General features: G+C 40.7%; 1 protein-coding gene across 3 annotated transcripts; it reads right to left on the reverse strand.

The window, feature by feature from the left end:
• Positions 1-28,793: 28,793 nt before the first annotated feature.
• On the reverse strand, positions 28,794-107,902 carry IPCEF1 (interaction protein for cytohesin exchange factors 1). 3 transcript variants are annotated; one of them, XM_037052657.1, is made up of 10 exons: positions 107,847-107,902; positions 96,078-96,117; positions 95,291-95,460; positions 72,598-72,671; positions 71,038-71,109; positions 65,861-65,919; positions 64,481-64,551; positions 53,675-54,044; positions 37,325-37,518; positions 28,794-30,670 (listed from the first exon to the last, which is right to left on the reverse strand). In XM_037052657.1, the coding sequence occupies exons 1-10, from the start codon at positions 107,868-107,870 to the stop codon at positions 30,464-30,466; spliced, it is 1,281 nt and encodes a 426-aa protein (XP_036908552.1). In that variant the 5' UTR covers positions 107,871-107,902; the 3' UTR covers positions 28,794-30,463. The 3 variants fall into 3 exon arrangements, with proteins under 3 accessions (XP_036908552.1, XP_036908635.1, XP_036908719.1); XM_037052740.1 differs by having other exon boundaries at positions 96,078-96,114; positions 107,847-107,894; XM_037052824.1 differs by lacking the exons at positions 95,291-95,460; positions 96,078-96,117; positions 107,847-107,902 and adding an exon at positions 89,731-89,868.
• Between the last annotated feature and the right edge of the window lie 36,277 nt (positions 107,903-144,179).

The raw sequence follows: 144,179 nt of genomic DNA on the forward strand, positions 1-144,179 counted from the left end.
CTGAGGGACCCAGGGATGGAGATTGCGCATGTGAAGTGGATTTGGCTTCACGTCATTACTTGCCATGGAGATTCTATCAGGGATGTCCAACCTGCAGCCCAGGAGGCTAGAAAGCAGCCCAACACAAAAACATAAATTTACCTAAAATATGAGATTTTTTTTTTGTTTCAGTTAGTGTTTGTGTATAATATGTGGCCCAAGACAACTCTTCTTCATCCAGTATATCCCAGAAATGCTAAAAAACTGGACACTCCTGTGTCCCAAGTAGTTACTCTTTTCCCATTTGGTCTCAGACTTCATGTTTTTTTGCTCCTGCATCCTTCTCTCCCTGCCAAACACTGGAAAGGAGAGAAGAGTGGAGGTGAAACTCTCAGCTGGGGCAAATGTGAGTCACCGGGAATCTACTGCTTATACCCCGCTGGGTATTTGATCTCATTTTTGTTCTAAACCTTTCACTGTAGTAGTCCTGATCCACATATCAATTTGATGATGTCAAATAAAAGAGGTTAGTGAAAAGGCTAAAAGTTTGAGCTTCCAGGTCCCCCGCATCCGCATCTGAGCACACACCGTGGTGTGTTTTGGCTTTTGTCTTTGAACACCATACATAAGCTCTCTGAGCTTCAGTCTTCTCTTAAAAATGGGGCCAAAAATAGCAAATGATTGGGCTATAGTCAGCACCAGTAAGATAATGTTTATAAAAAGCTTGGCCTCCCATATAGTAAAAGCTTCCTAGTTGTAGTGAAAATTATGAATGAAAACCATCGATGTCAAAAACAGAAGTGACCTTGGTGAATTCTCACTGGGAACCACCACTGTGATCGCCCACCCTTGGCACAAAACCGTAAGAGGGACCTGCCTCTCAAAGGCAGGAGGCACCTCACGCAGAACTTCCGCAGAATGCGTTCCGATAAGAACGCATTCCAGAGGTGCCATCAACAGTGTGACTCTTAATTTGGCTATTGGAAACACTTCTCAACATTGAAAGAGACAGTTGGCAGTTTTAAAACACACTTTTCTAAAACTTAGCTTTGCATCAGTGAGGAGATATTGATTTCCTTAGATCATATGACATGTATTGCTAAAACTGACATCCACTCACTTGCAAATTTAATTATTGAAAAGGCACAGTTAGTTCATTTAGTATTACCTAAAAGATGCTAACAAAGTTCTATTTCCAGCATTTTCACAGTGTGCCCTTTTTAGCTCAAGATCCAGGCAAAAGTTAAAATTTAGAAGCACACATACAAAGCCTCAGAGAGATACATAACCAAGGCACCAAGAAAAGGTTCTCTCTTTTATCACATTTATCACCCAGCCTCCGAAGCATTCAAAGTCCTTACTTAAGTCCAATACTAAGTTTATTTGTTCAAAAGTAAAACAAGGCCGTTTTGGTAAATGCTTGGAATAAATGTTTCGTTCAAAATATGTTTGCTGAGATTCTTCTATAATAAAGATGAGCAGTTTGTATGGACACTTCCCTGTCTCCTGGCAATTACCAAGATGAGTTGGCCCATGAGCAATTCTTCCAGCCTCGGCCATAAATACTGCCGAAGCTGCTATGACCTTTTGGAGTTCTCCAGACTCTGAAGCATTCTATCCAAAGCAAGCTAAGGATAGGGAATGGTAACCCCGGCTTCTCGGCTCCTCTATTGGCCACACATTCCCTGTGGTGGCTGTGTATATATGGCCAAAAACATTACACCCTTCGTAGAAGTACCAATCAGCAGGAAATGGGTATCTTGAGGAATCCTCACTACCATGGTGGAAGCATTAAGATGCTTACCTAGATTCTCAACGTAAATTCTTACAGGCCATATTGTTAAATTAGAAGAAGAAACAGGAACAAATGTGGACCTACATCGGTACCTTGGCCTAACCATCATACTTTTTCTGTGTCAGATACTTTAAGATTCACAGTCTCAGGATGCAGCATCCAGACTATATTTAAGATGACAGCCATTAGGACTTCTAATGATTGTCATCATTAGATGACAATCAGGGCCTAAAGTGATGAGTCAGTTAAAGAGTCTAATTTTGGGACATCCATCCAATAGCCAGTTGAATTTAATTAGAAATAATTTCAACCCACAGTCATTATTTTTCCACTGAAATCAAAATATGAAAACTTCAAGGAATTATGTATGTTATTAACTGTTCAAGAATCAAGCAAAACCCAAGTACTTGGTGTGCTGCAGTGCATGGCAAATATTCAAGCTATTGTCATGCAGTTCTGTAACATTTCTTAAAGCAGCAAATGGGTCAAATTCAACTTCATTCAACCAGTATCATTGTGTCCCAGGTTTCTGGGTTGCGATAAGGACCATTGGCACTGAGATTTGGAGAACAGTAAAGTGGGTTAAGGATGGATTAAAAGTACAGTACTTGAAGGAATTAAATGGTGGCATCTTTTTTTTAAAAAAGTGCATCCCATTAATAACAAGGTACTTTTCAAATAACTCCAAATAGCTACATATGCATTCTAAAGGAATGTTAAGAGTTCAGAAATCATTAAATTAATATATCTGTCTTTTAAAGTATTCCAGGCCCTGGGCACATAAACAGAGAAAGATCAGTTTCCTAAGGTTCATCTCATCACACATTTAATATAAATTTAATAATATGTTTTTCAACTCATCTTGCATTTCCTATAAGCTTATAGTAAGTAACTCCATTGAATTCTGCACTTGGAATTTCATTGACACTTAATGAAGTTACTAAGTTAAGGAGGCAATTGGGGGGTCACTGCTTCCTCTGCACTGCAGAAGAGGTTTGGGTTTTCACTCCATAGCCAACCCCCCTGGAAACAGCTGCTTAGCCGTGCCTAGACCCCATACTTAAAAAGAACAGCCTGACGACCTTGTGCATTCAGAGAGTGAGCTCTTCTTTCTCTCCCAACCTCCAGAAGCTTAGGAGTTTTTGAGCCATTCACACCCAAAACAGATCCCCATACACTGGAAGACAAAATAAAAGTTATGACAACAGATTAAGATGATCCCAGAGTGTACTACTAAGTCTGAAATAATACAATCATTTATTTATTTATTCAGAAAAAAGTGAGTGAAGACTCGAGTAGAACCAATATCCAATAAGAAACAAAGGTGTGAGATTACTTATTTTTATCCTTCTACCATTCAGATTATTGGGCATCACACTTCACTGCCACTCAAAGAAAGTCGAAAGGTTCTACCGAATCTATCAGACCAGAAACAGAACCTACTGAAACCATACGTGCGCACAAGCATCTACCCTGGATAGATTTACGGTTTGGTTTTAGGAAAACCTCTGTTGTTGTACAAACAACACAAACCGGTGTTATGTCAGTGACTGAATTTGCCTCTGTCTGTACATCTCAATGGTTTGTTTTCCCTCAGAGCAATCTCCTACATTAAATATCATTTGCTTCTCACCCCACACACATGTGCATGAAATCTGAACCATGCAGTTGAGAAAGAAGTTATTGCTTAAGTTCCACCTGTAGTACAGTGTTGAGTTCAATCAATAGTGTTCTCAGTAACACATACAGTGTTTATAAAGAAAAGTATGCATTTGTTTTGTGGTTCCAGAGAAGGAGCACAGAGACCCTTCTGGACACAGGGAAGAAAACCTGTCTTAGTATTGGCACATGAACTGTAATAGTGATGTAGAGCAACAAAAATCTTCCAGGAAAAGGTTGTTTTGAACATTGCCTACAACTTTTTTTCTTCCTACCTTGCAATTTGAATTTTAAAAAAAACACAAATCTTCAAAACAGTCTATCATATTTACTTTCTAATCTCTTAAAATAAATCTTTATTGTTTTGATTCAAATACATAAGCATTTTACTTAATTATTATTACCCACTAATATTAGAAAATTTGGAATGAATATAGTGAATTACGAAACACCAAATAAAACCAGGAGGAGAAGTGATACCAGTGAAGGGAAATACAAGAAAAGAAAAAGAGGAAATAAAGGAGACAACTGCTCTCCTAAGAGTCTGGGTAAAATGAGACATACTCACATGCACTGAACAACACGAGTGAGCTGGATGAGTTCAAGCTCAGTAAAATTATTTTAATTAGCAAACTCTGGAGGAAAGGGAGAGATGATTACATTTGTGCGGCCGGATGATTGTGACTTCTCCATCCCAGTGGAGAACAAAGCTGATGAATCTCTGAGAAGGATAGCAATTACTTCTCCCCATTCTGAGGAGGACAGAGGTGTCCCCACATGATGCAAATTCCTGTGTCTCATGGGCTTTCCCATCTCTGGTTCCCTCAGAGGTGGGATTCTAAATGGTAGAGATACTTTCTATATTCTGTATCTGGTCATGGCCACAAGGTCACCACCTACACTGCTGTGACACCGAAACAACCAAGCTTAGAGCTCAGCCAGTACCTTTTCTGGGCTGCAAATTGTTGAGCAGATTTGATTTTCATAGACGTCCCTGGTTATAGGTGCATGGAGTCTCCCTGATGCCTTCAAAGAATCTTCAATCAGATGTAAACCTGTGAAAACACCACCGGTTTTTTGAGTGATATGTTAGAGTTCTTACTTTCCTAAAACGATAAAAGCCAATTTGCACGAAGTTTGCATCACACAGCACGACGTTGAGACACCGTGTTAAGTTACGTAGTTTTCCTGGTAGAAGGGTACACATGACTTTTCTCTTGTCATGGTCCTGGCATTCTCTGAAATCAGAATCTGATCAGTGTAAGGGATCTGATTACCAGAGACTTCCAAAAAAGAAGAGTTTCCATTTACAGAGAGCATTGCATAAAACAGCCAATTAAAAGATTCAGAATGCCTACTCGTCATTTGCCCACTCTTCGATTTTTTTGTTTGTTTGTTTGTTAGTTGATCAGTTAGCTGGTTGTTGGGGAGTTTTTGTTGTGCTACTCAAGATTTTTTCCTTCTTGGAATGTATGTCATCACAAATGCATGCTCCACTATTTTCTCTACTGAATAGGTTTCCCTTTGTAGTGACCAGAGTAGGGGGCCAGCATGGCCTGAATCAGGTGGAAAATTGGGATATATCTTTGTTTTTGGCTTAACATCATGTTGGGCCACCTACATTCCCATTTCACTAAATAACGAACCCATTCTCTATATCATTTCAATTGAGGATCAGTCAGAATTCCATCTCCCATATTCTGCCTACTACAAGAAACCTGTCAGCCTACTGGTGTTCTCTTGCCTCTCTGCAGGTGGCAACTTTGATTGCTGTTGCCTGCCCCTGCCTCTGCAGGGGTCCTTTCAGAAAACAGAAATATAACAAGGCCTTTCTATTACTGTCTCTGGTTATGAGACAATTTGTTCCCATCTGCTTCTAGGCTCACCCAGTGCTCTGACTCAGTGGGAAGCTGCTACTGATCACTGCAATATTAACTCAAAACTCATTTGCGTGGATATGGAAATTCATGGCCCTTATTTCTCAAGGGAACAAAGAAAACCAATAGGCCTCTTACCCAGCTGGGTACTTCCCATGCAGTCTACTGCATCTATAAAAATTAGTTTCAAATAACATCAGGTTATTTTCAAGATTAATAAAATCAATATTGTAAATAGTAGAATCTGGCAAGTGTTTGTAGGATCTCCTGGTTACCTGTGAGCCAATCACATAATTTCTACATGGATTGGGGGAAAAGAACAAAACTAAGAAACACTCGTGTTTACATGAACAACTGCCCAGTGGTTTTTCTTTTTCTTAACAAATTCTATCCATTTATGGAGGAATAGGGATGGAAATAATCCTTTTTACATCATTTCTTTTCTATCTTTATTATGAAATCTTTCCTTCTTTAAGAATGAACTAAGCCTTATCCTAACCAAATTCATTAACCCAATGGTGTAATATAATTTTTAATAGTGGTCGATGATCTTTTCCTTTTAAGTAATGTTGACCACAGTAAAACTCCAGTGGAAAAATGAGAAGCAGGACAGCCCGTTGAAGTTACGAGCGCCCAGATGCAGCTCGGCCTCTACACATGAACACGCACATTAAAAAATATGAGTATCTTTTCTGACGCATCTTTGTCTCATAACAAGCTGAAGCTTCCAGAAGGAACTTGGGAAATCAAATTGGTCCATTTCCTATGGCGCCTGAAGACTCGTGAAGCGACTGTGCCCCTTGTTTAACGGGCTGGTTTCTCACTTAGCGGCAGCCGGGAGTTCAGCAGGTCAAGACAGACCCGATGTTGAAAAGGGCTGTGCGGAGCAGCTGGGGGGGGGGAGGGGGAGGGGAGCAGTAATGCAGTAAATGCTGACTGCCTCGGAACAGCCATGCTGTTTGGGACCTAAATTTAAAAACTAAATGTGTTTCCTCTCTGTTTCTGCACGGCACACAGGTATCATTGTAAAAATAGAAAATTAAGATCAGGTTGGATCTATAAACACCAGCCAGTTTAACTCTATTATGTGATAAAAAATAATTTTGAGCTGTATCTGTATTTTTATATTGTTTTTAAGTCTAAAAAGCTCATGGCAACAGTGCGCATGACATTGGAGACTCCCACATAGAAGTATAATTTGAGTTGAGTGCCCACTGTCCTGGAAAATCTGTAATGGAAAAACTAAAACATCAGTAATGTTTTAGATGTACATTTCATTTCTCATGAGAACAGCTACACGCGTTTGGAAAACACATTCTCAAACACGCTTATTTAGCTCATGGCCCAAAGAACATGTAATTTCTCAGGTTGTTGGAGTTGCTCTACAGCCTCTCACGGATCAGGGGACCCTGTGACTTTTTAAATGGCTGGTTTGGTTGAAGTTTCTGCCATCATTCAAATGCTCTGCATGATGCAATATATTTTAGAATAAACATCACCAACATACATGCATACACACAGCATAGCAAAGTGGACCCTCGGAAGTTACATGAGAATTGAAATCAAGATAGCAATCAACAAAATGTATCAAGTTCTTAGCTCCTTATTTGAAAGCCCACAATCAGTAAATTCCTAGCAAATTTATTATTTACATTTAAACTCTGGAAATAAATTTAAAATAAAAATTAGAAAACACTTTCAACTATACCTTCCCTATTTAAATCTTCATTTCAGCATCAAATTATGCTGTTCTCTTCATTCAAGACATCAAATTCACTGAAAAGTTTGGTTGATTGTAAATCTTGAATCCATAAAATTTGGTGTTACAATTTATAAATTAATTCTGCCACCATAAAAACTACTACTCTATGACTTTCAAAATATAAATTCCCATTAACTTAATGAGAAATTTAAAATATTAGTATATATATTCCCATTATATTCCTAATGTAAATGGCATATATAAAGGGACTATATATACCTATATATACCAATATAAACTTACTATATTTATATCAGTACATAAATTCCCATCGATTTGGGGAACAATTAAAGAAGAATTACTAGTTTCTGCTAACTCACCTTTTCCTTGGCAATGCATTTTGTAAACTTTTAATCTGCTTAATAATTCTGGAAACAAATTTCAAGTGTTCTTGTTTTTTTCTTTTTTTCCTTTATTTTATTGTTAAATGAAAAAAGGAAATTTTGGAAGTGGAGCTTTTAAAAAAATTGAAAAACCGGCTCAGTCAAATGTAGCAAATGAGCAAGTCTTAAAATGTGTGACTACAAAGACTATGAGCTCCATCATTTGTCATTAATTTTTTAAAGATTTTATTTTTTTATTTTTAGAGAGAAGGGAAGTAAAGGAGAAAGAGAAGGAGAAAAACATTAGTGTGTGAGAGATACATCTATCGATTGCCTCTCTGTTTGTACTTTGTACTTTGTACTCAGGCCAGCAACCCCAGCCTGAGCCCTGACTGGGAATCAAAATGGTGACCTTTCTGTTCACATGCTGACACTCACCCACTGAGCCACACCAGCCAGAGCTCATTAATTTTTTTTGTAACATTAATGACACATTTTTTTTTTGCTTTCCAAAGATAACTTCCATTAGGAAAGAGGTGTGCCATATATTTTTAATTCCATTTGAAATTCATGTAACTAAAAATGCAATTTAAAAAAACACCCATTTATGTTTCCATGAGAGAAATCAAAATATTACAAAGAATATGTTTCATTAAATGAGATTCTCTGTGGCTTACTTTGTTCTTACATTTAAAAAAAAACTGTAGCCCACCAACTACCTTTTCCCCCAGCAATAGAAACGGCAGCAGAATTGCCACTTCCTTTTCCAGGCAACAAACCTAACTTAAAAGATCAACCTTCTACCAGCTGATATCATTCTAGCGGCTCCCACTCAGGGGCCTTTGAGAAGAGCAGAATCCATCAGGTCCCTTGAGAGTGTTGGGGTGGAAGGAGAGACTCAGGCCTGCTGGTCTGCCTCTGGACTCGGCGTCTCGGCAGCTGTCAAATGTCTAAAGAGAAAATGGAAGTGCCCACCCGTAACATACAGTTTAGAATAGTTCATGTTTTACAGGTTTTGTATCAAAGTAAATAAAAGCACAGCTTTCAAAACATAGCATGACATCCACAGACTTAACAATGATGAGCACACCATGCTTCCTGTGTTTATTTGCATATCTTCTCCCGTATCTCCCTTTATCACAGTAAGTCAAAAGTGTTTGCCCGGATATCTGTACGCTATTTCACCTACGAGTCCCTGCTGCAAAAATAGAGACCAATAAATATGCTGTTGGTTGTGCTAACACACAAAGAGGAATGTTGGATAATATACAACACTCTTTTCATTTTGATGGTCTGCTAATTTTGTTGTCTGTTTGTTTGTTTTTTTGGTTTTAATTAGTGTGTTAGTCCCATCATAATTTTTTTCACTGTTGAAAAATATTTTTCACTTGCAGTAAAGGCTAAGTTAACATTTTACATGTTATGCACATTTCCAAGTAGGGCAGGATAATCAGCTGTAGCTTTCAAAGGGATGACCTGCCGAGTCACAGGGGTCTCATGTACAGATCAAAATGGTGACTCATAAATCAGTAAGCATCTTGCCACAGTATTTTTACATTATTTCTATTTGACTGGTTAAGGTAATTGTGTGCAAAAATTAAAATTTTGCATTGTACTACTTTTGTTGTGCCAGAATATATACATATTTTAGGCTGTATTGTGATTTTCTTGCATGTAATGTACAATGACATATATATCTAATAAAGAAAACCTAATCATGGTACAAACTTAGATTTTTCTCTTGTCTTTCTCATTCACACATGATAACTGATCTGCTTAAAAAGAATATTCTCCAGGTAAGTGATGCAACGTAGCTAAGGAGTCTCAGAATCAGACTAACAGATGACTTTGATTCTGGATAAGCATTTTAATATGAATACAAAAAAGCAAGCTCTCCTCTTCATATATTCTTTCTAAATAATATATGGAAAGTTCTATATTTTAATAGAGTTGAATTTCTCAATGACCGTGTCTTGTATGCCCTGTTTACACATCTTTGTCCACTACAAATGAAAAGAGTAATTCCCCTATGTTTTTTTCTACAAGCTTTCACCCTCCAAAGCTCATAATCCACCTGAAATTTATTTGTGTGTTTGACACAACATAGGTAAAACAGTCACTGTTTCCATATGAACATTCCATTGACCCAGCACCATTTATTCAAAAGACTCATTCACGTCTGTGATCCATTAAGCCTATGCTGTAATTCAGGCGTCTGTGTGTGTGTCTGTTTCTGTTCAAGCTATTCCATTGGTCTGGTACCACTGTTTTAGATTCCATAACCTTGCGATGAGTCTTTATTGCCACAGGCTTCCAACTGTGTTCTTGGTCCTGAAGATCCACTCTGCTGTTCTTGGCCCTCTGCAATTCCATGTAAATTTTAGAATCATCTTATTCCACAGAAAAGGCCAAATGGATTTTAATGTAAAGTGCTGCCTGCTAGAAATGGCCTATGACTATGGGATACGGTTTGAGAGCTGAATGAGGGAAGAAGCTTTAAGTCTGGCTGAAGCCAAATTGTGGAGGACCTTGAATGTCATGAAAGGAATGTATGCTTTGTTCAGTGGGTAGCAGGGAGCCGACCGGGGTCTTTAAGCAGAGAAGTCAGGTGATTAGAACTGTATTTTTGAAAGATCACCAGGAAGAAGCACCCATGCCCAGCTTCACACACCTAAATCTTCAGATGCTTCCCTTAGAAGCAGTTTACATTATTCACAGCCAGGTACAGGGAACGAGTTATTCCTTTTGGAACCCCTAAGCAAAGATGAAACTGCTTTTTGCCTAGGTGTGGTAGGGGAAAGGATGCCTCCTTTGTGAGAGCAAACACAGCAGCCCTGTGCTCTTTGCTGATGTACCGACATGCAGCCATCCTTGGTCTGAGAGGCAGAAAAGTGTTAAAACCTCTCTGAGTCAGTTAATGGCGACCCATCATGCTCCGAGGTGTCAAAGTGACGAGAGCAGACGCGAAGACCCTAGTACTGAAGCTGTGCTTGGATTACCCACCCATGACTCCACACCCCCCTCCTCCTTCTTCTGACCCCCGGCTGAGGCAGAGAACATACTCAGCACTGGAGCGTAATACATCCAGAAGCCACAGTATGTACACTGAAACCCACGCAAAACATCAGCTTGTTCGAAGACACTCGACCATGACTCAGACGCCTTCCCCTCCAACTTCTGACCCAGATAGCAGGAGCGGCCAGGCAGGCCTGCAAAGTACAAACAGTTCCCTGGCAAAAGTGGGCTGGCTCAGCAGCTGATTTTAAAAATTCATGTGCATTTTAGGACTAGAGTAAAAGAAAAAAAATGCTCTTTGAGAGAAGACATGGGGATACCAGTTAACCCACTTACCGAAAGTAAATGACAGGAATTACCTATTTCATTTAGATTTCATATTGCGAAGTAATCAAAGAGCTCTGTTTTATTTCCTTCCCATCTCCTGTGAAGTCGCGGGGCTTCCAGAGGCAGTCTGGTGGCCAGCTGAGCCTCTGTCCATCTCTGGAGATCAAACCCATCATCCATATCCTGAGAAGGCTTTGTTTGCTGTATGTATCACAGAATTCATTGGAGGTGTCTTTTGCAAAAGTGAAATAGACCACGATAACTAGAAGTCTATGAGAATAGAGATCCTTCCTTATTGAGTTCGTGTACCCTTCCTGAGGGAGACCGACAGACTTGCTCTCGGTCCAAACCAGGGAATACTTGAATCCTTTTTTAATTCCATCTTCTCCCTGGTGACAGGCTCCATGACCAGCCTGTGAAAGGCTTGGAGGAGCTGCAGGCTCCACCCTCTCTGAGCTACCTGGGCCGTGTATCCAAGCCTCTAGACGCCCTCAGCCCTGGCAGGGACACAAGGAGGGTTTGGGCTTCGTTCAAAATTCTCCCGGCTCACCCTGAAATTGGCAGAAGTGCTTAAGCTTTCCTGTTAAAACCGGGTACACACTGTTGCAGAGGACCATCAACACAGGCACACTGGCAGAGAGAGAAAATGGAAAAGAATTTTGATAATATTCCCTAAAGAAGCACCCATGGAATGATAATAGAAAAGCTCAAATCCTGACTGGAATTTCTTCTCTTACTGTTGAGTATTTTTCACTGTTTTGATTTGCTATGCAGAGCAGGGGAACCATCATCTTTCGAGCGTTTAAGACCTATAAGGACATAATTCAGCTCCCCCCATACGGAGAGCTGAAGACATCATGACCCAGAGCATCCTGGTTGGTCATATAGAAACGGCTGAATGAACCTGTGGGTCCTGGATATGATACAAGAGTAAAAAGCCATGTCAAAGGGACCACATGCACAATGCTACACGTGTCCAACTTGCCACCAGACCTATTTCCCTGGCCTGCTGTTTCTCCATCTCTCGGTCCCCAGCCTCTCACCCCTCTCATCCCTGACTGCACCAGGGCTCCATCCTGAGGCTAAAACTTCATAAGGAGATGACTCTGCCTGAGGTGGAAAGAGAGAAGCAGAAACGAGAGACACCTCCATGGAAATTTCTGATATTCAGCCAACCTCGACTTTCTAGTAAAACAGTGGTATTACGTTTCAGCTGACTAATGTAGAAATGGATGTGAGGTAGGGCCAAGTGATTCTTCTGCAGGCTGAGCTCGGGGCAATCTCCCAGGCCTACCTTACACTCTTTTTCTAGAATGGCTGGGGGACCTCAAGTCCCACCAAAACTTTCATCCCCACAGCCCCCTTCCTGAGCCTTCTTTACCCTCAATGACAATGGCCAAGCCACATTCTGAAAGGCAGGTACAACAAAAATGTACAGTCCTTTGCATTCAAATACTTGAGAGTACAATGAACACTGGTCGCTGCTATGACCTACCTGTGATGTGGGTGGAGCTGGAATTTGAAGGGGTTCTGACCTTGTTCACTTGCAATAAAAAGACAAAGAGAGAGGCTGTCAGAGTGGTAGGTGGCTCTCATCACTACCTGCCAGAAAAAACCACAAACCCACTGCTACTTGGGAATATAAAGTGCCTCTGAAGCACACTCACTTTACACCCCTTTCAAAGGTAATTAAGATGTTGGTGAGGATATTATGAACACTCATCAAGCACAAATGATTTACGATTTACGTTGTTTTACCAAGGGCTTTACCATTATTATTCCATTGAGTCTTCACAGCAGCCTTATCAGGAAACACTACTAGGATCCTGTTTGCAACAGAGGAAATCAAGACTGAGAGATTACATTCCCCATAGCAACCCAGATAATAAGTTATTTCAAAATTATGCTCTTAACTTCCACACTATGCTACTTCTTTCAAAAACTAAAAACCTTTGGTACGTTGACACAATGGAATTCTGTGCAGCAGAAAGAAAGGAGGAGCTCCTACCCTTTGCAACAGCACGATGGAACTGAAAAGCATTTGCTGAGTGAAATAAGCCAGGTGGTGAAAGACAGATACCATATGACCTCACCTTTAACAGGAAGCTAAACAACAAAACAAACAAGCAAGCAAAATATAACCAAAGACACTGAAATAGAGAAAGGCTGACAGGGACCAGAGGAGAGAGGGGAAAGAATTTCAGGGGAAAACGTGAAGGGTTTACAGGAACAAGTATAAAGGACACATGGACAACAACTAAGGGGGGTGGAAATGGAAGGGATGTGGGGAGCACAGGTGGGGGGGCTGGGATGGGAGTAAGTGACAGATAACTGTACTTGAACAACAATTAAAACAAATAAATTTAAATTAAAAAACAAACAAACAGGATTTATAAAAAAAACTATTCCCAAACCTTATAGATGGCAACTGAGGAAATATAAATGCCATATGATCTCACCCATAAGTGGAACCTAATCAACAAAACAAACAAGCAAGCAAAATAGAAGCAGAGACATGGAACTAAAGAACAAACTGACCGTTACCAGAGGGGAGGGGGAGGGAGATAACAGGGGAAGGGTCAAATCAGGGAGCATGTATGTAAAGGACCCACAGACAAGGACAAGGGGGTGGGGCCGGGGGCAAGGGAAAGAGGATTGAATGTGGGAGAGGTGGGCGGGTAAGGCAGGGGAGAAAAGGAGGGGAACTGGGGACAACTGAAACAGAACAACAATAAGATTTTTTAATATTTTTAAGAATAAATAAAAGAAAAAAGACAAATAAACCTAGAGGTAGACTTATGGTTTAAAAATACCACTAGGTACACTAGAAAAAAGAAAAGATGAGATAAGAGCATATTTACTACTTAAAAGTGTATCTATTATCTCTAAATAGGCTTTTTCTGTGGCATGGGTCCTGCAAGATTATTTATTTTAGGGTCAGATAAAGAGATAAACCTTAGCTTCTCTGAGCCTGTTTCTATCTCAGCAAAAGCACCAATAACTGACCTGAGCATTAAACTAAACAGTGTGCAGAAAGCTTTCAGTAAAAAAGACAGTTACTTGGTTTTGATAGCTAACAATTTAGAATCCCTCTGTATAGAAGGGATTCTCAACCCCATTACATCTGAATCACCTGATTGTTTCAAATTAAAAAATTACCGATGCCTGATCCCTGCCTTGGATGAACTATATCGGTTCAGTGTCTGGAGGAGGAGCCTGCTCCTCAGGACTTTTTACAAGTTCTGCAGGCGGTCCTCACACTGTGGTTTCTGGGCTGGCCACGCAGCAGGGATAAGGGGCTCTCCTGCATCTGTGAGGGGAGGAGAGACATCCCCGGGCAGTGTCCTGAATGGGTGGGCTCTGACTTGCACGGCAGCTCTCAGAATCCAGGATAAAAGATGGGAAGGGGACCGGAGGTACACCTTCAGTTACACTGGAGAGGTCAGGAGCAGGGTTTCATTTCTCCCTTTGGGGGCTTTAGAACGGTTCCCCTTTGTGGTGCCTCTCAAGCTCACTGAGTCCTCCCCTTACAGTCTCTTGCCTTTAAAGTTTCTTTCAATTTGGAGCAAACTACGAACCAGAAATACACAGAGTTGAATGGCTATGATAGAAGTAGGACAGCAATCTATAGCAGTGACTCTCTGGGTGGTCTCATGTCCACATTCACTCTGGTCACTGGCAAGTCAGAAAAAGCCCCTAATGCGGGGCAGGGCACTGGGGCTGCCCTTTTTACTTTAAAACCATCCTGATGAAAAGGAAGGGTGTCCCTGTGGCTGCATCTCGGTCTATCTAACATGGCCATGTGGTAGGCTCATATATTTTCAGAGAAGCGATCAGAGTGAAAGATGCTTAAGGATGCTGCTGGCAAGCTTGGGTAGCCACCTAGAGCCACCCCAAATGCCTGGCTTGCAGAAATGTAATCAGACGCTTTTCATCTTCACTGTGTATGAGAGAAAAGACAAGATCTGCAGGCCAAAACAGCCAGAAACACGGAGTCTGATCCCACTGCCCCACAGAAAAGATGAAGAAGCAAGAGGGTGGAGTCTAGCAACAGCTCCGCACAGAAAGCCAGCACAAGGGGCCTGCAGCATTGACATGCAAGACACTGTCAGGCTGTGAGTCAGTTTTCCTCTCAAAGCAATTAGCAATTACCAGCGTGTATTCAGTGAGCAGAACTCTGGCAGACAGACACTGACAGTCCATCATTATCACAACAAAAGAACCTCAGCTCTAATCCTCCCCAAAGGAAGTGAAATTTTAAGAACTGCAACTTTCAGACTCACACTATTCCCAGGCCTCTGGTTTATTCCATCATCAACCTTAAGAATAATATAAAGCCCTGGCTGGTGTAGCTCAGTGGATTGAGCGCGGGTCTGTGAACCAAAGGATTGAGGTTCGATTCCCAGTCAGGCACAGGCCTGGGTTGCAGGCCAGTTCCCAGCAGGGGACGCATGAGAGGCAACCACACATTGATATTTCTCTCCCTCTCTCCTTCCCTTCCCCTCTAAAGATAAATAAATAAAATCTTTAAAAAAATTAAATTAAATTAAAATAATATAAAGTTCGACCATTTATTTATAAGGAGCTGTTCACAGATGGACCTGCCAAGGATCAGGTGCAGCCCCAGAAAGCTCTGAGGACTCCTGAGCGTAGATGTAACAGCTCTGCCCACAGGGACACCACCTCTACACTCCCCACCCTATTGACCACCTGCTGGGAGAGGGCACCCTTTCTGCAAATCCTGGCAGATTGCCTCTCTTTGGCCGCACCTGAACAATTTAGCCGCTGTTTTGATGTGGTCAACAGCAATCATTATTTGCCACATTCCAATTGGAAGCCAGTACTATGCAGGGTAGAAGCAAGTATGAACAGAGAACCCTTGTGTGGTCCCAGCTCTTGAGTACTAGACCGACAGTTTGGGCAGGGCTGTAGTAACGGGGGCAAAACCAAAGTGTAATCCAATTGGTTCCACTGCTAGCCTTTACGGGATGCACAGACTTGGGCAAAGCATTTACCACTCTGACCTTTCGTTTAGCTTCCTCATTTATCAAAAAGATAAAACCTACTTTACATTAAAAAGACAATATACAGGGTGGGGCAAACATAGGTCTTCAGTTGTTCGTGTGGGAAATAATACAATTAATAAACACTACTACAAGAATAGACTGTGTTTCGCATACCCACAACTGGAAACCTGCGTTTGCCCCATCCTGTGTGTAAGGCACACTGCCTTACACACAATATATGGTCAACGTGCATTGATGTCCAAAGTCACCAGTTTACCCCAGTCTTTTCCAGCTGGTGAGCACAAATATTCTAATGGTCAGCCCTACCCACTGGTCACCCAGGGCCATGCCTCCCAGGGCCACCATGTACGAAAGAACAGTGCTCTCCATAAATTCCCTCTCTAATTTTTTCTCTTGGAGGCTTGCTGGGAGTGGGGTGGGGGATCCCTGGGGACAAGGGGCATGCCTCCCGTCCTCAGTCCCGGCACCACAGCTGCAGCGCTGTAGTACTACACGGCTTTCCCAATCCGCAAAGCTGTGTAGATCTGCCTTGTGCCTCTCGTGACCACATTTTACACGGGAGGTCCCCACGTAGACCTAGGGCACCCACATGCCCCAGATTTCCTTCTGCCCAGGGAGCTCGGGCACCTGAAGGGCAGAGAAGATGCAAGTAACCCAACCTGGGCTCACTCTGCCCCTGGAACGAGTCCCCTCCAACTGTTAGCCCTCTCTGCCTTGTGTCCCACAGCTCTGTTCCCGCTCTCAGTGGCTAGTCAAGCCTCCTTTGAGCTCCCCAAATCTGTCAGATAACTGTGACCTTATCTCAACCCCAATTGTGGAGCAGTCCTTTTTCATAGTCTCCTAGGTTCCTTGCCAGTTGGGTTATGGTTTTGAGTTTCCTGAACATTCTCTTCAGAGTAGAGGACCTCCAGGCAGACAGCCTCATCTCTAACATACCAAAAACCCTGGTCGGTAACATATACATACACATACACACACACACACACACACACAGGTGTGATGCACAGTCAATAAAAGGAGTTACTGCTCCAATTAATTTTCTACAGGAGGCCAAACTGCTAAAATTTCAATAAGCATTTTTCAGACTATACGCTGTCTTTTTGTATTTCAGACTGGCACACTTAGCCCCTCCATCATCCTGAAAACAGAAAAACAATAGAAGAAATTAATAACATCAAAGTCTGGTTCTCTAAAAAGATTGATAAAATTGACAAATCTTTAGCAAGACTGACAAAGAAAAAAAAGAGAAGACACAAATTTCTAATTTCAGGAATGCAACAAGGGTTATCAGCACAGACCCTGTAAACATCAAAAGAATGATAAGGAATTATTATAAACAAATCAATAGAAATAAATTTGAAAACTTAGATGAAACAGGCCAGTTCCTCAGAAAAGTCACAAAGAACAACTCACCCAGTATGAAGTACATAATTTATATATGCTGCAAGTATTAAGTAGAATGTGTTATTTTAAAATTCCCAAAAACTATATATCCAAGTCCAGAGAGTTTCACTGGAGAATTCCACCAAACTTTTAAAGATGATAACACTCATTCTACACAATTTCTTCCAGAAAATAGAAGAAAACACTTCCCAATTAGCTTTCTGAAGCTGCTATTACACTGATACAAAAAAAAGATACAGAAAAATAAAAACATAGATCAATATTCTTCATAAGTATAGATGTGAAAATTCTTAAAATATTAGCAAGTAAAGTTCCACAATACATAAAAATATGCACCATGACCAAGTTGAATTTGTTCCGGGGATGCAAGGCTCATGCAACATTAAAAAATCAATAAAAAATCCACCACATCAACCACCTAAAAATAATCACATGAATATATCAACTGACAGGGAAAATTCACTTGACAAAATTCAATACCCCTTCACGACAAAACTCTCAGAAAAATAAGAATAGGTGGGAATTCACTTGGCTTAGTAAGGAATAGCTACCCAAACCTACAGTTCTCATGCTTAATGGTGAAAGGCAGAATGTTTCCCACCGAGACTGGGAGCAAGGCAAAAATGTCCAGTCCACTCTACCCAATCTTATTCAACACCATGCTGGAAGTTCTAGCCAGTGCAATAAAACGGGAGAAAGAAATAGCAATCAGAAAGGGGAGTAGCAGGGATAAAAATCTCCCCTGTTTGCAGATGGCATGATTGTTTGTATATAGATTCTCAAAGAACTTTTAAAAGAATATCCTGGAACTAATCAGGGATTTCAGCAAAATCACAGGATATAGGATAAATATACACACCAAAAAAATCAACTGTATTTCTACATACTGGCAATGAAAATATGAACACTAAAAATAAAAATACAGTACCACATGTAATCACTCAGAAATAAAATACTCAGGTATTAATCTAACACAAATATATAAAACTTACTTGCTAAAAAGTACAAAATATTGATTGTTGTGGACCGCTCTGCCTGGTTGCAGGAGTTGTAACTACCTCCTATGGCTAAGACTGAGTGAGCAAACTCCAGAATGCGAGCCACAGGAGACAAAGCTTGTCTCTGGTAGCAAAGGCTGTCTCAGTTTCCTCCCTGCCCCCACAGCATGGTCAGAAGTCAGAGACGGGTAAGACCCCCTCAGAGGAGGGGCAACCTAAGCCAGACTTAATTACTTGGGAGGCCATAATGGAAGGACTTGGGGGGCTGCACCAAAGAGCGAGGAATGGACCCTTGACCCCCCCCCCCATAGCCCGAGTCCCTACATCCTCTGGGAGAAGCGCTTCCTGGTTCTAGCCACTTAAGCCTGAAAACCTGTGACGGGGAGGCGGTGCAGCTCCTTGCCTTGCTAGAGTGAATTCTGGAAAAAATCTGGCATCACAAAGAATTCCTAAAAAACCTGTGAAACCCGCTTTGCTAAGAGTGTTTTCATTCACATGTTAAGGGTCTGAGCAGGAAATGAGTATGTCTCCCAAAGTTTCTACAACCCCCTTTCCTGACAGACACTGACTCAGACTCTGAAGCCCTCAGATACCTTTGAAATGTTATCTACTGTTTGATCCTTGCCGCCCTGTATTCCTGTGCATTACAACCCAATAAAAGCCCCTGGGGGAAGGGGCTCAAGGCCTTTTTCCTCTGAGAAACTGGCCACCTCTCCTCCCCAAGCAGATCATGTCTTGGTAGTGTTTACTTTCATCCACGGTGGACGGGGGAGGGGGAACTTGAGGGCAAAGTCACCCCCACAACTGATGAAGGAAACCAAAATAACTACAGAAACATACCTTGTTCATAAGTTAGAAGTCTTAACATAGTAAAAATGTCAATTCTCCCCAAATTAATACACAGATTTAATGAAACTCCTATCAAAATCTCAGCCGAGGGAGTATCATCAGCAAGGTGGTGGAATAGGAGTTCCGAGTGCTTCTTCATAAATAGATGCTCTCTGGAGCGTTAACACTCAATACCAAGAGAAAATCCTCGTGGACTGTGCCCACTCCTATGGCACTTTCTCCAGCCTCTCCCCTGCCTATTTCAATCCAATTTTGGCTTGAACTCACATATCAAGTCAACTGGTTAATGAGCTGCCTTCAGGCATTTGCTTCCTGGGTCTGACAGTGAGGACTCCCCCAGGAGGTCAGATGTGTCACTGAGGGAGAGGTCATAATGCCATCAATAGAGGTAGTTAAGTATGCTGGGGTCGGAGTCATGTGTTTGTGGAAATTGTCTTATGCATGTATCGCTTCCATTTCACAATGAATTGCTTCTGGACCACCCTAAGCTTATGTCTAACAGTGCCCACTTCCTGATGGTTAGTTCTGGCTCCAAACTCAGCTGATACCCCGTGGTTAAACATTCTAACACAGTCAGTGTCTGCCGGGGCTGAATAACATACGAGCTATTTTTTAACGGTGACTCTCTGTTGCGGGTGGCATGGCTTTGGTCCAGAACACTAGAGATCTATGCTGTGATTCTCATACTGGAGATTATCATAGACTCTACATTATTTTTTCCATGTACCTCTTCTATCATAGGAACTGCTAAGTCGTATGACCCAAGGGACAGAACTGCTGCACCACAGTCCACTCCTGCTGAAGAGCCCACATTGTTTTCTGGCCCCACTCATAACTGGGAGCTTCCCACGTTGCTCAGTGAATGCAATCAAAACAATCTTCCCTAAAATACAATGTATTGCTTTAAAAACTTAACAAGCCCAACAAGAAAAACGCTTTTTTCTTATTGGTAAAATTGCAACATTTAATAACTGTCCTTTGAACGAGATGCACTGGCTTTCTCCAAGCCCCTGAAAATTTATAAGATTTATCTCTCTTTCTGATCACAGCCTACAGGGTACTTGTCACTTGTTGCCCATCGAGGTCCCATTGTTTATTACTTGATATCATCAGTACAGTGGTAGAACAAGGTCATGTTCCGTGGTATGTTCAAAAGGCCTGGGTCCCTTCTGACTATATTGTGACACATTTATATAAAATTATGTAGACCTTCCCTGGCTGATGTAGCTCAGTGGATTCAGCACGAGCCTATGAACCAAAGGATCAGGGTTCAGTTCCCAGTCAGGGCACATGCCTGGGTTGCAGGCCAGTTCCCAGCAGGGGACACACGAGAGGCAACCATACATTGATGTTTCTCTCCCTCCCTCCTTCCCTTCCCCTCTAAAGATAAATAAATAAAATCTTTAAGAAATTATGTAGACCTGTGGCAAGACCATGAATGTGTATTATCACTTATTGTATATAAATATGAGATGATTCTGATCCTCTTTCACAATGGATCTTAAAAAAGAATGCACTTATCTAGCCAAAGTCTATGCACTTGAGGCTGTAATATGCTCTGCTAAAGATATTACATCCAACACAGCAGCTACGATTGGGTTCCAACTTGGTTCAATTCGCAAGATCTACTCTACTTTGCCATGACCTATCTTGGTTTTTCAGGTACCAAACTGGTAAATTGTATAGGCACAAGTGGGGACCACCACCCTTGTACCTAAAAGTCTTTTAGGATGACACTAATCTCTACCATGCCCTTTGAATGCAAAATTGGCTTTTATTTATCAGCTTTTCTGAAAGAGACAGCTTCAGGGACTTCTATTTGGCTCCTCTTACTACAGTGGCTATTACTTATCAAAGAACCAAAATGAGCATTCTTCCATCTGCTAAACATGGCCATTGCAATTATATACTTAGAAGCCAGGGACATGGGCCACTTACCAGTTTACCTGTGTATGCCCCTGCCCTAGCCTAGCACAGTGGCCAAAATAGTTGGGGGTGGTTCCTGTATCCCACATACCCTGGAATGAATATATATATATACACATATATACATATATAATATTTTATATGTAATATATTTATATGTATGAGGTCTGTCCAGAAAAAGTCCGGCCATTGTTAACGTAATGAGAATAGTTTGCACATCAGTGTAACCTGGCAGCCAAAGAGAGTAGACTGGAATATGCATGCATGAACAATAACAACTTCACTGTACTAGTCAGTGGGGGCAGCAGACACCGTTGAGTGAACATACGTACTGTGTGGCCATCACATTCAAAATGACTGAGCAAGTAGAGCAATGAATCTGCATCACATTTTGTGTTAAGCTTGAACATTCCTCTGTGGAAACTATCTGGATGAATCAGAAGGCCACAGCTCTGGACAACTAATGACTGGCAGTTTCATTACAACACAGCCACTCATGCATTACATGTCGTGCAGAGGTTTTTGGCAAAACAGCAAATCAGCCAGGTGACTCAGCCTTCCTACAGCCCAGATTTGGTGCCCTGCCACTTCTGACTTTTCTCAAAACTAAAATCACCTTTGAAAGGGAAGAAATTTCAGACCCTCAGTGGGATTCAGGAAAATACAATGGGGCAGCTGATGGCAACTGGGAAAACTGCGTGAGGTCCCAAGGTGCCTACATTGACGGGGACTTAGGTGTCATTGTCCTATGAACAATGTTTCTTGGATCTTGTGTCTTCTTCAATAGATGTCTCTATTTTTCATGTCACGTGGCTGGATACCTCCCAGACAGACCTCGTATTCTTGACTGCCCATGTATCTTGTCTCTAGGAAGGTCCCTTTCTGTGAGCAATCTCCAAAGATCCACAGGGACAACACCAGCCCTAAACCGTCCTTTTGACCTTGCTGCCATCACAGTACTTCTGACTACCTTATTACCATTAAGTGCTGCCATCTGGCCTCAACTAGTCATTGACCAAGGCCGCCCTGGTTGGGGATGGAGAGGATAAACTCCTGGTTAAGTGGGAAAAGAAGGGTGCTGCTAGCTGCAAAACCTCCAAGCAGTGGGGGGATGAGGCTCCATCCGGATGCTCAGATGCAGGCAGGCATCCTCAGCGCCCACATCAGTGACCTCCGGCACTGGGCCAGTAGCTGGCTGAACGTCCGGGCACCCTGCTTGCTTGGGGATTTTGTCTCTTTGCTCTGGACAGAACTGCCAAGACCTGCTTAGCAGACACTTCCGTATTGGCAGTTTGTGGCTTCCGAAAATATGTGCCTGGAAAAATTAACAGAACAGCATGAAGGAATTATCTATAAATACAAGATTGCTGGGTTTTTTAAAAGAAAAGACAAATGTAATGCTCAAGAACAGGACATGTGGAAATTCTACGCTTCTGCTCCTGGGAGCAGAGGCTGAGGCTCTGGCCAAACCCCGCCAGCAGCCTGGCAAGACTCAGAGGAGCTCAGAAACCCAGGATTTTCAGGCCTGAATTACCCTTTTCTTATGATAATACCTTGCCAATGCTTTGTCTTTAAACTCAGGTATTGTAAAACCTGATCTTATTATGAAAATACTGTTATGCCTGTGTAGGAATGATTTTGAAAGCCAGGATTTTTTTTTTCCTTTTTCTACTCCTGAGGACAGAACAGCCTCTCCTATGGTGATCCGCATCTTTATGGAATCAAATTCAAGTCACATGATGTGACAAAGGACTTTCATGCTTGTAGCTAAGACTTGGCAGTCCTGGAATTTCTGGGACAAATTGATGGTTCAGGGGGCTAAACAGGATATTTGAAATGGAAATTTGCAGTAAGCTAACCCATGGGCATGTCCTACTAGCTGGAAACTATATGTTACAAAGGGGAAGAGCAGTGGAGAATGAAAAGGTTGGAATTGAATCCAGGTTGCTAGTCAGCAAACCTTAAAATAGAGAGATTTTCTGAATTATCCAGGTGGGTCCAATGTAATGACAAGGGCCTTCAAGGGTCTGAGGCAGGCGTGACTTGAGAAGGTGCACACGCAACATTGCTGACTTTGGAGATGGAGGCAGGGGGCCAAGAGGCAGCGAACGGGGTGACCTGGAGAGCTGAACGAAGTAGGTGCTCCCTGGAGACCCCAGAAGGAAGGCTGCCCCGCCATCACCTTGATTTTCACCCAAAGAAACCTGTGTCAGACTTCTGACCTCCTGAACCATAGAAAAACACATTTCAACTTCCGCCAAGATGGAGGCATAGGTGGAAACACTGTGCCTTCTCCCACAACCAAGTTTGGATACAAGTTTTGGAGAACTAGGACACACCCAGAGACCAGAAAACCGAATTATACGGAAGTCCGACAGCTACGAACCGTTCAACGGGGACGGTAAGAGGCAGAGCCAGCAGTGGAGCAGGGTCGGGAAGGACAGACCTAGGCGCGCAGGCAGCCCGGACCTAGTCAGGGTGCGGGGCAGACTGACCAAGNTCCGCCAAGATGGAGGCATAGGTGGAACAATGTGCCTTCTCCCACAACCAAGTTTGGATACAACAAGTTTTGGAGAACTAAGACACACCCAGAGACCAGAAAACCGAATTATACGGAAGTCCGACAGCTACGAACCGTTCAACGGGGACGGTAAGAGGCAGAGCCAGCAGCGGAGCAGGGTCGGGAAGGACAGACCTAGGCGCGCAGGCAGCCCGGACCTAGTCGGGGTGCGGGGTGCGTCACCTTGGGACTGACCAAGGTCGCACATTCGCGCGCAGTGAGACGGACCACGCAGGCCCCAGGGGGCGGACCCAGTGGTGGAGGGCTGACAGCGGTGGCACACTCGCGTGCAGTGGAGCGGGGCGCATGGCCCTGGTGACGGTGGTGGCTGCAGTGCTGGTGGGGGTCGCGGAGGCGGGCGCCGGAGGGAAGCCATTGTCCCTCTTTGACCCCGCCCCCACATACACCATCACAACCCAGCGACTGAGTTGCCCTGCTCTGGTGAAAACCTAGGGCCCCGTTCCTGCTACTTAACAGGCACGAATAGCCCAAAAGATGGCGCAAGAAGAACTCAAAGTCCCAGAGCCGATAACTCTAAGCGACCGAGAGATTGCCAGCCTCTCAGAAGCACAATTCAAGACACTGTTTATCAGGATGCTCACAGAACTGGTGGGTTATAGTCACAAATTAGAGGAACATATGAAGGCTAAACTAATTGAAATGAAGGGAGATGCACAGGAAACCAATAGTGATGGAAAGGAAACTGGGACTCAAATCAATGGAATGGACCAGAAGGAAGAACAAAACATCCCACCAGAAAGGAATGAAGAAATGAGAATTCAAAAAAATGAGGAGAGGCTTAGGAACCTCCAGGACATCTTTAAACGTTCCAACATCCGGATTATAGGGGTACCAGAAGGGGGAAAGAAACAGCCACGAGTGGAAAACTTATTTGAACAAATAATAAAGGAGAACTTCCCCAGTCTGGCAAAGGAAATAGACTTCCAGGAAATCCAGGAAGCTCAGAGAGTGCCAAAGAAGTTGGACCCAAGAAGGAACACACCAAGGCACATCATAATTACATTAGCCAAGACTAAAATGAAGGAGAGAATCCTAGAAGCAGCAAGGGATAAGGGGACAGTCACCTACAAAGGAGTACCCATCAGACTGTCAGCGGATTTCTCAAAAGAGACCTTACAGGCAAGAAGGGGCTGGAAAGAAGTATTCCAAGTCATGAAATCCAAAGACCTACAGCCAAGATTGCTTTATCCAGCAAAACTTTCATTTAGAATGGAAGGACAGATAAAGTGCTTCTCAGATAAGGTCAAGTTCAAGGAGTTCATCATCACCAAGCCCTTATTATATGAAATGCTAAAGGGACTTATATAAGAAAGAGATGATGCAAAATATGAACAGTGAAAGGACAGCAAACACACAGTTATTAACAACCACACCTAAAACAAAAGCAAACCAAGAAGACAGCTAGATCAGGAGTGGAACCATAGAAATGAAGAACACATGGAGGGTTAGAAACAGGGGGGTGGGAGGAGGAGAAGGGGGGAGAAGGCACAGAAAATAGCATAGATGGTAGGTAGAAAATAGATAGGGGGGAGGGTGAGAATAGCGGGGGAAATATAGAATCTAAAGAAGTTGAGACACGTAGTTATAAACTAAGGGGGGGAGAATGGTGGGGGAGGGAGTGTGCAAGGTGGAGGGGATTGAAAGGGGGGAATAGAACAACTGTAATGGTATAATCAATAAAATATATTTAAAAAAAGAAAAAGAAAAACACATTTCAAAGCTGCTAAATGTGTGGCAATTTGGTACAGCAGCAACAGGAAATTTGTGCAGGATTGCTCTAGAAATCGGGAACACACTACGCCCGTGCCTTTGGTCTAGAACAATTATTACTGCTTTCATGGGGGAGCCTAGACATACTATCTTTGGTGGCTGCAGGGGGGACAAAAGAGACGGTGGAGCTCAGCCTGTGAAGTGAGAACTGGGACGGGTGGGGAACAGCGTGTTGCGTAGACAGCAGTTGAGGAAGTGTGACTCAAGTTCAAATGCAGGCTAACTTCCTCTGATCAGTGTACCCAAAAGAAAGGCAGTGGATTGTGTTATTGCAACATTATCTTTGTTGATTTTTCATAGAAATATCTTATGTATTTTAAGTAATTGATGTGCCACAGGTTGTACCTTTTATAATCTGAAAATCAAAACCTGTAAACAAGATGTCAGTGCCAAGTACTGATGAGGGGTATGTAATATGCAAGTCAAATTTTGTCAACCAACAATTTTGAAAAATATAGATATCTCTGCAGTAACAAACCCGTAAGCTGAGGATTTTTGGAGGAGACCACATCAGTTACTGTTGAAAAAGATTTCCCAACAGAATTAGAGCTTGTATTTAAAAACAAAAACATCAGTAGTCTAGAATCTATTTTTGTGACTGCCACCAGAGGGCGATACAACCTTTGCAGAAGATAAACACCCAGCCGTTTCACATTTCTTGGAGAATCTTCTTTTGTCCTTTTGAAACATTGCAGGGGGAAAAAATGAACACCAGTAGCATATTTTAATTTTTTCCCATGTCTTTTTACTTATATATGTCACCTGGTTTTTATTTTTATCTAACAAGTCAACCTCGAAAACATAAAGCAGGAGAAATGAGCCATGACATTTTTTTCAGTTCAGTCCAAGAGAGTAGTGACAGAGAATGAAAGCACAATGACATTGAAGGTGTCACTTCCCCATTAACATCTTGCCCCCAAAGACCATGCAGTGCTGAAGGTCACATCGCCATCATGCAAGGACATTCACATACACGGCGGCTATAATCTTGGTTTTCGTTACAAGATGCTACGTGTCTCCACGGGGCATGCTTCCCCTTTGGGTTCAAGGCAAAGAAATGACAAAACAGAGCAGCTAAGTCTCCTCACAGCTAGAGAAATGTAAGTTCTCTTTTTCAAACATACAAGCCATGTTGAACGTTTTCTCTGTGGCCTGGGGCGATACGGGGAAGAGTAAAGATGGGCCAGGAAACCGCTTCCTGTTTCCTCACACAGCGAAACGTGTCGCTGTTTGACATCTTGTCCACCGAGGTGGATGGATGCCGCACAGCGAGGGGTGGCACTGTCCCGCTCCCTGGGCCGTTTTAAATGGGTTGTTCAAATCTGGTGTCTGGGGCTTCTCTTTTCAACTCCAAGTTCCAAAAGCCTGAGCATGGTGGTCACCTCATGTTTCTAAGACCCAGTTTCTCTTGGGAGATAAGGACACAAAACAAGTGGACAGGAAATACGTGGGGAAAGCCCATCCAAATATCATATTGCATTAGACGCATCCTAAATCTTCATTTGGATAGGGCAGATTTTCAGTAAATAGCAACTTTTAGATAGACCTCCTGTGTGCTTAAATGACTCCCTGAATCTTCTGTGTAGAGGTATCAAAATATTGCCTATAAATATCACTTCTCTTTAAAAGCCTTAAAAGTGTGTTTTCATTTTGTGTTTCAGCTCTATGATGTTATTTGTGATTTAAAGGCTCTCCGAGGAAATTGCCATCATAATTACATGAGAAGAAGCAGAGAGAGGGGACTAGTGGTCCCTGGTCACTAAGCTCAGTCTCTGGCATCTACCGGTGCTCTTCAAAAGGAAAACAAAATAAACACACTCCGTATCTCTTCCCCCCAAGGATCTCACAGCACCTAATGAGCAGGAGAATTTTAGAAGGAAGGGGAAAAAAAACCCAAATGATTAGGTTGAACCCCAATTCACAGTCGGCGGGTCATGGCAGGAAGGACAGTAACCTGTGAGGAGGAGCCGTGTTCAAGAAAAAGAGGCCCCTCGGGGTCCAAATGGATGGCTTTGCAAAAGCCGCCGCAGCCGAGGCCCCGTTCAGCACCGTGGCACGCACAGTCCCAGTCAAACCACTCCGTCCCAACAGCAACTGCGCAAGGTAATGGGAGAGGGAGGGGACCAGTTCAAGTCCTGGCTGTACTCTCTTTTGCAACACCTCATTTTTTCGTTTGTTTCCTTCCTCCATCAAAAGGAGTGGTCAAAATCCACAATCACCCCGCAAAGACCACCGGGGTACTGGAGGGGGATCCTGAAACACTGCTCGCAAACTGTGAAATCACACGTGAACAAAAGACATTGGTTCCACAAGGAACTCGGACTCCAAACATAAGTTCTTTTGTAGGACTTCTGGAGTCTTTGCAGAAGTGTGCTTTAGGACTCTTCTTAGGCCTCTGATGCTTTCCTGGGATTGTAACAGAACTAAGACTTGCTAAAAGCAAGGAATGGGACACAAGTGTGGGACCATCTAACTCCGCATGTGCTATGGGGCACCAGCAAGTGAGGGTATCACACGAGGCGCCGATTCTAACAACAGCGAGCAGTGGTCCTCCCCACAACCCCCGAAGGAGTCTCATCCGGATCCTGATCTACAGGAAGCACCACAGGTTTGGACCCGGTTATGCTCAGATTTCTCCACTTCCTGCTTACACAGCCATGGTTCTGGGCCGCTCAGTAGCCCTCAGACCCTTTGTCTGCAACAGTGGGCAGAACAGTCTCCCCTTAGGGCGATTTTGGTCTCGGAGAGCAGGGTGCAAAACAGCGCGGTTCAGTTTAACTTTCTTCTGGGGCGATTCTGCAAAGTAGCCCCTTTAACTAACAAAGCAAACACTTCTAGACTAACTTGATTGTCAAAAATAGCCGAAAGGCTAGATTGAGTACCCTCACGGACCTCCTCCGACTTGAGCGGCTCGGAAGGAATTGACACCAGAAGGTCAGCTAAGTGTGTATTAAGGAAAAGCCAAGGCAGAGCACTTAAGTCCTAGCCCTAGCCTATTCCAAGCCCTAGTCAAAAACTCCGGGAAGCCTTCAATTTAGGAAAACTCTTGAAATGGGCAGGCTGGTGTTAGACACCAGAGAACAAAAGGTGGAAGACCCGTATGTCACACGCCGTTATGATACTGTCCATTCCTTTCAGTCTATCTCCTTCCCTCGACACTCAACAGTGTGGATCCTATACCGTCGCCCACCCACGGAATAGCTGCTAGGCGATCATTCCTAGAGCAGAGATGAAAACACTGGCCTCTCCAACCAGAGTCTGAGGACTTGGACAGTTTCTCATCTCTGGTGTCAACAGGGACTCGCCGCCGCTCAGGCGCCCTCCGCTGTGTGGTCTGGGTCTCGCCCAGCCCAGCACATTCCACTTGGTGTGGGAGCTTTGAAGTGTCTGCCCGGCAAGACTGACTGACACGCCACCCACTCGCACAAGCTTCTGGCTCTACAAGTTGCTTCCTGTTGTGTTTTATGCTTTTTTTCTTTCTTAACACAAAGGTTTTTTTTTTTCGCCAGGTTGAAGACTTCTTAGTAAAGGTTGGGGAAATATGCAACAACTATTTCCACTTGTCTTGCAGATAAAATACATCCATTTGAATGTCAAGCCACACTCTTTATACAGAGAAATGTGTTATGTTGACAAGTTGCTAGGGGCAGGCCCAAAGTGGGCTTTTGGTGGGTTGTGGTTATTTTTGTGGTAAAAAATATTCATGATGATTAGTGAGGGAGGACTTTCATATTGTTTCTCTAATAAAATTAGTTCTTTTTAACAACAGACCCCTAAATTTCAATTAGTCTGTAGATAAAAGGCTACATTAGATGTGTTTCATTTGGTTTAGGGTTTGTGGGCATACGTGACATAAAACTTGAAGTTCATTTCCTAAAAGGGGTAACTTAAGCTGAAAGTCCATTTCTGGTTCAGGAAGTGACTTAAAACAGAGAAGTTTAAGCACTCTGCAGGCAGGGTGAGAGGGAGGAGGGGAGAGAGAGAGAGATCAGAAAGTCAAAGACTATTACGGCCTGCTCCACACTTATCCCGCCAGATTTCCTGAGCATTCTGCATACACTCCAGGACACAGCAACTCCAGTGAATTAGTCCTCAGAGGTCGTCCTCTTTTTCTCAAGCACAATGTGTATCCTTTGAGAATATATGCTCAGCAAAAGATAGAATAGTATATCATCTTTTAACACACTGGTAATTAGATCTTCTATAAATATACTTAAATAACAAACAGCTATTCACAGGACACAAAGTGACATAAACATACAAAAATAAAACAATCATGTTTTAAATTGTTTGTTGTTTGTCTTGGGTGATTTGGGGGGGGGGAGTAAAGATATTTAAACAATTCAGTTAGTAGAATCGTCTCCTCGAGATTTAACCTGGGGAACCAGATATAAATTTGCACTACGCACAGGCACCACAGCCAAGGGCAAAAGCAGCGAACGTTCCCTGCTGGGCCTGTCCTTGTCTTCCACGGTGGTTCAGAAAAGCTGGGAGCGAGTGGGGGCCTCCAAGGGTTTTCTTTAGCTATGGAAAGGAAACAGAATCAGATCCCACCCTCCCCCCCAGCTGGGTGAACTGTGACACCACCAAGCTGTCCTTTGAGCAAGGGGGGTAAACCTAGAACACACGTCTTTTTCTTGAGTTCTCCCATACCCCACTCATGGAAAAGATCCACTTTCTGAACCGTGGGCGGGGGATTTCCACAATATTTGTCCTGTTCCAGCTACTGCTATAGAAAGCGTCCCTTCATTCAACAAAACGATTTGGAGAACTCAGCTACCCAACCAGGTAGAGTATGTGCTTCTCCTTTTGGAGAACCAAACATTTCTATGAATAACTATCCCTGGTAAAACGTGATCTTTTGTCCAATAATTCTCTTCAGAGCAAAGAACAGAAGACAGAGTTCCCAAATCCCAACGAGAGCCCAGCATAACTATGAGCTCTCTGCAGGAACACAGGACTGCTCAGTTGGACTCCATCACTTCCATCTCCATGGAAACACCACACCCGGAAAGAGTCCTGCTGCTATTGGCCCTCCCTCAAACTGCATCTTTACAGGGAGCTGATGCTTGAGGAACTAGTCTTGGCTTTCCATTTAAGGAACAATGGAGCTCTGGCAACATCTCGAAGAGTTGCTTGGGGGAAGAAGGGGAGAGAATTCTGGCTTGTTCTCAAATAGAATTTTCAACAGAGGCCGAGGAAGGCGGTTTCCCAAGTCCCTGGGGGTTGCCTTCAGGGGCAGATGCGGGGTCCTGCTGCTGCTGATAGATGTCCTGAATCAGCAGGGTATTCATGACCTTCCACTCCCTGTATTTTCTGGCTGTCAGCTTCGGATCGTCCAGCAGCTGGTTAATCATGGCCAGGTCATGTTCTTTACACTGTCCAAGTAGAAAAAAAAGGGAGGGGGTAGTGTCATGAGTATGTTAGTTTCAGTAAGACCTCCTCAGCCCTTTCACAAATAAATGCACATACACATCAAAATCCTCAAAGGGGTTTTTTCACCCATAACATTCAAATCCCTACAACGATCCTAGGAGTTATGCCAGGCCATCCATTCACAGATGCTGGCCAACAAGAAGTTAAGTATCCTACCCAAGGAAGAACTAGACATATAGCCAAGAGTCTCCTACGTTACTCTTCCCCGATCAATCCATTTTTCCACACCAGGGTGACGTTTCTTAGCTGAGAGTCATTCCTCCCGAAACTCCTAACTGGATGATCATGTCACTGACCATCCGGACTTCAGCAAGGGAAATGGAACATAGTGCCTTCCCTAACATACCAGACAACACAAAATATATCTTTCTGGTTTTTTATCACCTTAAATTATATTTAATTTATCTAGTTAACATAGGCAGAATAAATATATAGGCCATCTCTTTATTCAAGGAAAAGATTACAACCTTCCAGGAGAGCAGTATGTATTGCACTGATGGGAACAGAGCAGAGAATCTACTCACATTATTTCACCCCACCCCCTCTGTAACCAAGGACACGCATTTCTGAAGTGCCAGGCCCAGGTTAGGGGAGTTTTCTGTAGTCAAGGAATGAGTTAAAAATAAGACACAACAGCCTCCACGTTCAAAACTTCGTTTTGTCCTGACAATGATATCCCAAAGCTACTCCCCTTTCCTTCACCCCTACAACCACCACCGTCCTAATTTCAGATATAAAGCCCAATGTCCCGCGCTTGTTCTGCTGCTACGGCTAAGTGAGTGCCTGCCTCCCGTCTCCACTTCCCACCCACCCTCACGGGGTGGTGCAAGAACCCACCTAGAAGGCCGAGGTTCTTTAATGGGTCCCTTTCCTGCCCAAATCCTGTGGGCTTGTGCTCCACTTGGTGCTCACCATGTTAGGCTTAGATATTCACGGATCTGTTGTGCCACCTATTCTAACGCTTCGTGAGGAAGGAGACAATAAACGTACTATATTCGTCTCTGTGGTCTTTATACCTAACACTATTGTTACTGTACAGCGGTCCAAGGGGGGCAATATTTGGCCCACCCAGGGATGTCCAAAACTGTTACAAAACAGATACACTGGGGCTGGACTCCAGAGGATGGTATACTAACTAATACGGTCCGGACTCCCTACTGGGCCCGATGTCTGTCGCCAATTGGAAAGACATCTCTCAATGACAGAGATTTGTGAAAAGGAAAGAAAATGTTTATTTAATGCTATACAGGCCTAACATCTTCATTAAAATATCAAAATCCTTTAGGATATCTACCTACGTACACAGTGCTCCCTTCTCCCTCTGTCCTAACTCCGGGTACCGTAAATCAGGAAAAGGGCACACATCCGTTTTTCCAGGCCACTGGCACCATCAGCTGTGTCGCTGTCCAGGCAGGATCTCCAATTAATCCAAAGTCATGTGGCACCTTCTCACGGTCCACTGGCAGGAGTTCTTTGTACCCATTTTTCCAGGCAAAGTCTCTCCTGCTTCCCAGGCCATGTGGCCAAAGGGAGCAACCCAAAGCTGTGTGGGCCTCTTCTACCAAAGCTGCAGGGGTCCACACTCCACCAAAAGCTTGTGGCTTTCTCCTTTACCTAGCTGCAAGGGTCCGCACTCTGGCAAAGACACGTGGCTCCCCCTGCCACCGGGGCATGAGGGGGGTCCTCACTCTGCTAAAACCGCGTGCTCCCTCCCCCACAATGGCTGCCGTGTCTGGGTTTAAATCCTCCAGCCAGTCCTCCTTTGCAGCCCCATTTCTGACTCCTCCCACAATTGGTTACACCCACCAGGACTCCCATATCCTCCCAGCTGTACTGGGCTGCCATAGTGAGTCTGGGCAAGTGTGGCCCCGTGGCGTGGAGCCAGGCAACGCCAGGCTCTCACACAGGTGCTGTAACCAGGGGGTGTTACCTCCTGATCACATCCTGGGTGTAAGTCACTCCCTTCTCCCTAGCTCAAAGCACGGCCACAGCTATTTAACATATCTATGAAACCCGTTAAAGGTTACAGATATGTTAAATGACCATTCCAGAGGTTAGCTGTGAAACTATTACTACGCAAACCAGCTCTCAATGGCCCTGCTTCATTTGTCCCTTCCCCCAACTGACATGGGGGGGGGGCTTAAGGAGTGAGGACATCCTACACATCTTTCTAATATTTCCTGGGCACCTTGAGTTCTGGACCCCATTCCAAATCTCTTTTTGGGGGCCCCCCTTTTGGCTGCACCCTGTTACACATCTACATCTGTCTCTCTATGCAGACACGTCCACATAGTTTTAGAGATTCTAGAATTGTTAGCATTTATTTTATCCAAATGAAGTATCTGGTGATAGATGGTTACAAATATCAGTGGCACACAAATCTATTGTTTGTGCTCTATAATTAGCTTTCACTTACATCTTGTTTGGGGCGCTTTATTACATTTTTCTGGTTTTCTTCTTTTTCTGTTTCTAAATTGGTCAGAATAATACAGATTTCAAGGGGAAGGTACAACACATACAGTAGTCTGAGTGATGAGATTTATCATCTTAAATCAAGAGAAAAAATATGGTGATAGATGAAAATCAAAAAAATATATCTAGGTTTAAGGAAGAAGGAGACAAATTGTTCTGTAGCGAAGCGTTCAAAGGATAGTAAGCAGAGTCTCGGGGACCCAGAAGCAGAGGAAAGCAGGTGAAGTAGGGGGCAACTGGGAAGGACTGCTGGTAGGAAGCTGAGTGGGGCCAGAGCAGTGAGTTTTCTTTCTCCTCTGAGTTCTCAACACCATGCTTAAAAAAAAACCCAGCATTTTCCAAAAAGAAAAAAGATGAGCTTTCATCCTCTATCACCACAGAGCTATTCATATGAAGTTATTTCAGGATTTTCACTTTTGCTCTTATGACATCTGTTCAGAGAAAGATCCTAATATTTTATTGAAAAACTAAGATCTTTGCAGATGAACAAAACTTGGGAAATTAATTTTTCTAAAGGCAAAAATAAACTAACCCCCTCTAAATCTGATTAGAGGTTTTAGGAAAGGGTCCTTCACCTTTGGACTAACACCACACACGGTTTAGAGCTCCAAACAATTCAAATGTCTTACCATTTGGCTCAAGTCTGTGTTAGTTCATTTACAGATAAAATAAAAACCATACACAGGAATTCAGAGGGAGAAAATTAATGAAACAGCAAGACCTCTGAGCTCCCTTCTAGACCTAGCACCCTAGACTCAGCAGCATTGGGCCTGGCTCTTTCTGCGGAGCAAGAGGCTCACACGATTCCGCAAACCACTTTTACGACCTTGTCCTTGCTTTCTGGCAGGCAGACTGGGCGTGGCAGGGCTTCCCAAAAATACTGTGAAAGATGCCGTATTTCATATTTTCACTCCAAATATGCAGTAGATGGCTCTATTCAAGGCATAAGCACTAAGGACTGGAATTGTGTTCTACCAGAGTAGCTGGGAGAGAGGGGAGTTTGTCCCCCTGGACATTAGGCCAGGGGAACCCTGAGGGAAACTTTCCAGCAGACCCATTAATTGGTCCTGTATTCTGTTCATTATAAAATCAAGGCAGACTTAGCCAAAAGTTAGTGAATGTTGAGCTATCAGAGATTCCTAAAGATCTACATTAATCATGATAATTTGCTTGACTTCCTAGAAGAACTTCCATAAAGAGCATTTGTTCCAACGCAATCCTGGTGCAGGGAACTTTCCTTGCTTACGGAATGTGCATATCACTAATACAAATGCTGTGGTTAAAACAGGCTCCTCGTGTCTGCATGAAGTTTTGTTGTCTCTGCTTGTCCACACTCCAGCTTAAAAGTGTTTTCTTTTTTTTTAATAAGCATTGACGCGGCAATGTTACATATACAGAGAAAAGCACACGTATCTTAAGGCTTGTGCTTGAGGAATTTTCACAGAATGGGCCCCTCGCTGCACCCACCACCAAGGTCAAAAAAGAACCCTCACCCAGCATCTCAGAGGCCCTACTAGTGGCCCCTCCCACCCTACCCCGCCTCCTCCAAGGCAACCACCATCTTGACTGCTTTGAATTTTAGAGACAGTTAAAATTAAAGATAGTAAAACTAAAATAATTCTTATAGCCTCCTCACATGCGTACCAAATTGTCTTTCTCCAGTGAAGAGTCTGCTGTGGGGTTTTTTTCCCACCAAGGTCAAGTCCCGCATAATCATGCCTTCCTCCCTCCTGATGAGGTTCATGGCACCATGTAACATGGATGATGGCTCATCGGCCCCTGCATTACCCTCTCGGGAGGCCTAAGGGGCCCAAGGAAAGGCTCCCTTTCTGGGCATGCGCAGGGAGAGCGCCCTTCGGCTGATCCTGGCAGCCCCGTGACCATCCCCGTGGTCCCCGCTCCCTGGGGTGCGTGCCCTGGTGCAGTTCCCCTCTGTGAGTCCAGACTGACCTCATGCCTGGCTCCTAATGAACAGAGTCCTGTCAACAGAGCACACGTTATGAGACATTTGCACGACTGAGAGTGGGACGTGACCCCCCTTGCACACTCGCTCTCACTGTCTTACTTGCCCTCAGGGAAGCCAGTTTCCGTTTGGGGAGCTGCCTACTGAAAGGTCCCCCAGAGCAAGGAAGCACATGGCTTCCCACCAACAGACAATGAACAACTGAGACCCTCAGTCCAGCAACCGGAGAGGAAGTGGATTCGGCCAACAACCCCAGTGAGAGAGGCTGGAAGTCCTGCACCCCAGGGAGGAGTGAGTGCAGCCCCAGCCAACGCCTGGATCACAGGCCCGTGAGGCAGAGGCACCTCGCCAGGCCACGCCCAGATTCCTGACCCACAGGCTCTATGAAACAACGTGCTTATTGTTTGTGGCTTCTAAGGGTTGAGGTATTTTGTTACCTAGTCATCGGTAACTAATGCGCAGGGATAAAAGCAAAGGCCGAACAGATCAATCGGTTGTCCACAGTGCATGGAGAGCAAGAGGTCACAAAGAACCACATGGGGCCTGTAATGCTTCAAACTCTTTGTACAAACCTGACCTCCCAGGGGCCAGGCCAGGACATGGTGCTGGGATGGTCTAGAATCCCAAGACTGCTGTTCTGTGAAAGGTGGGAACACAGTCTTGCTTCTTCTGGAAATGGCCTGACCGGTTGGTCCATCTTCTCCTTATCTTCTGTTTCCTATTTCTCCCACTGTGGACTAATACATCTGATCCACTGACACACACCTACCCAGACCAGTTTCTCCTCCATCCTCGTCTTGATATTCGCCATTTCTTACTCATTGGTCAGTTGTCAGCAGGGTCCCTAAGGGCCTCCGATAGGCTGCCACTTCCCTGCTCTGGAGAGTCAGAGCTCCCAAGTCTGTATCAACTACGGTACTTATAACATTGCATCAACTGTTTCCTCTCTGTCCCACTGTCCAGTGGGGTCCCTTCAATGGTCCCAGTGCCCTAGAACAGTGCCTGGTACACAGTAAGATTTGGGAAATATTTGTTCAATGAAAAATGTATTCATTTATATCACCTATCACAAACAACCACATTTGTCAATGCTGTACATACTATGAAATAAAATATATTTATTCATCTTTGAAATGAACTCTAGTGATGTTTGCCCTCTATAAATGTTAAGGAATTTCTCCTCTGCCTTTGGGTTTTATTTCTATGATTAAAATACCCCTTTTGCTTTTATTTTTCAGCCTCATTTTTGCAGACTTGTAGAATGCTTATGTCTTCTATTGACTAACGGGGGCATCTGACTCCGAGTCACTCAGCCATCTCTCTGTAGACTTGTCCTTTGATTACCGAAATTTCTTCCTGGAAAGAGACTCAAATTCTTGATGTAAAAGGACACGCACAAACCAGAATTAAATCACAGGATCTATCACAGCTTTTCAGAATCTATAAATCCTTTGCTAATTCGGGACCATTTGGCAAAGTATCCTGGCCTCCTCCTGTTCATGCTGTAATCTAAATGTGAAAGCGGGATGCTTTTGTTATGAAGAACCATTTTAGTTACAGGAGACCCTGAAAATAGCTTCAGTACATCCTGTGCGCGGTCCCTCATCCCCATTATTGAAACACCTGCTGGTCCGTGTGTCCTTCTGCCTGGCTCTCACAGCACCTCTTGGCTGCAGAGCCTGCAGCCGAGAGTCACGAAGTCTTTGCTGTATTTGAAACCTAGAAAATGTCTTCTGGATTTAGCACAGGACAACGGCACTTTGATGAGTCAGGTGAAATCGCGAGATCTTATTAATATTACTGTTTATTCTCCCAAGGTGACTGTCTTAATCTCGCCTCACATTCCCTGTGCTGGGTAAAAGGTACACGAAACAAATGGCACGTGGCTCTGGCCCGCGAGGAGCTTCCCGTCTGAAATTTTACACCAGAGTGAATGTAAAAGTCAACACCTGTGTAGAAAAGTGGGTTGACTGGAGACACCCTGGGAACACTGCTGCGCTTTGAGAGCACCAAGGGTCATCTCACCCCACAGAGACACCCTTGGCTTTTCTACCTCCCCCTCCGCCCACTCAAGCACACAGTGGCTGGCAGGAGTCCCCGCAGAGCCCACCATCCTTCACCCCATGTGCACGGAGTTCATCCGCAGTCTGAGACCGTTTACCTTTAATGTGCTATTCAAGGTTCGGATTTTGTGGAGTTTCTCATTTATGGATGGATTTTTGCACCGCTTCACAAAGGACTTCCTCAGCTCCTTTCTGGTGGAAGGTCGTCGGTCCCCAAGAGGAGACAGGCTGGCTTGCTCTAACGATTTGTAGAGCTTTTCCATTTCGTCATCTTCAGGTGCTTTTGTTTCTTCTATTGAAATGAAAAGAAATAACAAGGAACTGAGTTAAAGTCAAGGTGAGAACATCAGACACTCTGGGTCCTAAAATGAGGTCCTGCTGACACCATGATCTCAGAAGTTTGAAACAATGAATTTTTGTTGTACAGGCCACTCAGTTGATGGTACCCTGTTATGAAAGTCATGTTCCCTTTGAAGGCACTAGGGAAAGACCCGTTCCAGGCCTCTCTCTGTGCGCCTGTCGGGTCCTTGGCTTGTGCCAGCATGACTCCAGTGTTCACGGCTGTTTTCCCGGGGTGCATGTCCCTGAGTCTAAGTGTCTCCCTTTTATCAGGATACCGGTCATTCTGGATTAGGGCTCACCCTCCTGACCCTACCTTACCTAATCACATCTGCAACTACTCGATGTCTAATAAGGTAACGTTTTGAGATCCTGGGGGTTAGGACCTCAACATAGGAATCTGGAGGTATACAACTGAACCTGTAATAGGCCACCATCTAACCAGCCAAAATTCACATCCTTTTATTCATACCATCCCAACATCTCCCAAGTCTTAACCCATTCCAAGATCAATGTTAAGTCTGAAATCTAATCCAAATAGCACCTAATTCTAGTATCGGTGAGACCCAAAGAATAATATTTATCCTGTTACAAAATTCCTCTCTGTCTGTAAACCTATGAAACCAAAAGAGTTACGTGCGTCTTAAACACAGTGATGGACAGGCAAACCCTAGCCAACTAATGCACACCCTAGGGCTTGAGAACCACGGCCCCAGATTACTTTTTAATGTCCTTCCTAGAACTGCCCTCTGAGAGAAGGAACCTGCCTACAGTCTGTGGCTTTGGGCAGATAATGATCATTCTTTGTGCTTCCTCCTCGCACATTCCTAACCAGAGTCTCCCAGCCTCAGCCCAAATGCTTCTGGTGAAGTAACACTGCCTGTGACCCAGGGGGACCTCTGCACGTGCAAGGCTAACCAGATGGCAATTCCATCACACTGGCCAGTCAGGGATTTAGGAATAAGCACGGGTTTCAGGTCAGGTCAGGTGGGGCCAGGGACCTCAGTTCTGAACTTTGGTTTGGGAATATCAGAAAATCCATCTCCTCTTTCCCCTACACTGACTGGTATGATGATGTAAGCTAGAAGATTCCAGGAATCATCCCAAGAATCATGAGAATGGAGCCACCTATAGGACACAGCGGAGACATGCGTCTTTGTGGCACTGTCGGATCGCCCTCAGCTCCTGGGAGCTAACATACCGCCTTTGTTAAGACAACTATGGATGTGGTGCGGGTCAGACACAACAGCAAGAACCTCGAGCCACACAGAAAGTTACCCAAAGAAAATCTTTGTATATTGGTGTTGCTTTCATTGCTTACTAAGAACTTCAGATCTGTAATCCTTCATTCCCTGGAAAGAAATCTTGGGTTAGATACACAATGATGTTTCTTGTCCACCACATACTCCTTAGTGTCTGTGCATTTTACTCTTGTCCTAACAAGATCGACAGAGGACCATATACAAAGGATGGCATTTGGAGGTACTAGTAAGAGGCCTCTCTAAAAGGGAGGGGAAAGCATACAATAGGAGTCTGGGACCGTCAAAATCAAGCAAATTTCACTCGCTTCATGGTTTATTCTTGTAAGATTAGAGATCTTTGCGCAACAATTAGTTTTCCATCATCTACCACCAGAAAGCTATGACAAGTGTTCCCGATATTCTTTCAATAAATAGAAACAAAGGCGCTGGACTAACTCCACAACTGACTTAGAGTATTGGTCAGTAAACCTCGTTGTTCTTCACCAAACCAGTACCCAACAGAGTGGAAATATTCAAAACTACGTCTAAACACAATGAGACTTTGTGGCTCAGGCAGTTATCAACGCTGAGTTTTTGTCAAGCACATGCAAAAATGCTCAACACCATTAGTTACCAGAAAAGGCAAACCAAAACCACAGTCAGATACTACTTCACACCCACGAGGATGTCTAAAATCAAAAGGACAGACAATAATAAGTGTGGGAGAGGATGTGGAAATACGGGCACCTTTATGCATTGCCGATGGGAATGTAAAATGAAGTCACCACTTTTATACAACAGTTTGGCACGTAGGAGCAATTCCGTTCCTTAGATATATAGGAAGAGAATTAAAAATACGGCGACACAGAACTTGCACACGAATGCTCATAGAAACACTATGTATACAGACAAGGGGTTGGAACAGCCTAAATAGTCATCAGCTGGTGAGCGGATCAACCAAATGTGGCCTATACACACCAGAATATTACTCAGTAATTAAAAGAAACGAAGTACTGAACATAGGACAGCGTGAAAGAAGCTTGAAAACATTCCACTGAGTGAAGGAAGGCAGGGACAAAGACCATGCACTGTATGAGCCCATTGACATCAAACGTCCAGAACAGGCAAACCCACAGAGACAAAAAGCAGATCAGTGGTTGCCTGGGGGGAAATGGGGAACAACAACTGAAGTACACAGGTTTCTTTCTGTGGTCCTGAAAATTCCCCAGCTACATTGTGGTGATAATCATACAACTCTGTGTATTTTCTATGTGAGACACGTCTCAATAAAGCTGTAAAGAAAGTAGCCTTCCACGAGATTATCGTGACAACTGCCAATGCCCACACAGAAACACTGAGCATGGTTATGGTCTGCAGTTAAGCTGGGAACATTAGAAACTTGTAAGAAATTTAAGTAACTTAAGTTATTTAAGTTGAATCTTAGAGAAGACAGTAGGATTATAGACTTTGGAAGTTTTCATTCTTTAATTGGTTTTAGAGAGGGAGAAGATGGGGGGACATTGATTTGTTGCTTCACTTATTTACTCATTCATTGGTTGATTCTAGTATGTGCCCTGACCAGAGGTCGAACCCGCAACCCTGGTGTATCAGGACAACACTCTAACCAACTGTACCACCCCGCCAGGGCTGGACTCTGGAAGTTTTCAGACACACAAGGATACAGCAACTTTATATACAGGGTGGGGAAAATAGGCCATAATTAACAATTATAGGCAATAATTAACAATAATAGGCAATAATTAACAATTAACAATATAAGAATAAACTGTTTCATGTACTCACAAATGTAAACCTACGTTTGCTCAACCCTGCATTTTTTTTTTACAGCTAGGCAGGTGGAACTTTACTTTGAATAAAGACTAAATGCATAGCTTTCAACACCACAGTATTTTTAAAGTAAGTAATACATACTTCATAAACTTCAGAAGCAAATCAAACAAGCATGTAACAAAGAAGATAAATAGAATGGTTAGTTCCTTTTTTAAATATATTACCTTAATTTATTTAATTTTTAAAAAATATTTTAATTTAATTATTGTTCAAGTAGTTTTCTGTCTTTTACTCCCATAGAATGTTTTTTTTCCAAGTTTCTCTCTGTTCACCAAACTGTACAGTTGTGCTACTAAAACACATGACAGATAATTACTCTCGACTAACACACTGGTTTGCAATTATACTAGAATAAAATTATTATATTAAGGTTATGTATCTAATTCAACAGATATTAGATTGGTAAAGATTAAAATAACTGTAGAATCTCAGAGTAATGTGGCATAAAGCACATTTCATATATAAAAATAAACAGGACTGCCTTTTGGGTAATTTAATTTTTGTTTACTATACTTATATGGGTATATATTATCTTTATGTTAAAAATATCAGAGGTATCTCTCTTCTACACACAACTACCATTTCACCCAGCTTAAATTTTGGGACATTAACAACGAGAATATAGGTGTGTGTAACTTTAAAATTAACACAAAGGTAAAGTGGACCTATTAAGATTACTGGAAGTTAATACAGAATTCATCCAAAATATGAACAAGTAATATTTGAAAACAGAACACTCTCTATTTGGATTCACTTAGAAACTGGAGATAATAGTGAGATAAGGTTAAAGCTGTCAGAGAAATAAAAACAAACAAAAGGCAAATCTTGATTGAGCTCTTCTTATCTCTCAGCCATTGTCTCTCCTTGGAGGAAACCTTAAACTCAAAGACTGTGTGTAACTTCTACTAACCTGACTCCAGAACTGCCCACAGACATTAAGGACAGTAAAATAATAAACGGTGATGTGAGTAATCAATAAAAATATTTTATGGGCTCTTTTGTGTCATAATCTGAGAGAGGAACAATGTATTGATAGACACGCAAAGGACATACCTGTGATCTAACCACGTCCACTCCTAGCCAAGGACTTCACGGTGTTTTTACTGCAGCTAATGACCGATGCTTAGCTTTTCGCAGGCCATAAAACAAGCACTCAGTAATAATGGAAGTAGGTGACAAATGGAATCACATAGCAGGGGAAAGGACCCAGAGGGTGGACGCACACAAGGAAACACAGCCTGCACCCCAGCCCAGAGCAGAGGAGGCTCTTCTCACAGTCACTGTGCAGAAGACCTGTCCACCCATAGGCCTCCCCTGTCCCTGTGCGGTGCTTCTCCAGAAAGTGACATTGTACAAAGCTCCTTTTGACATTTTTATGTAAATATTTGTTTAAAGTATAATTACATATTAGAAAGCACTAGATTACTTCTATTTTACCAGATTGTAAAGGTAAAAAAGCCAAGAAAAAGATTGGCAGATGAGGCCATTGATCACTCTCCCACTGGAAACAGAAGCCAAGTTCATTATTTCCACTTGCCTTGTCTTCTGATACAAAATAAATGAATTCTGTCAGACAGCCAAGTGTTTCCAATGCAATTGTTATCCTCCCTCTCAAGAGTATATTTTCGTCTTCTCCCATAAAATAGCAGCATTGTCATTCCCTTCTCCGCACAAAGCACTTCATAGTCCACCTCATCCAGCCCCGCGAGTGCTTTGCCAAAAAAAGGTGAAAACTATTTTTTATTTTATGGATGAGAACAGAAGGAGATGCTTAAAAAATAGCAAGTAATCTTTCCCCAGTGTAAATCGGCGATAGAATTAAGGAAAGTTCAATCCCACATTGTGTCGTTCTATGTGCTTTCGGGCCAGTCTTCTGAAACTCTCACAGGCAAAAGTCACCCAGAGAGCTGTTAAAATGCAGATTGGGACGTCGCCAGCCTGGGATGGTGCTGAGAGTCTAAGTCGTTAACGAGCTCCTAGGAAATGCCAGAACTGCCAGTCCACGGACCACACTCTGAGTAGCGAGCCCTGACCGTCATCAGTTTGTCATGACGCAGCAGCCTCAACTCAGTGGCAGGGAAAGGGACTGGAGCCACATGAGAAAGATGAGTCTTGTCCAGAAACCAGCACCTGTTTCCTCGGAGCCACATCCTCATTTAAAAATACATATATTCACAGCTTCGTTCAAAGAGGCATGTCCCAAACCCCCGCGCTAAAGCACCACTATTCCTTATGTTGAGCTGGCACAATTTGGAGGCAAATGTTGGTGACACCTTACATCTGTTGGACAAGCTCAGAACATCTCAAGAGGTCAGACTAGCAAACTTTCTACAAATTTAGGTGAGTAACCTAACAAGTCAGAGTCAGGAAAGACGTGGTGTTTTTTAAACAAGATCTTTCTTGGTGATATTGGCAAACGAGCCAAAACAAACTTTCTAACTAATGGCTGGAAGTTCGCTCCTTTCCAATTTATGCCAAATGAATGTGCCCCTCCTTCCTCTCCCTCCTACGTATCTCAGCCTATTGTCTGCACCTGCTGGGGCAGGCCTGCTCCCGGAGGCCCAGAATTCAGCTGTCAAAAACACCGGCTGCAGATTCCCTCTTTAAATGCTGCATTCTCAACTTGGCCTCCCCCACTATTTTATTTTTAGTGTTTCCTTGTGCTTTCTAGAATGCAGTTCTTATTTTTTTCTTTAGAACATAAATCCTGGCTTCAGGAGACAAGGGGAATTCATATACCATATTTCATCTTGGACTTTGAAAGGAAACCATTTAGAGATGAGAACAGTACAAATGATGCTCTGAAGAAAGAGAATGTTAGTTCCCAAACAGGAAGTACTTGGAAAGACTTAGGTAAAAAGAGCGGTCTGTTTCATGTGTGGTGTTTTGTTTGGGGGGAAAAAGACCATCGAAGGCACTGGTCACAAAGAGAAGAAATACCTGGAGCCATCAGGACATTCTGTGTAGCTTTTAAGACTGTAAAATGTTATTTAATTCAACATGTGATGCCAATAGATCAAAAGCAATTACAGGTCTTCTCTAATTAGTGATTCTGACAGCTCGGAAATGTAATAAAAGATTAGATCATAATGATGAACAAATTTAAATTATATAACTAAGATAAATCTGGGTAACTCATTTTGACAGTCAGGAGCCTAGGGACCAAGAACATTAATAGCATAGCGTGGTTTTGAGGGAGAGGCTGCTTGCTTGTGCTGCTGTTGATATTGGTGGAGACAGTTATCATAGTTGTCAGGTGTGAAGTGTTGACTGTGTGTCAAACACTGTGACAACTATTCCATCAATACTATCTCATTACCTTTGTACCAACCCTATGAGGAAAGTACTGTTAACCCTGACATAGAGGACAGAATGCCCACACACAGAAAGATGAAAAACCTTGACCATGATCACAAAGGGACAAACCTACATTCTGAGCCAAAGCTTATCATCTAAAACACTAAGCTACACCATAAATATTGTTTGATATACATTCTTTTGAATAAAGTTCAATGGTGATTATTTCAAATCAGATAATAGGTAGTCACTGAGGTGGTAGCTGGCGGGACTAGACAGGCAAAGTTCAGATGCCTGCTTCCACTTTTCTGTCTTCCATGGGAAAAATCCCCATCTGGAGCCCTCCTACTGAGGTATTATCCTCAAACTCTGGTCTCAGAGGGCCACAGGGCACTACATCCTAGAACAGAAAGTTCACAGTCTGGCCAGCAACCTAGAACACAGGCCAGATAATCCGATTTTCTACTCACACATTTGAACTGGACACCTAGAGATAATGAACCTGTTTAAATTGGGAACAGGAAGTGAGAGAGTCAAGGTCATTGTCAATTGTGTCCCTGGATACAACAATAGTATAAGTGCTTAGAAACAGAGAAGTTGGAAGGAAGTTGGGAATGAGGTAATTTTTTTAAATGACAGGTAAAAGAAATTCTCTAAGAGAGAAAATAGATTGAAAGAAAGCCAGAGAGAGTCCTCCTCAAGAACAAAGCTAGTATTTTTAACTTGTGCTCTTTAAGTCTGAGAGTAGTTTCACTATAATTTTCCTCATTTTTCTATATTTGTTCTACCAACTCTGCTGAGTCATACACCTATTTTCTTTTGAACACTTGATGTTTCTACTGAGTAAGGCAACTCAAAGCTCTACTGCTATTATTGATAAGAAAAACCCATTCTAGTGGACTGTCTTTAATGTTGTTTTTGTTTTGTTTTGCTTTATTACTATTGTCTCTTGTGGCAATAATTTTTGGAAAGGGTCTAAGGTCAAGTCCATTTCCCAAGCATCTGATATACAGCTTAAATTCTCAAAACAAATATTCCATTTATTTTTAAAATGTATTCTTTCCATCGTATGAGCGCCCAGGATTTGGTGAAATAGGTAATGCAGACATAACATTTCTACATTTGCCCACATCCTAAGAAAACAAACAAACAAAAAAAAAACACTGGCATATATACCAAAAGGTATGTGGTCAGGTTTTCTTTTTCTTTTTGAAATATATTTATGAGGTAAAATTCAATGGGAAATAAATGGGGGGGAGTTGGAAAATTACCTAAAGTCACGGACACAAATTGGAGGCACTATAGAGAAACATGTCAGTGTTGGCCCCATAATGTGCTGGAGCCATTCCCCATGTGGCTCCGTGATGGAGACAAGTGAGAACAACAGACAGAAATGGAAGACTCAGAAAGAAGGGAGTTGACAAGAGTGGTGATGCAAGAAACTACCATATTTCAATTTCACAAAGCAGAAAATGAAGGTTTGGAATGTATAAATGCTCTCACCTTTTTAAGGTGTACCTCTCTTTCTCGTTTTCTATTATTATAGTCTAGTGTGATCTATAATTACTTGCATAACATCCTTATTTTTGCCTTAGAGAAAATCCTTCATGCACACTGGGTTCCCACTTAACCTCACCAGTAAGTTCTTGCAACTGCAGTGAAACAATGTACGCTGAACCTATTTTACTACAGACTGATTGGTTTAAACAAGGGTTAAGTTCCTATGGCATCTCATCAATATTATAATGAAATAACATTGAGTGAAACGACATTATTCAAGAGCATGCTGTACATATTTAGAGTTATGTATTTAAATATGGCCATTAAATTCCTACTAGGAAACATTTTCCCAAGAAAACAATGACAATCTATAGAGTTACTGGCAAACATATGACTCATCCTTGATTCCTTTCTTTTCTATATACATGTCACTTATTCATTTATTCAACTCATCTGTCAAATATTCTATGAATGTCTACTGTATGCTTAGGCCTATTTGAGAGCCTAGGGATGGACTAAAACAGACAAGAATCATCTATAAATCTTAAGTTCTTACATTTTTTCCTTATATGTCCCAAATATTTGTATTTTTCTTCTCCTCACACCCATTGCTACAAACTTAATCTAACCACCATTATTTCAACATTGGCCTATTTCACCAGCTACATAACTGATCTACATTATCTTCCTAATATCCATTTTTCATATAATGAAGTGGTCTTTTAAAAACATAAATTATACAATAACACTCCTTAGCTTCAATTTCCCCAAAAGCATACCACTGCACTTGGAATAAAATCCAAACACCTTGCAGGACCCAACTATTGCCACCTAAGCCAGCTGCTGTTGAGATCTCCAACCTCTTTCTATGCCTCCCTTGCCCACTCTGCTTCAGCATCTACAATTACTCACGTGTTTGTGGTGATGCTAATGTAAAGACACCTCCGGGGATGCCACTTGTATAAAAGTATGGAACATACAATTACAGTAGGAGGCTGTGCCCTCTAGGCTGGTGTGAGCACATCCGATGATACAGGCCCATGATAAAACTGCCTAATGGCACATTTCTCAAAACAAATCACAGCTGATAAGTGGTGCATGGTGGACGCTTCTGTTTCTATCATTAAGTGACGTGCACTGCTTCATTGGTAGTTCTAAAACAACATGCAACAGAATGATTGTTTTATGGAGAAAATTGTTCTGGTTACATTTTATGGCTTGGCTCACATGACATCTAACCCAGCCCATAGACACTGATTATTTATGTAAAATTATTCTTAATTGGTTGGTTAAAATCTCAAGCTCTGTAGTCAAACATAACTGCAACCTGGATACAACTTTCACACATGCCAGGTGCATGACCACTTTCAGCAATTTACTGAACCACTTAAAGCCCCAGTTTCTTCGTCCATAAAATAGAAGTGGCAGTAAGTCCCTATTTCTAGCTCGTTGCTGTGAAGAAACAGTAAAAGCTTTCCCTTTGAGATCAGGCATACCACAAAAATGCCCGTAGTCACCATTTCAATCAGCATTGGATAGCAGGGCCAACTCCAGGCAAAAAATAAAATAATAGACACAGTGATTGGACAGGAAAAAGTAAAACTGTCATTGTTCACAAAGATATGATTGTGATTATAAGATAAATTATTAGAATTAAAATGAAAACTTAGCACATGTACCAGATTTCTTAAATAATGCATCTTAAAAATCAACTGCCTATATTTACACCAGTAATAGTTTTAAATAAAGACTTCTACAAAAAAATATATAAATTATAAAACTTTACTATGAGTGTAAAAAAGATAAACAAATACATAATGGTAAAGAGATCTTTTTTTATAAACGGGAAGATTTTCCCCATATTAAATTTAGAAACATACAGCAATTCATGCCAAAATCCCACAATGTAATACAACTTGACTAGGTGATTCTAAAATGTATATGGGAGTTAAATGGCCAAGAATATCCCAAACACTCTTTTAAAAGAACAAGACTGGCCCTGTCAGTTGTTAAAACTTGTTTTCTAAAAGAATGGTATTAGTCAGGGTAGAAAAACTCTAGACATACGGACAGACAGAAATCTAAGAAGCAAATAGCACTGGACTTACAACAAAGATGGATTGGACCTCATGTGGACACTTGAGAAAAAGATGGATTTTAGATAAATGGTACTAGAAAAATGACACATGCATATGGAATAGGATGATATTGTATCCAATTATGGCACATGCAAAAATCATTCCAAGTGGATTAAAGTTTATAAAATTATGGCAGATTATCTTCATGATATCAGTGTAGGAGAAATCTACTTAATGAAGACCAAAAAAAAAGCATTAACCATAAAAAAAGGATTGATGTACCGAACCACATTAACATTGACTTCTATTCATTAAAAGACACCATTACAAATAAAAAAAGAAATCAAAACAGAGAAGATACTGGCAATGCATACAACTGACAGTGGAAGTGCACCCAATATTAATTCTAGAATCTACAAAATCCATTTGAAAAAATAATCTAAGATGTGTGGGTAAAAGAGTGAAAATAAACATAAAAATATGCTAATTCATAATCAAGATTACCAGTTTTGAAAAAAATCTATGTCTATTACTTGTTAGGATGTAAAATGTTGAGAGCTGTCACCCATGCGGGCAGAGGGAACTTAGGGCAACCAATCCAGAACAAAATTGTTGTCATCGAGTGAAGAGGAAGACAGGCACGAATCACAGTGAGTAATCCCATTCCTAGGTATATAACTTGGGAGCAGTGCAGGCATGTGTAGACCAGGATATGTACATAAGAATTCCCATTTAGACAATGAAAAGACAAGCCACAGACTGGAAGAAAATATTTGTAATCACATACCTGATAAAGGTCTTGTATTCAAAACATATGAAGAACTCAATGAGAAAGCAAAAGCCCAAATAAAAATGTGGGTAGAAGATTTCAACAGATACCTCACCAAAAAAAGACACACAGAGAGCAAATATACATAGGAAGAAATGCTCAACATTATATGGCACTAGGGAATTCCAAATTAAAACATTACCATGACCCACCTACTACCATGGCAAAAATCCGAAACACTGATAACAATAAATGCTGGTAAGGATGTGAAGCAACAGACATTCTCATTCATTGCTGAGGGGAATGCAAAATGGTACAGACAATTTGGCATGTCTCACAAAACTCAACATAGTCTTACCATACAATCCAGCAACTGTACTCCTAGATTATCTACCCAAATGAGTTGAAATTTTTATATCCACACTCGAATCTGTATACACATGTTTATAGCAGCCTTATTTGTAGTTTCAAAAACGTAGAAGCAAGCAACCAAGATGTCCTTCCGTAAATGAATGGATAACAAATTGTGGTACATAAAAAGCCACAAGCTATTAACCCACAAAATGAATGAAGGAAACTGCAATGCATATTGTTAAGGGAAAGAAGGCAATCTGAAAATCATACCTACTACATGATTCCAACTGTATTACATTCTGGAAAAGGTGAAACTAAAGAGTAAGAAGGTCAGTGGTTGTCAGGAGCTTGGGAAAAAGGGTGGAAGAGATGACAAGATTTTTAGGACAGTGACACTATTCGGCAGTGGTGGATAGATGACATTATGTGCTTATCAACACCCATAGAACTGTACAAGATAGAGTGAGCCCTAATGAAAACTATGGACTTCATTTCATATAAATATGTCCATATCAGTTGTCCATTGCATCAGGTAAACCACGCTAATGCAAGGTATTAATAATAGAGGCAACTGTATATAGAAGAAGAAAGATTAAATAAATGGAGATTCTCTGTACTTTCTGCTCAATTTTTATATAAATCTAAAACTGATCTAAAAAGTTGTCTATTAATTAAAGAAAGAAAAGAAAAAGAATGTCACATAAGCATTTCCTATAAGAGCCCAAAGATGGAAACACATAAGGTTCCTCAAGAGTAGACCAATATCTTGTGATCTATTACTACTGAGTGCTCTAAAGCAATGGAAACAAATTAATTCCATTTAAACAAGGAGGCATGTCCCAGAGCAGAGAAAGTGGGTGGTGGTGGGTCTTAACCCACCAGCTGAGACCAACGCCACCGAGGTCAACAATTAGAGATTCGAGCTTTTCCCAACAGTCGGCATTTATCCCCATTCTCAAATCACAGTCCAAAACAATAGAATCACTAGGAAATTTTCTAGGGACTAAAATAAGTAAGAGAGATACAAAGACCAAGATCAGCCTTCACCTTAATAGGCATGCTTGCAGGAGCCTTTTCTTTCCCTGTCTCTACAGCCACCCCAGCTATTACAGAAGCTGCCTGATTTCCTTACTCCTAAGAGCATAGGTTTCCTTTTTCCCCTTCTACTCCGTGTTTGGAAGCTGACATATGTGATCACCCTGCTTAGAAACGGTCATCCATTATCTACTGAAATAAACTAACAACTAGCCCCGTGGTCAATGTTATCCGGACTTCTTCTCCACCTCTCTTTCTCACGTCTTCCGCCTCCACTGAGATCACACCTTGGATCTTTCGTATTTTGCGTCCCTGGTCGCTTTTACATCCCTCCAGTAGTTTGTATCTCTCATGGCACTCTTTTGCTCTGCTTTCTTTGGTTGTGTTTTATTCCTCCCACTCTCCTTATCAAATGTTAAAGTGTTTTTTTTTAAACCACAAATTGTATCTTGCTCATCTTTGTATTCCTCTTAGCACAAAGTACTTGCATTAGATATGAGGTATTCCAAAAACATAATGCCAAATTGAATGGGGTTCAGTGTTCAACTTTTTGTTCTTCTTACCTTCCTGCTGCCTAGAGAAACATGCCACAAAATCCCTTGCAGCAATATCGGAAGTAGTTGTCTAAAATAACGTATCGTCTGTACTCTTCACACTCGGATTATATAAAATTTCATTGTAAAATCTGCTAAATTCTAAAATCTGGCTTCTTCGTGTCACTTTCCTGAGATGCCATGCGTGCTTTAGTGTGCTTGCCTTTTCATTAAAAATGGTGTTTATTCAACACGATTCCCAGATTAATTCTGGCTGTACATGTACTTGAAACATATATTTGCATATATTGGGGTAGCAGTCTTATTAGTGGCTATTAGCTCTTCAGCATCAGGGTACGATCACCCTATTTATGGAGTGCAATGAAACTGTCTCCGCATTGTTAACATCATGTACGTAGGGACAGACAATGTGAGTAATCCGCACACAAGCATCAGTCACGGGCCAAACAGAAAGGTACAGCAGAGAGGAAAACTGGGCTGAGATGAGCTTTCCATTAACCCTATCACCTCTTCCCCCCTAGGCTTTGTAGAAATACTCAGGGAAGAATCTAGAGAGCTCTGGAACTCTGAGACTCCCAGTGTGGAAAGGCAATAGAATGCAGTTAACATCCTGCCTTTTTTAATAGCTTACACAGCAGGGGAGAGCTGTCTAAATGGGTATTTAAATTCAGCATAGAATTCTAGCAATGACAATTTTAATTGCATACCAACTGCAAAATATTTCTCTCATTGTCTAAATAAAAAGAAGGCTATAATACAAAAAAAGGCTATAATACATGTTGTCTGCTTGTTTCAGGACTTAGTTATTACCCTTTAAGAATCTTTTTGTCTAGGTTAAAAAGCCTCTTTCTCCAACAAATGCATCTTGAGACTAAGACTTAATTTAAAGTCCTAACTTCTATTTTGGACAACATCGAAACTTCAGTCCCTGTTATGAAAATAGCCTGGACGATATTTCAGACACAGGAATGTCAGGGCTTTTATTTATTTTTTAACTGGCAGATAAAAAATAATATTTAAAAGTCACAAAAATGAAAAGCTACATTCTCCAAAGCACACGTGTTTTAAAAAATGCAAAATATACAATCTGCTTACTCAACAGCAGGTCATCAGAAACACGAGCAAAGACTCGGTTGCTATTTCCATAGCAATGGCTTTATGTTGTTTAACCCTCCCGGGAATTGAACCAAATCCCCAGTAGCAAGAAAAAAATCATCAATAAAAATTTTGCAACATACCCCAACTGCCAACAAATCAGTAAGAGGAGAATACTTTTATTTTATTGTATTTTCTACTGATAGGAACACTTTTGCGTCAAGCTGTTTGAGGAGGCATACACATTTTGTTGGTCAATCTGCATTTAACTTATAATTTAAAAACACAGGCTTCCTCCTTCTTAGACTAGAAGGGCTGTTGACACCCAGCCAGGCCCTGCAGTGCACACACATTCCAAGAGTGACATTTAGTCATGAGTGAAAACTTCACACATCTTCCCATGACTCTCAGGTTATTCACCATAAAGACAACTGAATCTGCAAGTTTATCTCTTGGGAAAGAATACAAATGGAATTTTATTCTCTGGTTTGGTTTTGAAACCATCCTCATACTGAGGTTGTGTGTGTGTGTGTGTGTGTGTGTGTGTAACTTTTTAATTCTACCTCATGGCCCAATGATTAAAATACAAATTTTTGGCAGGAAAAGAATAGATACAGTACTTCTCATTGTTTTCTTTAGTTTCACCACTCCTACTATCTAGAAGGATCTTCTAAGTAACAAGTTAGAGGCCATCAAGTTGAAGATAATTAAATTCTCTCTTCAGAATATCTTTGTAAAAACAAATAGAATGAACAATATGCAATTAATATCCAATAAAAACGGTTGTCTCAGAATGAGAAAACACCTCCAAAGACCAGGAATGCATTACTTTCCCAGGAGCACATTCTATTTTGAACTTTCTGAATATTAAAAAGAAGTCTCTTATGCTTACCCTAAAACTACCTCCTTTTCACCCGCACTGCCGACTTCAATGGTGTACTTCCAAGCAGATACAAACTAAGCCCAGACAGCACCTTCTACAGACAGCACCTCGCAAACCTGAGGCCAGCCTGAGTCTACGTTTTCCATTCCTCATAGACCGAACTTGACCCCGCCCACCCCTCAGTGGCATTACTTTTATTCTCCTCCCTACCCCATCTCACTCACATTTAGGTTATATTGCCAATAAATTCACTCTACTTTTTTAGATATAAAGCAGATCACTGGCCTACATTGAGGGTATCAATTGAAAATGCGATCAGAGGCCATGCAGGTAACTCAACTGTGTGAAACATCACAAGAAATGGTAACACTTGTGGACTGAAGAATGGGTTCACATCCTTTAAAACACTGCACACACACACACACACACACACACAACTGGGTCTGCAGTTGTAATCTTTGGCCTAAATTACTCTGATAACAAATACTAAATTAACAGGATACATCTGAAAATTTGACAACTTAAACTTTCCCCGATTAGGCTTGGGGACAGGGGAGCACGGTCATCTATGTCATCATGATATCTGGCTAAATATCAACAGTAGCCAGTTATTTTTCTCTCAATAGTACACTGAAAAAAATACAAATAAAACTCATCCCTGGGACATTGCTCAGTATCTTCTACCAGGTGAGCGTGTTCTACACCACAGTGAACTAGGCACAGACCATCAGAAAAGGCACATCCCGACAACCTAATGGTAAAGAAAAGCCTGAGGGAAGGGTAAGGGCCAACTATCACGGAGTAACGAGAAGTCTCACATTATTCATTTCTACCTTCCATTAACTCTTTCCTTTGCTAAGACTTACACTTATTCCCCAAATCATAAACTGTGTTCTCCTTTGTGTTTACATAACACAAAGGGGTTCTAGTGCTGCCCTCCCAAATGCACGGAAATTGTCTCCCTGGTAACCATATGGCCCCTTCGGGAACCCACTAGCTATCCCAAATTTTGTCTGTGGCCGGGGCACAGGAAAGGTGGTTGCTCTGAGTTTGTTTGGAAAAAGGGAGGTGATATAAATATCCGTCTATAGAACCCTGATCTGATTCTGACCAGCTTCAGAGCATGGATCATGGGACAATAAAAGAAAAGAGTCAAGCCTTTCCTCAGATTGGTGGAAAAAAATATTATTTTATGATCACCTGTCTCATAGGTGACTGTAAGCATTTGGTACATTACCTGCTTATAGCAGGTAATGGATGGCCTCAACACTGGAGTTTTCCACACGTAAACTTCTCTACAGAAACAGCCCCTGGGCTTAGCCCCACAGGACTATTTAATTACTGAGTCATCATTCATGACTTTAAACACCCTTCTTACAGATTAACATTAGAGTTTCACACCCACACCCAGATATTCGTTATCAAGGACGAGTAACTAGTTTCTTGGTTTACCTCTGTCCATCGTCTTCGATCCGGTGGGCTGGTCCGGGACAGTAAGATGGTCTAGGTTGCTATTCAATGAAGACGTGTCATCACTAGATAAAGAGTTCAAAAACCCACTTTCCGATGCGGCAGAGCTGGTCTCTAGGGCCTGGTGACCGTTTGCCTCTGAGGGTGCGGGCGAGTGACACTGCACAGCAAATGCTATAGATGGCCCTGCGTCCTCAGCGGCAGACGAACTGTTTACGTCAACCCAGGACTGTCTTCCTTTAGACAAGGTGCAGGCCGAAGTGCTGGTTGTCTTTATGGTATTTTCCAGAGATGAGAAAGAGCATGATGGTCCACTGAGCGAGGGTAAAGATGAAGAGGCCTTCTGTGATGTCTGTTTTGCACACATAAAATCAAAAAAGAATAAAATAAATCATTATTAAGCAGCATTCTCTACTTTTTAAAAAAGATTTTATTTATTTATTTTAGAGAGATGGGGAAGGGAGGGAGAAAGAGAGGGAGAGAAACATCAATGTGTGGTTGCCCCTAGCACACCCCACACTGGGAACTGGCCTGTAATTCAGTCATGTGCCCTGACTGGGAATCAAACCGGCGATGCTTTGGTTCACAGACCTGCGCTCAATCCAGTGAGCCACACCAGCCAGGGCCCATTCTCTACTTTTTTGTATTCATTGAAGGTACTCCAGTGTTTCAAAAAGTGGCCAATAGTAACATAGTCAAAACAAAAATGCATGATATGTATATCCATATGACGGGGATTATGGTGCCCTTTGGCAAAAACTGATTTGTGTCATTTCAAATTCACTATTCTAGGATCTGAAAAAAATCTCCATATCATGATTTACCCTACTCTTCAATGTTCCCCAGAAACTTAAAAGGCCTCTTTGGAAAATTCTTTGAAATACTGAAGGACTCTTTGAGGAAAAAGAAGACTATAATCTACCACTGACTTCTCACTGATTGAGCAGAAATTCTTGAGAAATGTGATTAAGTAAAAAAAAGCAAAAGCAGGAGCCAGAGTGGAAGCAAAATAACATTAACTGAGTGATAACCAGCAAATGTAGGCAAAGCACACGCATTTGAGCCCTAGCTCTCTTCTACATATCCCTCGGCACAAGGGCAGCATCAGCTGATAACTACATAGTTAGGTGAAATAATGTCAACTCATTCGCTCTTCAATACTTTAAAAACTTTAATAATTAACTTCCACCAAAGAAGACAAGGACACGTTTGCAGGGTCCCAATTCATTAAAGAGACACCAAAAACTACACCACAGACTATGTGAAGTGGGTTGATGATGTAGGATCTTCTGAGAGCAGCTCCTCACATACACACAGTCTAAGACTGAATGTCAATCTTTGGTAAAATTATCACCAGTCCACAGGGAAAACATCAGTGTACCATCACCAATTGTCCTCTGTTGGTGAAGACTTCATTTATTCTGAGATTTTATCCTAGTTACATTTTGATGTTAAAGTATATTTCGAAAATGGTGAGGGTAGATATTAGCTTTTTCCTTTTTGAAGTGTTTTTTAATATTCTATATAGAAAAATAAATATCTGGCAACTGTATGTTTTTAGTTTTATTGACCAGTAAAATCCAAAAATCTAGACACCAGTCTTTAAGGATCACCCTATATCACCAATGACAGATAAGACAGAGAAGGCATTTTATGGTCCATTTCATGCATCATCCTATGGAACACTCCTATCAATTTCAAGCATTCAAAACTCTAAGGAAGTAGGAGACTATTGGAAGAAGCTGAAACGTGAATTAGGACCTTTACCCAGAAACCTCAGAATCATGGCAACTAACCCAGAATTGTCGACTGTGTTACAACTAATACTGTCCCAAGAATTTTGTAAGTTCTAATCTCTGCGTTCTGGTGGGAAAAGCCAGTTTCACTCAATTTGTGCCCAGTTGGCTGCATACTAGACATGGATTGTCAAATACTCAGTAAATCCACTTTTTAATTAGCACAACATCAAACTATTGAGTTAAGGTACTAACTCATCACATACATCTTCTTATAAATAATTTCTTTGTGAAGATACGAAAATCTTCCCTTCAGGAATCTGTCAAGAAGCTTGGGGACCAGTTGCCTTAAATCACTCCAACTGTATAACAATTAAGAGATGAAAGAGCCCTGGCTGGTGTAGCTCAGTGGATTGAGCACGGGCCTGCAAACCACACGATCGTGGTTTGATTCCCAGTCAGGGCACATGCCTGGGTTGCAGGCCCGTTCCCAGCAGGGGACTCATGAGAGGCAACCATACATTGATATTTCTCTCCTTCTCTCCTTCCCTTCCCCTCTAAAGATAAATAAATAAAATCTTTTCTTAAAAAAAGAGATGAAAGAAAGACATGTAATTCACTAAATAAAACCCCACTTGCCTAGGAAAGCCAATGCCCACCCACCAAACTATTCAAATGAATGCTGAAAACACTTCACTCATTAGCAGGATCTGTAAAATAAATATTAACAAAAATACCCACTCAGGTCCAGTCCTGACATGTTCCCCTATTGTGAGCTATTTTGGTAAAACTTGGCTTCCATATGATCAGCTTCCTTTCTGCAGAGAGACTAAGCTCAAGCATTTCCTATCTCCTGCTGATGCTTCTCTAATTAGATGATAGTGAAAGGAATATATGAGCAAAAAACTGAATGCATGCAATTGCTACAGCACATTCCAAAAGCCTCTCTGAACCCAAAACTCTGTTTAAAGGGCTAAGAAAAGTTATGTCAAGTGAACATCAGAAATATTGTGAACAGTATTCCTGGTGTTGGTTCTACTCAAACACAGTGTAAATGCTTTTCCTCAAGCCATTTCCTCTAGCACCATGTAACACTTACAAACGTGATTGTAAGTGATTTTAAAATGGAGAAAAGAATAAATCAAGAAGAAGAAAGAGGAGGAGGGAAGGAGAGGAGGAGGAAGAATAAGGAGAAAAAACAGAGAAATGAAAAAAGAAAATGAGAAATGTAGCAGATCAGAGGGAGTTTTCATTCGAACAAAGCCTGACCAAATCCAAATCAAAGCAAACCCAGAGCACTACTGTGGAGGATTCCATACGGAAACGTGCTGTAAGACAGTGTGGTGCTATGCTGAATCGTGGTTCATATTTCTACCGTTCTGTAGCTACTAATAGCTGTAGCCACATGTCCAACCAAGAACTTTTAGCTGCGTCCCCTCTAAAAACAGTCTATGTAATACACTCAGAAACCCCCCAGTTCAAATCAAATGAAGGTAGAAAGGAGTGACTGTCATACCCTTGTGCTGCTGACAGGAGCCCACCCTTCTACTACCAGTTCAGGGGACAGCTCCCCGCAGAAGCCTGCTTTGAGGATCTCAGGATGAGGTAGCATGGCTGCCTGGTGCTCCCAGGCTTCCTTCCGTTGTACCAGGTAGAATACCACTTTATGTCAACTGATACTGCAAATGCTGACTGACTTGTTCATCTTTGTTGGTAAGTTAAGTGAGAGCAGGAGGCTCTTTTTAATCATTTTTGTGTCTCCAATTGTTGCATGGGTGCCTGACACAGAGTTGGTCACAGACTAATGCCAACAAAGGGCAGACTGGAAGCCAGCTGTATGAAGAAAAACAGCCCTGAGGCATTTAACCTCTCACTGAAGAGACCCCGAAATTCTCTGTGAAGTTGCTATGGGCGATTTATCCCAATCCTTAGATCTAACTGTGACTACAATGCAAATACTCTCAAGAAATATTCTCAACTATCTCAAAAAAATTTTATTTGATATTAACAATTTCAGAACATTTGGTATTTAAACACTTTATTTTTATAAGAAAATTAAAAATATTTTAAAGATTCGACTGTTCATGAAGAGACTGTATATGATTAAATTAAAATTCAATATTACGCTCCCTCATTTTCTGTGTAAGACACCTTTATTCACAGAAAAAGCATTGTTCAAATGTTGATTAGCTCGAAAATCTTTTTCTTTGAATAGTTTTAAAAACACAAGTTTGTGAAAAAAAAACACACACACAAGTTTGTCATGGGGAAAATAGTTTTAAATGGCCACCAAAAGCCTATGATTAGGAAGTAAGTGGGCATATAAATTTGAAGTAATATTGGTCAAAGCATGTTTTAAAAAATGGAAGATAAAGAAATAACTTAAAACTAAACATAATCAAATGAAATAAGAAGAAAGTGATGTGCACAAATTTTCTTTACTTTTACTAGCTATAATAATAAAAATGAATCAGTCAATTGCTGTTTGGCCCTCGAAAGTATGGTTTGCATTTCTGCCAAATGCTAGTAACATTACCTTAAAAACCCAAAGACCTTGATACACAGTACGCCCCCTACTTTGTTACTGACTTTCCACATGACCATGCGCAATGAAGGGGGCAAAAGACGCCCTCCTCAATCCAACCCTTGGAGAAGCCACTTGACCTTCAAGTCTTGTTCTACTGACTTCCTGCCTCCACTAACGCTCCTACCATCCTCACCTCAGTCCATCCTCTGAACAATAACTAGAGTATTTCTAAAACAAAGAGCAAATCACAATATTTCCCTGCTGAAAACCCTCTAGTAACTGCCCATGCGGATACAAAAACAGCCCTAGCGTTCATTACAACTGAGAAGGCCCATATGAACCCCTCCCAGCCCCTCCAGTGCCATCTGCTTCTACCACCCCTCCTCTCTCTTTTCCACCCACATTGGTCTTCTTTCTGTTCCTTGAAAAAATCTCTGGTTCCTTGTACCAGAAAAGGCTCTTTCTGTAATTGTTCATTGGCTGTCTCCTTCCTGTGATTTTGGTCTCGATTCAAACATCACTTCCTCAGCAGGCTGTCCCCTAACAGTCACAGACAAAGCAACATCCTCCATTCCCAGACCCGGCCACTCCCTAGCACATCACCCTATTTATTTCTTCTTCATAGCATTCATGAGCATTTGATATTATTTTGTCTGAGTTACAAATTTATTGTGCCTCTTCCTCAATTTAGAACTCAAGATGCTCAAGGGAGAGACACCAGCTCGGTTCAGCAACACTTATCTGCGATAGTACCTGGTACATGGTCCACGCACAAAAATATTCCTTAGCTGCCTGACAGACTGACTCGGATTTAACAAGAAGAACAAGTGAGCTAGCAGAAAGGAATGCTCTTCATAAAATGCAAGTTTAAGATTGAAAATGACAATTAGGACAGTTGTATTTACTTGTCTGGAACATGGCTTCCTCACTTATAAGGCTAGTAGTACAGGACATCAGTGAGGGTCAGCTGGAACCGTCCATCTCAAAGCCACAGGAAAGCACTAGACAAGTATCAAGCAGGAAGTTTCCAGTTCTTATGAGGAAATGTTTATAGGGCAACAAGTCTTCGGAAGGGGTGGCTGAAGTCACAAAAACCACCCATCCACCCATTTATCAGTCCATTAATAAATATTTATTAGTCTCAAGAAAAGTTAGGCACAGTCGATGTCACAGATAAAGAAGAAGGTATTGAAGACTGCCTCTGACTTGAAGAACTTAACCATTAGAGAAATACATCAGATACACAAAATCCATTACACAAGGCAGATGAAAACATGAAAAGGTGTCAAAAAACAATGCACTGAAGGAACATGAAGAATTCAGAAGAGAGGACTATAATGACTTAAGGAGCTGAAGAAGTTTTACTGAAGGAAGTCATGTTTGAACCAGCCTTGAAAGATATTTACTAAGAAGATGGAATTAGGGCGGGGTGAGTTGTTCTTGCACACAGAGAAACTTCACAATTTAAGAGCAGGAAGGTCAGGAAAGGTTTGAGGGAAATGGAGGGAAGTTTATTAACAAGACTGTAATGCTGGCTTAAAATTAAGTCCAGTGCCTTAAACATCAAGCCACCGAGCCCAGAACTAATCTGATGAGCAGTGAGGGCTGACCAAAAGGCCTTGCCGGGCGAATCAGTACCACACTTTAGGAAGACTAATTTGGATGTGGTTTTTAAGAGGACAAAGACAAATAGCATGCTCTTCCAATAATAACTCAGGCAGAATGTGGTCCCCAACAGGGGAGTGGCAGTGGGAATGGAAGACATGGGACAGTATAAGGGACAAGCAACACATCTTGTGATTGACTGCCAGAGAGCAGGCTGAGAAGATGCACTGTTAAAGCAAAAAACAAAAATGTAAGAGCCGGTTTTAGAGTAATCTTGAAATCAGCTGAATGTCCAACCATAGAACTTATCATACTTTGCAACTTGAAGAAAAAGCATGAAGTTTTCTTTCTACCTTTCCCTTCAGTGGGTAGTCACTGATAATTTTTTTTCACAACTCTCTCAGCTGCAAGCATTTCTATTATTTTATATCGGGCACATATCAAAAGATTAAGCAAACTCAGGAAACAGCTGTGCAAGATTCATTCTTCTAGGATTAAATTTCAATATCTTAAATTGATTTTACCACTTCCTGTGTTTAAGAGACTTCCTTCTCTGACACTGACCAATGGGCCACAGTTTGCAGGGTTTGCTTTAGCTGTTTTGGGGGTTGTTGTTTTTTCCACTCTTTGGATACAACAGAATTATGCTTCTGAAAAGCAGCAAAATATGTGACTGTCATGTTAAAATGATCCACACAAGCTTCTTGAAGCTGGATAAATATTTATCGTATTATGTTCTCCTGTGTCTGATCCCCCTATTAAGTGGTCTACCTACTAACTATACTCAAAATCCAGCCATTGCATTTCGCAACTACACCCTCCTCGGAATCACCACATTCTCTCACTGGACTACGGCACACCTTCCCTTAGATTTCTTCATTCCTATGCTGAGCCCCACCTCCCAGGGTCTCTCCCACACAGCAGCCTGAATGGTCCTTTGAAGCTGGAAATGGATCACACCACTCCTCTGCTCAGAATTTCCTATGGCTCCCGAAAAAACTCGAAACATCACAGGCCCCACGTGGATCCGCCACCACCACTCCATCCTCATTTCCTGCTTCTCTTTGTTCCCCCTGCTCCTGCCATCCTGGCTTCCTTGAATTACCCTCAATGCACCAAGGAGGTCTTGGCTTTAACCGTTCCCCTAAGCTTGGGAAATTCCTTCCTCAAATATCCACCTGGCTGGCTCTCACATCACCTTTCAGGAGTTTTGCTCAAATCCCGGCTTCCCTAGTCCTTGCTGGCACCTGAGCCCAGCACTTCCGACTCCCCTCACTCACCCTGGGTGACTCACTCTACCTCTTCTGACAGAGCAGACAGTTTACTTATTATGTTGATTGTTTATTATCAGTTTTCCTCGACCAGAACTTTGAGTCCACAAAGAGATCTGTGCTGTTTTCTTAATTCACTGGTGAGTCCCAAGTACTTGGCTCTCAGCAAGTATTTGTTAACTGAATTAATAAGCATAAACCATAGGTCAAATTCTCAGGCAATGATTTTTAGAACTTAAATTGAGAAGATAAATAGAAAGTGGGGCAAAAGTAGGTTTATAGTTGTAAGTGTATAAAAGTTTTTTCTTGTATGATTATTCATTAGTTATTGTGTTATTTGGCACACAAACAACCGTAAACCTACTTTTTCCCACCCACCCTGTATGCAGGACAGATTTTTAATGATTTTTATAGCTCTTAAATGCCTTTGTAACTTATTATATTGGGTTTAAAATGTGAATGAGGTTGGTTCTTTTTTGCTCTTTTGTGATTGCCAGGAATCATGGATATTAATTTTTACAAATGATCTTCCGAAGTGAAACATGCAGACTCCCATCTATTTCAAGCTTTTTACTAGGCTTGTCCAAAAGCTCCCACTTCTAATTCTTCTGTGAATAAATGATGTCCTGTTCACTCTCCATCCTGGGAAGCCTTCTCAACAAAAGGGAACATAAACAAGCACCGCTTGTTCATTCACGGAGGACCATGGAGTGTGTGTGATTCAGTCACTAGAAGCAGAGGCCCAAAGTGTTCTGGTGCTGAAGTCTTACTGCTTCTGTTATTCGATAGCCATTAGTATGACTAAATATTGAGTTAAAATTGTAAGCCAAGATTGTAAAATTTGGGGGGACCATTTTTCAGAATATGTTCTCATAGTATGATTCTATACTTTTCGAGTTCATTGTTCCAAAATGAAAGCTTATTACCCATTTTTTTTAAAACACAAATTCAGGATGGGGGGGATCTTTTTCCACCTCAGCGTGTATAGCTCAGTCACAGCTATAATGTGCTAGACTGGGCCAAAACAACACTTGGTTCACACTCTGGATAAAAGTTACTATGGTTTTTTAAAATTTCATCTGTTGAAATAAAAAGCCTAAATGTTATTTTAACCAAGTGTCTTGCATGTCTGTTTTTCAGAAACAAGAAGAAACAAAAACAAAATCTGCCTAGGAAATATGTAAGAGGGGGGAAAATATTCTGTTTCTCTGAAAAACAAAATCTAGCTCTTCAATATTTATCTATTCCTAATACACTGAGTCAGAAGAAAAAAAGTTAAATGTTACCTTAGTGGCTTTCCAAGAAATACTCAGCATAGAACTTGAAGCAGTAACATTGGATTGCTACCTCCAGAAGTCTAAACAATCTTGCCAGTTCAATGACATAACTCCCTGGTCTGATAAACCCCCCTTCAGTGACTTGTGTTAAAACAGCATTCCCTGCAACATCACGGACGAATGTCATCGCACAATGCAGTTAGGCCATGACCCTTCATCGAAGAAGGCAACTGACTGCTTTTAGTTTTATCAAGAAAAGTCCAAGGTATCTGACAACGCTTTTAGTGAAGTAATCTGTGATACTCATTTGCCATCATGAAAAGGAAAATCACAATATTTTAGAAATAAAATGAATCATAAAAGAGCTATATATGGGGCACTATGAGAGAGAGAGAGGGAATTTCAAGAAGAGAAGGAAGGAAAACCAACCAAATCCCTGTTGTTACAGGTTAAAATAGGAGAGAGAAACAGAAAGAGAGAAGAGGCAGAGAGAGAGAAAGAAAGGGTGAGAGAGTAAACTGAAACCCATGCTTCTCTATTAAATCAATAAGAACATCTATTGAAGGCCCCAAGTTCTTTGGGAGCAATAAAGGGTAAACCAATCAGAACACTGTTAATAGCTGGGAGACATTAAGGTCTGGAGATATCATTAAGTGTGATCAATAGAAGATGAAAGATTTTTCTAAATTCAGGAACTGATTTTAAAAGAGAAAGACTACAGTCATAAAAAGCTATGAATGTATGAAGAAAAGATAGATTGTGAATCTAGTTCAAAAACTGGTCTAAAATTTACCATATTGACAAATTCATTTTATTTATATCTCGCTTAATTTTGGCTAATTCTCTTCCTTAGAGATTTTGAAAAACATATTCATGCAGCAAGTATTTATTTATGGTCTTGGCTGCTCGTCAAATAGATCAGAAAAGTGACCCCAATTCTTCACTGACAGAAGGTAAATCCATTAGAGGTCATTATTTAAATATCTAATATTAAATCCAGGAACTGGCAAAACACAAAAATAGATGAAACCTTTATCACACAAAGTAGACAATTCTAGCAGAAGTCTGGTACATGAAGGAGCTACTCCAAACTACCAGAGCCCACAGTGATTTAGGTTCATGGATGAGCAAATATCAGGCTAGAGTGGAGAGAACACATTCTAAAGCTAGCTAGGTAGACTGAGGTTCCCAGCTCAGGGGCTCCATTTACTGGGTATGTGCCCAGGCCGTTCCACCTTTCTGAACCTGTTTCTTTATCCATGAAGTGAGGGCAGTGACATCTACTTCCTCTTGACCTGGACATAGGGCACCACTTTATAAACTAAAAACCAAGGAAGTGATGGAAGTGGAAGTGATGGACAAATTTGGCACACTGACATCATGGTTATCTGTTCGCAAAAGGAAACCGTGAAGTAAAGTTTTAAACAGTAAAAGCCATGGAGTGAGGAAGATTTTTCTTACTTTTAACTGGCAAAGGCTAATGTATAGAATAATAAATAAATCCTATAAATACAAAACAATAATGAGACAACCAACATTGTAGAGAAGACTTAACAGACATGTCATGAAACAAAATCCAAATGGCCAATAAACACGAAAAGATGGTTGGCCTCATTAGCAGTTAGTGAAATGCAGATTTATAATATTACTTCTCAGGATTGTATGGTGGGGGACTAAGTGGTTCTATATTTAAAGCACCTCCATCAGTCCTGGTATTAGGTATGTATGAAAAGTCCTAAATTAACCTTCACAAAGCTCTTCGCTGGACCCCTTCTGGGGGCCCCACTGTACTGCCAAATGTAAAGCAACTCTCCACAGTCTTAACATCCATTAACAACCTGAACTTACACTGGTTGTTTTCAAAGATTAGAACCAAACCTGGACTTTTCTTTCACGAACATACAAAATCATCCCAGCGCAGATTTAAAGCACTAAGCCTACTCCTGGCTTCCTGCTGTCTTTCTGACTCTAGTTTTCTCTTTGCACTATCATTTCATCCCCTTTACGTTCATTTCACATTGTAGCAAGCGTATGCGTGATGTGAAACGAGAGAGTAGGATATAAATAAACATTATAAAACAAGTCTATGCAAGCACCGGCCTATCGCCGAGAGGCGCCTGGCATTACCAAGAACCCGCTGAGACTGACACATCTGTGGGTCAGACACAAATGCTCTTGAGTTTGTCATACCAGTGGGTTGCCATGGAGAAGGCTCAAAATCAGCACCCTGAGAATTGCACTTGCTCTAAATCAAGTACCTTAATTTAGCCTGTTCTAAAAATATACCCATCAAGGTAATTTCTATGCCATTGGAAAGAATGGCATCCATGCGTTTGGTCAATGAACAACAGAGTAATTACGTCAGTACATACCAAAAGAGACAGAGAAGGTGTTGACTCCACAGTTATTTCAGGATCCTCCTGTTCACTCTCACTGTAGCATTCTATAACACAAATGGAAATGCTTAATGTTCCACTGCCATCATCACTTATTCCACAGTGTGTGAGCACGGGTTTCTCCATCTGGCCATTGACACTCTACTCCGACTCGGAAAGTACTTATCTAGTGAGCTCCCACTTTCCAGGGGATTACAGAAGAGAGGAAAACGAATGTCCGCCTCAGGGTTTCTGCCCTCAAGGAGCATCTGATACACAGGCAGAGGACTAACTGTAACTCCAGCAAAATAAAATAATTCCTCAAGAGATGTGAGTCACGTACTAAGGAAGCATAAAATCAATGGTGATTAATTCTGATCACAGGAATCATAATGAGCTGAAATTGGAAGGATAAGTAAAACCATTAATGCTGTCAAGAGTGAATGTCAGTACCAGGCCAACGAGGCAGGCTGAGCCAAGCACATGCGGTCTCCTAAAAGAGATGGTGGGAAAAGAAACTGACGGTTTCCTTCGGGCCATAACGCGGAAGGCCTTGTATGCCACAAGAAGGAGTGGCTTTTATGTAGTTATTTCTTTTCCCACTATCTGCACAGGTACCTTAAAACTAGAACAATTTATTTTATGGAAAATGAGACCAAGGAGATAGTTAGGACAGTGATTTCATATTGTAATGTGCCTCTTTATTGTTGTAAACCAAGTTGCCACTTTTCTATGTCTAAATTAAGGGTGTTTGATTTTGTTACCCAAAGTTCCAGTTCCCAAATTCTATGTGGTTTGAGCATCCCAGAATAGTATCAGCTCTGTGACCCTGGCGCCTAATGTCTCTTTCTGCTCCACATTCAGGAGTAGTTGTCTCATTAAGAGGAATTAGACACCGGTAGCTGTGAACCCTGAAAGCTACAGACTGAGCTAAAAGATTGAGACGGGGCCTGTGTCCCCATCTGAACTTCAGGTTCCTAATACAAACTTTGGGTCATCATTCTCAGCACACATCTGGTGAAAGAAAATAGCGGGATGAAAGTTATCTGTCTAGATCGTGATGAGACGATGCCTATGAGTAATAATCCGGTAAGTGGGGCAATAAAACATTTGCATTGGCAATTGTTTGATATGTCATTGGAGCCCACGGCGCTGACGAGTGGGCGAAGTGTGAAAAGCTTTCACAGCCAGCATGGGAAGCTCTATTCCACGCTGGGAGTCTGTGTGATTATGTCTCTCCATATTTCCAGATCATTTTAAATGCCAAAGTGAGGACCAGACGATGCATAGGACTTGGTATCGGTTTTTTTTTTTCATTTTCTTTCTTCCTATTCTAATATTCTTGCTAAATTTTCAGAAATTTAAGACAGAACATACCTTCATCTTTTGTAGTGGATTCATGATGAATTACAGATAGTCCAAGCTTGTTTAACCACCTAAAATGTAAATAGAAAATAAATGTTAGATCAAAAGATTATCTACCTATTCACCTTTCATCTAGACCCCCCAAAAAGGTTTTATGCCAGATGTTGTAATAAAGTTAAGTCATAATTCTACAGTCTAAATATTTCCAGAAATAGCATATATTTGTGATGTCAAAACCTAACACCTCTGGTTTTATAAAATTCTCCTTACTCAGGGCATCCTTTGCAAGGAAAGAAAAATGAGGTGATCCATTGTCCAGATGGCTACTGTGGGCACTGACATTAGGTATTCTAAATATATAAACAAATATATCTTTTGCAATTGCACACCTGAAATTTTTAGCAACCATCAGAATCTTTATTATTAAATTCAGCAACTTGACCATGAAAGTTTTCCATCTGTAATTCTTAAAATGTCTGTTTATTTCACACAAAAATAAAGAGTGACACATTTTCACTAGGGTTTTTATGTTAATCAGTAAAACATCTGGCCAGAGCTGGACAGGTATTCTTAAACTGGGGGAAAATTTAATTCCTTGAAGAATTTTATTTAGAGTAAAAATTGTCCCGGTCACCTCTTCTATTGACTTATCATTCTGTGTATTATGTTTGAGAAATCAGAGCATGTAGTAGTGACCTAAGTCTGCCAACACCAACCAACTGACAATAACAACGCTACTCACTTAAAGATTCACTGACACCTTTCATCTCCTCTAGTCCTGTAAGGCATGCTACACTCCCAACTGTGACATAAGTATTGCACGTTCTCAATTGTCAATAAACTGGGAATCTACTCAGCCCTCAGCCTGTGGTGGACTTGCTGTATTGTTAACAGACAATAAATAATAAATTTGATTTTTAAAAATAAATAAAATAGGACTACCTACAGGAAGAAGATGATTTGAAGTCTCATTTAGGAAATCCCCTTCACTCAGCTCCATGAACTCTCTAATGGTAACTCAAAATTAGAATGATACCTGGGCCCAGGTCACACCACAGGAACCGGAAAATGTTCATCAAGACCCAATAGAACAATAAAAACAAATTAACAGGAAATCATAGAAAAATACAAATGGCTAATAATCATATGGAAAAAAATCTCAGCTCCCATCATATTTTGGGTAGTACATATTCAAACACAGGAAAATATTGTTCACCCCTAAATAAGCAAAAATTGTAAATATTTATGATTTCCAAAATTTGGGAGAAAACATGCTAATCCTTTGGTGAGTTGAACATGAAAATTGATTCAGCCAATTTTAAGCAGGCAACTCAATAATACTATTCAAAATTTAAATATCCATCCCTTTTGCCCAATACTTCTAATTATAAATATCTATCCTACACGAACACAACTTCATTTACACAAATAAATGTGGAACAATATCAATTCAACAAGCCTTGCAATGGCAGAAAAAATGACTACAATATCATCATCCACCCAGGGAAAATGGAGATATAAGGGGTGGTGGTGATTCCCTCAGCAGCAGGTAACCATGGAGCAAATAAAAAAACAGGTTCTAAAAAAAAACCATTATAAGGGCTGGCTTGTAATGGCCTAGAAAACTTCCACCATGGTGTTAAGTGGAAAAAAGCAAGAAAACACAACATGTTTAGCCTGATTCGGTGTACTTTTAAAACTACAACTCTGTGTATGTGCACAAATTGCTATGCAACGAAAGCATCAGAAAGGACATATACAGCAACTGCTACAGGTGGCTAAGCCCAGGGACAGAAACTGGGGTTATGGGAAGCTTTCCTTTTTGCATTCTTCGGGTATTATATGATATTTTAGAAGAATGTGTTTTATGTGTTACTTAACTAAAAAAATATTTACAAGTACCTTTTTTAAATATAAGGGAAAACACAATGAATTCAATGGTTCATTTTTAAAATATTGAAGTAATCTAATTCTTAGTTTATACAGAATTTCATAGTTATATAAGTTAAGCCTCCCCACAAAAAAAGTATCTAAAAATAAAATGGACAGAAAAAAGTTTAACATATCCAGACAAAAAGAGTTTTAAGTTGACAATGCCTGAAACAAGCAAAGGCATTCCTAAGTTCCTTTCAGAACATGAAAATACAGAAACATAGCAAAATGAAAGAGTATAGACAAAACAGATTCTTCTTGGCCCTTAGCCAAAAACATACCCTTTTAACTGACACTATTTGTCACTTGCAGTGAAAAGCTGGTGAGTGATTAGAATCTTGTTTGACTGTTTTCTTTCTAGAACCTACTGGCTTAGAGTATCTCCTTTTGCCAAGCACATTTTTTAAAACATGGAAGCGGTAGAAAACTTTCTATTCGTGGCTAAATAGATGGATGCACAAAAGACTTATATTTACAGAAAAGACGACAGATGTTTCCTGGGAGTTTGTTACATATTGGCTTGACACGAATGTGTGTGTTAGGGAAACACAAATGTTAAGAAATTGATGCACAACACGAGAACATGCTGCCCACAGACACCGGGGGGAAGACAGCTACCAGCTCTTCCATTGTCCTTAACTGCTTGCCCCATCCCTGTAAATCGAGGGTCCCTTCAGGACGCACAGCATTTCTATTAAACACAACTGCCTTTCCCTTCATCGGCCCTGAGAGAATTGTCACCACCCAAAAATGCAGTTTCCCAAGGAGGAGAGCTTCGAAAACATGACCCATCTCTCCAAATGCCACTCCCGCCCTCCATGCCCAGCATCTCCGCGTCTCATGAAGAAACACGCAGATGCACTACAGACTGGCCTAAACGAGCCACATCAGTGTGAGAGGAAGATCTCCAGCCACCTGGCAGAACAAATCTTTCTTTCTTTCTCTCTTTCTTTTTTTTTTTAGAACAATTCTTTCAATGTCACATGCACAACCTTGTGCGAGAAGGGAGAAGTTAACCTGAAGGCCCAAAGAGATTCTACATTGTTGGCTCTGAGAAAAACCGTCTTCAGAATAATAAAACTTAGCATTGATATTATAAGTAAAAGAAATGATGATATATTCAGGCACAGATGAAATAGGTTCTTAATCTATGAGTGGCCAGATGGATAATCTTCAACTACAAAGAGGATTCAAAACTCTGGGGTCCAGACAGCTACTATTGAAATTTCAATTTACATCTTATATGTAAGCTAGAAAGATAAACACTAACATAATTTCAAGTACAATTAACACATCTTCACAGCATAGACAGGCAATGAGGTCTTGGCTTTGGGTGCTAGGAAAGGTTTTGATTTAATAGCCAACCAGGCAAGAGTATGTCCTAAGTATAGCTAATACTCATGCAAATCTAGTTGCTGTTAGCTCTTTCTCAACAAAGGGAAGACATGAAAACTGAAGACAAAAGGACCAGAAATGTGAACACAAACTAGAGAAGAGGGTGAGCAGGAAGTGAAATAACTGCTGGCGTGTGACTTAGAGAACAAACCTGCCTGAAACATAACAGCTTTAATAACCTTGCAAAGGTCTCACACTTGCACTGGTTTACAAATGCATTTTGCTACGCCGGAAGAGAAATTCACCAGGCAACAGAACACTGAGCACTGACTGTTTCTCTGGTAAACTCGGTCTCCTTCTTCCCTGTCAGAGAGAACAGAACTCCTTTGAAGAACAAGCCACAGGATGGGTAGGAAGGATATAGGCAGGAAGGGAGCTGGAGATACCAGATGCTGTGTGAAAGAAGCCAAGGACAGCAAGAGGTTATAGGGAGGGGGTGGGGAGGCCGCAGAGACCATTGGGGTCAGTTGGTGGCTCAGCTCCTGACTATCTTAGGGCTCCAAGTACTGCTAAGCAAGACCGTAAGCCTCCCACACCCCCTTTACCAACCCAGAGCTTTAATCAATAGGATTTAGAGTTACCAATGCAAATAAAAAGGAAAAAATAAAGAGCTTTGACTATGAAGTTTTTTAAATCTTCTCCTTTTGTGTATCTGCTCTTATTTTTTTCAGATGCTTAAGAAAGCCAGGCAGCAACAGCTAAAATCAGAAAGAGGAAAGAAACAACTTCTCTCTTTGTCCAATTAAATAAAAGACGTGTTTGAAAGACTCAGTTGTCCATTCCTTGCCTTGTCATGGCCAACACTGGGTTTCTCAATCAAGAGCCATTCTGCCCTCTGATGAAGGGGTGTGGTGGGAAGACAAGTGTAGGGAGCCGATGAGAATGCTTCTAGTGAGACCAGGCTTGTGATGGGGTATTCTGCAAGTTACATGTGCATGTGTGTGCACATGTGTGTCATGCACATTTGTGAAAAGCAGTTTCTTTGCTCTTTAAGTTTCTAGGGCAAGAAGGCAAAGAGAAGTTATGTAGGGCAGATAGAGAAGAAAATCATTATGTATAAATAAATGAAATACACTAAGCCATAAACTCTATGACTGGAGGAATTACATCTGTATGCTTTATTTCTATGGCCCAGAGTCTGCTACAATGTGACTCAGAGTAGGTGTTCCATAGACATATTTTAATTAGTAGTGTACATTAATAAGAGACACTAAGAATTCTAAAAATAAAGCTTAAATTAAATAGAGAGCCCTCTGAAAGCTCAAGCACCTCATTCAAATAACAGTCATTATGGCTACATCATGATCTAAACCAGCAGGGGATAAAGTGGGGCAGGTATTACTCTGCATATATTCCACTTATTTAAACAGAGTAAACGGAAAACAGAAATTTAGGAATATAAGAATTTTAGGTAGATACACTTTGAGCAAGAATGTTCTGCAAAATATTTGGGATTGAACATGGAGGGGTAATAAACGCATGAATCATTGTGATAACCACTCAGCACATATGAAATGCTATAAAAATCAGAATTCTGAAAGCTGCAAGATCAGTTGCATGACACTTTCAGGCCTTTCTTTTAACGTTTTCTTATAGTGACTTTTGTCTCTTCCTTTCTCAGTTTAGCACTCCCCTCAGAAGAATCTCACTACTTCCTCTTCTTAAAATAGCCATTTTGATGTGGTCCTCCAAACTGCTTCCAAAGAAGAAAGCCAGAAGACTTTATAGCTGCTAAAGAGATGAATACTTAAAGCAGCAGAAATAAAGCAATAATTGACATGAACATATGTGTAAAATTCAACCTCTTGACCAAAGTAAGTATGTTCCCATAAACACTGGATTTAGCGGTTTCTTCTACTTACACGTTCATTTCCTGCGTATTCTCAGCTGCGAAATAAAAGGTCTTGATCTGCGGGTGGCTGATCTTGAAAGCACTTGAGGGAAAAAAGCACAGACACGTATAAAATTAGTGTGTGTGATCATCAACGTGTTGTAAATTTGTAATTTACAAAGGTCATCCCTTTGTCAGTTACAAAAATAATTTAGTCACACTAAATACCTATTATCTAATCTCTATTTCACTTAAAAAACAGAGAGTTAATTTATCGTGGCAGAATATCCAGAACTGGACTGAGTCTTGGCTGATCAATAGTTTCTATTTAAAACATATCGGTAGATTTTACTTCTATTTACTAACTGTATTTCTATAAGAGACAATAAATTAAAATTTAGAGTAATAGAAGTGCCACTTCAAAATACTTAGATAAACTCCTTCAAGAATTAATTCAATCAAATATGTACAGAATTTATTTATAGGAAAATGATCAAGTACAGAATTTCCAAAATGTTATAACCCATCTAAAACCTTATCTAACCACCCCCTGGTAAAGAAAACAGCATAAGGCAGACTTTTAGTTTAAAATCACAGTATAAAACATTAAAGATAGCAAATAATAAAGTGTTTCCCATTCAGACGGGGTCCAGTATGAATGGTAAACTGTTCACCACTCAGACCAGAAGTCCTAGACTATGGGCAAGGGTATTTAGAAATATTTGCTCAAAACCACAAGAATCCTCACAAACTTGTATGTTATTAGATATGTACAGCCATACCAGAGGGGCAAAGACTTAAAATTAGCACCAGTTTATTCATTGTTTTAGAAATAACTTAATCGGCTCCTGCTACTAGCAACACAGACCAACAGGGAATGCTCCTTTCCAACGAAACAGGAGAAGATGTCAAACGGGTAAGAAAGAATAAGGAAAGGATGAAGAGGACACATGCAAAGTGCAGCGGGCTGCTGTCAAGAGGACCTGCCAGCCTAGAAGTCACGGGAGCCAGCCCTCCCAGGAGTTCTAGGCTGCTCTCTTCTCCGGAACATTAGCACCATGGCTGGTGACTTTTTTTGGTTCCTGCTCATTCTCTCTAGTCTTTTGAACTTAAATCATATCAGGGTGTAATCCCCAAGTCTAAGACGTCTCAAGGGAATTGAATTTCAATGGTGCTACTGATAATTCTATAAACTAAGAAAAAGTAACTGGTTTTGCCATCTTACAGACAGCTCAGGAGAATTCTGTTTAACTAGCCATTCTCTTCACATGGACAAAACCTTGACATCTGACCTCCCTGCCAATTCTGGAAGGCGCTTGTGGTTAATCCTAGCACAGACACAGTCATCAACGACAGGCCATGCCAAGGCTCCACGGGGCTTCGCAATCCATCTGCTCCATAAAATGAAATTCCTGAAAATAAGAGGTTAAAAGCTTCTATTGTGGTGTAAGATGCCCACCCATGAAGCTCCAAGTTCTCAGACATTGCATGCCACCTTCATTAACTTCCAAATCACCACATCACTCAAGGGGCTTTATGAAGGGAGATTATCCTGGCTGGGAGTCTTGTGGAAAAGGATAAGAAAACTTACTGCTTTTTTTTGCATTCAGATGCTTTCTCCACAGTGAAATCGGACAGTTTGACAAATCCATCAGCTTTTTCTGCCTGAAACACATGCATACCACATATATGAATAAATGCGGAAGGCCTAGTAGTTAGTTTAGTGAGATTACATACATTAAATAAGATAGCATAAATGGAATGAAGAGGAATCAAAAGATGTCTCTCTGAATCAGCATTGGACTTTTCCTAGATACACATTTCATTAAGGGATTTGATACTCACCTGTAAAGTCGTCTAGAATCTTTCCATGAGCAGTAACATGACACAGCTTCGGAATGGCCAATGTAGGGCACCCAAAAGGCCTTCCCTGCCCCTTCCTCTCTTCCTAACCCATCAGAGCTCTGCTTCCTGCTGAGCCTGCAGGCATCCACAGCATCATTCTCATCCTAATACTCTAGTAACCGCAGCACAGAAGACGGGGCCTAATTAGCCCGCATACATGGCGGACAGAGGCTTGATTTTGGAGTTAGTAGATCAAGGTTCTTAATAAGGATCAACCACTTACTGGTGGGTAAAAGACTTAAATGAGCTCAGGTAAATAAGACACTTAACAGATACCCAACTATCTTCTCCCAAGACTGTAGGGAGTTCCTTCAGGAATAAATCAGTCCTATCTGGGAAAATCTCAGCCCTTATTGATTCTCAGGAGTTCTTTCTACAAAGGAAAGACTGCAGAAGAAAATGACATTTTTGAGACATAAATGCCACTTTGAAACGTCAGTACTTTCATAGGAAATGTAATTATTCTTCCTCCTCTCAAAGAATTTGTTCATCTTTACTATACGGATAAAATTTAACTGAACCACCAGGAAGCTAGATTGCTTATGATGAATAAAACTTAAGTCTTCTACCATCTGCACTGGTGCCTGAGTGGAGAAGTACAGACCACAAGAATGAGCACAAATTAGTCAGTGGTTATTGGGAGGTAAGCGAGAAATGCTTTTTAAAATGCATTCTTAATTTAAAAAATCAGCTAGATATGAAAGTAGCGCCATGGGTGCTCTTGGCTCACATCGGCATCCGTCTCTCTCCCTTACCGCCAGCTGGAGCGCAACTCGCACTCTGCTCTTCAGAACGATTAAACCGAGACATCCAGCCTTAGGCCTGACTTATTATTTCCCCCCTACAGCGGTCAGTTTACCCAAAGCATTTTGCTAGAAATGCTTTCTTCTTACAAGACTCAAAGTTTAATTCTAAAGGGCACTTCCTAGATGGGCACTAGGTTTATCATAAGTTATGCGAATGTTGAGTCACTATGCGGTACACCTGAAACTAAAATAATACCGTATGCCAGCTATAATTGTCATTGAAACATAAATTTAAAAAAATAAATAGGTAAAAATAAAAGGTACTTCCTTAAAATTATGTACATGTACTTTTATAATATATGTGTATTTTTTAATTCAAATTCTATATTTCTTGATGGACTGTTTATTAATTGCTCAATGGTAGTTTCACCAACCTATCTCAAAGAGAATGAATGAGAATTACTTAAAGAACATAGACTGGGCCCTGGCTGGCGTAGCTCAGTGGATTGAGCGTGGGCCTGTGAACCAGACGATCACGGTTCGATCCCCGGTCAGGGCACATGCCTGGGTTGCAGGCTGGTTCCTTGCAGGCTAACTACCAGCAGGGGATACACAAAAGGCAACCATACATTGATGTTTCTCTCCCTCTTTCCTTCCCCTCTAAAGATAAATAAATAAATAAAATCTTTAAAAAAAAAAAGAACATAGACTGGGAAAATTAACATTTTCTACAATGCATAGTGCTTCCCGTGGATTCCCAGTTAACATTATGGAAAAGTATAGCTTTGAAAAGTTGTGTTAGGCTCCAGCAATCCCACCCTTCTACTCAAGAAAGTGAAAAACAAGTGCTCAAATAAGTGCAGGTACGTGCACATGTACAGCAGCATTATTTGTAAGAGCCAAAGGGTGAAAAGAGTCCAAATGCCCATCAACAGAAGGGATAACCAAATTGTGGTATATCCATACAATAGAATATCATTCAGCCATAAAAACAAATGAAGAACTACATGTTACAATGTGGATAAACCTTGAAAGCATTAAGCAAAGTGAAAGAAGCCAGAAATGAAGTGTCACACACAGTATAACTTCACATATATGAAATATCCAGAACAGGTGAATCCACAGAGAAAGAATGCAGATTAGTGGTTGCCAGACACTTGGGGGAGTAGAAAACGGGGAGGTACAGCTTAATGCACACAGGTTTTCCTCTCTGTGTGATGGAAATATCCGGAACTAGACAAAGGTAATGGTTGCACAACACTGAGAGTGTGCTAAATGCATTGCACTGCTCACTTCAAAACCATTAATCTCGTGTAAATATCATCTCAGGAAAAAAAAAAACAACCTATGTCAGGTTGAGGTATTTTTAGATACATGTTTATAATAGTGTTAGAATAAAAAATAAAATAATTTATATTAACCATTTGTTTCTACTTCCTCCATCCATTCACCTCGATGTCCACTGTTCCACAGAGGTGGGAGTTACCAGGAGCCCAGTGCCGTCCATGTTGCTAGATCCCATCTACCTTGACAAGCCCTTACTTAATTGAACTCATGACTGACACTATAGTCTGCCCCCTCCGCCCTGAAATGCCTCATGCCCTGTTTTCTGACATTGCTGCTGCCCCTCTTCTCCCCAAACTACTCCTTTGTTCTCTTTCTATGAGTCTTTTCCTCCTGTCCATTCTTAAATGTCAATGTTCCCAGATTTCTGACCATAAACCCCTTCTCTTCTCCTTCCAATACTCTTTGTGGGGCATCAGACACACCCCCATGGCTGCATGTATCACCACTATATACACACATCCAAAAGCTGTACCTCAAACTGGGGTTCAACCCAGAGGTGCTGTCTTGGGAATCCAGCTGCCTCGTGTACTGAGCCACATGGGTATTCTATGGGATCCCCCCTATGAACTGAATGTGTCCTTCAAAATTCATATGTTGAATCCCTAATGCCTAGTGTGATGGTATTTGGAAGTGTAGGTTTGAGGAAGTAATTAGGTTTAGATGAGGTCACGAGGGTAGAGTCCCATGAGTAGTGCTCTGTTTTAAAGATTTTATTCATTTATTTATTCATTTTAGAGAGAGGGGAAGGGAGAAAGAGAGGGAAACATCGATGTGGGGGAGAAACACCCATCAGTTTCCTCTTGCACGCCTCCAACCAGGGACCTGTCCCACAACGCAGGCATGTGCCCTGACCAGGACTCAAACCAGCAACCTTTTGGTTTACAGGACAATGCCCACCCACTGAGTCACACCAGTTGGGGTGAGATTAATGCCTTTATAAGAGGAACACACAGCCCCTCTCTTACCTCCATGTGAAGATACGGAGAAAGGCAATTGTTTGCAAATCAGAAAGAGAGCCCTTGCCAGACACGGAATCTGCCAGCACTTTGGCCTTGGACTTGCCTGCCTCCAGAACAATAGGGAATAAATGCTGCTTGATGTTTTGTTATAACAGCCAGGCTGACTGAGATATTCACAAACCCAAAACCAAACTCATCACCTTACCCCATACAATGCCTGTTCCCTTTTCTCCTGTGTTCTCTATTTTAATCAATGACACTACTTCCCTAGAGTTGTCAAAAGATAGGAGAGATGTCTTTGCCTCTTCCATCTCCTTCTCAGCACCTGTGCAAGTTGCATCACTGGCGCCTCTGTCTCTGCCCTTCAATACACCTATTCCCCACCACTTCCGTCAGGCCACCATTAACCTCGCCAGAATTACTGAAAAGTCTCCCACACCGTTCCCCCTCTCCCTAGTTCTGTCCCTCCCTCCAGTTATCATGGCAACAGCACAGCAGTAGCAAAGCCTCACGAACGTTCTTCACGTCACTTTTTTCATTAAAATCCCGCATGGTTCCCAATTGCCCTTAGATGAAGTCTACATGCCTTAGCAGAGTATAAAAGGTCCTTCATTACCAAGTCCTGATTAATTATGCAATTTCATTTTCTCCAATGTGCCTGCTCCTTACTCAGCCAAAATAAACAAATAAACTAAAACACTGAAAATACGTCCATTCGGCTGAATTAGAATTGATATCCAATTGATTGCATTATTTGTCTCTAGACAATCTATTTTCAGTTCAAAAAGCCTATCTCAAGCAATAGCAATACAAAAAAATCAATCAACAAAAAATGAAATAAACATATGCCTTTACTATTATTTGTTATTTACTTATAATAAATAATTGTAAATCTTCATTTGGGTGATTGATTTTCTGCATTACTGAATGGCCGAGATTCCTTCATCTGAGACCCTAAATAAATCTCAGTGAAAGATGCCTTTGTGTATCCCCAGTAAAGCATTTCTTTACGAGCAAAGGCACATTCCACTGTTCAGAAGACATTCAAGATATGCTCAAAATCAAGATAACTGTGTCAAAAAATGTCCTTGCTTATCTGACTTGCAAAAACAATGCCTCAAAAATGATCATCACGACAGGCAAATCCTAAAGCAATGACAGTTTTCTCTTCTTCCTCCTCCTTCCCCTTCTCTTACTCCTCTCAAATCCCTTATTCCTTGTTACATTAACCAAAATAGTGTTCTCAAATGATATCCTTCCTCTTCGAGAATTCTTAAGTTTCTGAGACATTACTTGAAAGTTCCACATTAGTACCTGCAAACATCCCTCTGTATCCTAAACTTACTTTAAAAATTTGCTTTCTCGCCAGAGGTATCAAACCACCCTTCGGCCACTGAGGAAACTTGTCTTACCAAGTCTAGTCTTAACTCTGAAGCGAGACAGGCTCGTTACTTTGTGGCATGAGTTTTACAATATTAGAGGTGCTCGTCCTCACCAACCAGTTCACCCACTTTTCCCGACAACACGGATTGTATTTGTCCCAGTGGAGTCTCACCAGCACTTGCTGTCATTAGACAGCATTAAATGCATGTTTTCATCAAAACTGTTAGGGTTCCACAGGCATTTATTCAACATATGTATTTGAGTAGCTTCTTTGTGTCAGGCACTGTGTGAGATATTTGGAGTAGATTAGGGAACAAAACAGACAGAGAGAGATCCTTACTCTCGTGGGGAAAAGATAATAACTCAACATATCAGCATATAAATTACATAGTTATAGGCAATAACTGTTATGGAAAATAGCAAAGTTGATCAGGCAAGCAGGGTGCCTTCTGCTCCTAGGCTTGTAACGCCCTTCCCCCCTCACGCCCCTAGATACGTCTCCAGCCATCAGCCCAGGTGTGACGCTCTTTAAAACGTTCCCCCCTCGTTGCCCTGGCAAGTGGCTCAGTTGGTTAGAGTGTCACCCCACACACCAGAAGACTGCAGGTCTGACTCCCGGTCAAGTCCTAGTTGCAAGTTCAATCCCTGGTCAGGGCAGGTACAGGAAAAAACACTGATGAGTGTTTCTTTCTCACATGGCTATTTCTCTTTCTCTTTCTCTCTCAAATCAATAAAAACATATCCTAAAAACATGAATGAACCTTGAAAACATTATGCTAAGTGAAAGTCAGATACAAGAACCCTATCATTCGTTTACGTGAAATGTAGAGAGAGGGCAAGTCTGTGGAGACAGGAAGACATATGGAGACATATGGTAATGGCGGTTGCCTGCAGCTGGGGTTGGGGATAGAGAAGAACTGTAAATGGGCATGGAGGATTTTATCGATATAATGAAAACAATTTAAAAGTGGTTTATGACAATGGTGTCATCACTCAGTAAATTTAGCAAAAAATATTGAATTATCAATTTGAATAGGGTGAATTTTATGATATAAAAATACAGTTCAATAAAGCTGTTTTTCAAACAGGAGATGCAGGAAATTTGAGGGAGTAAAAAGCTCTGGGTGAAATCCCTCCTCTTTGGCTACCAGTAAGACCCAAAAGAAGAGAAAATAGGAGGTCTCTGGTGGCCCTGCTTACAACTCAATGCCATTCATTCAAATGTTAGACACCAAGTTGGCTCACGGTCTATGGTTTAAGCGTAACTATGGCTTCACGTGCAGGCGACAGGCATTTTATATGGAGTTTACCACACTTCCGACCTATTTTTTAATTGATTAAAATCAGTAATCAAATTTGAATATTTGAATACCAAAATAAGTGTTCTTTGACACTGACAAAGTCTGACTTTTCACACTACAAATACCTTGCAAAACAGACAAAATTAGTTTAAGTATCTACACAAGTCAGAAAGGTAGAAGGGACCTAGAAAAATAAAAGTGTTGTGTATGTCAGAGAAAAGGCTAAGTCAGAGAAAACCAAACCAGCAACACATGAAGTATAACAGGAGAAATTATTATGCCGTCCATGGTTTAAAATAAAAGGTATAATTATCTCTCTATTCTCCGTGAAACCATATTTCTTTGATTCAAAGAAACTTCATTTTTTATACTTTAACAACTCTGAAATGAAGAGGCACCTTACAGTCTATAAGGGTTTTCACTGTAACATTTCCCCTCAAAACCTGTGATTAAACAAATGACAGGTCTTTAAATGAAATCCTCAATTTGAGGGGAAACTGGTTTTAAAAACAGAATATAGATTTTCTGTAATATGCTTTTGTGTTTATGTATAAATACGAATTTGACATTCTTGGAATTACTTTAAATAAAACATAAGTGAGGCAACCCAGTGACTATTAGAGTCAGGAGAAGCTGCAAACTCCATTTCTCCAAATAGATCCATGGTCTCCTCAATTCAGGTCAAGTCTAAATGGTGAGCACAACTGCCCACCCCCCTGTCACCTTAGAACAGCTGTCACTAAATTCTAACAGTACACACAGACTCATCACCACTGGAGAAATCTGAGTTACAGTCTCTAAAATACACACCTAGAGTAAACTGAGATGGAAGAAAAGAAAGCGTCAAATCAACTGTGAAAGTCCCAGCCCCACAGTGAAACGGTGTCAGACACCGCTGGTGGTAACGCAAAACCGAACGTGATGGAAGGAAGCCGGGCAGCGACTGGCAAAGATGCATGTGCCCTTTGACCCCGGAAGGAATCCCCCTTCTAGGATTTGCCCTAGGTGTAATGATGTGTAATGGCGTGTGCATTGCAACCTTATTTGCAACAGAAAAAGACTGTAAAGAATCCAAATGCCTGTCATCCCAGGACTGTTAACTAAACTGCGGCATCCACGTGTTATGGATGACTATTAAAAATGACACGTATACACGCTGAGTAATCTCTAGGACATGGTAAAAGGAAAAGTAAGTCAAGGTACAACAGACATAATTTGCTAATTTTGTGTAAGAAAAAAGAAATAGGCTACGCCTCAGTATATAGACTTGTCTGTATCTACAAATAGACTCAATGGAAAAATAAAACAAAAACAGAAAAGGGGGAAGAAAAGAGGGTAGAGGAATACAAATGAAAGCAAGACTTCTCTGGTTATAATTTGTTATCTAGTGCTGATTTGGGGGCTCGGGTAAATGACCTATATTAAGAAAAACAAGCTAAAAAAGAAGCAATTCCTAAAATTGAGAAACAAATAGAAACCAATGAACCTCACAGAATGTAAGCCTGATAACCCCACGCAAATAACAATGACTCCTAGAGACCATAGAGCACAGAATTTTGACTGTGGGTAGTTGGTAGAATAGGGTCTAAGGACTTTCAGAAGTGACATCGTTACTATTTTTTACATTGTCTTAATCAGTTTTTGCCCACTGCCCCCACCCCACCAAAAAAAAAGGTTTCATTTAATCTAAAGTTCCCTCTTCCTCTCCACAGGAGAGAGCCCACAGCTCTGCTCTGCTCTGGGGAGGCCTCTTCCCTTCAGAGAAGGAAAAGAAGATTCCTTGCCAAGGCCACCTGCCTTCTGCCCGCAGTGCTGCTCCAGCAGGCGGAGAGCTGAGCCGAGCCCCCCAGTGACGAGCACTTGGCCTGTGACGAGCACCCCAGAGGAACCAAGAGAAAATGATCTTTTTGTTTTGTTTCTCCTTCTAGTATCAGAAACAGTTCTGGCAGTGAGAATGCCCAAAGTCCTCTCAAGAAGTGTAATAATCTTAACTAATATCTGATCATAGTCAACGTTTATTGAGAGCCAAGTACAGTCCACTGAGGAACGACTGTCTTCAACTTGAGAGGAAAATCAATCGCATCCAAGTGCCAGAATTTGCAAAATGACTGGTTTCTAAACTAGACACCAAACCAGATTGGCATTACAAAATGAGAAAGGTACGTGGTATCACTGCAGTGACAGAACTCAGACCTGAAGCCAGAAGTCAGTTAACTAATTCCAGGCATGACCTCGAAACACTGCTTTGCCCTGAATGATGTGGTTCAGTTGGTTGGGTGCCGTCCAGCAAAATGAGAGGTCGCTCGTTTGAGTCCACTTAGGTACATGCCTGGGTCGTGGGTTATGTCCCAGTAGCAGCACGGACAAGAGGCAACAGATCAACGTTTCTCTCTCACATTGATGTTTCTCTTCCTCTCTTTCTCCCTCCCTCCCCTCTCTCTTAAAATAAACGAAGAAAATTTAAAATAAAATGAGAGAAAAATTTCTTCAGTCACAACTAGGAGCTAAAACAGGAGAAGAGGATTTGCAGTCATCGATGGATGGATGCACACAGTAGGTGCCTTGCATTGAGACACTTGATACCAAATCCCCACAGGATCCTCACAGTGAAAAAGCAGGTATAACCAGCATCTCGGGGCTAACGAGGTTTAACATATAGATATGTTATATATAATACCCTTAAATTGTATAAAAATTAAGATTGTATTATTTCACTATCTGATAAGAACTGGACAAAGGAATGAAAGCAAAAGAGAAGGGGTATCCTGGAAAGACAAAAGTGAAATCATGTCATTCCACTCCGTCCGCTGTCAGCTGAGCCCTCTGAATAGCTGCTGTGTGTCTTCGCCTTGCCTGTCTTCTTTGCTGCAGACTAGTCAATGGAAAGAACAGTTTAAATTCTTTGGAGAACAAAGATGCTGGCAAGCTTCCTATATCTTCATATACCATTTAGGGGATGTTTTTGATAAAGTATTGTTGCGTTTGGTTTTATCTAACCTTACCCTGCGACTAGAATGAGATTTGGACCCAGAGATACTCATACGTTGTTGTCACAAATGCCTAGAAACAGAAATGTTACAGAGCAAATACTTGGTAAATGTGTTTGACAAATAAATAGAAAGGCCCAATTTACTACAGAATCCACAGATTTCGGGCACTGATTATGAAATGGAGTGAAGACGTTGATGGTGACAACTATGATGGTGCTAAGGAGGCTAAGGCTCCAACTAGGGGGAGAGAAAAGGGCCTGAGAGATGCAGGTCCCTGTAGCAGGTGCGGCTGGCGGCCCCACCATGTCCCGCCAACCCGACTGCCCAGGGAGCACTGGCCAGACTTCCCACGGGCCGCACCTGCCCCGCTTGGTGGTGGCGGGTGGGCTACTGCCCTGGCTGCCACATCCCACTTCTCCACCTGTTCTGAGAGTTACTGCTCCAGGACAAGTCCTCCAGCAGCACCCACGGGACTCAGTGTGTACCCACCCCGGGTCCTCTGCCCCATGGAAGGAAAACTTGGAGGTGCACAGGCTCTTCGAGTCACACAGGAGAATTACATTCTAGTTACCCACCGTCAAAATTTGTTTGCTAAGTAGAGGCTTCTTAGCTAATTTTCTACCCTTTTTCACTTCCTCATTGCCTTTCCAAATATTTCCGGTATCACTTCCCAAATAAACTACTGGAGCCCAAATTCTCTTTTCAGGGCCTGCTTCTGGGAAACCTGAACCAAAATGCCCTTCTTCTCCAAGAACATATATAGCCCAGCTGCTTGGTACTGTAAGCCCTCTTCATTATTTCCTCCTAAAAATTACTCAAGGACGACTATTCAATGGCATATTGGGTCACGTTTAAGTGGCGACTAAGAAGTAACTGGCATCCCGTTCTATGATTTGTGAATCAGTTGTCCTAACGCGCCATTCATTCTTCCATTCTCTCCCTATGGAGTCATATTTTAAATGAAATCATTACTTATAAACTTTCGGGTAGTCTGACATACAAAGAGAGTCACTTGCTTCTGAAGTACTATTTTCAAAAAAATTAGGAAGGAAACCTCACGGTATAAAAGAATCTTTCGTAACTGTTGCCTGTAATGTAAAATCCTTAGCACGCAGGCCATTCAGGGTCTGACCCTGTCCAACTTCATCTCCCACCTGTCCTTTTAGAACTTGCAGACCCTACACATAGTTTTCACCAAGACAGGGCTGGTCTCTTCAATAGCATGGTCCAAAAAAAGGAAGAAAGCACTAAATAGGAAGGAAAGTTTTAAATGAACAAGAAGGAAGTTGATTAAATCTCACTATTAAGGAACAAATTACATCTCTTTTTATTTAATATATTTCTTCTATCGTCCACAGTTAGGACAGGAGTGAGAAAGAGTAAATAAAGGAGCCCCATGTAAGAAAAGTAAAAATCTGGTAGATTTGCTTTCAATATTAAAAATTAAGTAGAAATCAAGAATACGGGTAGTTCCCCTAAAATCACAGTGCGTTAGTACCACATACAAGCTTGCCATCACACAACTATTAAATCTTCCCATACTTTAGGAACATTCATGTCTCTTTGAACTGAATTTCCTAAGTGCTATTATAATAATATTCAACCTCAACAAAACAAACAGCTTGATTCAAAAATGGAAAAAGACATGTCTNAACTTCATCTCCCACCTGTCCTTTAGAACTTGCAAACCCTACACATAGTTTTCACCAAGACAGGGCTGGTCTCTTCAACAGCATGGTCCAAAAAAAGGAAGAAAGCACTAAATAGGAAGGAAAGTTTTAAATGAACAAGAAGGAAGTTGATTAAATCTCACTATTAAGGAACAAATTACATCTCTTTTTATTTAATATATTTCTTCTATTGTCCACAGTTAGGATAGGAGTGAGAAAGAGTAAATAAAGGAGCCCCATGTAAGAAAAGTAAAAATCTGGTACATTTGCTTTCAATATTAAAAATTAAGTAGAAATCAAGAACACGGGTAGTTCCCCTAAAATCACAGTGCGTTAGTACCACATACAAGCTTGCCATCACACAACTATTAAATCTTCCCATACTTCAGGAACATTCATGTCTCTTTGAACTGAATTTCCTAAGTGCTATTATAATAATATTCAACCTCAACAAAACAAACAGCTTGATTCAAAAATGGAAAAAGACATTTCTCGAAGGATGATCTACAAATGACCAAAATATACATGAAAAGATGCCTAAGGTCAATAACCATTAAGGAAATGCAAAGCAAGACCACAAAGAGATGCCATCGCACACCTGTTAGAATGGCTACTATCAAAGAGAAGTAGCAGGTGCTGGAGAGCGTGCAGAAAAAGCAGAACCCCTGTGGACAGCCGGTCGGAAGGTAAAGTGGAGCAGCCGATAGGAAAAGTAGTGTGACAGGTCAAAGAATTAAAAACGGAATTATCACATGATCCGGTGATTCCACTTCTAAATACAAAACAAAGAAAAATGCTGAAAGGAAAGAGATTCCCCAAGTTCATAACACCATTACTCACAATAGCCAAAAGGTTGACTCAACCCAACAGATGTGAATGGAGAAACATACAACGGAATATTATTCAGCCTTAAAAAGAAAGGAAACTCTGACACAGGCTAAAACATGGATGAAACCTGAAGATATTATGCTAAGTGAAATAAGCCAGACACAAAAAGACAAATACTATATGATTCCGCTTAGGCGAACTACCTGGAGTGGTCAAACTCATAATACAAAAAGTAGAACGGCAGTTGCGAGGGGAGGAGGGAAGGAGAAATGGAAAGTTACTACTGAGTGCAGGGTTTCAGTAAGATGAAGCGTTCTAGAGATGCTTGCACAATAATGTGAATTTATTTAATGCCACCAAACTGCACCCTTAAAATACGGCTAACATGGGAAATTTCATGAGATGTATATTTCACCACAAATTTTTTAAAGCAAACTTTAAACAAAATTTCAAAGCTGCTACTCCAAAATTCATTATTTTCCAGTAACAGAGGAAAATGCATTTGCCCCTGTACGTTTCATAAGCTTCAAAGTATGAAAACCGCGGCTAACGTGCTATTGCTGAGCACCACATCCTATTCCCAGCTCTGTCTAACAGACGAGGTAGACGGCCCGGGGAGGGTGGGTGGTTTGCCGGAGGTTCAGAGTGGCTACGGCATCACCGTAGAAGCTGTCCTCCTGCTTCTGAAGGGACGCCTGAGACCGTAGCATGTCCTCTCCTCATGTCTTTTTTGAAGACACTGTTTAAAATACATTCTCCTAAATTCTAACTCCTTTAAAAATTAATCATTTTTTTTGAATTTCCACTGCATAGCTCTCTTTTGAAATGTTCTTGAAATACATTCTCTGGGAGACTGAACTCAGCAGCACCATGACAGAGGAGTTTATCAGCCAGCTTATCTGCAGACGCAGCTGGGCCCTGGGCCCTGCAAAGAGCTTGCTCTAGAGGGACAGTAAATCCTCACATAACGACTTTTCAGGAAAATCCTCAAATCTAACCAAAAGTTTAGCTCATCCCATGGGCCCCTTCTCGTGCTATTGCTTGAAAAATGCACACACAGTCCTCCTCCCTCAGTCATGAATTACCTGACCTCTTCCTCCAGGTCAGCTACTACTGCGCTGAAGAGCCCCCCCGGGGCCTGCTAGCTCACTCCCCTGTTTTATGCCGTAAAATCATCCTTTACTTGGGGTCAGTAGCCACATTTTTAAAACTTCAAGCACAGGATAAGCCACTATTGCGAAAAGAAGCAATTTCTGGTGTCTGAAAACCCTTACCACACTCCTGCATCGTAAAAAACTCGCTATGTTATGTAAGCACATTTGATCTTAAACACACCCCAAATTGCCTTTCTCTGTATATATTCCTTTGATAGTTTTTATTTTGTTTTAAGAAACAAGCGATCTTCTCATAGTCACTCTGAATTTTGTGGACATAATTTTCTAGTCGCAGTATACTTGTAGGAAAATGGATGCATAGAGAGTTCCGTCACTTGCCCAGGAACACTCAGCTTCATAAGAAAATGCAGAACTGGAATCCAGGGAACATTTCTCCTTTACACCACACTGGCAAAATCCACCTTTCTGCCTGCTAGCTTACAGGAGTGACTAAGTTATAAACATACACACACGCATACACATATGTATATGCACACATAGCAACATATCCAGACACACATTAACATTTATACACATATTAATAGTTACACAAACATATATTATATTTATACACAAGTTAAATGTGTATTGCTTTATATTTAAATTAGTATGTGTGTGCTTATGTATTCTATCTGTTGTGAGCTGTTTTAAAAGATTTTAGAATGAAAGATATTTCTGATTTTAGATTCATGGGTTGATAAACTATAATATATCCATATGTGACATAGCCTTTAGAAGTGTTGTTATGGCTACACATGTACTGACATGGAAATGTGCTCATCACGTGTTGCTCAGTGAGAAAATCAAGTTACAACATTAGGAACAGTATCATCTTATTTTTGGAAAACATAAAATAAATGTTTGGAAATACAACAAGATGTTTACAGTGATCACACCATCAGGGTGAGATCATGATTCATTAAAACAAATGATCTTAATTCATTTATTGCTCTGTCTGCCTCCCTGTGTTTTTATTTTGCTTAATTATCTATTCTAGTTGTTCTAAATGAATACATATCATTGTATACTATTTTAAAACTTTTTTAGAATTGATTTAAATTTTCAAGAAGCACAAAAATGGATTGGACCAAGGAAAGATAAAACAGAAGTTGTAGCAATGCCGTGGGAAACACTGTGCACTGCCCACCAGAGAAGGGGGCCAGGGTCGCCTCCCCTGAACGGGCACTTCGGGGCCGTGCTGTGCCCCAGGAGTCCCGGCCTGGGAGGGAGCCGAGCCCACGTCACCAACTCTGGCGTCCTGTCCAAAGCAGCAATGCCAGGGCAAGTCCCTGCCTCCTGAGAACAAGACAAAAGACACGAGAAATTTCACAGTCCTGATGGTTCACGATAGATTTTGAAAAGTCTGGAAAGAATGTAAAAGAAAACAATATGGGCAGCACAGGCAGTTGTCCCCACATTGTGTGAATGTAGCGAGTGGAAGTGATTAAAAACTGCCTGCCCCACGTGCAGACAGGCCTGAGCATAGAGCCACGGTGGGAAACCGCTGGTTTCAAAGTACCTTCTGGGAACCCACCAGGGAAAATAAACATTACGGCACAGTGACAGCATCACAGTGAATATGCAGACTAAGCCAACTGCCCATTTTAAAGAGCTCCTCCACATACCGGAAATTATAATGAGGGATGTAATGGGTTGTAAAGTCGTCAATCAGTCCTGTGTCCAGTTGTGAAGAGGCACCTAAACAATCACATTTAGCCCTTCCATCCCTCAGTCATCCCCCAGAGGTGACCTGCTCCCTGACACCTGCTGAAACATCCTATTTTGCCCTGGGAAGTCCTATCAATATTGTGTCCTCTTGTTCTGCTTTCCAATACGAACTCCGCAGGGGTGTCCCACCCGTGGCCTGCGGCTGCATGTGGCCCAGGATGGCTGGGAATGCAGCCCAACACAAAATCATGGTTAAATGTATTTAAAACATTATGATATTTTTTTTGTGATTATGTGTTACAATGTATGTAATGTGTAGCCCAAGAAAACTCTCCTTCTTCCTGTGTGGTCCAGAGACAACAAAAGGTTGGACACCCCAGCTCAAGGGACAGATGTTGGCAAACAGTTCAGCAATTTTACATAATTAGTTAGAATTGTCTTCTCTGGAAAAAATTTAAATATTGGAATTTTGTTTGGGATACACTGAGAGATTGGTTTTTGGCTAAAAAGATAAATATGTTCACAGACAAGGGGAAAAAAATGAAGGAATTCATCATCACCAAACCAGTATTACAAAAAATATTAAAGGGACTTCTTTAAGAAGAAAAATAAAAGGTTTGAATAAGAAAATATAGCAAAGAAAAAATGTTCACTGACAAAGGCAAACACACAGTGAAAACAGTGAACCAATTGCAACTAGTACAAAGGTTAAAAGGTAAAATTCAAAAGATCATGTAAAACTACAACAATAAATGAAGGGACACATACAAACACATGCCAAAGAAGTAAAAAATGACAAAAACATCTACATGGAGAGAGCGAGTAAACATGGAGGTGATTTTAGAATGTATTTAAACCTAAGTGACCATCAACTTGAAATAGATGCTATAAACATAGCTTGGTATATATAAAAGACACAGTGGCCACAAATCTAAACTCTACAGGAAGTTATGTAAGAAATAAAGGGAAAGGCATCCAAACAACCCAAACACAACACCACGGAAAGTCATTAACATACAAGAAATTAGAAAATAAGGAAGAAACAGAAAAGACATACAAAACACCCAGCAGCTAATGAAATGGCAATAACCACATACCTATAAGCAATCACTTTAAATGTAAAGAATTAAATGCTACAATCAAAAGACAAATGGGTAAAGAAATGGCACAAACAAGGTAATATTACTTGGCTATAGAATGAAATCTTACCTTTTGCAACAATATGGACATACCTACAGGGTATTATGCTAAGTGAAATAAGACAGAGAAAAAAATGCCATATGATTTCACTTTTATGTGGAATCTAAAAATAAGCAAGATAGAAACAGACTCACAGAACAAAGGGATAGTGGCCAGATTGGAGAGGGATTTGAGGGCTGGGTGAAAAATACGAAGGAATTAAGAAGTACAAGTTGGCAGCTACAAACGCTCACGGGAATGCAAAGGAATATAATCAGTAACACTGTAACCACTATATGTGCTGTCTGCTGGGTGCCAGGATTCTGGGGTGAGACTTCGTGAGTTATGTCTAACCATTTTGTATTGCACCTAAAGTTAATATAATAGTGAACATGTAATATCACAAGCTAATAGTTATAGTTAATATAACTAGAGTAGTTAATATAACAAGTAAACATGTAATTAAAAAATTAAAAAAAATTTAAAGAAGTTATGGGGTTCAAATAAATTAAAAGCCTGTAATTCATAAAGTATCTCATTTTAGTAGAAATCTAGGAACATGTCAGGTACTTGATAATATTTTGACTAATTTACTCATATTACTAATTGCTAAGCGATATAATAAGTAATTGTCTCAGAAAAGACTGGTGCCCACGCTGCATCTACTAGCTCTACCCTCTAGAGATCCCAGTGAAACTAGAGAAGTAAAGAATACTTCCTCGGGTATTTGCAGTGTGGCGGGTTAAAGAAAATAAAAGAATTTGACGAGCTCTCATAACTTCCTACAGACGCTGTTTTCTAATTGATGGTAACCTCACTCGGACACTTTTCAAAAAATCTATGCTGATAGGCGAGCACTCATGAAAAGTACAGAAGACAAATACCTCTTCCCAAAGGAGAATTAACCCATTCTTTATTTTCCTTATACTGAAACTTTCAGAACAGTCATCTCATAAAAAGAGAAATTCTGGCTTTCACATACTACTTTCTACAAAGGTGAATTCTGCCTCATCTAAACACGGATTAGATCTTTGCTATAGAGATTCTTATAAAACAGATTCAAAAAAAAAAAAAGTCCCTGCCAAATCTACGATCCTCCGAAATGCACGGGAAGGGCGCATGCAGCTGAACCGAGAACATAGGCCTGAGGCACAGTTACTTAAACCCACAGATTCGCGGCCCCATTCAGTGAGAGAGAAAGATCACATCTGGGCAGGCAGAGGAGAGTCGCAGAAAACCGACAAGTCTCCACAGTATGTATTAAACCGGGTGCTAACCTACAACAGTCTTTATGAAATGAACAGTGGCATGACTCACCCTTTCTACACAAAGCCCAGGGCTCCAGGACTTGCTTGTACAGCATCAATTAATGGTTTCCTCAAACCACGCAAGTTTCTAGTAATTCTATACACAGCTAGAATAAACTAAAAAAAGCAAAGGATAATGAGTTTAAATGAAATTTCATATTTTTAGCCATCAATCCTTTCCCTCGGTTTTCATGTCATTTTTCCAGTCTCTTTAGGCTCCAAAACATGAGATCGGTCTTATTTTAGCTTCAAATGTTTTGTGTCCTATATCCAGGCTCTCAACATACCTTGCCTTTCCTTTCATGTAGTATGCCCCACATTTTCAGTCTCCACTCTATATAGTCCAGGAGTTTACGGCTCCAAGTCTGAAGGCCCGCCCAAAGGGCCTTCGGAGAGCGCCACCATTCTCGACTACATCCCATTAATTACTGCTGGGTTAGTGTTTTCACGTGCCAGTTTCATCACAGCACCTTCTGACTGGAGGATGCGCAATGGCTCCCAACTCCACACTGGACCGAATGCACGCTCCTGCGCGGTGCACCTGAGGCCCCACTTACTGACCCCACTCGCCGCTAAATGGGCAGCCACGGGAAAGAGTCAGGCTCTGCCATTTGCTCCTTACATGACTTGACCAAACTGCTTTAGTCAACTCCCTTTAAACACGGGAATAACGAAATCTAGCATGTTCGGTCATTATGAGAATGCGGTATAGTGCCTAGCACGGTGAGTAGGCGTGGCTCAACAGGTTTCATTCCTTTCTCACTTTCTTCCCCAGACTGGAACACCCACACTCTTATTCTCTACCCCTTGCCCCCACAAAAGGCTTCCTAAGGCTTGTTTTAAGAAAATGCTCTTTCTGAAGTGTTTCTATAGTCACTTCAAACCTCAGAAAAACAATGTTGTTGGATTGGTAAAAACTATGGTTATCTAGTAAAGAAGCCTGGCCTTTTGATCTAGGAAATCATGCATCTTCGGAAACGGCAAAAGGGAATAATAACCCACCTTCCTAAGTAGAAAGCAAAGAGAACATTCCAAGGATAAAAACCATTGTGATAGGCCCTGGCTAGTGTAGCTCAGTGGATTTAGCGTGGGCCTGCGAACCACACAATCGCGGTTCGATTCCCAGTCAGGGCACATGCCTGGTTTGCAGGCTAGTTCCCAGCAGGGGACTCACGAGAGGCAACCATACATTGATATTTCTCTCCCTCTCTCCTTCCCTTCCCCTCTAAAGATAAATAAATAAATAAATCTTTTTTAAAAAAACCACTGTGGCAGAACTCCCTCACATTCCACCTGAAATATTTCTCTTTTGCCCAGAACTTACAGAATTCCTCTGTGTTACTTAAACTCAGAGCCATTTTTTTCATGAATTTTTCTTTGATAATATCCTTTCCATAGATTTTTCCTCCTCCACCAGTCTAAAAGCTTTTAATAGAGAGAAGAAATGTTGTCTCTTATTTTTGATCCTATAATAGTATTTACAATAGCCAGTCCAAATTATTTTTCATCTTCAACAAATACTAGCAGAAGAATATGTAGGTGGCGGGTGGTGGGTGGGTGAATAACTGGATAGATGACAAACTTCACACGGTGGGCTCCCTTAGAAAGACATTTTTTAGATCTATTACTTGTAGGTAACATTAAACTGGGCTCTGTAATTGAAGCCCATATTGTTTCAGCAGAGCCTCCAAGTTACGTACCAGCAGGACGCAAATGTTCTCGGAATGACAGTCCACATACGCGCCTGGGTAATGAATGTGAAAAAACCCACCAGTGAGATGAGTGCATTCTCTCCGAATAGAAACATGTAAGAACTTCACTAATTTTAACTGGGTTACATAATACACATTTACTTTATGATCTGTCTTAGCTATAAATAAAATCCACAATATATTTCCCAAGGAACTAAGCAAAATTTGAATTAGGAATTCTTAGAAAAGAAAAACAAGTTACAGCAAAAGTGGGAAAGCTGAAAATCTAAAATTATGAGCTAGTTTGGGTGACTAATTAAAATCTTAAGGACTTATCTTGCCACTATTTCAGAGTGGCACGTCTGAAGGAAAACAGAAATTCAGAACTTTTCTTCTCCTCCACCAGAGAGAAGATGTGGATCCCAAACTTGGGTCTCCAGCTACGTCTGGTGTCCAGGTGAAAGGCTGGAGTGAATGGAATTTCCCTGGGGGAAGCTCCCATTGCTCTTTCAACATTTCTACCCCCGGTTGGTGGTCAATAGACCCTTGCTTTCAGCCAGAAGCCATGGTTAGAAAAAATCTAATAAAGTGGCTCCCTAGAAGATGTTCACAGAATAGGAGCAGTTGTGTGGGACCTATGTGAGACTGTGGAGCCTTTCTAACAAATCTCAAATTACACCCTTTCTTGTATCTATTTTTAAGAATAGAAGTGGAAATCTCTTCACTGGAAAATTATTTTGCATCAAAAGCAGTCCTTATTCACCGCTCTATGACTCAAAGTCCCCATGGGTAGTATAAATGCTGGTGATTCCCAAATCTCATTTATTTATGAAATCAATGAATATTCATTGAGGGCCCAATAAGCATCAGACACTGTTCAAGTTGTTAAAGATTACTTGTGATCTCGTCCTACGGGGATTATCATCACATATGGAAAAGAGAAAGTCTAACAAACATGTACAAATGAGGAAGATGAGCATAATAACGCAAATTACAGAATGCCATGGGAACAGAGAGAGGCAATCTAATTTAGGTCACAGGATATGAAGTCAGAGCACCTGGAAGAAGGTCTCTTTGAACCCAGATTTGACTTAGAGGAGGAAGAAGCTTGATGGGATTGGGTGGGAGAAAGACAGAATTTTCTGAGCAGAGAAACAGCACATGCCAGGGCTGAAGGAGACAGCCAGCCTTTACCATGTTAACAAGGAGGTAAATGAAGTTCTATAGTTGAAGCTTGGGTGGGGAGGCTGGGGAAGTAAGGGAAATACGTCAGGGGATTCTCACAGGTGGGGAGATGAACATGTACTTTATCCTAGGGGTAAAGAAAAACAGTTGTGTGGATTTCAAACCCATGATTTTAAACCCCCTGAATGTTTATGGCTGGTAAACCTCAACCTGATTTTGTAAGACTTGGCATGACTTCTTGAGTGCGGTATCACATTCTCAGCACATAACATGAGGTGTGAAAAAAGGCGGATGAGTGTCTGGACTTGACCTTTCTCAAGGAAGTATGGGTAGCGCTGTTTGAAGCAGCAAAGCATCATGAAAGAAGAAGGTATGCCAAAATCAATTAGTGGGTAACAGTAACAACAAAAAGTGGCTAAGAGAGGAGAGAAAGAGTTAGTCTCCCCTGGTACTGTCAGGGGCAACTGAGACAAGCAAAGGGGTCCCATGAGAATTGCCCTAGATTTCATTTCTAGAGTTGCTCTCTCAGAACCCTACTGAAGGCGTTAAACAAGGTAATCTAATCATGTCATTTATCCAGCTTCCCGCATGCAGTCAGGTTGGTGTATGGCAACAGTCCTGGGCTCAGCATACTCTTCCATAACACAGTCCCCAAATTAAGGAGCTAGAGGGTCCTTCTGTACCTACCACTAGTTAGCTGGCCAAGTAACAGCAGGCTTATTCTCCATTCCACGTTGCTAAACTACCTCTATTCAAGTACATGATTTGCCACCTGACTATTGCTCTACGCATTTGCAACTGAGGTTGGGGTGCTTGAGCGGGTCTCCTTTTCCTTTTTCTAACCTAATCTCAGTCAACATTGCTGCTCCCTGTGGAAGCATGAGATCCCTATCGCCCCAAACAGTAATTCACGGCTCATCTAAGAGAAGCTTAAGCCAAATGAGCTGACAAAGCCAAATAAACCAAATCCGTAACTATGTGCTGTTCAGAGGGGGCTTCTTTTAAATTCTGTGAAGACAAGGACAGCACCCAGAACACATCAGCTGAATGATTTGATGGAATGAGAAAACGAATGCCAACAGCCTCTGGGAATTCCTGAGGACGTATTAAAAGGTAAACCAGTTAAGTCCTCTCATTTTATCAAAGAGACAGACTCTCAGTGGCCACAACTACCCAAAAGCAAGAGCCCTAAATTAATACCAAACAAGAGGACGAAACAAGAGGTATATTAATCTTAATTCTTCTTAAGAAGGAAGCTGTTACTTGTTCAGGAGAAATCTCTTCAGCTAGAAGGGGAGACCCCAGCATCAGGCTGCCTTAACTTGGGTAAAACCATTCCAGGCTAGACAAGATGAGGCAAGTGTCCAGGAGGGCAAAAGAAAAGAGCAAAAGGAGAGGGTGGAAGACGGCACGTTCTTCAAGGTGATTCTTTCTCATGAACCTCCAAAACATTTGATAAAGCTGTTAAAACTCACAAAGGGCTTGAGAAAATATATTTTTATAGGATGTGATAAAAATATTGCAGCATGTTTTGCATGGGGTGAAGCCAAAGTGATAAGCTTGGGGACAGGGGTGGGGAAAGGGTGCAGAAGGAGGCCCCGGGGGAGAATGCTGATTCCAGGGCACTAGAGTTGGGTCCAGTTTAGCCAGTCTTTACAGGAAGGGTGTCAGTGAACTAGCGACCTGTGAATGCAAATTTATCAACTAAAAGATTCTGTCCAAGCCCTGGCTGGTGTAGCTCAGTGGATTGAGCGCGGGCCTGCGAACCAGAGGATCGAGGTTCTATTCCCAGTCAGGGCACATGCCTGGGTTGTATGTAGTTCAGTTCCCTGCAGGCCAACTCCCAGCAGGGGACGCACAAAAGGCAACCATACATTGATGTTTCTCTCTCTCTCTCCTTCCCCTCTAAAGATAAATAAATAAATAAAATCTTAAAAAAAAAAGATTCTGTCCACAAACTATATACACAGCACTTTACACTTGTAAGATTGTATGCTCTAATACTTGATTGTAATCCTCTAATTGCTTGAGCTATGGGCACACACAAGTTACCTTGGAAGGATAGTGCCATATAAAAAGAGTTTTCCTGGCTTATTAAGTAATTCCTAACCTCCCCTTAATTGATCAAAGAATATCCATTGCTAATCTTCACATTACCCCACAAACAAACTCAAACTGTGCTGAGATCAGCAATTGGCTACTCATTCCCTCCGGGGGGGGGGGGGTAGTCTCTCCTCATTCCATATTCAACAATATCGTTGTTTTCCAAATGTCTCCAGCCAGGAAAGATCAGCACAGCTTCTACCAGTATCTTTATTCCTAGCCCCTTCCAGCAGCAAACTAAGCCTGTGAAGCAGAGCACAAAAGTGCACTGCCTCTAGACGACAGATCAGAAAACGGGCATCGGTAGTTTCACGCCATCACTGAAACTGTCCAAGCATCGGTAGTTTCACGCCATCACTGAACATGCCAAGGAGGAAGACACAACAGTCAGCAACACAATCCTGGCTCTCAGCTTAGCAGTTCCAGAAGCAACCCATCTGATAAACAAGGTCAAAGGAAAGGACAGTAAAGGAAGAGAAACAGAAAACGCTCTTGTGGGCTGAACCAACTGACACCCCTCGGCGCTGAGTCCCCTTTTTCATAGAGACCTTAACACTCTAAATTTCCCATGTCCAGTGCTGTCCACAGAGATCCAGAGACGATTAGACTCTCTCCTGCAGTAATAACAGTAAGAGACGCCGAACGCCTCCTTTCGTAAGGACATGCATGTGATGCCCTCCTCCAACCGTCAAGCAAAGTGACCTACATACGTATTGGACCAGAAATCGTTTCTAGAACTTGTTTATTTGCTCTGTTCCAAGTCCCAGAAATAAAAATTAAGTTTCCCATGGGGCTCATCTGCTCAGCAAGGATCTTTAATCCACCCTCCGTTAGAGAGGCTGGGATCCAGGGGAGAGAGTAGACTCACCAATTGATTGCTGTACCAGTATAGGGACGATGCCTTCAGTACCACCCAGAACTTTTTCCATTTGTTGCCTAGGAAAGTTCCTTTTTCCTTTTTCTTATATAGCCACCCTTGGCAGTCAGCGTGCCCCAGGTCTTTACACGATATCCTCCTCCGACTCATCCTGAAAACGCCTGCAACAACGGCATGAAAAGGTGGTCACATATCACCCCGATGTATGAGACAGAGTGAAAGGTAACTTCATTTTTTTACCTCCTGGGAGTTGGACTTTGTACCAAGATTTATGTAAAGTAAATGCACAAAAAGGGGGGGGGAGCAATTTATCTCTTTTATTTGTAAACATTTATTGGGTGCTTAGAAGGTACAAGACATGACCAAAAAAACAGTGAGACTAACATGCAAGTCTAAGAATATGCAACAAGAGTAAGTTGAAAAATTAAAATCCTCAGGCTATCAGGCACTTCATTGCACTAGCAAAGCTCCTGTCAGCAATGATAGCAGTACTTATGCAAGAGACGGGGGAGGGTTAATGCCCACCTGAAAACAGCCACTTTCCCATTCAGTGGCAGGCTTTCTAAGCTCTTCTGACATACCACAAGGGATTAATCCAAATGAATAGCATGCCACCATTTCTTAAAATCAATAAAAAAATAACCCCAAATTAACCTGCCATCCACCTCCTGATATTAGCAGTAACACAGACAAAAAGCTGATCCCAAAGAAGGCATCCAAGAGAAAAACGGCACTCACACATGAAAAGGGGATAAACAAACAAAAGAGATCTAATTACCTTGAGTTTTCTTTCCCGGCTTCTGCCGCAAGGGAACCTGCTGAAAATGCAGGAAGGAAAGAAAAGAGGAAATTTCTGATTGTGTTGTAACATTTGTAAAGAGAGCGGGAGGGAGGAGGTGGCAGTGTTTATGAGCAGGATGGAGCTAAAAAAAACTCTCCAAGCAGAGCTGAGGGGAGCCATAGCTGAGGCACAAAATGTGCTAATTAGAATCAATAGACACTGAGCTGAAACTGGAAAAAAAAAGGTAACAGCATTTATCACTGATGTTTCCTGTTTCCACCCACAGGCAGCCTTCTCACTACGACTTTAGTTAGGACTCTGTTCACTTAAGTACTTTTAAAAAATTAAATATTTCTTTTATCTTTTGGGGAGAAAACAAACATATATTTATATATTACATTATAAATATATTATGTGTGTGTGTGTATATATATATCCTGCTTCTTTACTTGCAATGTCTAAATGATGATTATTTAAATAAACCTGGAAGATAATCATTGCAATTTCACAATATTTCAGGTTCATGTCCAACTAGTAAGTTCATGGTCCTGTTTACCACGTAGGGTTACACTTAAACCTCATGAGTTAAATATCCCAGAAAAAGAAATTCCAGTCTCTTTGGGGGAGATCTCAGTAGCCATTAGCCTCCTTATCAAGAAATTGGTATCTAAATTTGAATTGCTTATTCTATCTTAAGTATCTGTGGATATTTCTCACACTTTATAAAAGGTAAATTGAACTATTTTATAACAGCTCTTCAAATATTCAAATCAGACATAAGACAAATAGTTGAAATACACATAAATGAAAATAGACATTTCATTATACATTTTAAAAATTCATGTAAAATCAGACTATCAGCAAAAACAAAACAAAATAAATGCTTTCAAATGGCCCTATTTGTATGTGTGTGGGTGGGTGTGTAGAACATAAGACATTTTAGGTTAAAGAAGTTTCCATTTTTCCTCCACAACATCTAAGCTGAATTTGCTCAGGTTTAAATGACAGATTTTTAGGCTAACAAGTAGGGAATTTGAGAAAACTCTGGACAATTGAAGAGCAGTTCTAAAAGTTCGTAGGCATACTTACCACATTTTATGTTATTCCAGATGCACCTGGCTACTATTCTACATAGCTAACCACCGATCCAATAGCTATTGTGTATGGTTCTCATAAATTTCACAAGACTGTATGTGAAAATAATCTAAAAACTAAAAAACATTAGCTTATATAATCACATATATATAACATTATTATAGATATAAACACATACTTTATATCTAATAAACAAATTTCATATTAATTTCTTTCAGCAATAGTAACAAAGTTAAACTGCCTAACTTATATCTCCTGGGAAATCCCAAACTGACTTTTATTTACAAGTGTTAGCATAAAATTGGATCCCCGAAGGAACTAATCATCCTCGTGAATGAAGGACACAGCTCAGGCAGGAACGGACATGTCACTGTCGTGACCTGTCAGTCCTAGGCTCAGCTCTGCTGCCCAAAACACCTCCCACACTGACCTACATCTTGGTCTAAAATCCCCACTATTCTCTTAAACCGTCTCCTGGGCATGTTTTTTACATGCAGTTACCTGAGATCAGTAAAGCCAGTAGTACCTATTAAAATATTTTAGCCTGAATATGTACATTATCTGAATAGCTAAAACTTACCTGAGAGCCAGGACTAAAGGCAAGGAAGAAAGTACGTAAATTTAGATAGCAGGAATGATTTGAGAAAACCGAGGTCCAGAAAAGTCCAGGGAATTTACAAGACAGACCAAAGCTCAGAGCGATAGGGAGAAAAGGGAGTTAGATGTACAGAGGCATTTCTCAGCGGTCCTGACTCCAGACTGACAAGGTGAGATCACGTTACAAATAGAGCTGAAGTTCATGGAGCAGGTGCAGCTTTGAAAGGGATGAGAGAAAAAGAGAGAGAGTTACGAGAGGGCCCCTGTGAATCTCCTTCGCCCATCCCTTATCAACTCCTTACGGCCGGTTTTACAGAAAGCCCCAAATCAAATTGGAGTCTGTCTCAGTTTTGCCCCACACCAGCCCTTGGTCTATGCTAGATTCTTGTGCCTAGGGGTGGCTAAGAAGTAGAAGTTCAAAGCAGAAGGAGAGTACCTGAAACGGGGGGATCATCCAACGTCAAGAAAAGATTTTTATTCAGATGTTTTAAAAGAGAGGCAGGCAGGGAGTTTAGCCATTGAGTCATCGCTCCTCTGATAGATATCCCTTCTGGCAAATTATTTTGAAATCGTCTAACTGTTCAAACTGTTTCCCCAACTAGAAACAGAGTGCATATTATAGAAATAACAAGTTAGAGAGAGTTTCAGTTTCACTTGATATATATGAATTTGAAACCTATACTGGTTGACATCAGAGAATGAAAACAATCTTGAGAACTTCAGCAGCTTAAGCTACCTCTTGCTCCTCACAACAGGAAGTGGAACTGGCAAACTAGTCAGTTTCAAACAGATCTTACATGTGGTTTTTTTCACTAGGTGAGTGAAAAAAACCCCAAGTACCTAGCTGAGAATTTTGAGACAGTTTTTCAACAAGGTAATTATAACTCTTCTCATAACAGTAACCCAGAGCCTAGTAAGATATTTTTCTCATACTATTTTCTTCCCATTGGGATGTTAGGATGTTATAGGTAAAGCTGAAAACTACTATAAAGTATGAATTTGCCCCACTTGGTTCTAAAAGTGGAGGGAAATTTTTCTTTTAATATATATTTTTTCTTTTGATTGCAAACAGTAATTTTTTAGTTAATTAAAATAATCATTTGGTCACAAATCACTCAAAAATACACACAAACATACAAAGAAACCAGTGCAAAACATACGAAGGGACCTCCTTTGATGCTAAGTGGGGACACTAACACCCAGGTTGCAGAGTAATTATTACACTGACTTCTAATCTGTACAGCAATCGTTAGCTCTCTCAGGTACGGTTTACCCGCAGGCTACATTAAAGTTCACAGTAAGATAGTTTGTCACGACATCAAACTTCATAATGATCCTGGTCTTAAAAATATTATAGAGTGATATGCTGCTAAGTGGGCCCTGATTTGTAGCATTTACCTAATTGCCGTGGCGTAAAGCCTCACATTGTTGACAGTTGCAAGCTCCCGATACTTTAGCTAAGCCACAAAACTGCCTGAATATTTTAGATCCAGGCCAACACCAATTGGTACAACCGTTAGGGGTGCTTCTCCACAGTGCCTTTCCTCAACAAACATCATTATTCCTTTCTCGAAAAGGAAACTCATTTTTAAAGGACATTTTAAAGTATTTAATTATTAAAATTTCACCTGTGAAAATGCATGAAAAGCTTGCTTAATTTTTTTAGAAGACTGCCTCCTTTAAATAACTTAATAAAGTAATATTTTTTAAAATCTCTAGTAATAAAAAATGGAGATAGATGATAGACATTCTAGTAATAATAGACAGTAATAGAAAACAATGACAGCTAAGAAATATATATAAAGCTTATACTCAGGAAATGTCTACCGTGTGCCAGGCACTGTTCTGAGTTTTTCACACATTCTGGGGCAGAATTTTCACATTGGTGGCTTAGGTACTATCTGCCTTCCCATTCGGCAGAGGAGGAAAGTAAAGCCAATGGAGTTTCAGTATTTAGCCCAAAGTCAATGGCAAAATGCAAATAGTTATTCTGAGAATACAAGTCATAAAGTAGTAGCCTGTTAAGGTATTTGCTTTCATTGTCAATGTTACATAAAGGGAAGCAAAGTCTAGAGTACAAGGGGCAGCTAAGTGCAATGGCACTTTCTACGTAGAAAAGAAATAGAAGAAATAAAAGAAGAAAGACTGGCAAGAAGGGGAATAAGATATAATCCTAGCAGTGGAATTACTGGGTCAAAAGGCAGATCCATTTTTAGTTTTCTTAGAAAATTCCATACTGTTATTCACACCAATCCAAAAGAACCTATGCACCCCAACATTCATGGCAGCACAATTTACAATAGCCAGGGGTTGGAAGCAACCTAGGTGCCCATCAGTAAATGAATGATCAGAAAACCATGGTACATTTACACAATGGAATTCTATGGAGCAGAGAGAAAAAAGGAGCTCCTGCCCTTTGCAACAGCATAGATGGAACTGGAAAGCATTATGCTGAATGAAATAAGCCAGGCAGTGAAAGACAAATACCATATGATCTCACCTTTTACAGAAACCTAAACAAAACAAACAAGCAAGCAAAATATAACCAAAGACACTGAAATACAGAACAGGCTGACAGGGACCAGAGGGAAGAGGGGAAGGAATTTCAGGGGAAAGGGGAAGGATTCACAGGAACAAGTATAAAGGACACATGGACAAAAACTAAGCGGGGGTGGAAATGGGAAAGAGGTGGGGACCACTCGGGGAGTGGGCTGGGATGGGAGTAAAAGACAGAAAACTGTACTTGAACAACAATTTAAATAAATAAATAAATAAAAAGAAGAGGAATAAGAAAGAGAAAGGAGAGAAGGAGCTGTAGGAGAGTAGCAAAAGACGGGAACAGGTACAGGGAGAGGAAGGTGAGGATGATGATGGAAAGTTAGAATGCAGACAGTTAGGGAGAGTAAAGTACCAGGGGAAACATTGAAATTTTTAGTATAAATAATTGAGTAAATGACAGCCCTACAGCCAGCCCATATATATATATGAATATATATATTCATTCAGTAGTAAGCATATTGAGTTTAATATGACATGAATATGAGGCACACAAATGGAAATATTGTTTATAGTATTTAAGGCTCTAGGGATTTGGAGAAAATTTGAAATAAAGGTATAAAATTGGGAATCATCAGTGTATAGAGAGTGGAAGCCTTGAGTTTGGAAAAGATCACCCAGATGTGTAGAATGACAAAGGACTGAAGTCAGAACCCAAAGGGAGAGCAATGTGTCGCACAGAAGCTGTAGAAGGGAAACCACTGAAGAGACTGCGCAGAACAGCCAGTGTAAAAACAAAGAAAATCCAGAAAGGGCATGTGCCATGGCAGTGAGTGAGGGACTCAAGAGAAAAATGGGTCCCAAGCACCAAATGCTGCCAGGATAGAAAAGAAAGGAGAAGTCCATTAGAGATCTTGGCAAAAAAAGCATCATCGTCAAGCTGGGTGAGGAGACCGATTTCTGTGGGTTGAGAATGGATAGGAATTCAAGAAATAACCAGAGCACGAAAGACTGTTCAGTTGATAATCTGAATGTTCAGGCTTTTAAAAACTGATTTCACATACAATACAGTTATCTTTGGGAGTTTCATTTTGTATTATGTCTTTCTTAGTATTTCGTAAAAGGCTTGGAATTTAAAATTACAGAATTACGAGTGGAAGGGCTACCTCTCTCCCTTTCTCTCTCGCCCTTCTTCCTCCCTTCTCCCCTTTCTCCGCCTCTTTCCCTGGCTTCCTCTTTATCAGTTAGGCAGTCCGGAGGTTGCTTCCACTTGGTGTATTATCAGGCCTACAATCATGTCCCGAAATGATCATCTGGCATACTTGGTCCCTGGTCTAGCTGACGAGGTTGAGTTCCTGATTTTGAGGCTGTGTCTCTATCTCCTTTCTCCATTGGCCCTCAGGTGGCTAACTGTGTGACCCTAGAACATGGTTCGATAACTATTTTCCTCTTTAGCTCTTCCACAGGTGGGGAACTCCCGTGTCCCACCATCATTGAAAAGTAGCTCTCCTCACATTAGTGGAGCTTTTTTTTTTACCCCCCTGACCTGGGCCCAGGAGGTAAGCTACTTCCTGCCTCCAGTCTAGGGCTCACCAGGCCCATAGTTTTGGTCACACTTGACTCATTTCTCATTCACAGAAATGATGGCCCTATTGTTGAGCCTAATTGTGCTTTTTTGGTGTGTTCTGTTTCCTTTTGTCTATCATTGCTCTGCTCACAACAGAGTGGAGTGTGAACGTATGAATTCACAGGACCATTACTGAATGGAAGCCAGTCATTTCATTACAAGCTTCCACCTTAAAATCACAACCCCTGCCCAGAGTAGCCTCCATATGCCAGCGAGACATGTGTTCATTTCCTCTCCTGGCACCGTCAACTTTTTTCTATTCTGCAGAAATGTCAGGCACTTTAATAGCTTCATTCTCTGAAGACTTTATTCCCTTCACCCAGTTCCCCTATTTTTGCATCTGGTTTATGCTTACTCATCCTTTTAGACCCAGTCAAATGCTACCTCCACCATGAAGCTTCTTGGCCTCTAGAAGGCAGTCGGATCTTAATAATAATCTTACATTCATTCAGTGTTATATATGTATAGTCACTGTAATCATTGATTTATATGATCTCCCAAAGATTTTCATGATAGGTCCTATTTTTATCTTCCTTTTCACAGATGAGGAACTTCATCTTGGTGTGGTTAAGTAACTTCCCCTCAGATCACACATAACTAGTAGCAGAGCCAAGACTGGGACTCCAGCCAGTTGGACTGCTAGGCCGATTGTTTAACTCTGTGTTACTCTGCTTCTCCTAATGTCTGTGTTCCTACAAATGTTTTGCTGACGTCTCTGAAGTGGATATTATAATTCATGTATATCTTTGTGGAACATCCATGGTAGTAACATTATCCACCCAATGGTCCAACCCAGAACCTGTAAATGATCTCAGGCTCCCTCTGCCGATCTCACACATTTACTCAATCTTGTTGTTTCTTAAAGTTTACCAAGTTTCTTTGATGGATTCTGCAGTTTAATAATGATAACCATTTCCATTCAGTGACTGACCAAGACTTCAAGATAGAGTTGATGGCATTACTCCAAAATCTAACAGCTAGTCCGATGCCTGACACATGGCTCACTCAGTGAATATTTACTGAAAGATTAAATGTCCTGCATCAATTTTTACTTTCTATGATCCCTTACTAGTAGTGCCTGGCATGAGTGCAGATTTAACAAATGTCTGAAAAGCCATGTACTGCTTGGTTATTCAGAGCTGAGATACGCCTTCACTCGTAGATAACATCAGCAGAGTTAAGCCATATGAAAAGTTAGTCCAACATCTTTTTTATCTCCAAAGTGGCGCATATGCAGAAAAAGGGACCTAGGATTGACTAACACTGAATTTGAACCCACCTGGAAAGTCAAACCACGGTATTTCCTTGAAGGTAAGATGAACTTGTGCTGAGTGAATCTCTCCTTCTATCTAAAATATTATTTCCTCAAAAACCATGGTAGCTTTCTCCAGCATCCTGTTTTAACCATATCCTCCACTAACTAAGCATCCGGAACCCCAAAGTAGGAATCCGTGGGGTGGACAAGGGGCATGGGGAAGAGGGACAGCAGTCTTCCAGTGGTGGCTAGCAAGCCCCTACCTAGCCATCTATTCCCCAGACAGTGTGCTGTCACACACTTCTCCTCTTGAAGTTCCACTGGGGACAGCCAGTATGTTCAACAGCCCCCTGCGTTTGAGCTCTGTGGCAGCTTACGCAAAGCAGCATTGGCTCGGCCATTTCTGCATAGATGTCTGTCGATACAGGCTTAAAAAGAAGCTGCTCCAATTTCAGCTGTTTTTCGCTTATCAAAAACATGACAATATATATTCCTCACTTCATCACTGACTATCGCCACACACCTAAGACACACACCACAGGTGTGGAGGTGCAGTAAGGGCATAGCGGGTGCTCTCTGAGGCTGAAATCAGGTCTGGGCTGTTCGCTGCACACGGGCCACATAAAGACCAGGCAATACGTGTTCTGTGAGTAGTGAAGGCAGACCTTTCTTGTGAAGCAAACACAAGTACTGCGTTTTTCTGACCGTAAGACGCACCTAGGTTTTAGAGGAACATAGGAAAAAAAATTTGAAGCCAAAAATGTGGTAAAATATTTAATAACATAAATAACATAATATTTTACCAATGTAAATGTAAAGCTACATTCAGACTATAAGATGCAGCCCCATTTTCCTCCCAAATCTGGGGGGAAGTGCATCTTCTAGTCCAAAATACAGTGTGTTTGCTGTTAGACTAACCACCCTAGAGAAGACCGTCCAGGTGCCAGCAGGTAACCCAGCCACAGAGCTACGAGTGAACATCCACTCACACTCAGAGGGCTGGCCCTCCTCGGCGTGAAAACCGAGCCCAGAACCACAACTGACGAGCAGAGACTTTTGTTCCAGGAAAAAGTTTTCTCTTGACGCTTTACTCTCAGGCGGGACTTAGTGAAGAAATTTTATTGAAAAGAATTCTTGAGCACACACTGTCATAAAGTTTTGATCTAAGATAATTCTGACATGTCTTCCCACGAGTGCCGTCCATGAAAGGAAGAAATCTCGGGAGCTTTCGGTAAAGGCGTCACGTACAACAGTAACGGAGCTAGTGTGTCACATTCCTTCTGAGCCTGGTCATCTTTAAATTAAGCTTGTTTTCCTTTCCAAGTTAAAACTCTGCTGCTAAAATCCGAGACCAGAGAACTTTCTTAATCAACCTTTCATATATGCTAGTTGCTATTTATTTTTCTCCATTTGTTTGTTTGTATATTTATTTGTGTGAGAAACTAATCATAAAAGAAAACGAAGTGATACTAATTTAGCTTATAATACTTTGTTATCACCATGCTGTGATCCATGGGAAGCCTTATACACATCAATGGTTGCACCCATGGATTCTTAGAGATGTTTAGAGGTTGCACCAAATCTAATCATGTTGAAGATTTCCCAACGAGCTGTGACCGGTTTCTATAGGTGATGACATAAATTCTGTTTTTTCAGGCCACAACTTGGTAAATGATGCTTTTTGTTTATTCGACTACCAGTTATTGCAAAAGTACTCAGTGTCAAGGATTAGAGATTCAATGGTAAGCAAGTTCTCACACAGCTTCCAGTCAGACACAGACACAGAATTAAACAAGGATAAGAGTTCTGCACATAAGTGCTGTAATGCAGCTCATTATAGAATTTACCCAAGATTAGGGAGCCAGGAAAGGCATGCCGTGAGTTGATAAGAAACCAAGGCCTGAAAGATAAAGGCCTGAGCATAAGAGGATCCAGTGCAGGAAACAGGTACAATCCAGTAGACATCAATCACAGAGTGGGGGGATGACCACGTTCAGAGTAGCAAAGTCATGTGTTGGAAAGGATCAAGTTTAACTGAAGGCTTATGGGGAGCCACTGAACAAATGTCTGCAGGTGAGTGGAGTGTGTGTGTTCAGATTTGCACTTAGGAAAATTCACTGTGACTGCTGTGTGGCAAGTGGACTGGAGTGGAGCAGGTGCAGAGGCAAAGAGCCTAGTGGGCAGAGGGAAGGACAAGCCATTGTATCTGTGAAGATGGAGAAATACACAGGAGGTAAAACCAACAGCATGTGGTGAGTTATTACCATTGATTTCATGTGAAGCTTTAGCTATGAAAATTCTGCCGTTTCCCTTCAGAGGAGAGGAGAGAGTACTAGCAAACAGCCAACATGTCCGCTGAACAAAAGATGACAATGCTGTTCTACCACGCACATAAGGACATTTCAAAGGCTTAGCCTCCAGTTTCTTGAGCAGTTTTATTAGCATCATTTACCACGCCAGCCTCAACAATTAGGTCGGAATCAACGACAGTGCCTTAAAAGTATTGCCCTGCCCCCGCAGGTGGTGGGCTCCTCGTCTTCAGACCTCAGCACCAAGCAATGCTCAGCACGTATGGCTCCATAAACGCAAGTTTAGTGGAAATGAAAAGCAACTGAGGATATGATTAGGTCCAATGTGTCAAGCCTACCAAAACTAACTGGCATAAAAATATGTGTCCTGTGCTACACTTTATTTAGGGAACAAATACCACCAGAAAATTAAACTAATTTTCTGAATGGGGAGATAAAGTAGGATAACCACTGAAATGCAGCTGTAAGAAGTGCTTAAGAGAGACATTAAGCCATCCTGCCCAGACGCATCAGCTATGAGACAAAAGGAACAGGTAAATATACACGCCGGGAGAGCTGAGCTAATTGCGTCTAGGAGTGCAGATTGGCTCATGAAATGAGAATGATCCCTAAATGGGTAGAGTTCTCACCCAAAAAACAGAACCCACTTGTGCCCAGGTCCCAGGGGGAGCAAGTTACATACCACAGTGGTAGCAGCTCCAGATTGGGAATTATGTGGATGATATGTTAGTCCTTGGGTAAAATCACATCTGCACTCTCTGTTCCAACACCCAGCATTATGTTTTTTGTTTAAAATGTGGATATTTTAACTTAAGTCACAATTAAATCTCCTGTTCCTACTTCCTACAGTGGCTGATACATGATAGAGTCAGGAGAGGTCATCAGTGAACATTAAAGGAGTGTTTCAGTGGATGGATGAATTTACTCATTTGAAGTGCTAAGGTGTCCTCTTATTGTCTTTATCCCAATTCCTTCTTAAACATTCTTTCAGTGGAAAGGGAGAAGCAAGGTAAGAACAAAATACTGCATTTCCTTTCTCAAGGATCCAGCAGTCCTAATTCTTCCTTTTGTTTTTTTTTCCACATAATACACATGTGCTTGTCATTTTATGCATTTTTAAAAATTTTTATAAATTTTGAATACTCTGAACTTTAGTCTTTCTGACTCTATTTTTACAGATCTGTCTCATCTATTTGCTCTTGCCCTTGACCATGGGAACTTCTTTTAACATTCTGTACATATGTGTTTATATCTAATTTTAGCACAACTCCCATTGCAGCCACATCTATTCTCTTTGTTGTTCTTCTCTGTCTTCACTGTGATCATTCATATTTCTATTACCGAACAACACCCACCTATTTCTTTCCAACGGATCCCACTTCCCCTTCTGAAAGTTTTAGATGGTGTATTTCCTAGGGTACATAAATGACTATAATTCATGTTTTCATTTTTAGTTTTCAGCAGTTCTGTCTCCAAAAGTTTCCACCAGTTTTTAATCACTAGCAAGCCAGTTCTCCTTATTTAAAATTAGCTTCAGAGTTCAAGTGTCCTCATTGCCTTCTCTATTTCTGGGATGTGAAATTGTTAAAGTAAGCAGAGAACTTATCTTCTGTCCTGCTTTTTAGTAAGGTGTCCCTTCCAGGAGCTGTCTGCTTCAATTTCCCCATCACTATGACCATAACCTTCCTTGACATCCATTTTCTAATCTGCGGCAGGAAACCATTTCCTTCACTCTCTATTGGGCAGGAAGTCTATGCTATATTCTCTCAACACCCTGCTTCTGATTCTGCTGTTGGCTCTACTCCAAAACCTCAAACCTATGTACCCATCAGGAGGTCATTAGATTTGCCACAAATGTCATACACACAATCCCACACTATCACAAATTCTTTTTTGTTAGAAATGTCACGTAGCATCGGTCAACTTCTCAACTTCCCCTGCCCAAGTTTTCTCATTTATTAGAAATAAGGTACTTGCTCAGTTGACTCACCGAATTTATACAAATGTATGGCTATAGAATTATTTTAAAAGAAACCTACAATTTCAGTGTCATAATTAACAGAATTTATCCCCGTAGAGGTTGCATGAGAGGTTGCCCTTGCAGCACAGTTAACTTAAAACAGAAACAATTCATGTATAGTTCATTAAAATTATGGTTACATGTCTCAATCTTTCAAAGAAGTCTTTGAACAAAGTCTTAAACAAATGTTTGGTGATCATAAGAAAACCTTGAAACCTAACAAAGAATCATCTCGTTCCATTGTGGCTAATGAAGTGGAGGACAATAAATCCCTAGCCCAACTTCAAATCGACTTGTCTAGTTTTCCACACATTCATCACACTAATGCTTAGTATCTAAAGGCTAGGGTGCTCCAAAAGGTACTTACAAGAACATTGCCATCTGAAGCCATGAATGATACCAAACTGGCAGAAACAAAAGCTAGAAGAGAAAAAAGATTTCAGGTAAATATAGTGTTAAAGTGTTCATAAAAGCATGTACCTCTTGATCTGGGGATGCAGATGAGAGGCATGTCTATTTCAGTCGATGGCCTTTTAATACAGAATTCAATAAACCAGCTGTTTGAAAGCAAGTTTATAAAATAAGCTAAAATTTCATCTGTACATTTGTCAGTATTCTTTCAACTCTACAAAACATGAATATTATTTGTGTACTTACTATTGTATTATACAGAAACATATACCTCTGAAAAGCAAAAATACTTTTCTCTTCATGACGTGCAACACGACGTAAGATGCGGAACTATTGGATCCATTACTATTATTCTGATGATACTAGCTAAGCAATTTCGGAAATGCTGCTCCTTCCTCTACCTCTGACGTCCCAACTTTAACATGAAGATGGGCCCCTTTTGATGTCTTGCGCTTTGTAGCGGATCACCTGAAAACAAGACACCCTGTGGTTTCAAGGAAAGCAGATGAAAACAAAAAGAGAAAATCTCATATTTTCAATCTTTGACAAGCAAGAAACTTGTTAAACATCCACAAGCCACAGAAACTCACTCAAAGCAGAAAGCCTTTCAATTCCTTCCCGGCAACACCACAAAGACAGCTCCATAGCCTGTGTCAGTGGCTCCCAACTTTTAAAGGATGGATATTCTTTTTAATGTCAAAGATGCCATGTTTATATTACACAAACATGAAGAAAACATTTATTTGTAAAATGCCAAAGAGAAAAAAATCATAATGTTAAAAAATCAAATCACAAGCTGGTTTGATTTTAAAATAGCTACATATGCATTTAGTATATAAAAGTCATAACATAAAGAGTTCCTCCACATCAATAAGAAAATGATAAACAAACTAATAGGCTAAGTCAAAGAAAGTTCCAAAAATAAAAATACATATGACTAATGTTCAACTTCCATTAGGACAAAAATGAGAGCTATATAAAACAACACTATTCCATCTTAAATCTTCAAGGCTGACACACACAAAAAATTAAGTGACAGATGCCACATTTGCTGCAGGTGTCTTGTAAAGAGTAGTTTGTCGTTGAAACGTCAAATTATCACAGCCTGCCTGGAGAGCATTTTGTCAGGATGACAATGACAGTCACGATGGCTACTAATATTTGCTGTCCTTTACTGTGCGCCATCAACTATGCTAATCACCACCACATCCAACATGCACAGAGTTGTACATTCCACCCTTAAGGAAAAAGTAAGTAGAAAACATGAGCAGTGTGACACCATTGATTCTTTCATCAAAAAATACAGCTTTATATATATATATATATATATATATATATATATATATATATATATCCAGCTCCTATATCAATGCATTGGAAGAAAAAGTCTGAAGATATTTACAGCAAAATGTGAAAGTGGGAATAAAAAGTAATTCATTTTTCTTCTATGTATTTATATTTTATAAGTATTTATTTTTTAAATAAAATGATTAGATAAAATGTTATAAATATTTTTGACTCTTTATAGCAATGTATTATTAGCATGCATTGAGTGAGTGAAAACGGTAAAAGTTCGAGTGAATTCAGCAGTGCTTTTAGGTAAGGAAGCTTATAGCACATGTAGAAACGAAGAGTAAAGCATTGGATTGGTCTGGGTTGGATTTAAACCTTAGCTTGGCAATGTATTTTGTAATCTTCATCAAGTAACTAATATTGTGGGGCCTCAGGACTCTGCTTTATAGAACGGGGATAATAATAGTATTTCTTTCTTAGGGTCAGATAAGAATTAAGTGAGAAAATATCTTTAGAATGCTCATAGCAGTGGTTAACATGTAATAAGTGTTCTGTAAACTACCTTATTGTTATAAAACATTTATTCCTTAAGCAAGCATTTATTTTTTTTAAATTTTATTTATTTATCTTTAAAGGGGAAGGGAAGGAGAGAAGGAGAGAAGTATCAATGTATGGTTGCCTCTTGTGAGTTCCCTGCCAGGAACTGGCCTGCAACCCAGGCATGTGCCCTGACTGGGAATCGAACCGCGATCATGTGGTTTGCAGGCCTGCACTCAAACCACTGAGCTACACCAGCCAGGGCAGCAAGCATTTATTAAAGGTCAACTATATATGCACTTTAAATATGATATAAACTACCACCATGTAACTTTTCCTGACTCTACCCAGATGGCTGATCAGCCTCTCCCCTGTAATAATATAATAGCTCAATTTATTACATTTTTAAAACAGTTATTATGTGCCCAGCCAGCTGATGATTTTTATGTATCAGGCCATACGACTGTCAGGACCATGTTAGGAATAACCTTCTATATTAGTCCAATATCTTAGATGAGACAATTTAGGCAATTTAGAGAAGGAAGTTAGTAAACTAGTATTTCTGAATTCAAACCCAGACTCCAGAGCCTGTTCTCCTACCCATCACAGTACCATCCTGGCTTCCTCAAAATCTCCCATAGGACATTTCCAATAACTAACTCCTCAGTGTCTCTGTATTGGACCATGACGCTGCAGACCGATCTCCCTGGTTAGATCATGAGAATGTCAAAGGCGGAAGCCAAGAGCTAGTCTTCATGCCCCAAGCCCAGCCCAAGCCCAGGGAAGGCCACAGCTTAGGCAAGAGCGGCCAAAAGGACTTTCTAAACGTAGAGATCACACCCTCAGACAATTTTATTGTTTCAGTGGAATTCGGAGTCCCTATACTCAGCCAGCTTATTAATAGTAAAGGAAACACAGAATTTACAGGAGGTTATAAAAGAGAAAGGGAAAAAATTGTCTTTAATTCTGCCTGTAAGCACTGGGATTTGTTGACAATACACTGGTTTGGTCATTGATGATACTAAGCCTTCACTAGAGGTTGAAGAATATTTCTCTTGTGTATATTGTATGTCTTTACCTCCTAGCTACCTCTTAAGTGTGTGCACTCTGTCGTTACCACCCTCCTAGTCCAACGCCTCAGCACTTCCTTCTTGGACCACTCCATGAGCATTCTAGCTGATGTCCCAGCTTTCTTTCTTGCCCAGAATGATGTTTTTTCAATGCACATGACTATTCTTCTCTGTCTTTATATCTCTACCATGGCCATGAGTCTTGAGGTCAAGAACAAAAACTAGAAAATCTTCTAATCTGGCTCTGTCTCCTCTCCAGCCCCATCTTGGATCATTTCCATGCACTTCTTTTCATTTCCCTGATTTATTGGCTTTTTAAAAAATTTCTTGGACATGCTTCTACCCATCTCAGAGCTTCTGTGCATGCTTTTCTCCAACAGCCCTCACCCAAGATAGCTTATACCAACTAATCTTTCAGCCCTCAAACCAAATATCATTTAGTCACAAAAGTGTCTCCTGACCCTATCATCATGCCCTTATATATGCACTCTTAGCACCTTCTTTTTTATTCATAGGCATTCTCATTATTGTGTTGAGTTATTAATTTTGCAATTGACTCTTTAACATCTGACCCCACTAAAGTATAACTTACCTGTGGGCAGGCACTGTGTCTATCTGGTTTATTTGATTATTGCTGTATCCCCATTTCATATACAGAATAATTCAATAGATGCTTGTTAAGTAAATGGACTAAAAATACAAACAATAAAAGCATTAATCTTGAGATGAGTTTCCACACAGCAAACCTATGAATTCAAACTTTGTTGTTTAGTGGAATATTGTGGTCATGAATATCACAGTGGAAATCTCCTTCCGAGGATACGGAAATGAAACTGTGTAGAAATAAGATGCGATCGGTGGTGCAGGGCAAGGAGAAACCACAAGGGTGGCTGTGCCCTTGGGGACACTATCGATGAGTGTTACTTACTAGAACCTCAGTACTTATTTCTTGTAGTTGACATACATGAAACCTAAAATATCACCAAAATAATTGAGGGTAGAAGAGTCATCAAAACAATTTAAGCCCAACTCTTGCTTCTCCTCTTCAGTACAAAGCAGGTAGCCATTATCCAGAAGAATTAGAAAATAAAACAGAGGCCATTGAGATTCATGTAAATGCATTTGCTTATTGTTTGGACAGTAAGAAGCAGCTCAATTAAGCATGTTATCGGACACATGGAATCTATATATTGATAAGCTAAATATGTAGCTCTAAGATTTTGATCAAAATATCTATAAAGCATACAATACAAGCAATTTATGAAAAATAATAATAATGCTAGAAAAAGGGGTTTTGAAAGTAGTGATTTTTCCATATTCCCAACCCTTTCTGAGACTATCAGTTTAAGCTGCCTGTGAGTGAAAGCGTTCTAGGGGGAAATAGTCATTGGATATGTCATGAAAAATAATTTTTGCATAATTCTCAGGAGATAAAAATGTACAAGAGCCTAATGACTCTCAGAGAACTTTTGTAAATCAAGAGGTTTGCAGTTTTCGCTATCAACAAAATGAAAGAAGAATCTATTTTACATGTTTTTTTAGTCATTGAAAGCACTTCTTCTGATTAATCACCGGGTGGTATTCAGCATATACTTGAAAGGAGTTCAAAAGGTGCTTCATTCCCACCTATTTGTTTATGTGAAAAATAGTTTTAGGTACTTAGATACATAACGATCAATAGTAGGAATAAAATTGGTCCTCAACTCCCTCTCGTTCTAGCAACAGATAATCTGCATTCATGGCTACGTGACAAAATCAGAGGAAAGGCCCCAACTGTCTCCTGAAACAATGCAACATTGGAAAACAATATACACCTCTGTATTGATCGTTAGCATCAAAATATGTAACATAGTCACATTGTTCATTAAACTATACACCAATAACAATGGTTATGATAACTCACTCCAAATAAAATCTTTCATGGCTCAAAGAATTATGTCAACCAAAATTTTTAAAATTGATTTAAATATGCATTCTTTTGCTGAAATCTATCATAGAATCATCAATAAAACATTTTCAAGTATAAAAATAGTATATAATTGGATAAAATCCACAGAGTAGTGAAATGAAAATCTGACTTTCAGGGAGGTAAAGGGGTGGACAAAACAGCAATGTAGAATTTTAAACTCCAAATATTACTTTTTTAAAAAAAATAATGGGGCATATAAAATCTCTGTGACATTTTTATTGCATAGTTTATAATTTAAAAAATACATAATCTTCTTTACTATCAAGATGTATAATGTGCCAGAAATTACATCTTTTGTAACTATTTAAACATATGATAAAAACTCTGAATGAAAATTTAATCCTCACCCAAGGATATGTTTTATTGATTTTAGAGAGGGGGAGGGGGGAAGAGAGAGCGAAAGAGAGACATCGATGTGAGAGAGAAACATCCATCGGCTGTCTTCCTCGTGCTCTCCCACCAGGGATCAAACCCGCAATCTAAGTATGTACCCTTGACTGGAAATCGAACCCACAGCCTCTTGGTGTCCAGGACACCATTCCAACCAACTCAGCCACCCAGCTAAGGCTTTAAATGATAATTTAAAGTATAAAAGTATTCACAGGGTTTCCAAACTATTTTATGACTACGCAACCAGAAATATTGAAAACTGCTGCATGCACGTCTCTGTGGAACAGATTTCACTCGCCACTTGGTAAATGTGGAAATGTACAAAAATCAATTTCTCTGAACAGCAGATGCCTCATCTGTTAAACAGAAATAATAATAACCAATTCCCAGGATTTTTGTTAAAATTAAAAGAAATACCACCTGGGAAATGCAGGGCACAGAGCAGGCTCCATGAGTGGAAGCAATTACCTTCAATGGAAACAATTACTTAAGAATAGCTTTGTTACAGAAAACTGTTCTTCCTAATGGAATTAGCGCACGACTAAAGGGCTTGAGCAAGTGTGATAACAAGTTTCATCTAATAAAACAGCTTTCGCACTTCAAAGTTGATTAAACTCCCTAACTATCTTCCCCGCAACATTTCTGGTGCCTTGTTTCAGAGTTTAAGGGAACAGCTTTCTTGGGTATATTTGAGACAGTCACCTTTTTTAAAGGACAATTTAACAGGCCACAACAGGAGACTTAGCCAAAACAAAGAGGTCATTAAATTTTTTTAAGTGATATGAAATAAAATGTATCCTAATAAACCCTATAACAGAAAAGTGGAAAGCATAGGTCATTATCAAATGAACTATAAAGATAATTTCAAATAAAAAGATTTCCCTGAATATATACTGGTTGTTAAGGACTAAACATTTGTGTCCTCCCACCTAATTCCTATGTTGAAAACAAATCCCCAATGTGACAATATTTGGAGGTAGGACTATGGGGAGGGAATTGCGTCAGGAGGGTGGAGCCCTCGTCAATGGGATTAGTGCCCTTCGAAGAAAAGGTCAGAGAGCCTGTCTTCTCGTGACAACGCAATGAGAAGACCGCAGTCTGCAGCCCAGGGGAAGGCCCTCACTGGGACTGTCTGTGCTGGCACCCAGCCTCCGGGACTGGGAGCAATACATTTCTGCTGCTGAGAAACCACCCAATGTATGGCATTTTGTGATAGCATCCGAACTGACTGTGATACTGGTGAAGAATCATTTCATTTTGTGGTAGGCACACACAAAATGCAAGTTTATTCTTGCAATTTTTTTAGAAACTGTTTTGTCAGTTAGTAAGTCAGAAATGGGAGCGTTGGCCCTAGAGAACTTGAAAATGAGAAAATAAACCAAGACTATCAACATGTAACAAATGCTCGATTGATAAAGAATGTCTTTGCAAGTATACTTAGGGTTTTTTTTTTTTGAAAACTAAAAAATTCACTAAAGGGAGTTACAGGTTCAACTGATTCAAAAGTAACTGCCTTGATGAGTCCCCTGTAGACACTCAGATCTTTACGATGGTGCAAGAAAAGCAATATGTCTAATATTTTTATGATTTTTTACAAGAAGACGATTTGTTGTGATTTAGAGATTATTTTTCCAATTGAAAGAAACTGTGGGCTAGGTTTATTCTNGGGTTTTTTTTTTTTGAAAACTAAAAAATTCACTAAAGGGAGTTACAGGTTCAACTGATTCAAAAGTAACTGCCTTGATGAGTCCCCTGTAGACACTCGGATCTTTACGATGGTGCAAGAAAAGCAAGATGTCTAATATTTTTATGATTTTTTACAAGAAGACGATTTGTTGTGATTTAGAGATTATTTTTCCAATTGAAAGAAACTGTGGGCTAGGTTTATTCTCTCTCTCTCTCTTTTTTTTTTTTTTACAGAGCCTTAAGTGAAAAGAACAGAACCCTGAACTCAAATTTTCAAAACCCACAGATTAAGTCATAACATGTTCATCCTCTAACATTACAGTGCTTACATTTGACAGGACATTCTTAGAGCAATCAATGGATATATCGGAAGAATGTCCACAAATGCAGGCAACTAATGTGAATTATTCTTAATCCAGAAAGTAGAGCTAACGAGGAAACAGAAACCACTGGTCGTTCTTGAGGCAGAAGTCTCAACCACCAAAAAGCCTGTAATACACGTGGCAACAGAGTGCACACTAAACTAGCAATGAGAACGCCGGTAGGCAAGCGTGTTCTGCAAAATGACAAGCCATCAGGACAATGCCATGGGAGGCAGGGGTGAAAACTCATCTTGGCTCATCTGGATCAGCCAAGGAGGTGAAATAATCCATTCGTTTTGCCAGTTAGCAGGAGATTTGTCTTGTCAAGGCAGAGTGGGAGAGATGAAACATGCGAGGTGACCTCCTGGTGATCGCAGGCATCGGGCGGCAGGGATGGGGGTGGGGGTCCAGGGTTGGTACTTTATCCAGGAAATTTATGAAAGGAAAAAATGGCTTGATCCAAATTATTTCGAAAAATTTTATTTTAAATTTGAGCTCGGTTGTCACTCTGGTTCCAGCTGATTCATTACGTGCTTTAAAACCTTCGCATTCTTTCTTTTTATTTTCTCTTTCTTACTGTCAACTTTCCAATCATTTTGCTGCATCGTTTTTCTGCTGTCTCGTTATTTTGAGGATGAACTAACAGATGGCCTTAAGAGCCAAAGGTTTTTAAAAATGTTATTGGGTGACATTAGTTAATAAAATTACACAGGATTCAGGTGTACAATTCTGTAACACACCGTCTGCACATTGTACATGCAGCTCTTCTCCCATTTATCCCCCTTTATTCTCTCCCACCTCCCTCTACCCCCTTCCCTCTTATAATCACCATACTGGAGTCTCTGTCGATGAGCCTGTGGGGTTATTTTAATCTTTTACATCTCCACCCAGCCCGCAACTCCCTCCCCTCTGACAGCTGTCAGTCTGTTCTCTGTATCCAGGACCCTATTTCTTTCGTGTTCGTTAGTTTACTTTGTTCATTAGGTACCACATATGAGTGAAATCATCTAGTACTTGTCTTTCTTTGACTGGCTTCTTTCACTGAACATAATGCTCTCCAGGTCCATCCCGCAGCTTTTTTTTTTTAAACAGAAGGAAATTGGGATGGTTAAAATTATTTTCAGCACCACTGAACACTGTGATACATCATCTGAGGAGACTGGCAGGCTTCTTCCTTTCTCTTTTTTCATGCGTTCCCACATAAGCTGTCAGTCCTGACAATCAAGGCTGAGACATAAAAATGTACAAATCTAAGGGGGGGAAAAAAACCTTCTTTCAGCCAATGTCAGTCTCTGCTCCAAAAGGACCATTTTACCATAGTAACAAGGAGGCAGCAAACTGCAAGAGATCTCCAACAATCTTCCTCTTTTTCCTGGAAGAACCTGACCAAATGGCTGTTATTAGCCAACAAATGGCTGTTGCGTGGCCATGCGCCTCGGGGAGGCACGAAGCTCCCTTGCATCTCTGGACCGAAGGGGTCTCCTGCCCTTCTGCTGGCATCCAGAACCCAAAACTTCAAAGAATTTGGTCTGTACCCCCGGCATGTCCTTAATCTTGGGCAAGCAGGGCCCCGCTTATCTGCTCTGGCGTCATAGCAGGGTGCCACCGTGTGTGCCCTGTGCCACCGTGTGTGCCCTGTGCCCATCACTCCCAACTGAGGCACTTATCCTTCACCAGAGCATGGAGTTGACCTGATGTCTGAAGAGCACCGAGCCTCATCTCCATGGGATTGATTTGTTCTCATCATTGTTTTACCTCCGTGATGCCTATCCCCTGATTGCTCCCCACAGCCCTCCAGAATCAGGTTGAGACTCTGATTTCGGGGCATTTGACTTATTTACATAAGAAGGGGCCCCACAAAACATACTTGTGCATACCCTAACCACACAGAAACACATGCACACACCCCAGCAGCAGCCTTTGTGTACCAGTGCAGGTAAAACCTGCCTCTTCTGCTAGACTGGTGACAGAGATCCAAGGAATGTCCAGGAAAGAGCCAGTCACTCTAAAGTCCAATCTAGCTTCATGCTTAGGTTTCATTTAAGGGTTGTGAAATGAAACCCAAGGAGCCCTCTCTGGATAATACTAGCCCCAAGGAGCCACATCATGTAGGGAAAGGACCCCAGGCCAATGATGAGGTCACAGGGAGCATTGGTAGCCCCAAGGCAAAGTATCAACGTTTAGATCTCCGACAGACCATCCCATGAGCACCCCCTAGCTTCCTGCAATGGCAGCCCCTATATAACCACACCAGACTCCTAAGTTCTCTCCCTCCAGCCCATAGGGTAAGGGCAGATGCCATGTGCTAAACTTTGCCAGACAAGAATGGCAAATTTGGACAACCCTTACCTTTTGTCATTTGCAACTGTAAATTTGTCCACATGAACACTGATAATATTTTCCCTCTAGGGAAGATGGTGTACTTTCTGCTTGTGAGATCTGGACTGCCATGCACACTGCTCTGAGGCAGCTGATCAACTTGATGTGGCTTTGACAAGCAGCCTTCCACTGAACACTCTGCATCACAGTAAAGAGGCCCACCGGTGGGGAAGCGGCCCCTGCCTCAGGACCACTGCTGGCTGGGGGGGGGGGGGGGGGGGGGGGNCCATGAAAGAGACAACCAGGAGAAGGGAAGTAGTGTAAAAGCAGACTACTGTTTGTAGCTGCTGCTTTGGAGCTGGAGTTAACATTCCTCTTTTGTCTGGTTAGCTCTTTCATGGGTAAATATCACCTTAATGGGGCTTTTGATTTTGCAAAGGTAGTGCCCAGAGCTTATTCGGACTGGAGAGGTAGAGACCATAAGGAACTAAACTGTTGTGCCTAAGGCTGTTTTTACCCAGGAGAGGGTGACTTCTCTGGGAGGCTCTTAAAATGATATTCAGCAGAAGTATGGCAAACTGTTTTCTATCTTCACATCAACTCTGTAATGTTATCTGTGCTTTTACAAATGAGGAAGCTAACACACAGAGCAGGTGGAGTGAGTACAGAGCCAGAAAGTTATAAGGTCTCTTACAATAACCTTTGCCCTCTCAACCTTTCTTTAGCAACGTGTTTAATTTTTCTGCAAATAATAAATTCCATTACATTCTTATAGCACAAATGAGTCCAATAATTCTTGTAGATGTTTCAGGCCAGGTATACAATGGACACCTAATAAATATATATTAATTTATATATGATCCTGCCTCTACTTTAAGACAACTCAGGCTGGGTAAACTATTTGCCAAATTTGGAAAATTCAGAAAGGCCTTATGTGACTCACAGTAATTGATATCTTGTGCCCAAAGGGCTACATGTGGGGACCACAGATTAGCAGCCAGTGGGTATTTTGAAGGGTCTGATCAGCAAGACATATAGCTCCTGGAAAGAGACATTGGAGAGCCAAAGGCAGTTTGTTTTGGAATTAAGCGTTATCGCCTAGGCTCCATTCAGAAATAATATGGGGCTGACGTCCGGGTCGGAATCCTAAACCGGCAGGCTATTGACTCAAAGGCTTCTAGCCTGCCAGCTACGCTGCTGCAAGTACCTGAATTGTACATCTGCTGATAATTCTGGGTTAATGTCTCCAAAATTTCTAAAGAGTGACCGATGTAGCCAAGACACATCTACTTATCCTTTAGGAAGATCCATTAAATTAAAGCCATTCTTAAATACGCCAAAATTAAGACCTTTGTTGACACAATCCATGTAAACTGTTGGTTTGAGGACTAGATTAGCTCTCCCTCGAATCATAACATGTAAGGAGAGACACCTAGTGGCCAGATGCAAGTGCACTGTTTAGCTTGGGACCGGAGACCAGAAAACATCATTCTGACTCCCTAACATTTTTTTATTTCAATAGACTTGTTAAACAACTAGAATTATAAGCCCAGAAATATAAGGTTTACAAAAGAATGTTTTGTGTTTATTTCTAAAGGAAGTGTTTTCCTCTTGCATTTGTTTTTTCATTAGACTATCTTACTGCATAAGGTTCTGTGGATACAAAAGTTGGAGCAGATTGTAAACGGCCAGTCACTTCAGTTCACCTGCCCCTGAACATGTGTGATTAGTCTTTGTTTCCAGCCCTTTACAGACTTTACGTATGAGATTTTCCATCTGTCTTTGGGTCATTTTATTCTTGCTTTTAATTAAGTGAAGCCAGTGACATTTTTTTTCCAGCCTGCTTCCTGTGGTCTGCCCAGCTTCCTGTGGCCAACCTACTCTCTTCATCTCTTAATTACTTTTCACTTACATCTCACCTACACACTGTTTTGCACTCCCCTCTACGTGCCTCTGTCACCCTCCCCGCTGTCCCAGATAACTTCATCTCCCCTCAAAAGTCTGGCATCAAAATAACAAATCGCCTTTTTTCTCTACTCCATATTACTGAAATTTGGTTGTGTTAAAATTTTATCTTAGAACATTTTTTAAAAAAATAAATAGGTTTCATTGTAATTTACATGAGCCCCTGGACTCAAATGAAAGAAATTTAGATCAAACTCATAGAAAGAGGAACAACTTGCTCTAAGGGAAGCCAGATGACATTTACAAAACCGGGTGATTTTGAGGTCGCTGTGTTGTAAAAGACCAGCCGTGGGTAGTCCCAGAAGAATGAAGCATGGGGGCGGGGGAGAAGCTGAGGAACAGCAGGGTGCCCGACTTGTGGATGGAATAGTGATCTAGTGATCTAGGAAGGACATCCTCCCTCCCCGAAGCACCACCTGAAACCAGGTGCAGCAGAGATAAACCACCAAGCCAAGCCCTTCCCAGATTCCTCTCATGAGCAAAACGAAGGGGTCTTTGTTCCTCTATTTTTAGGAAGTAAGGTCCACCTTTACTTCCTAAAAAGTGAGGTGGGCCTTACTTCCTCTATCACATATTTGATGGTGAAATGTTGAACCTTCTTCTTTGCTCTCAGGGATAAACCACAGGGGCTCATTATCATTCAACAATATTCCTTCATAAGTGCTCGTTAAAAATAGCAGTAAGAACTATAACAATTAAAAAAATATAGGCTCGATACTTTCAGATGATAGGATTTACATGTAAAGAATAATCTACACCTGAAATATTAAAACTGAAAATTGGACATAGAAGAATTGTTAGATACAAGGCCAATAGGTAAAAATCAGTATCATTTATATCCATCAGTGACAAATACCATGCAAAGAAATATTTTAAGAAGATACATGTAGAACAGGGGTGTCAAATTCATTTTCACCGGAGGCCACATCAGCCTCGCAGTTGCCTTCAAAGGGCAGAGTGTCATTTTAGAACTGTGTAAAGGTAACTACTCTGTAACAGTTAAGCGAGAGCTCGGCACTGCCACCAGGTAGAAACAAGGTGCCGGGCTGGATAAAACAAGGTGGAGGCCAGATTCAGCCCACGGGCCTTGTGTTTGCCACCTGGGATGTAGAGCAACATCACATTAAATTCCAAATACATTAGAATGAATCTGACAAAAGGTGCCCAATATTGTCATAAAAATATCTATATCATATTACTGAAGGAGATCGAAAAAGACCTTAATAAATAGGAGGATATGTTGTGTTCATTAACTGGATGACTCTGATGGTGACGGGGAGTGCTTTGTCTTTATCTTGAGGTCATAGGATATTACCCTACCTTTTCTTCTATAGTGTTTGGGCTTTTTGCTTTTTATATTGGATCCACAATCTACTTACAATTGATTTTTTATTATGGTTTTAAATAAGAGTCAAGTTTCCGTTTTTAAATTAATAACTAATAGTCTCGGTAATTTTGGGGGGGTAAAAAGGGAAGAACTATGTATTCAAAAGTTATACAGGTTTAGAGTAATGGCAGAATGTCACAGTTAGAAATCCCACAGTCCCTTTAAAACACCCACAAACACACAAACACAGTCCTGCCTCCCCTTTGCCCAGTCAGGCCAGTCAGGGGCACCATATCTCAGGAAAAGAAACAGAAGTCTAGAGCGCAGCTAGACTCCCGGTTCCTCCCAGTAATCCATGCTCGCTGGGCCGGTCTCCCACAGTCCCTGGCACCATCCGCTGTGTCAATACCTCCATCTTCAGTTCTTAATCCAAAACCACATGGCACCTCCTCATGGCCCGCCAGCAAGAGTCCTTTCACCCCTTTTCTTCCTGCATAGTTTCTAATTATCCCCCGTCATTGTCTCCTGCATTGTCTCTCCAGCCCTACTCCACATTGTCCTCTCCAGAGTCCTGCATCCTCTCTCTCATCCCTCGTTGTGGCCCACCTTTGGTTTAAATCCCAGCCTGGACCCTCCTCTATAATCCCATTTCTGACTCCTCTCACAATCAGCTACACCTGCTAGGATCCCCGTATTTTCTGCCTTTCTTTTTTAAAAATATTTTTTAAAATATATTTTATTGATTATGCCATTACAGTTGTCCATTCCCCCTCTTCACTCCCCTCCACCCTGCACACCCCTCCCCCACCATTCCCCCCTTTGTTCATGTCCATATGTCACAAGTTCTTTAGATTCTGTATTTCCCATAGTATTCTTGCCCTCCCCTTCTCTATTTTCTACCTACCTTCTATGCTACTTATTCTCTGTACCTTCTCCCCCATTCTCCTCCTCCCACTCCCCTGTTGCTAACCCTCCATGGGATCTCCATTTCTATAGTCTTCTCCCGATCTAGCTGTCCTCTTAGTTTGCTTTTGTTTTAGGTGTGGTTGTTAATAACTATGAGTTTACTGTCCTTTCACTGTTCATATTTTTATCTTCTTTTTCTTAGATAAGTACTTTTAACATTTCATATAATAAGGGCTTGGTGATGATGAACTCCTTGAATTTGACCTTATCCGAGAAGCACTTTATCTGCCCTTCCATTCTAAATGAAAGCTTTGCTGGATAGAGTAATCTTGGATGTAGGTCTTTGGATTTCATGACTTGGAATACTTCTTTCCAGCCCCTTCTTGCCTGTAAGGTCTCTTTTGAGAAATCCACTGACAGTCTGATGGGAACTCCTTTGTAGGTGACTGTCCCCTTATCTGTTGCTGTTTCTAGAATTCTCTCTTTCATTTTAATCTTGGCTAATGTAATTATGATGTGCCTTGGTGTGTTCCTTCTTGGGTCCAACTTCTTTGGGACTCTCTGAGCTTCCTGGATTTCCTGGAAGTCTATTTCCTTTGCCAGATTGGGGAAGTTCTCCTTTATTATTTGTTCAAATAAGTTTTCCACTCCTGGCTCTTCCTCTTCCCCTTCTGGTATCCCCATAATTTGGATGTTGGAATGTTTAAAGATGTCCTGGAGGTTCCTAAGCCTCTCCTCATTTTTTTGAATTCTTGTTTCTTCATTCTTTTCTGTTTGGTTGTTTCTTTCTTCCTTCTGGTCCACTCCCTTGATTCGAGTCCTAGTTTCCTTTCCACCACTATTGGTTTCTTGTGCATTTCCCTTCATTTCAATCAGTTTAGCCTGCATATGTTCCTCTAATTTGTGGCTAAAATCAACCAATTCTGTGAGCATCCTGATCACCAGTATTTTGAACTGTGCATCTGAAAGGTTGGCTATTTCTTGGTCACTTAGAATTATAGGCTCTGGGGCTTTGAGTTGTTCTTGAGCCATAATGTTTGGTCTGTTTGCACCTGTTATGTATGAGGGGCAGAGCCTTAGGTGTTCACCAGGGCGGGGCACCTCGGTCGCTGGGTTGTGACACTGTATGTGGGGGCGGGGTCAGAGAGGGGGAAAAAATGGCGCTTTGCTCCGCTCCACTCTCTCTCAGATTTCTGTCCCCTCTGCAGCTTCCCACAAGCAAATTGGGTCCCTCTGGTGCTGGTTCCCAGGTGTGTGGGCCTGTGTACTCTCCAGGACCCCATGGGTCTCTCCAAAGAACTCTCTGTGAGCCTGGGAACCTCTCCCTTGATCCTGAGAAAGTCTTCCCAGTTGGTGCTTTCAGGCTCTAATTCCCGTCGCTGGGGCCCTAGCCTGAGCAGTCTGTCTCTCTGTACGCTCCTTCACTTGGTTTATCTGCACACAAATGTATGACCACAGTCAGCCACCGCCATGCGCCCTCACTGGGTCCACCTGTCACCACCCCACGCTTGGGATCCACCACCCACCTCCGCTCCTGGGTCGGTCAGACCGATCTGTCCAGCTCGACCCCACTCCGCCGCTGACCCCGCCCCTCTTACTGGTCTGGCTGAGTGGTTTGTTGTTGTCGGACTTCTGTACAGTTCAATTTCACTGTTTTGGCTGTGTTTTGTTTCTAAAATTTCACTGTTTTTAAATTTAGTTGTGGGAGGGGGCACAGCGTTTCCACCTACACTTCCATCTTGGCTGGAAGTCCTATTTTCTAGTCTCGATAAATTTTTTAAAAATATTTTTTATTTATTTTTAGAGAGACAGAAAGGGATGGAGAAAGAGAAGGAGAGAAACATAGGTGTGTGATAGAATCATTGACTGGTTGCCTCTCACATGCCCCCCCACCCCCGCAACTGGGGACTTGGTCCACAGCCCAGGCATGTGCTTTGACCAGGAACTGAACTGGTGACCCTCTGGTTCACAGGCTGGTGCTCAATCCACTGAGCCACACCAGTCAGGGCTGTCTCAGTAAATTTTTTTTTTAAATACTGTGTTTCCCCCATTGGCTCTAACCATAAAGGGAAAGCTTGGTAAGTTAGAATACACTAAAATTAAGAATTTCTATTCACCACTGTAACAGTCGTGGCCCAGTGGGTTGGGCGTCATCCGGTAAACTGGAAGGGTTGCTGGTTAGATTCCCGATCAGGGCACATGCCTGGGTTGTGGACCAGGTCCAGAGTTGGGGATGTACAGATATCAAATGATCCATGTTTCTCTTACACATCAATGTTTCTCTCCCTCTTTCGCTCCTTTCCCCCCTCTCTCAAAATAAATAAATAAAATCTTTATTTTAAAAATCTCCATTCACTAAATGACAACCTTAGGGAGTATAAAAGCAAGCAAACGAATGAGAAAGAAATGTGTGCAATACATAAAAACTATAGAAAGTTCATACCAGAATGTATAGAGAACTCCTATAAACCAATAAGTGACAGAAAATCCAAGAGAAATATGGGAAAAGACTTAACATTGATTTCACAAAGGACAATATCAACTAGCCAATATAGACTTGAAAAGATGCTTACTCAGGGAAATGCAAGGCCAAACTGCAAAAAAAAGAGATAGCTTTAAACACCCGCCCAAATCCCGAAATTAAAAAGACTGCCAAGTGCAGACCTTGTAGAGCTAATGAAAACTCCCAAACACCGCTGTTGAATGCATAAATTAGGCCAACTGTTTTTGGAGGACTGGCAACACATACTAAAGCTATGGCAACAATTTTAATATCTAAAAATGTAAACCACATGGTAAATATATATATTTCTACGTAATGATAGAGAAAAGTGGAGTAGATTGATATAAAATAAAGCTGGACAATAACTTCATAAGCATATAGATATATAACCTCAAAAAATCTCAAGCAGCCACAACTCCAGTAGAACTGGAAAGAGATATAAACAACTTAGCGATTATAGTTAAAGATTATCGCACAGACCCCTCAAAAATCAACAGCTTAAACAGGCAATGAGTAACCAGAAATGCAGATAACACAAATGACACCAACTGGTAAATTCAGATAAACACAATTAGTAAACACAGAACTCCATACTTGAGAAACAGAGAGTGCACACTCATTTTCAACACACAAGGTATATTGTCAAGAATTGACAAAGTACGATATGACAATGGGAGCCTTGATAAATTTTACATAATTTTAACACAGATTATGTTCTCTGACCATGATAGAAATTATGGTCAGAAATTTCTATTATGAAATTTCTATAATTCCAGCATTACAGAAATTAATAATAAAGACATAGCTCTTAAAAGGTCTGTGTGTCTGGAAACTAAATCTCGCTTTATCAAAAAACACTGGATTAATTAGAAAATCAGGTGCAGGGATCTCAAGATGGCAGTGGAGTCGGTGGTAGTTACATTCACCTCCTCCCAGGGCCAAACTGAATTTACACCTAGATGACAGAGCAGTTAACCTGACTGAACAACCGAAGGCTGAGCAGAAGTTCTGTAACCGAGGATCTAGAGGAGAAGCCACATTGAGATCGGTAGAAAGGTTGGGGGTGCGGAAGGGCTGTCCTCACGCCCACGTGTGACTGCCAGGGATTCTGAGCGATATCTTGGTTGCAAAGGTCCCCCCTCAGGAGCACAGGGTCTCAACCCCACCCCGGGATCCCCAACCCAGAGCACCAGAGTTGGCAAGAGGAGCCTGCATAACATCTGATGGTGAAAGTCATCAGGGATTCTGTTCAGCTGGGAGAGAAGAGAGCCTGCTATAAACCCGGGTGCTCTCTTAAAGGGTCAGCACAAAGGGTCTTGTTCCCGGACACTCACCCAGGGCTACAGCAAAGGGAAGGCAACTCAAGGCCTAGTGGAGTCACACAGAGAAGATCTGGGTGGCGTGGCCCAGGGAGAGATCTAGAGGGTCAACCACCGAGGTTCCCGTGTGGAGGTTTCTGCAGGTGGCAGCCAGCTTGGGCTCCGTCTGTGGACTTTCCTTGGAAGGTTCTCAAGGAAAACCAACCGGGTAGACTCAGGGAGTGCCTAGGCAGCCAACAGGTAGAGGCCAATGTCAAGGTGCCTGGGGCCTTTTACTCATGTAGCCCAGCTCAGAGCTTCAGGAAGCTGACCTTTGTACAACTGGGCCTTCCCATGCACACCCAGGCCCAGCAGAGGCAACCACAAATAGCAAATGGCTTGGTAGCTCCAGACGAGTAGCCTAAGGCAAGTTGTAGGTAGCATCTGACATTGACCTGCCCTGTGACACCTCCCAGAAGGACCCAGAACCGACCCAAACCAGTGGTGGGCTTCAGACCACATCAGAGCACAACCCAACTAGCCACACAAGTGGCAACTTCCTACACCATACACAAGAATAAACTAAAAATGGATTAAAGCCTTAAATATAAGACTCAGAATCACAAAAATCCTATAAGAAAACATCGGTGGTAAAATCTCAGACATTTTTGTAGCAATGTTTTTTCTGACATGTCTCCTTGAGTAAAGGAAACAAAAGCAAAAATAAACAAATAGGACTACATCAAACTAAAAATGTTTTACACAGCAAAGGAAACCATAAACAAAATGAAAAGACAACCCCACTGAATAGAAGAATACATTGACCAATGATATGTCTTCTAGGGGATTAAAACCCAAAATTTATGAAGGGCTCAGACAAATTAACACCGGGAATATAAACAACCTAATTAAAAATTGGGCAGAGCACTTAAATAGACACTTCTCCAAGGAAGCCATACAGTTGACCGATATATATATACGAAAAGTTACTCAATATCACTAATCATCAGAGAAATGCAAATCAAAACCCCAGATAGCAAATGGAACCCTCATGCATTGCTGGTGGGAACGCAGATTGGTGCAACCAGTATGGAAACAGTGTGGAGGTTCCTCAAAAAATTAAAAATGCAATTGCCTTATGACCTACCATTACCACTTCTAAGAATATGTCCCAAGAACTCTGAAACACTGATTCAAAGGAATATGTGCACCCCTGTGCTCAGTAGCATTGTTTACAATAGCCAAGATTGAGACGCAACCCAAGTGCCCATCAGTAGATAGGTGGGTAGAAAAGCTGTGATACATTTACACAATGGAGTACTATTCTGTCATAAAAAGGGAGAAGAAGGAAATCTTACTTTTTGGAACACTATGGGTGGACCTAAAGGGTATTATACTCAGTGAAATAAGCCAGCCAGAGAAAGACAAATACCATATGATTTCACTCACATGTGGAATCTAATGAACGAAACATACAAAACAGAAACAGACTCAGAGATACAGAGAACAGACTAACAGAGGGTGGGGGTGGGGAGTGAATGAAAAGGCGAAGGGATGAAGCAGGAAAAAAATTGCAGTTGCAGAATAGCCGCAGAGATTCGAACTGCAGCATGGGAAATACAGTCAGTAGTGTTGATATAACCGGGTATGGAACCAGGGGGGTGCTTGGTGTGGCAGGGCGCCGACGCTGTAGAGTGCTCACTTTTCTGGCCACTTTGCCGCACATTTCAAACTGGTGTGGCATGGTATTGAATGTAAACTGTGGTCAAAAATTTTTAAAAAAATAAAATAAAAACAAGGAAGAAAATCAAATAGGAATTATTTAGAATTTATCACCATTGAAAACAGTACATGTCAAAAAATTTAGGGGACAGGACCAAAGCAATTTTTAGCAGAAAATTTATACCATAAATATATTTATCAAAAAGTAAGAATAAGCCCTGCCTGGTGGAGCTCAGTGGATTGAGTGCAGAGCCTGTGAGCCAGACGATCGCAGTTCGATTCCCGGTCAGGGCACATGCCTGGGTTGCAGGCCAGTTCCCAGTGGGGGACACATGAGAGGCAACCATTCATTGATATTTCTCTCCCTTTCTCCTTCCCTTCCCCCTAAAGGTAAATTAATAAAATCTTTAAAAAATAAAAACTAAAAATTTTAAAAAGTAAGAATAAATGAAAACAAGCTAAGGGTTCATCACATGAAACTTTAAAAAGTAACAAAATAGCAAACCCAAGGAAAAAATAGTGAAAACAGACAGAAATCAAGAGAATAGAAAAAGATGGAGAAGATTAATGAAGCCCAAAGCTACTTCTTTGAAGAAAAATTAATAAAATAGAGCTCCAGCAAGACTAAAGGGAGATAAATAGATACAAATAAAAATTGTATTCTGAGATACAATTCTTAACCTGCCCATTATTCAGCCTGAAATTAACTTAAAAATTTTCATTTGCCTACAGGTAAATATTAAGAAGAAATCTAATGTAGAGAGACTGATTAATAATCCATTTTTGCAGCCTGCTCTCCTGAAAGAAATAAAATACTGTCTCCCAAGTCTAACATATTTTTTCATATATTGGTCAGTAGGAGTAAAAAGCTAATTGACTTAGAAACAAATTATTCAGCAAATCAGACAAAATTATTTTCCTCGTAACTTTTTCCAGGCAACATTACCTAGCCCTTAAAGACTATTATAATATATAAGGACAATTATACACACTCAAAATTCAAAATCAAACAAACTGGAAAATTACTGAGGTTTCAAAACCTGCTGCTTTCTTCTACCTACTAATCTTGTCCCTTTTTCACACAGACCCACATTTCTCAGTCCTCACCAGAAGGATCTTTCACTGAACATTTAAAACTTGTCCTCTGACCAACCCCCTTTCCTAAAGAAGCCCCTCCTTATTGCCCTGTCAACCCTATGACCTCACCTCTCACAAACCGGAGCAAACATATGGCTTAGATTGGCCAATCACTCATTCAGTCATTCATCAAATACACCTTAGCTGAACATACAACATTGAACACAAGAGATAAAACCTCGCTCCCTCATGGGGTCTACATTTCATGAGTGTAAATGACAAGATAAGTAAAATAAATGGTGTATGATGGTGGAGACAGAGGAAAATAAAGTAGGAAAGGAAACTACAGAGGGTTGTAATTTTAAATGGGTGGATAGGAAGGGTCTCACTAAATAGCAGACAGTTGACTAACAGAGCCTGAGGGTATATCCAAGGTTGGAGAACGGCCAATGCAAAGGCCCTGACCTGGGACTGGGATAGTGTCTGGCAAGCAGAAAGCATAGCAAGGAGGCCAGCATGGCTGAGGCTGAGTGAGCAATGGGAGGGGAGTGCCCGGAGAGGAGGTCAGATGAGTTATGGGAGGGCAGATCATGCACGTCATGGGTGGTCTTTAAACTACTGCTGTAAACTTAGCTTTCCTTGGAATGAAACAGGCGAACATGGTAGAGTTTGATCTGACAAATTCATGCTTAGAGCTCTGGCTCCAGGACTGAAAGGAGACTGAAGGGAGCAAGATTTAAACCAAGACACTAGTTAAGAGGCTACTGCAGTAACCCAGAGAAGATACTAGAGTGTCTTAAACCAGAGTGATGGCAGGAAGGGTAGTGAGAAGTAAATAAACCAAAGTGTTACCTTTGCCACAATGGCTGATTTAGAAGAGTAAATGAACCAAATAAGGCTAATCAGACAATTTTGCCAGAAGTGTTGAAAAAGACACTTGTCCTCTCTGGACCCTGTCAGCCAGAGAGGAGAGGGGAGAGAATCATAGGGGAAAAGGGGAGGGACTCACATGAATAAGTATAAAGGACACATGGACAATAACTAAGGTGGGGGGCAGAAATGGGAGGGAGGTGGGGAGCACTGGGGGGGCAGGGCAGGGAATATAAAACAGAAAACTGTACTTGAATAAGAATTAAATAAAAAAATAGAAATAAATTTATTTTGGGAATAACACTTAAGAAAGTAACTTGAAAAGGGAAAAAGTAGCTATTTGTATAAAGTACATATTTTATAACAGAGGAAAAATGATTAGAAATCCATCTGCATAAGAGCTCAAGGGTGCTTAAATATATTAAATAAAATATACTATTGCCAAAGGGGGAAAAAAAAAGAAAAAGACACTTGTGCTTTTTCTGGGATTTTAGCTATGAGCGCAGTGCACACTTGGATTAGCCGTGGCCACCTTGGTTACCTGCTGGACAGAAGAGAAAATGAAACAAAATAGTGGAGGCAGAGCGCAAAGAGTCGGGGGTAAAGAAATTGTCCCATGCCACCAAGGGCTGAACCAGACACGTGATGTTCATGTGAATATGTCTTGTGAAATTTCAGACTTTCAAATGAATACAGACAATTCTAAAAGTTTACAACAGGGTAAAAAGGTATTATCTAAAGGTATTATCATTTTCCAAAAAGAATGACATCAGAGTTCTCATATGCAACACAGGATATGAAAGGGTATTGGAGCAAGGCCTTTGAAGTTCTGAGTGAAAATACATTTGCACATGAAATTCTGTGTCCAGCCAGACTCACAGTCATGGGGGCAAAATAAAGACAGTTTCAGAGATGTTTATTCCTTATGTACCATATATGAAAGTATTGCTTAATAAAATAATTCAATAAACTGAAAAATAAACTTAAGGAGAAAAACATGAGATACAAGAAGAAAATAAAAACAATGAATTAACATTCAGAAAGACTGAGCATATAATGGTGAAAAAAAACAAAGTACAAAATAAATGAATGACAATCTACTAAAACTGTTCTAAGTATAGATTTGTATTCCTGGTTCAATATCCCATGAATTGATCTTGCAGTCAACTTTGCTGTGTTTAGAGTTACATATATTTTCAAGTCATGGTCTTATTGAAAAGAAAAAGAAATAATAAAATACTATTAATAATACAAATACAACCTATAACCTATACAGACACATAAGGGCCCTTTTTCAATAGACATTTTTCTATTGTTGATTATATATATTCTCAATAACCCTTGTTTTATTTATTCCTACCTGAAGTTAGAAAGTAAAAAATGTGAAATTAATTCCAGAAGATTACAATAACTTACCGACATAGAAAAACGTAAGGAATTATAAATGTGGCTGATTTAGAAAGCAAAGTTATTTTATACAAGAATTTCCAGCACAGTTCATCAAAGACGAAATGACCGGCGCTCTCCATAGCTAGCTTTTCACCCCTCCCTCCACCCCCAGGAAGACCTCCCACCCCATAGGTTTGGAGAGGCCATGTGACTAGTTCTGGCCTAGGGCTCTGGGAAGATGTAAGGTGTGGACACTTCCAGTTTGGAGAAGGGTATGCACACTCCACACTCTCTTCTCGTCATGGCAAATGTTGAAGCCACCTTTGCTGTGGTGGTGCCACAGGGCATCGGGGCTTCAGTCCATTGCACCCCTGAGTGACTATGCGGAGTAGAGGTACCTTCCTCTCTCATGTCAACAAGCACTGAATGTATTGTGTGAATAAGAAATGAAAGTTTACTTTGTGAAGCCACTGTGATTTCAAGGTCAGTTCATTACCACAGCTCAGTTAGCCTAGACTGACTGACAAGAGTATATTGTGCATTGTGAACTGTTAGCAAAGGTCTTTTCTAAATTGTTTAAAGTTATGTTTAATTTTTTTCCTGTGTAACCTCACATATACAAAAGGAGTTAGTCTCTATTCTGAAGACTTTAATTGGAAGGTGATTTTATTAGGAAAGGCACTGTTAATTCTACAGAGTACTCTAAACTCAGGGGAAACGAAATGCCTATCAACAAGAAACCATTTGCTCCCAGAGTAGACTTATCTCTCCTACCCATTCCACCCACCTTCTATAAAGCATAAATGTGAAAAACTTTCTGGAAAAGCACCATATTAATTTGTGAAAATAACTTTGAAAGATTTTGTGATTTTCAGCTAATACTCTTGGTTTTGCCATTGGATTCTGTCCCTTAGAAAGCTGTCTTCATATTTTTGAACAAAATTTAAGAAAGCACAAAAATTTGAACCAGAAAAAAATACTAGCTCAAATATGAACAGGACCTCTCGGTAATCTGAAAAGCCTGTGACTTCTGTTTCAAAGAACAACCTCTGTGTAATCATTTCTTCAGCCAGCTAATTCTCCATTTGTAACCCAGTTGTCCCCGTTCCTGTTCAAACTGGCATATTTTGCGTAAAAAATTACAAGCCTCTGAGAAGAAAACATATGCGGTCATCTATTCCTATACTGCCAGCACACAGGATTTTAACATAGAGCTTATTTTAAAGTAAGCCAAGGAATCCTAGGAGTTCGAGTTATTTTTCCGTTAGAAGTATGAGACTTGGCATCACATGTTTCTGTTCTGGAAAAAGTCCACTGACACTCTGAGTCACCTGGGGACATGAAGTAACATGAAGTAGGTCTTAGAACACAACTCTCATGGCACAGCAAGGAAAAAAGAATAAGACAAATAGAACCTTGTTTTCAAGATATGTTCACATAAAATTTCGCTGCCCAATACCAAAATGTCAAAATACTTAGACAAGCAATCCGTACTTGAGAATTCTGTGAAGGCTGCGGGTGAGACTGTAAAAAAGTACAGCCACTAAGGGAAACAGTATGGTGGCCTACAGAAAATTAAAAATAGAACTACTGTATGGTCCATCCATTCCATTTCTGGGTGTATATATGAAAGTATCGAAAGCAGGGTCATATTTTTATACCTTCATATTTATGCCAGCGCTATTCACAACAGAAAAATGTAGAGGCAACCCAAGTGTCCATCAGTGGATAAAGAAATAAGTAAAATGTGACATATACACACAATAGAATATCATTCGGCTTTAAAAAAGGAAGGAAATTCTGCAATATGGATGCTACAACATGGATGACCCTTTTTGTGCTCCTAAGTCGAATCCAGCAGGCACAAAAAGACAAATACTGTATGATTCCACTTACAACAGTCAAAATCATAAAGACAGAAAGTATAATGGTGTTTTCAGGGGCTGGGGGAAGGGGTTAATGGAGACTTACAGTTTAACGGGTATAACAGTTCAGTTCTCCAAGATGAAAAGCGTTATGGGGATGGATGGGAGTGATGGTGTGCAATGACATGAATGTGTTTGATGCCCCTGAACCATGCACTTCAGAAGGCTCAGATTGTAAATTTTATGGCATGTGTATTTTACCACAGCTTTGCAAGTGAAAATAAAAAACAGAAGTGTCTGAAGAACTCAAAATAATCAAGGCCATGAATTTAGACACACACGAATAAGAACTAAAGATACAGGATTTGTTCCCATTACATTTACTTGGACTAAGAACTCTGCTTATAATGTACCAGGGTGACTCTATAAGCAACAGTCCTTTACTGTTGCTTAAATGACAAGGGTGAAGATGAAAAATATTTGCATGCTTTTGCATCAAGTTGGAGGACATTTTATCATAGTTGCTGGTTCAAGACTTTCTCTTAGGGAAACATCTAGATTGGCTCAAAAAAAAAAAGGCACACTAAGCCCCTTGTTGTAAAATCTGGAATCCCAAGTGCAGGAGGCAATGACAGGAAGATGGGAGGAAGAGCTTTAAAACAGGAGGAAAGCAGTGTGATGGAAGTGACCCTGCGATATCAGTACAAGTAGAAAGCAGGGAAGAGCCAAGCTTTGCCTTCCTGTTGGCTTCGGGTGGAACCAAGGCCAAAAACACACAAGGATGCCTGAAGAATAAGTCATTGGAAATGTGTCCAAATCATTGCCAGATGTGCTTCATTGTGAAAGGCCATACATTTTGCAGGTTAGTGCCAGATGCATAAAACCTCCAAGATGCACAGATGCCCCAGCTAATGATAGTCGTGTTTATTCATCGCCATCATAACTAACATTTATCGAGTGCTTGCCTGTACAACAAATATTGTCCTAGGAGTTATATTCATATTAACCCATTAGGTCCTCAAACCAACTTTATGAGGTACTGTTGTTATCTCCTCTAACAAGTGAGCAAAGAGAGGCACATGAGGGTTAAGTAAGGTGACCAAAGTCACACACCCAGTAAGTGAGAGAGACAAGATTCAAACTCAGGCCACCTGAGTTCAGACCCTGCCATCTCCATCGTTATGCTATGTTTTGATTTTGTTCAAGGATGATGCTAAATGAGACCCTAATCATCCAATTTGGTCATTGGTGACATAGTTGGTTGTCATCTTCCATAAAAAGCATTAAGTTTCATATTACAAGAGGCCATAGAGTTCACCCAACCCAGTCTTTCAACTAACGTGGGGTTTCCTGATAACACACCTTTTCTGATGACAAACCAGTCTTTTTCTAGATACCCTCCATGATTCATAGGCCCTTAACCTGAGGATCAGACAATGCTTTTCTAGAAATAATACTTGACAACCTTTGAAGATGGTAAAATCCACAGGGGAACCAGTTTTGTAAACCGTCCATGGAAGGTGTGGGTATGAAAAGTATCGCTTGAAAGTCCTCAATGGAACATCAACTGTTATGGCAAATACAGAATTCTTTACCAGATTAGGCAACATGGGAATTCTGTTGACTGGGTCATACAATCTGTCTCATCAATAAATGCTTATCTTAGTACACACATATGGAACCAATGGAAATACGTGAGTGTGTGTGTGTGTATGTGTGTATAAGACATCTGAACAGCTAAGATATGCACCAAAACTAACTTTTTGACGTTGACTTAGACAACCAGGGCACGTTTTAACAACTAAGGGCCATGGTCACCAACAAGATTGATGGTAACAATTGGATCATCAGTAACAATGTTTCAAAGACAATTGCAAAAAAACACTAAAAGGGATAGGAAGTGTACACTGGGAGAAAATGGCGATTATTGTTGCTGCTGTGTGGCGCGCAGAGAAAAGTAGCACAGACTGTACACTAATAGTCTGGGAAATGTTGCCAGACTGCCCGTTATGTGCACAGAGTCCCAGAGGAGGTGCCCTTCCTATACAGCTGCGGCAAGATGCTTCCCTCGCACCCGCAGCCGGCACAGGATGGTACAAAAAGGGATTGAACCAAAGAAGAAATGCATTTCCCAGTCAGGAGCTAAAACATACCATTCTTTTCAAGTCATTTTACAAACAGAAAATCAAAGAAACAATGGAAAGAATACACATCTTCAGAGAACTCCACCCTCGCCCAGAGCATTCGTTTTGAACTTTAAAAGCAGGAACATCTTAAGTGAGGAATATGTATATTAGAATATCAAATGTAAATATTTTATTTTCATCATTAGCAAATTTAGATCAGTAAATACCTCATGTCTAGAGCATTCATTTTACTATTGGGCATCGAAACATATAGTTGCTTATAAAACAGATTTTTTCATATAGTTATAACTCTATGACACTTTCATAATTATGGTATTCCTAATTATGTAATTAGGAATTATGTAATATATGTAATTCCTAATCACAGAGGGGGTCAAAAAAGATAATACCATAAATAAATTGTTTTGCTAAACAACTCTCCTACTGAAAAGTAATCACCACCACGAATCCATTGTCAAGGGAAATCCAGAAAGTGGAATATTATCAGTACTGTTAGCTTCTATCTGCATTAATCCTAACCTAGTGATAAATACACCTAGGCTATTATAGGTTCACAAATTAGAGTAACAAAGTTGAGTACAGGCCTTTTGGGTCATAAATATCACTAATATATTAATTTTGAAGTGTTTTAACTCACCTACCAAAAAGCTACGAGCTTCTTTGTCCCAGTTATGTTGCCTCTGATCTGTGCAAGAAAAAGACAAGAAAGGAGGTTGTGATACTTGTCTCTGGACTCAACTGCCCGGGAGGGTCGTCAACCCCCAAAAGAGGCAACAGAACAGAAACTTTGTCACCATTGTAATTGCTACCCAGCATCTGTCCTGCAGAACGAGACAGAAAGTTCTATCTCATAGAAAAGAAGACCTGGGTAGTAAACCAGCAGGAAATCATTGAACTAAGATCCCTAGAAATTAAATGCTTTCTAAAAAATAAAGTGAAAATACTATTGTAATCCCTTTGAACAGTCATCAATATACATTTTTATTTATTTTTTATTACATTTTTAGTTTGCTTTTAAATACAGGCACACCTTGCATTATTGTGCTTCACTTTATTGAACTTCACAGATACTTTTTTCTAACAAATTAAGTGTTTGTGGAAATCCTGGGCAAAGCAAGTCTCTTGGGGTCATTTTTCCAACAGGCTTGGATGATGATTAACATTTTTTAGCAATAAAGTATTTTTTAATTAAAGTAGGCACGGTGTTGTTTTACACATGATGCTATCGCTCACTTAATAGACTACAGTATAGTGTGAACATAACTTTTATATTCACCGGGAAACCAAAAGATTCATCAGACTCGCTTTATTAAGATATTCACTTTATCACAGTGGTTTGGAACTGAACCAGCAGTGTCTCTGAGCCATACCAGTGCCCTGAACAACACATACATGGATTTAGGACTCCCATCTGCTTTCCTGGAATTTTGCCATGGGAAAATGTTTCACGTTCATCATAATAATTCTACTTACTGACTAAATTATATATTTTAAAAAGTACGGATTTTTAAAAACTTTATTTTTAAAAGCATTTTTAAGGCTTACAGTAAAGTTGAGAGCAAGGTGCAGATCTATCCCATGTGCCCCTTCCCCCCACACATACACAGCCTCCCTCATTATCAACATTGTTCACCAGAATGGTACCTTTTTACCAAGGATGAACCTACACTGGCACATAATAATTACCCAAAGTCGTAGGATGTTCAGTGATACCACATTTTTGTTTTAATTTGCATTTTCCTGGTGGTATACAATGTGGAGCATCTTTTCATTTGCAATTTGCCTGTGTATATCTTCTTTGGTGATGTGTTGGTTAACGCATTTGGCCCATATTTTAATTGGATTGTTTTTCTTACTGTTGATTATTCAGAGTTCTTGGTACACATATATTTAGGGTAACAGTCTTTTAGCAGATATGCCTTTTGCAAATATTTTTCCCAGTCAGCAGCTTGTCTCCTAATTGCCTTTATATTATTTTTCACAGAGCAGAAATTTTTAATTTTAATGAAGTCCACCTTATCATATGTATCTCTCATAGGTCATGTCTTTGGTGTTGTATCTAAAAAGTACCACAGTCATCTTGGTTTTCTCCTATGTTACCATCTAGGAATTTTGTAACATTGTGTTTTGCATTTAGGTCTATGATCTATTTTCAGTTAATTTTTTGAACAGTGTGAAAAGTATGTGTCCAAATTTATTTTCTATGAGGATGTCCAGTTGTTCCAGCCTCACCGTTGAAGAGACAATTTTTGCTCCATGGTATGGTCTTTGCTTCTTTGCCAAAGGTCAATTGATTATATTTATGAGGGGTTATTTCTGGGTTCTATTCTGTCTCATTGAATTATTTGTCTATTCTTTTGCCAATACACCATGATTTTGATTACTGGAGCTTTATAGTAAGACTCGAAATTGGGTGGCATCAGCCCTCCAACATCATTTTTCTCCTTCAACAGTGTGTTGGCTATTCTGTATCTTGTATCTCTTCATATAAACCTTATAACCAGGTTATCAATATCCATAAAGTAAATTGCTCAATTTTAACTGTGATTATAGTCAATGTATACATCAAGTTGGGAAGAACTGACATTTTGACAATATTGTGTCTTTCTATCCAAAAACATGGAATATCCATTTATTTAGTTCTTTGTCTATTTAACTCATCAGAGTTCTGTAGTTTTTCACATTTAGATGCTGTGTATGTTTTGTTAGATTTATACCTATTTCATTTGGGGGGGTATTAATGTAAATGTTATTGTGTTTTTAATTTCAAGTTGTGTTTATTGCTGGTATATAGGAAATTAATTGATTTTTGTACATGAACTTTGTATACTATAATCTTGCTATAATTGTTTATTAGTTCTAAGGGTTTTTTGTTGTTGATATTTTGGATTTTCTACATAGAGGATTTTGTCGTCTTCAAACAAAGACAGTTTTATGTCTTCCTTCCCAGTCTTTAAACCTTACATTTTCCTTTCTTGCCTTATTGCATTACCCAGAACTTCTAGTATAATGTTGAAAAGGAGTGGTGAGGAGACATCCTTGCCCATACCTGATCTCAGTGGGAAAGTTTCAAATTTTTATTATTAATTATGATATTGGCTGTAGGTTTTGTGTAGATTGTGTTTATCAGTTTGAGAAAGTTCCCCTTTTTTCATAATTTACTGAGTTTTTATCCTGAATGGATGTTGGTTTTGTCAAATATTTGCTCTGTATCTGTCGATATAATCATGTAATTTTTCTCTTGTAATCTATTGGTATGATGGATTACATTAATTTATTTTCAAATGCTGAATCAGCCATGTTCAGACTAAAATAAATCTCCCTTGGTCATGGTGCATAATTCTTAACATTGTTTTGGATTTGATTTACTAATAGTGTGTTGAGGATTTTTGTATCTATGTTCATGAGAGATATTGGTCTTTAGTTTTATTTTTTTGTAATGTCTCTAACTGGCTTTGATGTTAGGGTGACACTGACCTCATTCCTCTGGAAGAGATTTTAGAGGATTAGTGTCATTTCCCCTTTAACCCTTTGGTGGACTTTACCATTGAACTCACATGGGTCTGATTCTTTCTGTTTTAGAAGGTTATTAATTATTGATTCCATTTCTTCAATAGAGAGAGGCCTCTTTTTAAATCTATATATTTGTATCTAACAATATAATGAGATGATTGAAAATCATGATCTGCAAAGGATATTTTTCAAGAAGGTCTGTTTTTTAATAATGCAATTTTTTGAGTAGTTGGCTTTTATAACTGTTAAATTTTTTCTCCAACTTTTTATTTTAAAAATGTTCAAAACTATAGAAGAGTTGCAGGAATAGTTAACAAGGAATGCCTAGATAGTCATCAGCTAGATTCCCAAATTTTTATCATTTTGTCACATTTGCTTTATGTCTCTGTGTATGTATATATTTTGCCAAATAACTTGAGAACTGCTTGTAAACATAAAGATGTTTTACCCCTAAATACTTTAGTACGTACTTCCTAAGAACAAATACCCTAATATAATTACACAATGATCACAATTGGAAAATTTTAAATGGTGCAATACAATGATCTAATACGCAGTTCAAATTTCCCCATTTGTCTCAGTAAAGTCTTTTCAGTCTGGGAGATTTATATTTTATTTTAAATCCAGGATTCAATCAAGGATCATTATTATGTACAGGGTGGGGCAAAAGTGGATTTACAGTTGTTCATATGGAAAATAATACAATCAGAAGTAATAATGTAAGAAAAAACTCTGCTTTGCATACTCACAACTGTAAACCTACTTTGCCCCACCCTAGATATTAACATGTGTATATAGTTTCTTTTGTCTTTGATGACTGACATTTTTGTGGAATCAAGGCTAGTTGCTTTGCATAATGTTCCTCAAACTGGACATTTGTGTAATTGTTCCCGCACAATCAGACTTTGTTAAACATTTTTTGTCAGAGATACACAATGTGAAATTGAAATACTTCCCTTCCTTTTATATATTAGTAAAAGCACAAAACAGATGAAATTAATGTTTTTGTTCAGTCCCTCAATAACACTTAGTGATTGTCTCCTGTAAAGTAAATTTAGTGTTACAATTTATAATTTATAAAATGCTTTGACATGGATTAATTTATTCAATTTGTACAACCCCGTGTATTTTTAGTCATTTTTCATCTTTTCTTTTTTAATGGAAATTCATCCAAGTTTATATAACCTGTAAAACCACTTCTATAGCCAAAATCTAAGTGTAGAAATCCTGTAAATATTATAGAGTAAGAAGCCCTCTATTTTCATGTCACATAAATCTAGACATTTTTATCTTCTACAGTCTACACTCCATATTGCCCAAAGTTTGTGCCTTACAGTTCTAGTCTTCCTACGTTAAATTACAAGACAATGTGACATTTAAACATTTGTATTTAAACATTGTTCAACTGCAATGATTTGAAGCTATAATAGCCAAACCAGAACCAATGTAAAAGTAGAAGAATGTTAGCTATATTGAATGCCGAGTCATTGGCCTTTGTCCATGTCAATGTATTTGCATTTAGTGTTCCTAGTAATACCCCAGCTCTTCCTTTTTTCCCAAATGAGATTTTATGTCCCTTCCTTCTACTTTCCAAAGCAGTGAAAACAGCATCCAAATTTGTATGATAATTTTCAGCATGTTAAATGACTTAGGTTTACTTTTTTTTTTTTAACCCCTGGACCTCACGGTCTCAGTAATGTTTAGCTTAGGGTCAAGAAAAGTTTGAGTGTTGGTGTATGTAGTTGATTCGTAACCACTAGCATGACTATCTAAGTAGACATTCCAGCCAGAATGCGCACAAACCGGTTTTCCCACTTTATATGTCAAGGGCACTGATGGGGATAAGAACCAGACCACTTTTTTAATAACACTAAAATTTGTGAAGTAAGACCACCCACGCTCAGGCAAGGGTGACTACAGATGCTTGTCTGGCCTTCAGACTTAGACATCCTATCGAAGCCATTTAAAGAAATAGGGTGTTATTTTCCATGGATAAAAACCACGTTACCAACTCCAGAAAGCCTCAAGCTGAGATGACAGATCAAAATCCATTTGCTCTTTCATCCATGGACCATTTTCCTAACACTCAATGATTTGGCTATTTCGTTTCACAGTAAGAGTCATTTCAAATGCTTGAATAATGAGTGTAACACCTTTGTCCTTGTCCATTGATCAATTTCATAATGAAACAGAGACATAATCCTGAATATACCCAATAAGAAACAAAATACTCTTTTAAGCTTTCATACAGTTCAATAAATGTAGCATCATTTTCTTTTAAATTGGTGTATTATGCACCTCCTTAAAGAAAAAAATCTATATTTTTATCCAAGGAAAAGCATTATTCTCATTCTTCTTTTGAATTCGATTTTTTAAATTATATTTTATTGATTATGCTGTTACGGTTGTCCTGATTTTTCTTTCAGCACATCCCACTCCCTCAGCCAATCTCCCCACCATTGTTCATGTCCACGAATTAGTTTTCTAGGTCAGATAAAGCAAAGAAAGATGTAGTTGATGATTATGCCTTCACTATATAAGTTATAACCAGACAGAAAGAGTGATGAAAAATATTATAGCTGTGAAGCCTTTAACAGAACATGTATCTTTCATTTTTTTCTCACAAACCTCAACAGACTCCTATTATCTTCAAATAACAATAAGAGAGGCTGCCTGCAGTTAATTTAATCACCATGATTTCCCAAGGAATAAAGACTGATGTCTATTGAAAATTATTTCAATTATGTCTTTGAAAATTAGTTTAAAACTGTTAAAATTACTACTTTCAATATTATATTAACCTCTACCAGGTGTTACTAGTTATTCTCACAATCCCACTTGAGAAAAAAAGTGACATTGGTGTCCAATTTTTTTATTCAATAAAAATTCAACTTTGAGATGTCACAAGTATTTTTAAAATTTTGCTCATCACAATCTACTTAAGGCTTAATCTAACCCTTTTATCATATGTCCTGAGAAGCAATTTCTTGGCTTAAAAGTGAAAACATGGCCAAAGTTCATTTTTATTGAATCACATACAATCAAACTAACTGAAAATAAGTAGACGATAAGGAGAGAGAAAAATCTCACAAAAATAACAGTGATGAGAATAACAGTGGCCAACACTTCGAAGCCCTAATTATGGTTTAGTTTGCCCCAGAATGCTCTAAATGCTGTATATACATTCATCACTCAGTTTGCACAACCACCTTGTGAAGTCGGCCCTGTCTCTACTTCCATTTAACAGATGAATACGACTGCCCTGAAATCAGTTCTAGTTGCTGTCCTCTGTTCAGTGGACACTGCCACCACACTGCTCATAGGTGACTGCTTTCACTGCCCCCAGCCTCCTCTAGACACCCCCCTACAAACATCTGTTTCTAATGCTTGGGTGAGGACGCTCCAATGCTTTCCTTTGGTCACACTTCTCCCTCCAGACCCCACGGTCACTCTAGACGAGGGGCTGGGTGGAAAAGGTACAGGACAGGGAGGGTCTGAGTGGACACCTCTGCACCCGCAGCCATGCCTCCCTCCAACCCTGCCAGGCTCCTTTGCTCATCTCCCCTCTCCCTAGGACTCTCCCACCAGCCCAGCTCCCCTGGTGGTCTCCAGTCCATCAGTCAAGTCCATAATGTCTCAACCACAACTGCAGAAAAGTTTAGCCCCATTCCCCAGGGCTCTTCGACCCCACGCAATGCACCGGCCTTGGCTTGTGTCCCTGGACATCCAGGGCTCTCTGCCAGCCAGGAGGTGACCCCATTCTGAGGGGCCGGAGCACGTTAGCAGCTGGTTGGCTACAGCTTCCCATTGCAGATGGTGTTGGCAGATTCTCATCCCAGCATGGTTCAACACTCCATGCTTCAAATTATTGGCTCTATAAAGGAGGCAAAATTCACACCTCTCTGACTTTTCTGTGTTTTGATTCTTGATATGTTGTGAACTCCATATGCATTTGATAAAGATAAAGGGAAGCACAAGGAGAGAGAAAAGAAAGGGAAAAAGAAGGAAAGAGGGCCTTTGGTGTGAGCAGTTTTGATGGTGTGTTATTGAAGAGAGTTTGAGTAGTCGGGCCAGGCAGCAGGAGGGGGAGAGAGGGGCCTGGCATGAAGGAGACCACGAAGGAGAGAGGAGAATACCAAGCCCAGAATTCGCTTCTCAGCTTTCCCCTCTCTGCTTTCCTTTTCCAGAGACCAATATCACCTTTAACCTCACTAGCCCACCTTAAAACTCCACTCCACACCCAAGAAATATCCATGTAGATTTGTTTGTGTCAGCTACCTGCTCCTAGGAAAACTGTCCTTCTGTACCTCTCTTTGACCAAATCGTGTATGCCACATAAAACACTCTTTACCTGAATATCTGTGCCAGTGGTTTGGAGTAAAGGCAAAGGCACATTAAAGAAGCTGACAGCTCCTCGGCCCCCACCTCCTGACAGTGGGAGGGAGGGGTGAGTTTGGTGCCGATGCCGGATGTATACTCTGCCAGGAAGCTTTCCCCTTCTCTTCTCTACTGGTGTAAAGTCACTACATTTCTAGTTGTATGATTTTTCTTGCATGGAGCAGTCTCCTGATTCACTACTACTACTGTGGGTGTATTTTTATACCCAAGGTTGGCACGCGTGTCCGACAATGATACCGACTGTGGAGCAATGGAAGAGACAGGGTATGTTCGGGACCCATGTTCACCATGTTCTTACCCCAAGGTGTCTCTGCCAAGACAACAGCATCTATTCCACTTTTTAGAAAATACAATTATTTTTGATATTAAAAATATACATTTTCATTATTATGAACTTAAAATGCAAAAGAAAAAGGTTAGTAGGAGAAAACAAAAACCACCCATACTCCTGAAATCCAGAGATAGTCGCTCTTAACTTGTGCATTTCCAGCTCCATTTTCTTCTATTCACTTGGAAAATCCGCACTGTGACAAGGGTATCATATACCAGTCCACAGCTTTGTGTCTCAAAGGCCTAATCTGAGGGCTCTGCCCAGATGGGGTTTAGTGCTAATAGTTGGCGAGTCACATTGAGATCTTTAATCACAGCAGAGGTCCTGACATCCCACCCACTTTATCAGGCCTGTAGGAGATTTGGGACAGCTCTCTAATGAGCCACAAAGCTCTGAGGCACATTCGTTTCTTATCTCAGTGGTTGAGTGCAGGCCCTAGGGCCCAGAATGACGGGAAAGTCCACATTCAATGTTTGAAAACCAGCACATCAAGCACAGAAGTGCTTTTGAGGACAAGACCACACAGACCTACTTTTAAGGTTCGATGACTGGAGCCATCTCAGATGTGTCATTGGTTAACATTTCTGTGTTCTTAGGGAATAAGCTACAGAAATGGCAGAATGCAAGGATTGTTGAAGTCAGAATTCCCTGCCAATAGGAAAACAGGGTTCAGGATCATCTGACTCAATTTACAGAACTGTAATTTTTTTCTAAGAAAAAAAATTTAGGACACATTTAAAAATACATGTTAATGACATTTCGTATATGTACCACTTTAACAATTTCTCCTACTGTTCCCAAAATGTCTTTTTAAAGTTGTTGTAGAGAACTTCTTACTAATAATTTAAACCAAATTTAAGCCAGCAGCTTAATGTCAGCTTCCCAAACACTGCATGAGTTATTATAGTTGATTATAAAATCTCAAGAGCACATTTTTTGTGTTCATATAAAAAACAGACTTGTTTTTTTTAGTTAGTTCAACTGAAAAATGAGGCCAAAGAAAGCAAAAGAAGTGGAGAGCAAAACTTTCTTTAAAGAATAAAGAAAGGCCTGTTCGGGGTCTCTTCTCCTTTCAATAAAGAATGAGTAATTCCTATGGAAGTCACCAGCATCAGCAGCTCACAACACACATGTGCAGTCAAAGGAAGACAATGTGTGTCTATGTGTCTCAGTGCTCATCTCAGAAGCTCTTGGGAAATGCTGCTACAACTTTCACAGAAATGGTGTGAACTTTCATGACTTGAAATGCTCTCGGCAGCCCCGGGAGTTGGTTGGGAGAGAGCGAAGCCCAAAGGGTGTGGCTGAGTTCTGAGAGCAGGTATATCTAGAAACGGATATGCTTGCTTTGTAGT

This window comes from Sturnira hondurensis, unplaced genomic scaffold (genome assembly GCF_014824575.4).
Source record: "Sturnira hondurensis isolate 20B ecotype Veracruz unplaced genomic scaffold, ASM1482457v3 Scaffold0000167, whole genome shotgun sequence".
Classification (NCBI taxonomy): domain Eukaryota; kingdom Metazoa; phylum Chordata; class Mammalia; order Chiroptera; family Phyllostomidae; genus Sturnira; species Sturnira hondurensis.

Bases quoted from the DNA above. Each gene is read 5' to 3' on its own strand.
- IPCEF1 (XM_037052657.1), bottom strand. From the start codon at position 107,870: ATGGCTTCAGATGGCAATGTTCTT. The intron at 95,461-96,077 runs GTAATTAGATCT...CCGTTGTTGCAG, and splicing joins GCCGGGAAAGAAAACTCAAG to GCGTTTTCAGGATGAGTCGG. The intron at 65,920-71,037 runs GTAAGTAGAAGA...TTTACATTTTAG, and splicing joins AATACGCAGGAAATGAACGT to GTGGTTAAACAAGCTTGGAC.